This window comes from Medicago sativa, chromosome 5, assembly GCF_051527215.1.
Source record: "Medicago sativa cultivar Bolivia chromosome 5, Bolivia_mono, whole genome shotgun sequence".
In the NCBI taxonomy this organism is placed as follows: Eukaryota; Viridiplantae; Streptophyta; class Magnoliopsida; order Fabales; family Fabaceae; genus Medicago; species Medicago sativa.
Genome location: NC_140753.1, coordinates 14,317,500 through 14,460,569, shown reverse-complemented (window position 1 = coordinate 14,460,569; position 143,070 = coordinate 14,317,500). Strand labels below are relative to the sequence as shown.

Genomic DNA, 143,070 nt, shown 5'->3' with positions numbered 1-143,070 from the left:
GCCTTTCTGAGGAATATTGGCGTCCTAATTTTTTTTTGCTATTGCTAGTAGTGTTGGGACCCCTATTTGTACTGATTTTGCCTCAACAAAGCCTATGATAGATAGGACATTTGGTCAATATGCTAGGGTGTTAGTTGATATGGATGTCACAAAGGAGCTTAGATATAAGGTTCTTGTTGAAAGAAAGGATTTTGCTTTCTTTGTGGAACTGGAATATGAAAATTTGCCTGATTATTGTATTCATTGCAAGAAAATTGGTCATTATGTGGAAATCTGCAAGTTTGTTAACAAAGAACCGGTACATGAAAAGATTGAACCATTAAGGCAATGCTATAAGGCACCAAAAAAGATACATGTTCAAGTGAAAGATGGAAGGAATCAGGGGAAAGTGGCAGAGGATCCCATTATTGTGGAAGAGGCATGTCAAACTGATGTCCCTGTTGGAAATGAGGACCCTCTTCTAAGCGATATGATAAGGTCTAAAGAGATGGGTGCGACTACTCATGTGGTAGATGCCATCAATCTTGTGGCAGAGACTGATATTGGAACTCTTCCTGTGCAGCTTGTACAAGTGGGAGACTCCTTAGATCATGATTATCAGATGACTGAGGAACATAACAGAGACCAACACTTTCCTGATATGTGTATAACTGGTCCTTGGTGTGATGTTGTGACTGATTTAGATTACTGTCAAGATTCCACCAACAGTGATCTTGAGCAGGAGTTTGGATCTGATAGGAGGCAACTAGCCCTAGTTGCTCCACCCATTCTTGCTGCGGTTCAAAGAGATATGGATTTTCTTAGACAATTTTGGGATAATATGGCTGAATTTGATGCCGATCAACAATTTCAAATGGTTGTCTCAAAGAAAAAGAAGAAAATTCAAAAGCAGTAGGCAGAAGCTAGCAAGGGGCCTTACCCTACAAGGCTGAGGGTAAGTACTTTTAAAGGTTTTCAATTGAAGCTCTAATCTCTCTTTCTATCGTTTTTTTGTCTCTTTGAGGGTTTTGGTTTATGTCCCCCCTCTTTTTTGTACTTTATTTTCTTTTAATTTATATATATCTTTTGGGTGTGGCAGTAGGAGACCCCTCTGCCTCACCTTTCGCTTAAAAAAAATAGTTTATAGTGTTGATGTTGAAAGGAAGTTACCTATAATGATTTCATCACTTCATGCCTCCTTGTATTTCTTAATATGCTACTCTCAGCTTTGCCTTTAGATCCTATAAGGCTTAATAAAATGGCAATGCTTGGAAGAATTTAGGCATTAGTCCATTGGCAATGCTAATAAAATGGCAATGTTAGATACTTAAAAAAAGAGATATGGTAGTTTGAAATTAGATACACTTTTTTTGGACAGTCGCTAGAGTAAGTGTTGGTAGCAGCATAGCATGCAATCCAAGTGAACAAGTTGCCTGGAGATGTCATGTTTTGATAAGCCACAAAAAGTTTGGGAAAAGTAGGAAAAAAGAAAGAAAAAAAAGAGTAGGCAAAGTAACAAGTTATTGAGTCATCTCATCTCAACTTGATTAAAAAAATAACAAAAGGAGAAAGTGAAATGTAATTAAGAGTGACAACTGGATGTATATATGTAATCTCTAGCAATCTTAATTAGTGCTTTCAAATCATGTATCTAGTCTAGATAATTAAGGGTAAAATACTATTTAATGCTTTCCAAGTCTCAACTTTCCGCTTTACTACTTATATTTTCACACTAAAAAGAGAAAAGAGGTAGGATGTTAAATTAATTAGATAATTGCTCTACTCTTTTTCAAAATTGCTCATTTCTTTAATTCAACGGAAGTTAACTTACGTTCAACATTTTTCAGCAGTAGTTAACTCACGTTGACACTTTTAAGATCAATTGATCAGACTTAAAAAGTGATTGAACCGATCTAAAAAATGACAGCGTGAGTTAATTATCTCTGAAAAATGCCGAATGTAAATTAACTCCTGTTGGATCAAGGAAATGAACAACTTTAAAAGGGAAAAAATTATTCCAATTAGTTATATGTATATCCTATCAAAATCAAAAAATTGAAGATGCTACCAATTTATAAGCTTATATTATATAGTCCATTGAAGATGCCACCAATTATAAGCTTATATTATATAGTCCCAAATTAATTAATTAGAGAGGCCTTAAATTAGATTAGAATTGGGATAAATTTGGATAGGACCATATGGCAAAGGGTATCTTCACTTTTATTGTCTTTTAGCCCCATGAATAAAATAAAAACACATGCACCCCCTTTATTTCTACTTTTTGTCTTATCTTCTCTTTAAATTTGATTTTATTTTGATTCTTTGGACCATCAAAATATTTCCTTTTTCCTAAAGATACTTGTTTAAAATTGAAGACGATTTTGAAAAAAGATCCATATGGATAGTAGAAAAATCAAGCTTGCTTAGCAAGTTTGTCAGCAAAGTTTTAAATACCATCACTCTTGATTTGCAGTCCTTAATTTGTAGTATTAAAAGTAAGAAAAATTCTTTAATATTCGCAACAAGTTGTACTGTGAAATAAAACAAATAAAAATATTTACTTTTAAAATATGTTCATATGAAGTGACGAGATCTACATGCATTTTTCTCAATAAAAAAATAAATATTTAAAGAAATATTAAAAAAAGTGTTCATAACATTCTTCTTGACGTGATTCTTGTTAATGATGATAGACATAATTAAGTGCCTTACGAGTGATTAGTAAATAACGTGATTCCTTCCACCATGAGAATCCAATCCCGCAAAAGAAGGCAACATGTGTTGTGTGTTTGTTTGCAACAAAACAAAGAAAGAGAGCAGAGAGACACAGGAAGTTAGAAAACAACTGCGCTGCGCTGGTTGTTTATTTGGATAATTTAACAAGACAATGGTGGTTAGGAATGATTGGTTGGCTGACACGTAAGCTTTCCTTTTCATTCCTACGTTATCTTTTGCAATCTTGTGAGTAAGCATAATGTGATTAGACCATATACAATGGGAATTTTTTTTCAACTAGTATGGACACCCGTGCCAAGCACGGGCTAGAATTTCGTCATACTTAAGGGAAATGATATTGTGATGTATCAAATTTCATTTAAAGCTCAATATTGGATAAAAGAGTGCACGTTGAACCACAAATAAGTGACAAAATACATACTTAAGTCTTAAAATTTTGGATGAAAATGCGGTATCACTCTTAATTGTGTGGTTGTTCTTTCCCAAATGTGTCAATCCACATCAATGTTGGCTCCCTATGGCCCAACAAGTGTATGATGTCCTGGTTTAACATTGTGGGGTAGCAGGATTGGTTCTTGGTGGCAGTGGCGGAGCCCTTCATGGGCTAGGGTGGGCCACGGCCCATCCGAAAAAATTAAAAATTAACGATCATAGGTTTATTTTGCGAGATTTTATACAATTTTGTGTCGGTTTTAGGTTTCGGCTGATCCAAATTCCCGCAAAGTTGTGTAGTGGCCAACCCGAAAAATTTAAATAATTGAATTATAGGTCTATTTTGCGAGACTTTAAACAATTTTTCAACGGTTATAGTTTTCCACAGTTTCAAAAGTGGCATACTTGATTTTTGTGATGCTTATACTTAGCATGTTAGCGGAGACTTATAGACCTTCGAATTTGCATGAGTTTCAAATCTCCCGCATATTATCCTGTGAACTGAAAATTCTCCCAGTTAACAGTTGTAATGTACAAAAAAAAATTTCATAATTTATAGTAGTTGTTAAATATCTAATTATTTAAGTATTCATCCTAACTTTTTAGTCAAACTCCGTCATTTCAATTTCGTACTTAATGCTTATTACAACTTTAATTTGTGTTTATATATTGGAATTAATTTTAGTGGCCCACCCAAGTTTTTTTTTTTGCTCCGCCACTGCTTGGTGGTGGATCACGACCACGAAGAGTCCAACACTTAATGGAGAGATGTTAGTGTGTATGAAGAGTAGATGTTGAAAAACATATAAGTAAGTTGACTCATATACTTAATGCCTTAAGATTTTAGAGGAAGATGCGATGTCAATCTCACTTGTGTGGTTGCTCTCAGCCAAATATCATGATATAATTCATTGTAGGCTCCCTCAAAACATTAAGATGAATTATTTGGTTAGTTTTAAGATGTCATTTGTTTAATTTTTATACTCAATTAAATATTTTGGATTTGAATCGTTTTCATGCAACATTTTTTAATCAATCTCTATTTTTTAAATTCCTTCACTTTTGGTCTTTGTTGGAATTTGACCAAATAAAAACGCAGATGTATTATGCTGAGTTGACAAAATACGTGCTTATTATATATTTTTAAATGATGTGGCATTTTTTTGAATTGCTTGTTATCAAGTCAAAGATTTTAATTTTCAGCAATGTAAAAACTTTCTTTAAAAAAAATCGAATTTGATTTAAAATTATATTAAAAAACTATTCAAATCCTGACCCAAAAAAAAAAAAACTATTCAAATCATGTAATATCTGTATTGAAGTCACAATTTTGCTTTTAGCAGTCAAAATTAAAGCGAAGTACTAATAAAGATATAGTGAAATTAATGAAATTTTAACTATTTTTAACAAAATTAATTAAATCTTATTAATTATCTTGATTGTGGAGATCATCATATTGTGGGTCATAAGAAGAAGGTGTATTAATATTACTTTATGAATCACGAATCTTTTATAACCAATTTAATTGTACCAATAAATTACTTCCAAATTAAAAATGGTTATAAAATCAAAAACAAATACAAAAATAACAATTGACTAAAAATAGATGAAATGCCTATCTTAAACATTCCATCTAGCTTTCCTAAATAAATTAAATAAAAAAAACATTTCATTTATCTACCAAAAGTTATTTGTTTTGTACTCCATTTTACTCTAAACTTCAAAAGAAAAATCTTAAAATCATAAAATAGATTGAAAGAAAATAAGAAGACAAAAAATACGAAGTTTGTTCATGACATATTTGCAATATGTTGCATAATTTTGGCAATGAATCATGCAGAGAAAGATAAATAAAAAAAATCATTCTAAACTTCCGAAAAAGCAATAAAAAATTAACCTTTGACTCAAATCGATGAACAAAATACAAAAACAATAATAAAGTGTCAGAAACATATATAGATGATTTGAGGCTTGTCACACGATACATAGTGAACAAATCGAATTCAAACAACACCAACAATATGAGAATGAGAATAAGATAACTAAAAAAATGTAAGCTTAAAATAAAATAGAAATTTGGACAATACTTATGAAAAATTGTAATGCAATTCGAATTGGTGTGAAAATTTGGAATCTCAAAGGAAATATTTATAGCTAAAGACACAGAAAAATTTGCGAGTATTTAGGGATTAAAAAACAATAAAAGAGGATGAAAGTGGTTATATTTGTACGTGGTAATAGAAATCATTGATATATATTCTAATTGCTACGTCATGCATTTCTTCTTTTCTCTTGATTGACTTCCATATCCAAAATAAAGATTCAGTCAAAAACAAAAGAAATAAACACCAAAAGACAAATTTAAAAGAGAATATGACTAAGAAAATATAAACAAAAGAAATCACAATAAAAAGTAACATAAGAATAAGAAATGTTAAACAAACAATAAAACAATAAGAAATAAACAAATAAAGGAAAATAGAATGGGTTGAAAGCAATGATTTTTTCTGGGAGGAAGATGTAGATGAAAATAAAGAAAAATAAATCATATATATATAGGAAAAAAATCATGACATGATCAATTTTGATTGGCTCATGAAAAACAAATGAGTCATGATTCATTTTGATTGGCTAATATAAAATAAATGATTCAAGATCCATTTTTATTGGTTGATAGAAAAACATTAAATGAGAAGAAGGATGTGAAGATGCCATGTGTACTATAACTTTTGATGAAGGCTTTTGTATTATACTAGCATGGACACCCGTGCCAAGCACGGGCTAGAATGTCGTTATATTTGATGGAGGGAATATTGTGATGTATCAGGTGTTACTTAAAATTTTAGATGGAGTTTTGGTTGTATCATTATCACTTGTGTGGTTTCTCTTTATCCAAATTGTCGATCTACATCAATGTAGGCTCCCACAGAAAGCCCAACGGTAGTATCACATCCGGGTTCGACGTTGTGGGGGATCGAGAGTTGTTCTTGGTGGTGGACTACAAACACAAAGATCCTAACACTTAATGGAGAGATGTTAATGTCTCAAGTGTGAGTTAAAATTCCGTATTGTATGCAAGAGTAGATGTGAGAAACATATAAGTGAAATGACTCATATACATAATGCCTTAAGACTTTGAAAGAAGATAGGATGTGAATCTCACTTCTGTGATTGATCTTAGCTTAATGTGATAATACAATCCATTGTAGGATCCTAGCCTAATGTGATGATTTGTTTCGTTATTTTTTGAGTGTCATTTGTTTAATGTTTCATCTTAAATTTTAGTTTTTGAATGTGATTAGCTTTCATGCACAAAAAAAAAAATAACCTTTGTCATTTCAAATTCCTTCAGTTATGGTATTTCATGGGATCTTGCAATAGAAAAATGTATATGTATGATGAGTTGACAAAATACATATTCGTTAGACATTTTAAATAGATGTACATATTTTCAATAAATCTAATATTTTGGTAGCATAATTGCCCAGTAATATTCAACTTCTTCAACAAATCCATAAAATCACTAGCAATTCATTATGTTTCCTATGCTCTCACGAATAAAACGCACACTCCTTATTTTTTTTTCTTTTCACTCCTATGCTCAAATGGGTCCAAAGTTTGAGCAAGTATCCCTCGCTCTTGTTAAAGTGAAAACGAACCAAACTGAATCGATGGTGTATGGTTTGGTTCGACCAAAACTACATTTAAATAAAAGAGGAATTCCCTCAAAAAAAATAAAAGAGGAATTTTTTTCTTCAAATGTTTGTATTTATTTAATACTGAAAATAAAATATATGCAATTCCGTGAGAACATATAATTCAGAAATAAAGTTGCAATAAAAATTTAGATTTTTTTTAGCAAAATTCAGAAATAATCATAGTAATAAAATTCAAAAAAACTTTTGCAACGTAAGAATCTAGAATATGTCAAAAAAGAAACTTAAGAATCCAGAAGAGAAGCTCTAACAAAGAAAAATGAAACCCTAATTCAAAATTCTTATTATGTAACACTAATCCAAACAACACAAAGAAGAAAAATAAACAAAAGCCTTAAAAAGACTAAAATATACACTTATTACATATGATTCGTGGTATAAAATGTGTAAATGACAAATTACCAAAAAAACTAAAGTTTGGCCCTGACATTTAATATAGGATGCGCGGCCTTGAACTGAATATATAGATAGGAAACTACTTTGTTCTCAATATTATAAAGGTCTCTGCAAAATAATGAACACATTGTAAACAAAACCGATAAAAGAAATTTCAATAATGTTGAGTTTCCTCCCAATTAGAAGAAACACAACCAAACTGGAAGGAACTAAAGTCGATTAAACTGAGATATACTTTAGTTATAAATCCGATAAGTTCTTTGTAAATTTGAGGAACATTGAGTAGCAATATGGTCATCCACAAACAAATATATGGGAAAATAAATATGTTACATTAATAGCAAAAGAAATTTAATGAATAAGATCATATCGTTATATGATGAAAATAATGTCTCAAATGAAGCATTTTCAAAAATGATATATAGTAGACAATTATTTGGAACAAAATATAAATCATGAGAGAATTGGAACAAAATATAAATCATGAGAGAAGATTCAAGATCCCTTTCGTTTATGCCTTTCTTCAGCTTCAAAATCAATTTCTCAACAAATTATTTGATAACTAACATTCTCCCTCTTATTTTCTCCTGTACAGCTAAAAATCCAACTATTAGCAATAAAATCCTAAACCATGGTCACAAACCATGATGAAGGGGAACAGTCTGATGCAATCAACAATAAAATTTGATGAAATTGTAGGAACTAAAGGTGTTCTTGATCTTCTTACCGTTCTCAAAACCATTTTTGAAAAATAGTAATAGTGATGAGAATAGGATGGGAGATAAAGATCTGAGCTATTTTATTTCCTTTTTGTGACAAAAAGAATCATTACCTTTCACTATTTTATTTTGGTTTTAATTTGATTTTTTTTTTGGTCAGGTTTTAATTTGATTTTAATAGGTGAGAAACAATTCAACGATAGTCTTGAATTAGACCAATTGTCAACATTCTTTTTTAGGACTGTTATAATTGTTGAATAATTTGAATTTAATTTCATTAATTGGCAGTTGATAGTTTCTTGTTTGATTTTTTTATGGGCAGTTTCTTGTTTGATTTGATATCAGGCAATTAAATTTCTAGATATCATTTTGATCATAATATTAAATCGAATGATTTCTTAAAATAGAGGCAGTATATGGAAGTATGTGTTGAGACTGAAATACCAGGTGCTAAGCATATACCATGTAATGGAAATTTGAATTTTTCTAGCATTAATTAGCCTGACATTAATTAGAATGAGACTATAACATGCCACATGTACTTTTGAATGAAAATGGTTTCACTTGTTTATATTGTAGATGTAGATGTAGATTGTAGATGTAGATAAGGATACGGATAGAGATATTGATAGTTCAGCCGAGATTGTTGTCTTTTTTTTAATATAATTTTAAAATAAATAAAAAAATATGGGTATGAAATAAAGGCAAATAAATATTATCGATGTTGATGAGTGACTCAAACAACCATAAGTATGTGTTTTATCATGCAATTTGTAAAAAAATTAACAAAGAAGTTTGAGTATGTGTTGATGGCAGAAATAAATAAATATGGGGAGATAAAAATGGAATGATTGATTAGGTGATAAAGAGTATTTGATGCATGTGAACTAATTTATCAAATGAAATGAATGAATGAGATTTGATGTTAGAATAATTTATGTGAAATAATATATATCAACGCCATGTTTAGTGAAAATGAGTGATTGACAATAGAAACAAAATAACTTAATAAATTAAATCAGTTCTTTTGAATAGGAGCAAATGAAAATAATAAAGAAAATAGTGAGGTTTAGATAAAATTCATTGAAAAAAAAACTAAAATAAATTTTCTACATTTTCGCAGGGGTCGGTCTTGTTCTACAACATACATGAATAGTTTGCACCACAAAAATGTAAGATAAAAATATAATATCTTGAGAACTATCAACTAATATGTTACCCAAAAATACTTGAGAATTCTCTGTTTTTTTTAAGGAAGAATTCTCTTTTATATGCACAACTTCAACGTTGGAAGAACAAAACATTGACATGCCTTTCACATATCTCTCATTATTAATAGTGGCAAAAAAAAATAGTTTTGGAATGAAGAAATCTGATTCAAAACGTCTTTCAATTACGTCGCTTCAAATTAATAGAAAAATAATGAAATTCATTAAAACGTGAAGCAAACTTTTTCAAAAGGTGTAAATATATATGGGGATGAAAACCCTAAAATTAACAGAGCCGGCAGCTAAACCTATAAAAGGGAATCAAAATTCGGAAGGAAAAAAATGGTACCTAAATCAATTTGATAATAATGAAATCAATAAAATTGAATTGGTCAGGAGGTAAAAATATTTGCATTTCAAATAAATGATATTATAAATAATTTGTACGAAAGGAAGATGCATATACAAATGATGAAAGACAAATTGACTAAATATAGGAAAAAAAACTCAAGACTGGCTAACTTAATATGATGATGTGTTGATTACAATTTGATTGGATGATAATTAAGAATTATGTACCAACATGTAATTGGTACATATCTTGTCATAAGCCGTTAGAACTCGAGGGTATCATAGGATGAATATGTGAATTTGAACAAAATACATGGATATATACAACATGTAGCGGAGTAATATCATAAATTGAATCAATTTTTGAAATTAGAGTGATGAAAAAAATATGTTAAGAAGAAAAGTGTTTCAATAAAATAAAAGAGAGATTTTGAGAATAATTTTAAAATTTTAGTATGAATTCTAAATGATGTGAAGATGTTTGAGACGGACAAACAATATTTATAGGAAAAAAGAAGCAAGTAAGTCACATCAATTATGCCATTAATTTAGTAATGAAATTAGTAACACATTAAATAGCAAAAATAATTTGAATAAAATATTCCATTTATTTTTTTTGTCATTATAAGTCTTTTAGTCAACTTGCATAATCATGTTAATTACATAAGTCTTGCACAAATCACATAATATGTACCAATTACACAAAACATTAAATGCACCTTTCAATATAAGGATGCCATGTGTACTATCAAAATAAAATAGTGCAAATATATATAATAGAGATAACCTTCAACACCCACTTTTTCAATTCCCAACACTCCACATCATTTTCTCTCTCTTAATTCAACACCCATTCAATTTTTACCACTCCAATGGTAAACATTCAACACCCTACCCCATCACTTTTTATTTCTTATTCTTATTTAATTTTTGTTTTTATAATTACATAAAATTATAATTATCGATTATAATTAAATTAAAATAATACAATTAACAATTTATTTTTTAGTTTTTTTTGGAAAAACAAAATTTTGTAAAATAATTTATTTTTATTTTCTTAACTTAAAATGCAATACAACAAACTAAGCACGCGACACACAATTAACTTAAGAGAGTGAAAAACTTGGTTTTTTTTCTGTGTCCAAATCAAATGATCCAAGTCTCTATTTGTAGAGAAAAAAAAATCACGAATTTTGGTAAAAAAAAAAATTTAAAAAATTATTTGCAATGAAATAATTGAGTCCAAATTATTAAGAAGATAAAAATCCAAGCAGCCAATCGTAACATGCCAAGTGTCACAGCTTTATGAATTTCTCTTTCTCTCTCCGCAGAAAACTTCTCCCACGCTCCCTGTCTGCGCGTGCATGCCACGCGCCATTTTCAGTCCAATGCAAGCTTGCCACGTGTCCTCCCGGTCAGATATTCAACATGTTTAACTCTTTCATCACCTCTCTCCTCTTCTCTCATTTTCAATAACCCCCTACAATGGTTTCAACATGTTGAATATGACATTCAACAAGCCATTGTAAATGGTCTCCGTTCCTTTTTAAGTGTCACTTTTGGAGAAATTTTTTGTTTCTATTTAACTGTCACTTTCAAAGTTCAATGCAACAATAAATGTTGTTTTACCAACATTACCCTTAGTTATTTATTGTGGAGAGAGAAATATATGAAATAAGATATTAAATGACTAAGGCTATTATAGTAAAAGTATAGATTATTGTATAAGAAAAAGTAACATTTATTGAGTGTCTTGGTTTGTGTAAAATGTTAAAAAGTGACACTTAAAAAGGAACGGAGAGAGTATTACTAAATAAAGACGTGATTGTCTTTAATGTCCCTTGACGTGACATAACAACAGTAAAACTTTTATTTCATTTGTGCTTCATAAATATCTATAAACAACAAAGATATTCGATAATTTATGGGATATGGGACATGCATGATGAGAGAAAAAAGTTGTTTTCACATGAGATGAAATTGAGTGGTAAATAATTAAATTCTATTATTTGGATCGATGAAATATTATAGAATTGATAAAATAATAAAATTACATGTCTTCACTTATACAATTTAAGGCATGTATTGACTTATTTGATAAGAAACCTAAGATAGCCCACAAATTCAAAATAAATACTACTACCTCCGTCCCAATTTAATTGACACAATTTTGTTTTTCACACATATTAAGAAAAATGTATAAATAAAGGGGAAAGTGGAATATATTGTATTGGGAATGATAAAAGTAGTATTATTTAGTGTTATATTGTATTGGGAATGATGAAAGTTGTATTGAAAATTGAAATGAGTCAGTTATTTTGGGACACTTTTTTTTAGAAAATGAGTCAGTTATTCCGGGACGGAGGGAGTAGTAAATAGCTAGGTCTTGAGTATCATTACATGTAATATAACTTTTAAAATGATAAAATTGCTTAGTACCGATGCACTCGTTAAGCGAGCTGACATGCTAGCTCAGTGAATTGCTCGGAGAGCTGAAGTCCAAGCAAGAACAGAATCCGTTAACGTTCAACGAATTATAGCGGTTTAGTGATATACATAGATGAGTTGATAGTGACTTCAAGATGAAGAAATCACATTTAACTCAACAAGCATACAATTCGCTCATCGAATTGTCACTTACACCAAACTATTAAAGGACACCTCGGTTGCAGTTTTTGTCAATCCATCATGATTATAATTAAGTTTAAATCACGATTCTTCAAACTTTTGATACATCGTCATCTTATTTCTATCTCCTGTTATAAGTTACCACAAACGAGTGCGTTAAGGATACTCGTTAATGACCCATTATGTATTCAATGTCTTTCTCATATTAATGGTAAATTGAGCGGTACACGTTATTGTACTTAAGCTTCATAACTTTCCCTAGTTAAAATGAATCAATGCCTTGCGTTACTGTGTGAGTTGAGTCTCTTCACAGTTCTATTCCAACTTTAATAGTATTTCGGATATTTTCCAATTGAACATTAACTCTTTAGTTATGATTTCTAATTGATGTCGTGTCAAATTGGTATTCAATTTAGATCTCAGAAAGATCTTTATGATAAATGAATTTGTACTTTTATTATATTTTATCATTTCAATTCATTTTTGATACATATTTAATTTTAAATCATTTAACTTTCTTTTACCAATTAAATCATTTAACTTGTTTAAAAGAGATAATTTTTCCCTTCAAAAAAAGACATAGTTTTGTTTGAATTAAGAAAAAGATAGTTTCTGAAAAATAGAAATAAACATAATTAAAGTATAAATATCAATTTTTTTTTAACAACATACATATCAACTCTTCTAATTCATGTCTTTGAATTAAAAAAATAAAATGAAAATGCACGATAAACATCTCAAATATGTTGAAAGCTCCTCGTTGTCACGTATCATTTCCGACGTTTTAAGAATATTACTCTATTAAACAAAAGAAATAGGAGACAAATAGCACTTAGGGGAACAATTGATACGAAATCCAAACAAAAACGGTCAAGGGTACTCAACATCTACCCTATTAAAAATCTTTTCAAAAAACTCAATGGAGTAAAACTAGAGGAATCGAAAATGAGCACCATTGAACAAAACAAACATCAACAAAGTCAAGATTTAGTATACTCATTATCTATTACAATATAAAGGTTCTAAAATACAAGTAGGAGTAAACTTCAACCAAATTTGTCCATTTTGATGAAGACCAATAAAGACCATTCCCTTCCTATAAATATAAATAATGAAAAACTGCATGTTATAGACCTATATGAGACTCCAACCCCTACGATATACAGTAAGATATACTCCCTCCGTTTCAAAATGAGTGTCGCTTTAGGCTTTGGCACACAGATTAAGAAATGGAATGAAATAATCATTGGATACAACGCTTTTACTAAACTGTCCTTACTTTATTAGAAAAAGACAAACTTAAAGTTGCATTGAAAATTGTGTGAGAGAAAAGTTTGAGAGGGTAAAGTTGGAAGAAAAAAATTAAAGTTGTATTGGAAATGTAAAGCGACATTCATTTTGAAACAAATTTTTTTAGCTAAAGTGACACTCATTTTGAAACGGAGGGAGTATAAAAAAGGAGAAATGATATTTGTACAACCATTTTATGACAATTTACAACTTTTTCTCTCATACTCACATTATATTCTTACACTCTCTCTTCCTTTTTCTCTCTCCATTGTTTTTGACCAATGAAAAGAGAGAAAATGAAGGTTGTCAAATAGATTGTACCAAATGGTTGTTCAAATATCATTCCTCATAAAAAAAACTGCCCCTCTTAACAAATATACGCACTTGCCCGTATCTAAATATCTAATAAGATGAATAAATAAAATTTTTCCCATACTCTATAATATATGGTTAATTAAGACAATCCTTTACATTTTTATATTTAAATTAAAGTTACCTTTTTTATTAAAAAAATTAGTAGTTTCTATGCACAATGATAAACAACTTTTGTAGACATGCATCCAATTAAATCAAACAATGCAAGTCATTCACCAGTATTGAGTTTGAATATGTGATGTTAAAAAAATGCTACTAAATAAAATAAACTGCACACAAATAAGTAAGATAAAATAAAAAACTATACACGACAAGAAGCAGTACAATACTAAAAATTGTCCAAATTCAGATATCTTTTGATCATCTTGAAGGGTTAAGAAGGAAAAAAAGTACAAAAATTAAAATTTAAAAACCTACTAAATAAATACATACAAAAAAAAAAAAATACTAAAAGTTGTTTTCTCTTCTTTAAGGCAAGAACCCACTGTTTCCACTATGATTGTGATGTGCAGAGTTATTACTACAACTACTACTAACACCCCCACTATTACTATTTCCACCGACATTGCCATCTTCTGATTCTCTACCTTTCATCTCCGTTTCACTAACCACCGCAACTCCGGTAGCTTCACCTCCGGTCGCCGGAAACCTACCACACTTCTGACACCTCGTCACCGCCAGAATCTGTCTACAAGAAGGACAAGAAGAGTGTGACCCAAGCCATGTATCAATACAAGCCACGTGAAAACCATGTCCACACTGTGGAAGAACGCGGATCTCATCGCCGGCGGCGAAATCCGAGAGACAAATCGCGCATTCCGTTGTTGCTAACCATTTTCCAGGGTTGCTATCGACGTAAGAGAATTTGGGAAGTGATTGTAGAACTTTTTTCTTGAGACCTTTGTTAGCTAAAGCTTGTTGAGGTGAGTTTCCGGCACCGGAGTCTCGTCGGAGCCAAGCGCAACGAGCGACGGCGATGAGTCCTACAACGCATATTAAAGCACAGAGTAAAGCTGCGAGAATTACAACGAAATCTGATTCTATAGCTACGGCTTCCGGTGGCGGCGCCACCACTACGGTGGTGGGTGTGTTTTCCATTGAAAGGAGAATTCTTAGCGGTCGAGTCATGTTAACGAGAGCGAAAGTGTTTGATGAAATGTTTGAGTGAAAGAAAAAACGGAGAGAAGGTTTTGGTTTGTATGGGGTGTGGAATGAATTGTGGGCTTAAATAATAGGGGTAGGTATTAAATAGGTTGGTTGAAAGTGGTTTAGTTTTGATGATGATGATTTAAGAGAGAAAATATATTTGAGTTTTAGTGGGTTTGTTTAGGGATAAGGGATTAAGGGTTGTAAGAGGATTTGAGTCAAGATCATGACTAGAAGTTAGAGAGGGAGAGGGATAGGAAGGTTCATGGTAAGGTAGGGTATGGTATGGTACATAATTAAGTGGACCCTTATGAAGGCAAGTGGGTTAGGATGGTAAAGGGACAAAAATGGACATAAGCTAAAACATTTGCCCCAAGATGTTTTTTTTTTTTTTTTTTTAAAGAAATCAAAATAGAATATTATAAACCAACAGACTATCCCTTTAGTACAAGGTGTGCAATTTGCCCCAAGATGTTGCTTTCAATTTTCCTACCTTATTAATATTTCTTTTATGTTTTGCTTTCAAATTTCCTACCATATTAATTTAGCTTAAATAAAGTTTTATTCCTTTATTATCGGTAACAAATTAGAAGGTCAAAATTATGGATTGGTCAAAGTTTTTATCAAAAATATGCAATTAGAAATATGAGATCAAATTTACAATTTATCAAAATAAAAGGGTCAAAATCGCGTTAGAAACCTTCATTTAGTTTAGAAAATAAGTCCACATCGTTTGTCCTTAAAAAAAAAAAGTCCACACTGTTTCGATCATTTAATAGAACAAAATTTGGGGTTGATAACACAATTAGTTTATTCCTAAAAAAAAAAACACAACTAAATATTAATTTAACAACTAAATATTACTACCTCCGTCACTAATTATAGGACCCTTTTGAAAAAATAACGGGAATTAAGATAGTGGATATTTGTATTAAATATGTTTGTAATTACTATTGGTTTTACAATTTTATCCTTTAAGAGAGAGGGTTGGTTTATGTTTTCAACATGTTATTTATTGCTTATTGAAGAAAAAGATGTATAATAAATAGGGGCATGTATGTAAAGAAATAATTAATGTAGTTGGAAATAGCAAAGAGGTCTTATAAAAGGGACAAAAAAATTCTCAAAAGGGTCTTATAATTAGGGACGGAGGTAGTAATATTTATTATTAAAAATAAATAAAAAATAGAACAAAATTTGATCCTTATTTTTTTTGGTTATAGGTCAATTGTTAGGTTATAATTGATCCCTAAATTTTTAGTCTCTTGATTCGGACGATACCACTAAAATTGTTCCCCAGATTCTCTTCTTTATGGAAGCAAGTTATTTCCATTTGACCAACACGAGTTGCTTGTAGATTTACATTTACTAATTTATTCGATTTTTTTTACCAAATAACTTATCTCACTCACCAACCTGTCGGCTTTCCCTATGTTATTTTATATATATACATACAAACTATATACTCCCTCCGGTCACTATTATAAGCAAAAATCAACTTTTTAGGTTCATTCATTAAATGATGTATCTAGTCTATATTATTAACCAAATACATCATTTAATAAATGAACCTAAAAAATTGATTTTTGTTTATAATAGTGACCGGAGAGAGTATATGATAAATTGGTTTGGTTTTGAACTATAAATAATACATACTATGTAGATAACATGCAAGTCCCTATCAACTTAAATATAAACTATAAGTCAAAGAAATTTCAGTCGGTTCTAGAGAATACTAATACTAGAAAAGGGAGGGGTCTTTTTATGGGAGAATATTTTGATCAGTTTCTTCAGAAAAAGGTTACGTGGAGAATAAAAAAATATAAGTTTTGTATTCCAAAAAGTCATTTACATTTCATTAGTTTAAAAATGTTATAAAAATAGATGAGAAATTGGATTATATTTTGTCTTATTATTATTTTCTTTTGACGGTATTTTGTCTTATTTTTATCATTTACCGTATGAACGGAAGCTTTTCATCTCTTAAGATTATAAGAAAATAAATAGTAACGAGTTCTAAAGATACATGATTAAGAATCAAATACAGAAAGGGAAATGTTGGCAACACCGTCTTTAGCAGATACATTTCAACATACTTCTTTTATTTGTGCAAAATTTATATCGGATTCATATAATTATATGAATTTCAACAAATAAAAATATATAGTATGTTTTCCTTCAAAAAAAAAAAATACTCGTATATAGTATGTTAAAATGATAGTCACACTTATTTTAACATTCATTCTTTTAGTAGTTGAAATACATGTGAGTGACATCATTTTAAAAATAAATCTCACATAAATATTTTTAGCACATACTCCCTTTAGTATTAATTATAAACATATTTATAATTTTTAGACTCATTTGATAAATAATATATGTACTCTATAAAATAGATCACATACATCATTTATTGAATGAACCTAAAATATCAAAACTTGCTTATAATTAAGACCGAAAGGGAGTGTATTTCAACATACTCATTTTATTTGTGTAAAATTTATATTGGACTCATATAATTTAGTGTCGGCCATATGAATTTCAACAAATAAAAAAAAGTATGTAGAAATGTGGGTTAAAAATGTTAACAACACTCATTTTAATTTTGATTCTTTTATTGAATGAAATACACGTGGGTCACACCACTTTGAAAATAAATTTCACATAAAATATTGATATTCACATGTATTTTAATCAATAAAAAAATTAGTGTTAAAAATAGTGTGTTTAAATGAGTGTTTATAGCATTATTATAGAAAGTATATAGATGGCATCGTTCAAATAGAAAAGACAATTAAGAATCAAAACAAGGAGTGAATAGATTATAGACATTTGCTAATTATCGTTCAATTTTATACAAAATTTTCTTTTGAAAAAACTCAATAATTCACTAATCTTTTATGTCACGTCATCAATTAATACCACACATCATCATAGATAACACCTCTCAAAATTCATCATAGATAACATTTGAATCTAACATAGAGATGACTGTGTAATTGTAAAAAAATTACAAGCGAATAAGCAACTTGCCCTCAAATTTGTAATCATCGTTCAATTAATTCTTAATTTATTCATCATAAGATTGTATAATAGCATCACAATAAGTTAGACACTTTTTTTTTAAAAGAATAACTTTTTTTTTGAGAGACTTAAAAGAATAAGTTAAACACTTGCTTATTCAAACTTTACACTCTTATATATTTTCTTTCTAAATTCAATAATAATAAAATGAAAATAATGTTAATAATAGCATTGGACTCCTTTTGCATGCTAGCATTCGAAACCATGGATTAGATATTAAGCAAATCCATCAAAAGAATGCGAATCTCTACTTTGGGCAACTTTAGAAAAGCCTACCAATTACCAAGAATAAATATGTTCAATTTGATGCCACCATTATATTCATATCACTAAGTTTGATGCAGTATCTTACCCGCTAACAGCTTTGATTTATGTAATTAACAACTTGTTGATAGTTTGGAAAATAATGCTGATAATTTAATTAACCAAGATTAGCAACTTAATTAGCAAGTGGGTTTTGGCCCTTTTCGTGCTTCTTGGAAGAAAACATAAAGTATTGAGAGTTGTAATCTTTGGATTCTTTTAATAGTTAGTGTATTTTAGAAGATAAGGTGAACGTAACTATCAAAAAAGTAATAGTAATTTTAATAAATATATTTTAATAAATTTCATAATTTATTAGTATTATTTTATGTTTGAATGAGATTTTTAAGATAATGATGATGATGATGATGATGATAATAATATAAAGTATTGATTAAAGTGAACTTCTATAGAGTGGTGAATACATGATTCCATTTCGATTAATCACGTCTGTGTTTTTCTATAGAGAAATGATATATTGACAACCATTTTTTGACAACTTTTAGACAACTTTCTCTCTCATACTCATATGATGTTGTTATCCTCTCACTTCCTTTTTCTCTCTTCATTGTTTTTGACCAATAAGAAGTGAGAAAAACAAGGTTGTCAACAAAGTTGTCATCAAATGGATGTCAAAATATCATTACTCTTTTCTATAATATTATGATTATGATATATATTACTTTTTAATTAATAATTATAACTTTAATTTTAAAAGTGCATTATCTATTCTATTATACTTTCTACCTTATATTTCTTTCCACTCTATCAATTTTCTACTGTGATAAAAAGTGTAATGTTAAATCGAAAAGCCACATTACGTCTAGTTTAAACTGTGCTGTGACTGTAATCAACTATTCAGCTTCTAATAGTTTATTTTTTATTTTTTACCAAGAACAAACTAATACTCCATCCGGTCACATTTATAAGCAAAAAACAACTTTTTAGGTACATTGAATAATTAATGTATTCGGTCACATTTATGGGTTAGATACATTAATTGTTGGATGTACCTAAAAAGTTGTTTTTTGCTTATAAATATGACCGGAGGAAGTATAAGATTCTTTAAAAGAAAACAAATAATATGATGTGTTTTTAGAAGCAAAGGAATTTTATTACTTTGAGTATAAGTTAGTTAATATGTATTTTTAATTCAAAGTTTTGAATGGAGATGTATTGTCAAAATATTTTAGGGGTTTAGATCTTTAATCTTGTTACACTCGATGATCACTCAAACTTTTTCGACAAGTTACATAATTTAATTGTGAGTTGCTCATCTCACAACAATCAACAATGAGACTTAAGGAGGAATAGTACATTAATTTTAAGATTTTGAGTGTGCATATAGTGTCAAGATGTATTGGTTGTCAAATATTTAGTTTGTTGGAGTTATGTGGATGCTTCTCAAACTCTTTATTGAGCATGACTCATAGCATTGACAAGTGTGCAGAGTTGAACGAATGGAGCTAGTAACACATTTTCTTGAACTTGGTCCAAACGTTGAGCATGACTCATAGTATTGACAAGTGTGCAGCGTTGAACGAATGAAGCTAGGAACACATTTTCTTGAACTTGGTCCAAAAGTTTTTGTTAGGGCTGGAAATGAGTCGAGTCGAGCTGAACTCGTCTGAGCTCGACTCGACTCGATAAGAATTGGTTCGGCTCGAAACTCAACTCGAGTTCGATACGAACCTTCTGTTAAGCTCGAGTTCGGCTCTATCCTTGACAAAAAGGTTCGTATCGAACTCGAGTTGAGTTTCGAGCCGAACCAATTCTTATCGAGTCAAGTCGAACTCAGACGAGTTCGGCTCGACTCGACTCATTTCCAGCCCTAGTCAAGGATATGTGGGTTCAAAGGTAATGTTGTAATTTATACCATGCAAAATATTCAAATACAAGTTGTATATTTAAACTCTAATCTCTTACTAAATAATACAAAGGAACTACATATTCTCATGCAAACACAATTGATCAAATTTCGTTATCAATTATCATGTTTTTTTTTGTCAATAGTCTAGTGGTTAGCATTCACTTTTTAAAGTGAATAAGTGAGGTGTTCGAGGTTCGAACCTGATTCATACATATAACAATGCATTGTCTCAGTAAACTGCACTATAGTCACGGAGATTCAATTATCATGATTTTATTGCGCGTTTATTTGTTTCTTTACTATTTTGAACCGGGGTGTTGTACTAACAATCTCCAACATCATGCATGTACTCTCAAAGCATTGCTCTTTATGAAAAGAAAAGATGATATAAATCTCATCTCAAATTAACAATAGGGTTTTGTGTAGAGAAAAGTCTAATTTAAAGACTAATTAATCCCATCTTTTCGGCCAAATACGGTTCTTCAATAAAGGCATTATTTTTAATTTCCTTTTTTTATATTAGAGAAACACGGTGGAAAGAAACTTTAACGATGGCTTGAATTGATTGCACATAAAAATGTCCCCAATAAAGGGTTTTACATATTGTTTTACAAATCATATCATATAAAATATAAGATCATATCATATAATGTCCCACAAAATAACGAAATCTATGTGCTGTGACAAGAAAGAAAAGGGTAAAGAGGAGAAAGTATTAATGCACCCAAAGTAGAGTGCGGCTTTTGAAGGTTTTTCCCACTTTGATAAGTGAGAGAGATAGGCACTATCCACTAAGCCTCATTCAACATGTGCTACTGTCTGGCACAGCACTGTAAGGTCTAAACTCATTTTTCAGGTTATAATAATGTTCCAAATAATTTCCAAATCAATCAATGATATAGACAGAGGCTTAATCCGATGTGGAATTTCCTTCTTTCTCGATTAAGCAGTGGATAGTAACACTCCAAGAAAAAATATTTTCCCATATTTTTCAAGTGTAAATCAAGCATCCTCTCCGTACGACTAAATTAATTACTCGGGTCGGATAGGATCGAAATAAATGGTATGTATGTATGTCTAGCATGTGTCCATATATAATCAATTAAGGAGAAGTGCTATAAACACACTTTTCTTAACACTTTCTGACACGGGTGAAACTTAGGGATACACTATTTGAATTTCAATCGATAGATAACATTATATTTGATGACGGTGTTCAAGAATATATATATTCAACAACTCTAGAACTTAGATAAAGTGAGACTATACAATTTCAATGCCTACTTTTACTTCCAAATTTCATGTATCCAATTTTCACATTATCATTCTTAATCCGATACTAATACCATGATAAATGAGTTTGAATCGCATTCTCGGAATGGAAGTTAACTCAAAATATGAGAGTGTCCAATTAGCTTAAAACTGTGGCAAAATGAGACTCCAATACAACTTTGATACCCCTCTTCATGCCTAGCGTGGATCTGAATGCAGTTTCCATATTGTCACTCTTAACCGATCATCATACTGTTTATTAGACTTGGATGTCACTCCTAAAAACTTACAAGATGAAGGTGTCTAGTTAATCACATATATACACCAACGGTTTTAGAACTTTGAAAATGTGAGACTCCAATACAAACTTCAATAATGTTAAAAAGTGTATACTAAAGAGTATGTTGTTAACTCAAAAAATATAAACAAACGAAAATCATTAACACAATAATTATAATATCCAAAAAAACAGCTGGAGTAGTGACTGTAGTGTCTATTTTTATACAACTTTTTCTTGGAGTCCTTTTGTTTGCATTATTGAACATGTTGCTATAACTAATTCCTAGAAAAAGGCTAATAACTTTTACTAATTGAATAGTCACAGATTGTGCAAACTTGCATGCATAATATTAAACAACTGTGGCTGGGACAGACAAAAGGATGTAAAACCTCCAACATGTTGCGATGGCTTATCCTTTAAGGAGGCCAATTGAACGATATTTAAAGAGAAATAGTGTCTCAATCCCAAACCATAGGGCCTATTCTAAATAATTCTCACTAATTTATGAAATACTCTCATCTGATGCTGCTGTCCTTTTAGGATGTACTCCTAAGAAAGAAGGCATGTCAGTCTTGAATGTTGGATCAATCAAATCTATACACAAAGCAATAGTTAAGTAGAATTAAGATTTGAAATATTTTGCATCATTAACTTTTGAGAAATGATATTTATATAGTCATTTTAGGATAACTTTTGGATAACTCTCTATCATACTATTATTATGTTATTATTCTCTCTTTTCATTCTTTTCTCTATTGAAAAAAAAGTATCCTTGAACATTAGCAAGTCACTTAAAATTAGGATTGTAGTTTTATCCAGCACACCCTCCGTTCCATAATAATCGAGCTTTTTGCTCATTTCACATATACTTCGTTCCATAATAATTAGGATTGGTGTATTAAGAAGAAGTGTATAAGTGAAAGAGAGAGAATAATGGTTTTAAGTGTTTTGTCAAGTATTAATGTATTTTTCATTATCATAATGCAAAGTAGAATATATCAAATTGAAAGTGATGAAAATACTATTAATTAGAATTATAATTGAAAAAAGTAATTAATATTATATTGAAAAGTGAAATAAATCAATTATTTTAGGATAATTTTTCTTGCAAATGATTCAATTATTTTGAGACGGAGAGAGTAATACTTAATCCTTGGTTTAATACTGGTATTTGTTTGTTCACTAAGGCCTTGGATCCAACACCTGTCAGAAGTTTTATTTCCTTCTCATTATTGATTCCTAGGAGAGAGAGAGCCTTTGTAATGAGATGATCAGATTTACTTATTCAGTAACACTCTGACCCAGAAAAAAATTACTCCCTCCGTCCCGGTATAATTGACCTACTTTGGTTTTTCACACAGATTAAGAAAAGTGTATAAATGAAGGGGAAAGTGGAATATATTGTATTGGGAATGATAAAAGTAGTATTATTTAGTGTTATATTGTATTGGGAATGATGAAAGTTGTATTGAAAATTGAAATGGGTCAGTTATTTTGGGACACTTTTTTTTAGAAAATGGGTCAGTTATTCCGGGACGGAGGGAGTATTGTATAGTATTCCATTTAATTTCAAAAGATTCACAAACCCAAGGTGGCATTCTCTGTATATAATCATCTTATGTCACTGCAGTTTATTTTTTAATTCAACACAAGATGGTCTTTTTCAATTGATTCCTTTTCTAGTTTTGTCTTTTTCAACTATTTCTGTGTAGTACAAATAATCATAGATATTGGTCATATATATAAATGCAGAAGTCAGAAGATATCTAAGGAATCTCACTCCCTAGATAGCTACCAAAAATTTTCCACCGACCATCGAATTCAACATTCTTGTGCTAAGTGAAAACAGGTGATTTATCAACTAAAATGTCTTACAAATTTGATTACCTTAGGCTTAAAACTACCATCATCTAGAAATGGTTAAATTTTGTAAGAAAGACCATGCAAACCAAAGAAGAAGGAAAAAAGAATAAGAATAACTTTTAATGATTTAATTTAAAGTTTGAGACAGGAATACTCAATTTGTTATTGAACTTGAAAGTTAGCTACAGATTCTCTTTAGTGATACCCTTTTCCTAAGGGTGTGTTTGTTTCTAAGGAAGGATAGTGGTGGGGAGAGAAAGATGATGGAAAAAAACATTTTCTATAGTTTGGAACCCTATAAAAAGGCAAAGGAAAGAAAAAATCTAATGGGACCCACCCTAAAAACCTTTCCACGCCAATATGGAGAGAAAGGTTGAGGAACAACAACATTTTGTTTGAAAAGTCCAAAACACCCTTGCTTTTATTGTTTTTTTTTATTTATGTTACTATCTTATGTTTTCTTTTAAGATACGTTACTATTCCTTATTTTTTTTTCCAGTTTGCCATTTCACACTATAACACATAATTGAACTTACTCACACTTCTTTTATTGCAGCACGTAATTATATATATATAATATACACATATAATATATATAAGGGTATTTATGTCAAGTATTAAAAATATATCATTCTTTCCTCCAACTTTCTAATCCGTTTTCTCTTAAACCAAACAACCAAAACAATCCTCTCACTTTCCACTCCCCTTCTTTCCTCATACAATCTTTCTTTTCTCTTTCTTTCCTTTCACTTTCACTCTTCAACCAAACAAAGCCTAAGGGATTGTGTAAAGGGAGGAACCATGCTTCTCTATTTTAGGTTCTTTAACTTCTCAAAAGAGTGTCAAAGTCAAATATGATTTTTTTTTTGGTGTTTTCGAGAACTACTATACTAGGAAAAACATAAGTAAATGAAAATCAAATAAACAAAGGTAAATTGCGAGTAAAATGAGAGTTTAATTGTTCGAGTGTCAAAAATAAAATTTACAAGTGGTATTCATAGACAATGTGACAAAGCACATAATTCTATTGATCATGATTGTCTGGCATACACAACTAACTCTAATTGCTCTTATTCGGCTAAACTCGTAGGTAAGGTGTGTGTTTATGACTATTGTACGTAAAGCCTCACTTTTGACCTTATTCCCCTATTTCGTGGGCTTTTCTGGTAACTGGTCCACACAACACTTTTTATGATCATGCCTCCATGCACTACTACAATTTTGGCTTTTAATAGCGCTACATTAATAGCGTTTTTAAGTAAACGCTATTAAAAAGGCAACACACATGCCTTTTTTAGCGCTTTTGGTTGGACGCTAAGAAAAACTAGTGAAAAACATGGATTAGATAGCGCTTTTGAAAAAACGCTATTATTTAGCTTTGGAACGATAGCGCTTTTCATCAAACGCTATTATTGGAGGGGGTTTAGATAGCGTTTTATCCAAACGCTATGTGTGGGTTCTCAAAATATAAAAAAAAAACAAAAAAAAAGTCGGATATGTATTTTCACTTTCGCGCACAATATTCAACCCAGAACTCAACCACACACCTCATACTAGCTCGTGAAAACTGAACCCAGAACTCATCTCCTCCATGGCTCCCAAATCGTGAACTCTTCTCCTCCATCACTGACTCATCTCTTCTCCTCTATCATAACACAAATGGAACACAAATCCTGAACCCATAACACAAATCGAACACAAACCAGACACAAATTGAATCATAAACCCCAAACTGAACCAGATCGATAACCTAGAAACCCCATAATCCAGAACTCATTGAACACCAACAAACCCATAAACCCCATCGAACACCGCCGAAGTCTGCAATATGTCGCCGCCGTGGAATTTCACCACCTGCTCTCATCTTGTCAAAGTAACTATTCTCTTTAATTTTCACAATTTTGGTTATTTTCTTTGTATTGTTGTTCTACTGACCCATCAGTTATTTGTTTGTTATTGGATTTGGAGATGTATTTCTGTTTGTCTATGAGCTTATTTCATATTTTTATTGATTTTATTTTTAAAATTTCCTGTGGGTATAATTTAAATTATAAGTCCCTGTTTATTTTTATAGATTTGGGAGTGAAAAAAAGGAGTTTCTCTTCAGCTTGTTAGTGTCGTTAACATTGATTCAGGTTAGTTTATTTCATTCCTATGGTTCTATGTTTTTGCATGTTACTATATTGTTCTTTATGGAGGAAAAATAAACTATTATCTGTTTTCTTTTGTTTCTTTTAAATAAGAAAAACACAAGTAAATCATGATCTCTAATTTAGATATTTTCACGTGTTCTGTAGAGACTAGGAGACTAGTAGTGATAACAATTTAAGCTCTTCATATCCAATTTGATGTGTCTAACTAATAAGTCTTCAATATCATCACCACAGTGGTCATATTTTTAAAATTTCATATTAATAGAATATTTTTGAAGTTATAATTTTAGTAAACTTTTTATTACCAACAAGGTTTTTGAAGTTATAATTTGAAAATATCAATGAAATTATTAAATTGAACAGACTAAAATGTTAGTGAACTTCTTATCTTATTACCAACAAGACTTTTTTTTAATAAATTTTATTTTTTCACCTCAAATTTATTTACTTTGTTCATTTGGTTTACTTGCTTCTCTTACTTGATTTAAGATTAAAAAGAACATGGGTAATATGAAGCTTAGTTAGAATAATGAATTTGAGATAAATTCAAGGTTGCTATCTTCGTCAATTCATCATAATTTACATTAGTCTCTTTCAATATTGCACAATACGTGAAGAAAGATCAAAGAATAGAGTTAATAAATTTCCATGATCTCCTCTAATTAATTGGGACCCCAGCAACTCAAGTACATGACCTTCCTCAAATATTCCTCTGATTGCTTTGCCTTCTCTTTTTGTCTCTTAGAAGAATTAGAAATCATAGCAGTAGAAAAAGAGGAGGATAATAAAAGCTTTGTTGCTTGAAAAAAATATCTGAATTTCAATTTGTGTTGATAAGGTTATTTCACGAAGTCATGAATTTCAATTTGACTTGATATGATTTGTTTTAATGGAATTTAGTTTAGTGTTTTGTCCACTATGTTTGACTTCACGGTAAGTTTGACGAAACCATGGTGACATCGTTATTTTAATGAAATTTCAAAGTTTATCTTTGTCAAAATCATCACTATAATATTAAATAAGTTGCCTTAGATTGTCAAAGAAAAACACTTGTAAATTTTGTTCTCTCTAGTTGCTTTCTTATTTTGTATGTAAAGAAATATTCGTGTGGATCTTATTGTAGGTAAGTCATAGTTGCTTGTTTGGTTGTCTTGTTGTCACATATTCTTATATGGCATCTTGTTTATGATTTGCTTATGGATATAAAATATTGGTGAAGTTAAATACAACTGGGTATGAATAAATAATAAAGAATCACTAATCCAATTAGAAGGTTTATATAGGTCTTTTTAGTGATGAGGGGTGGAGGGGAGTAAGACAAATCATGGGCACACATAAGCCCAGCCTTAGCATCTCAGATAGGTTTAGAGATTGTGGTCTTATTTTCATCAATGTTTAGAAGGACATGCTAATGAAAATGACATTTGCTTCTACATTTTGAGTTTTGACCACTGTTTGGGATTAGAATTTAGAAATGGCATCATGAGTTTAGTTCTTTGATAGTGGAAGTGGGTATGCTCTTGTACTAACTAGAGGAGTCAACGTCCTAGTTGGTCCCTAACAAGAACATTGAAATTGTAAATTGTTTGTTATTTAGTCCAGACAATATTTTACGTAAGTCCCTAAAGTTAAATCCTTAAAATGAATTGCTCACTAAAAAAGTTTCTTATGAATGTCAAGTAAGTTTGCATATCTGTTACTATTAACTAAAATGACTGACAATTTTCAATTTTAGGCATATTTTTGTCAATTTCTTAATTTTAGGGACTAACTTGACAACATCCTACAATTTCAAGGACGAAAATGAGGTTTTGGAGCCTGAATTTTAAATGAAATAAATATAAAATGTATTTTAACAGAGTTGACTTCACATGATGTTATAAGTTTGTATATGAAACAAGGCTACCGCTTTTCTTATTCCGAAATTTTACCGTTATCTTTACCCTGTTTCAACTTCCTTTGTTGGGACTTTTTTTGGATCTCTGCTATCTTGTTCAATATGTTGTTTGCAATAATACATATCTTGAATTTTTGCAGTACATACACTGATTTGTTCAAGCAATCAGCGGCACTCTGTCTAATAAAATAAAATGAGCAAACACTTTTATATTGTGAACTGTGATATACTGAATTGTAAATTGTTCTGCGTGAATGATTTTTGGCTGTGCACATGAACAGTTACGCCAATTATGCAGAAATTATGGTGTGTAAGTGTCTGTTGAACCTACAAAAATTTGGGACTCCTTGTATCGAGCATCAGTTAATTTTGTTTTAGATGCTTGCAGCAGTGTGATCTTCATAGTCCTGCGTCTGTGTCCCTTTCTTTACTGTTAGGTAGCATCTGTTAATCATGTTGTATACTTCTGTTTTAATGATTATTTTGTTTATATTCAGTGCACCGACTTACTCTACTTCAGTTCATATTAATGGCGAGAATTCTCAACAATTCCTTGCTGGGTTTGCTGAAAACATTGGCCTTGAAAATGTTCGTGCAGCAACAATTGTGTCTGCAGCTGTTGCTGCCCGCACACGCTCTTGTCTTTTGCAGGCTTGGATAATTTTCTTACTCTTAATCTTATGATCTCGTAATCTTGTCTTTTAGCCTTTGGGTTTCTACAAGATTTTATTACTGTAACTACTAGCATTCTAAAGGCAGTTATTTTTTCATTTGGAATACCGTTAGCTATCTGTATTTGTTTATGTTACTACAATTATGTCCTAAATTCGGGCTATTCGTTCTATGCTATCACCATTTGAAGTTTCAGCATGATAAAAATTCTAAGACGTGATCAATGGGATATTAGAATTGTGAGGTAGATGTGATTGCCTGTGTATGAAATGAAATGCAGCAATTTATATTGTGAGTTATGATATACTGAATTGTAAATTGGTGATCAGTGTATGGATTCTACAATTTGACAAGCTTTTTCATGCTAAGGCTGCTTCTTAAACACCTACAAATGTACGTATGTGATTTTAAATATACTATTAATTTGTAATAATATATATATATATAGGTATTCATATTCTAATTCAATTTTTCGCTACTTTTATATTTGAAGTCCTTTGAAACTCATAGATGTGAAACCTATTCTAAAGACAAGCTAGTAGAGGTCGAGGAGGATTGGGCAACCTTTATGGTCGAATATATTAGTGAGTTTCGTTTTCTTTTTCAACAACTTTCATTTGCGTTTTTTAATTTTGAGTTATTTTAAACTGTTGGTTGTGCTGGAAATTCGATGTTACTTAATTTTTTGTTTCATATTATACGACACAGGAGAAAATGTTGCTGGTCGATTTATCAACTAGACGTTGGATAGCTTGTCACGGGGTCCTCTTTAGGTGTTTTGTTGTTGGTAATTGTGGCTGCTTTTAGGTGCTTTTTTGTTTGTTGGTAATTGTGGATTGATTAATATTATGACATTTATAATGAGATTACCATGAATGTAATTTTCTATATTTATATTTCAGATTCTTATATAGAGTTTTAGATTGTCGATTTAATTATAGCGTTTTTGGTTGTAGATTTAAATAAAAATAAATAAATAAATTGTAACTTTTATTAGCGCTTTCAGTAAAACGCTAAGAAAAGCCTGTTTGAGTAGAAAGGCTACAATAGCGTTTTTCAAAAAGTGCTAAGAAACAGTTGTTAGAAAACGACTTTAATAGCACAAAAATAAGGCTATATTAGAGCTTTTCTGAAAGCGCTATTGAAACATTGTTATTTAATAGCGTTTTAAAAGCGCTATTATATTGTTCTGACCTATAATAGCGGAGGCTTTCTTAGCGCTTCAAAAGCGCTATTAAACGCTAAAATGAATGCTATTAAAGGGGGTATTTTGTAGTAGTGATGATCATATGTGTTTCTGTTAACTTGAGCTAAATATTGGAGCATGAGTCTGAGGCCGCGCTAGTTTCACGTGTCTCTAACCAATTCTGACAACCCTACGACTTTCGAGAGACTCTTTGGACCTGAGAAAGATTTTACCCATCGGTGTTCGACTATCTCTAGTTCAGATGATCATTCATTCGGTTATATGAGCATCGACTAACCCTTAACTCGTTATAGGGCATTTCCGACCGACAACTTAACTTATGATTAGACACAAACATTATCACATTTATTTCTAAGGATTTAATTAGGTACATGCACGAGATTTTTTTTATAAGCAAATTAAGTAAAGTGGGTACAAGAGTTACTCAAAACCTATTATGAAAGACCAATTCATACACTTTTTAGACAAACTAGTGGGTTAGTCCACCAATCCCAAAAAAAAAATCAAATTTTTATTCTTGTCTTCCCTACAAATAAACCAAGACCAAAACAATCATTTAATGCAGTCAAATACCTCCATATTTTGATGTGGCAAATACAATTTGTTAGACATTTATGTAAAAATGAAAAACAGGCATTAAACTAATCTTTTAATGACATGTTTGAAGAAAGTGAACTCATCATTATTGGCTTCTCCCTCACTGTGATGCCTATCTTCTGCTTCTTGCTCATCATGATCAACTCTTACAATCAAGTTAGTTTCCATCAACTCATTATCAGATAATTCATATTCATCTTGTTCGTCAAAGGTTGAAGATCGTGTTGAGTGGCCGGTAGTTTTGAAACGGTGAAGTGCTGGTCCAGGGGACTGCATTGTTGATCCAACAATGGTGCTACCATCCATGGTTCCTATAGTAGATTTTCCTAGCTTTACATGCCTCTTTTTCACAGTCATGTGCCATTTCTTTAATGCCTTGGATGTTTGTTCATCAAATATTGATTTTTTCATCCTAGAACCCATCTACATGATTGTGATCAATTAGATCAATTTCAAATGTTAATTCATAGCGTGCAAGTACAAGTAGATATTCTATGAAGCACGGACAATCTTCAGATTAGCCGTGTCCCAGTGTCGGACACATGTCGTGTCCGACACCGACACGACACATATAATTACACTGAATTAACATTTGAAATTAAAAACATGTATCTACCTGAGTTACAAGAGCATATAATGGAAGGGTAATGTAGCTGCAGAGGCATAGCATCACAATCCTGCAAACCCCATTGAAATTAATCAAATTATTAGATTTTAGAGATGTAAAATTAATTAGTTATAGATTAGATATACTAGTTGGATTTTAGTTGTTCTCATTGGCTATACCCAAAAGCTACTTTTATAATGGCAAGCTTATAGTCCAAACGGAAACAATTTTCCAGCCCAAAAGAATACTGCAAAAAAATGAATAAATTATTGTTTCATTATTCAAAACTATAGACAACAAAAATAAATTAGTCAATGTTCAAGATTAAGGTATACTATTCCTCAAAAAAAAAAGATTAAGGTATACTAATAATTAAGGATCAATACCCATGTCCACAAGATATATGTTATTTGGAATGAATTCTGCAAGTATAAGAAAATCAATTAGTTTATAACTTAATAAGTTTCATAGGATAGATTTTTTAGATAAGTTTTTTAAAGAATTGAATAATACCTGAAACAAAGCAAAATGGATAAGATGAAGAACTAATTGAGGTTGACCTAACCAAAAGTATCTATCTGAGCCTTGAACAAGAGGCATTCCTTGTACAACTATATGTCTCTCTGAGATTTCAAGAGCCATTCTTGCTAATATCACTTGAAGTTTTGTTCCAACAGCCAAAATTATCTGCAACAAATTAAATATTTTATAATGTAGATCTCAACCAATATGAAAATTTCATACAAAAAACATAATGCTTACAATAATTGGAATCAAGGATGCCCATATTGGAGTACGCCATCCTGAAAATTATATCGGATTAGCTTCGAACTATAATTTTTATTATATGGTTAAATATGTTCTTAATTCCCATAAATTTGCGCCTCCTAGATTTAGTTCTCCCTGTCCCTCCATAAATTCTATTCTATAATTTATTCTTCATTTTTATGACTTTTACAAAAAAAAAAAAGTGTTTTGTCTTGCATTTAGTCCTTATTAAAGCAAAATAAGGACTAAACTTAAAATTCGTGGATTTTTTTGTTTAACAAGTCAAAATGGAACTTATATTACCAAATTGCTGCCAAACTAGCACAAGGAGTGCTAGAACGGAAAGCCAAAAAATTTAGTACTAAAATATTTAACTCTTAATGTATTAATTTTCGATTGCAGAAGTAATAATTCCATATAACTCAACTAAGAATGTAGTTTCTCACCATGAATGTTTAGGAGCAAGAAAACTACAGCTGATGCCCAGAGGACAGGACTGTTTAAAACATAGTGATCCAAATTCAGCACTTTATTATTCAAATATAGTGGGAAAAACCATACAATATACAATGTTGATCTGCAGTGACAAAATCGTACCTTACTCCCACGACTACCTTGAAGTCATCTTCTAATGATCTTTTGATATACTTTTGGAAATTAAATTTACTTCCAGGAGCTAGATGGACCTATACATAATTTAAAGAAGGAAGGTAAATATGGTTTTGTATTGTATTCTTCCACAACCGCAGCTGTGTCAGCGTAAAAGTTTTAGATGTTTCTGCAACAACAATTGCGCAGGCATTTTTGTTAAACATACTATATGGGGAATGTGCAATTATTACTTACGCTAATAAATCCATTGCGCAAAGTCTGGTAATCGACCTTACGCACAGACCTATAAAACTGTCTAAAGAAGCAGCCCTGAAATTGAAATACAAGAATATGGTTAGTCATTGGTGCACGACATTTTTACGAGGTTATAACTCAAATAATGCTACTAAGTGCCATCTTTCTGTATTTTTTTAAACAAACATTAAGGGCAACCCGGTGCACTAGAGCTCCCGCATATGCAGGGTCCGGGAAGGAGTCCCACCATTTGGTGTATTATATGCAGCCTTACCCTGTTTTACACAAGAGGCTGTTTCCATGACTTGAACCCGTGACTTTTCAGTCACATGACAACAACTTTACCAGTTGCGCCAGGACTTAAACAAACATTATATGTAACAAATCCATGATGGTTTGATAAAATCAAATCTTATCCTCAAATTAGCAAAAAATTAAAAGAGGAAGAGAAACCAGATTAGCAAGACGGGACGCACAATATAAAAGGAGATAGAAACCCTAGTCCAAAAACTTGTATGAGCTCTGACAAATGATGTTTCATGAGTGAGCCTGAATTTTGCAGCATCTGCACACATAAATAGTAAATAGACATTATAAGCATATGAGGTTTCATAGAAATATTTCAAATTCAAAGAAAATGATGAGAATAGTAATATTAGACTAGAAAATGAAAATTAAGCACATGCATTGTTGGAACTCATATATACCATTGGCGAACTCATAACCATGAGTTAAAGTCTCTTCCTCCCATTCCTTCCATCCACGTATCTGCAGAAACAAAACTTTCATATAAGGTTCTATTTAGATTGACTTATTTGAACTTATCTTTTGACATAAACACTTATTTGATGTAAAAGATGAAGCTGACCTTGAGTCTTCCAAGAAGCATTGTGACAGCACTGTAAAACACATGAAAGACTGCTAGGAAGAATATGAGGATGTGTAACTGGTGCAGTCCATTCACAGATAAAAGTGGTTCATGTCCCTATAACCAGTTAACTTGGATAAGAAGCTACTAGAATTGATGGGAAATAAAATGAGAAATTCAGTCAAACAGTGTAATTCTGCTCCTCAAATATGTGTATGTTCAAACTAACAATCAATTTGTTAAAATCACAATGGCGCCGTGATTTTGCGAAGCTCCAAATTTAGTTTTTGCCGAAATTTCAGCGATTCAATGTGATTTTGCCACTTTAATGATTAATCCAAAATACACTTCTAGTAGGGCTAAATATATGATTATACATCTATCTTCACCAAGTACTTCTAGTAGTAAGTTCAGCTTTGTGAAACAATTTAAGGCACTAAGAAATATACAACTCAAGTTTGATTTTTAAATGAAAGAGAAGGAAAAAAGGAAACATGGCTACCTTCCTGCTGCATTTGAAGGAGGGAGTATCAGCAGATAAATATCTACCTTCAAAAGACACTGGTTTCCTACTTTGTTCCACTTTACTATTTGATTTCATATCACCACCTATATATTTATGTGGACATGGCAACATTTTGTTTGCAATTTTTTCAGAAATACATATTCTGACAATGTAATTCTGTCCAATAGTTAATAACAGTGAAATGAATCCTAAAATCATCAACTCTGTAAAATAATCAAACAGCATTATATTAGATTAAAGAAGAGAGAAAATTTATTTAGAGAAAATTTATTTATCATAGACTTGAAGAGTTGGTTTCTATTCCAAAAATAGTAAATCCTTTGGTAAAAATTCTTACCAGCCTTGACCTTTTCTAGAGCTTCAAGCAGAGCCTTCTTTTCTCTATTTCCTAACCACTAAAAGAAAAATTCAACTTGTGAGGAGTATTATCTAAGACTTAAAATACTTTAACTAAATTTTAATGATAATAATAGTTGTAATAATAATAATAATAATATTAATAATAAGGGTTAAATATGTTTTTGGTCCCTATAAATATACAAACTTTTCGTTTTAGTCCCTCTATTTTTTTTTCCAACCTCTAGTCCCCAAAAGTTTTCTATCACCACTTTTGATCCCTCATTTTAGGTGTTTGTTTGGATGTGCGGCTGCAACTCACGTTTTGTTGGAAATCAAGGTGACGACATGCATTTCTAGTAGAGTTCATATAATTTTGAGTGGTTCTAAAGCTGAAAAAGAAAGAAAATGAGTAGACAGGGAAAAGAAGAATCGTGTTACAATTTCTGTGCATGGTGACACGATTTTGCTGCCAATTTTAAGAGTTTCAAATCGACAAACATTGTGTCACGATTTATTCAAATCGGGGCACAATTTGAAGAGCGGCAATCCACACAATCATATTTAACTTGAAAACTTTTGGGGACTAAAAGTCAAGAAATTTTTTAGGGGAACTAAAATGAAAATTTGATATATTTATAGAGATTTAAAACATATTTAACCCTAATAATAATAATAATAATAATAATAATAATAATAATAATAATAATAATAATAATAATAATAATAATAATAATAATAATAATAATAATAATAATAATAATAATAATAATGTTCTATAAGTACAACTCAGTTTATAGTTACAAAAACAATAATATGTAGGGACCGGGTTTCGGATCACAGATTATCCACTTCTTCACATTTAAGAATGTGGGAGTCCAAGCACTAAACTAATTGACAAAATAAAATAAAATAATAATAATAATGAGTTACTCTAATAATTATTTCAATTCAACTATTATTCCTGTGTCAAAAAAATTCAACTATTATTCCCTCCATTCAAAAAATGTGGTTGCTTAAGGTATTTATACAGATTAGTGAACCACTTATTTGATGTGTATTATAAGTACCAAAATACTCTTATCTAAATGTTTTACAAATACCTACAAGTCTCTCATAAATAATTTTTTTATATATCGCATCTCAAATAATATTGTTAAATGTAAATGATGTTAGTTATAATAAAGATGCTAGTGCTACATTTGAAAGGAAAAATGTCAAATATGTATTGGATTTTTTTTATTTTTTTTACCATCCAAAGTTTTGAAACAAACCTAAAATATGGGGAGGCTGTCACTAAAACAATGACTTTAGGCCTCCAATTTTTTAGACATCATATTAGGCCCTTAAATATTTTTCACTTTAAATATATTTTTGGAAGTCAAATTTTTTAAACATTTTTGTGCCTAACTTGATTGGTAGTGAAATAGAGAGTTGATTAGTTGTAGTTCATGTTGAAGATTTGATCTTAATTAAGGTAGCTATTTTATTTGTTATATGTATCTTAATTCTTTTTTCTTCAAATTCTATTTATATGATGTTAAGTGTTGGAAATATATTAAGACATGTTGTGTGAAACCAAAATATGAAAAAGTAAAAAAATAATTTATATTTGTGTTAGAATTCAATTTTGCTTTACTATTTCAAGGTTTATCAATCGATAAATAATGTCTATATTAAATATTATTTTCAACATATATTATTAATTAAACAAAAAATTGTTTAAAAAAGTTCATGTACTAATGAGGCTGAGTCTAACAGAAAGAGTTAGACTCTCACAACACACTTAATTTTCAAGAGGCCACAAATCAATGTCCTACATGCTTCAAATAAAATCACACGTTTATCAATGTTAAAACTATGTCTGGGAGCAATATTTGTATTTAGTGTCAGACATGCCTCATATAAAATCACACAATTATTGTTCTTAATTTTTATGTCTCTTTGTCGGCGTACTTAAAATGCTTCGATCTAAAATTCGCTTTAAGCCTACAAATGTATTGGACCGGCCCTCCCAAAATATTTAGTGGAACAACCATAATTATTATTATGAAATAAAGGGAGTATCAATTACTGTCATAACTTCACAAGACAATTTGTTATGCCACGGCAAGAGAAAACTTCAATTTGAAATTAAATGCTAGGAAGTTACTAGTAGTAAAACAACATGGAAGGGAAGTTTATGTTAATTGAGAAACGCAAAAACATAGAGTTAGTGCTATTAACTACAACAAAAACAACAAGCAAAAAAGAAGAAAAGTTTGATACTTTGAATAGTGAATTAATTGCATTGCATACCGTTCCTAATTTGTGAAAACTCTTCTCAAGGGCTATGGATATCAAGATGAAAACAGTGCAAACAGCAGCAACACCCCATGTCGGTGTTTGATCAAGTGTTCTTGAACTGTTCCTACTATCACTTGCAGTTGCAGCCATGGATAAACCTCCATAGAAGAGACACAAACAAGAAAACTCCCTCTTGAACATGGATGAAAAAGAACACAAGTTTGAGCAAACCGAAACTCACAAAAGAAAAATGAAATTGAGTACTCCTAATTTTCTTGGAAGCTTTCAAATTATGTATATGGCTTCTTTGTGAAGAAAGAAAAAAATAAAATAAAATGCTATTGAATAACCAAATGAAACTTGTTAAGTGCTTTCATTTGTTTGCACATGAAGCAATAGTCGCATGTTGATAAGAATCCAACTCAAATGGTTTCCTATTGTTGTCAGCATTATTGGAGAAAAGGAGTGAAAGGAAATAATTGTGTAATTGACTCATTGTCATGAAAAAAAAGAAAGGATAGTTTAAATAGACATCGTTAAACGGATTAATTTTGTTAATAAAACTTAACTTCATCATACTATTTGTCACTAATTTTTGTCTTAAATATTTAGTATAAGTAAAACATTAAAATTCATATTGAGGTTTTTTCTTTTCACTAGAAAATTCATATTGAAGTTATATAATTTCAATATAAGTGTACTATTACCTCCCTTCCTAATTATAAGACCATTTTGAGAATTTTTTTTTGTCCCTTTTTATAAGACCCTCTTGTTATTTTCAACTATATTAATTATTTTTTACTTACATATCTTTATTTACTATATATATTTTTCTTCAATCAACAATAAATAACATGTTGAAACATAAACTAGCTCTTTCTCTTAAAAAAAAAATAAAATTGTAAAAACAATAGTGATTACAAACAATTTTAATACAAATATAAATTTTCATTATTCTCGTGATTTTGTTAAAAAGGTCTTAAAATCATGTCTCATAATTAAAAAACGTACCCATGTAATATTTTGTTTTTAGACAATGCTCATGCAATAATTATTATGATATTAATTAGTTCATTGGTCAACTGATCTCTAAATTCGTTACTTTATTTAACTTAGAGTGTTTATCAAAAAGATAACAATGGCATTTGTCGGCAATATAAATAGAAATTCAGACACGTGCAGTCGTATGATGCGTCTTTAGACTATTTGAGATATTTTATCCTAGTGAATGATGTAGGACTTGAATAATTTTTTTTTCCTCCAATTTAGATTTAGAGAACATCAAATTAGTTATAGAGACATGTATTTTGAGACAAAATGATATAAATTTTGATAGGTGGTGGCCTGAATTTAAATCCATACCTCATTCAGGTAAAAATACATCCCACATAAGTTTAAAAAATTGCACATCACAATCAAGAAATACATCTCACAAAGGTTTAAATTTTTTAGATAAAACACACCCCACAATTTACAAACTAATAAGATAAAACACACCCCACAATTTACAAACTAATAGAAAATTTGCTCTATAAATTTCATGCTTTTAATGGAAAAATGGTCCCTGAAATTTACAAATTCATAAGACAAAAATTGTCAAAATACTTCATACATGTCATCAACATGATAACTACGATGTTATTTAATGTGATATCTAAGCACCCTAACATAATTATTTGAAGGAGGAAAGGTTTGAGTTCTGTTAGTGCATTTGAAGACGGTAATTGTAAATACATTTTTAAGTGGTGTTTGAGCTGGAAGGTTTTCTCTACTTTAGACTAAGCACAATTCCTTAACCATAAATTTTTATTAGCAAAAAGCAAATATTTACTTGAAGGAAGAAGTATTTTGACTGACGTCGCTGTGGCTTTTGCCACCGCACCTTTGATCAAGTTTTGTTTGCGCCACCGCACCACCTCTGTTGATTGTGATCTATTTTTATCTTTTGGTGAGCCGGTTGCTTTTACTTCGAAATTGAAAGTCAGATGCTAGACTAAAGATTTCGAGAGTCAAATTCAAGATTCAAGATTTTGGACTTGTAATGGTGTCTTCTCTAGCGGATTGGGGCTGTGCGGTGACTTAAAAGAGCATTTGTTTAAGGTGTTATGAGGGAGTTCCTATTTCAAGTATTGTTTCTGTACATGATGGTTCTTTAGGGTGGTCACTGTTTTCGGCGATATGGCGCAATTGTTTTGTTGTATTTGTCCTGTTCATCCTAGTTCTTCTTGAACGGTGACTGATTTTCAATAAATTTTCTTGTTAAAAAAAAAACTCCTAAATTACCCGTCTCTCACAATTTCAAATTTCAATTTAATTGTTTACTCTAGTAAAAAAATGTAAGCTATTGAACATCTATTATCAAACAACTTTATCTTTAGTCATACAAATTTGATATAAACCAAATGTTTAGCTAACTTTTGTCAACTTAGAATTTTGAACTTTCATTTGACTTCATGTAAAAAAAATCAAAGTAATTTGAACGTGTTTCCCTTCTTTTAAATGCATTTTAATCCGGAGTAGATTGATGATGATGGTCGGAGCTAATATGTTGTCGTGGAAGACAACATTGTTGTTCCATAGAGAACGGTGTACTTGCAGCAACTATAATGCTTAAATGAGAATTTTAGTAGAACAACAAATAGTTTAATTAGAATGAGAAAATATACCTTTCACCACAGGTTTCTGGCCTATATAGGATTATGGTGAGGTACATAGGGTGTGATGTTCGAGGATGGTTAGCCGGTTGCTTGGATCCCAACGTGATATGTTGATCATCGTCTAATGGTCAACAAATGACGTCGTTAACATTTGTTCTTTTTGATCTAGAATCTATAGATACTAGATAGGTAGTATAATCAGGTCTAAAGCCCAATATGAGATAAATATGAAAATTAATCTTCTAGAATCTATTGATTTAATCATTTTTTAAGTCACTTCAATTGATCTTAAAAGTGTCAGTGACAGTTAACTACTGTTGAAAAATGCCGAGCGGCAATTAACTGCCGCTAATACAAGGGAATGATCAAAATTTCATAAGTGAGGAGAGTAATTTCAGGTAATTGCTTTTCTTCAATCTATTTTTGCTCATTCCCGTCAAATAGCCGAGCGTGAGTTAACTCACGCAGGTGTATTTTCAACTTGAGTTAACTCACGTAGGTGTATTTTTCGGTGACGAGAATGAGCAAAAATGGATGGGAGAAGAGCAGTTCCCTAATTTTCAGAAAAAATAACTAAGGCCCAAACAGCGAGCCCAAGTTGAACTGAATTCACGTCAACGGTAGTTATCGTTAATAACGAAAAAAAAAAAAAAAAAACAATCAATTTTCGACACCATTGAAGGTTAAATTAAAACAAAAATTCACCAACTTTTGTTCTTGTTCTTCCTCGTTTTCTCCGTAGAAACCAAAATTCACGCAGTTTCACTCCGAAGAAATGGCTACTCTATCAAATTCCATCGCTATGCCGATAAATCAACAAACCCATTTTCTCTCAGGTGATGATCACTTCAATCTCAGTGGCACTCCATTTTACTGTTTTTTTAATTGTAAATTCAATTTTTTTTTTCTTTTCAATTTATGATTTTTTTAGTAGTTTTTTTGTTAGTGAATGAAATGTTTGATCTATATTCTCTTATGTTAATTAGTAAAATGAATTTTTTTAAGTGGGTTTTTTGGGGATCCTTTTTGAGTGAATTTATGTTAACATTTTTGGGGTAAATTGATGGTAATTAAATATTGGAATTGATCTTTGCTACTGCATTTGTGAATTTTAACTTGATAGAAGTTTATCATATTCATTACCCTAGTTTTTGTTGATTTTAATTGATATTTAATATTTAAATTATTTAATGTCAGGTTCCTTGTTGAAGCCAGTTGATAAATCCTTCTTGAAAATTAGCTGCACTGAACAGTTTCCAGGCTCCTCTATTGAAGCTAAAGCATCACGTAACTTGTCGGTGATAGTTCGAGCAAGGTAAGTATAGGACATATATTTATGCTGCATTTACATTACTATTTTTTATGGTGCAATTGTCTTATCATGTTTGGGCTATTTGTTTGTCTAAAATATTGGTAAAAGAAGCATAATATCATGCTAACTTTGTAGCGTTTTTATTCTCTCCTTTGCTGGTACAGTGGCGATGATGGAAGAACAAGTAGTGGAAGTATTTTTGTTGGTGGCTTTGTATTAGGGAGCCTAATTGTTGGAGCATTGGGATGTGTTTATGCACCTAAGGTATGTTTGCAGAACCAGCATTTTCCATTTTTAACGTGGCAGGATCGTAAGGGTGCGTTTGTTTCAGCTTTAATGAGTTCAATAGTTCATCATAGGTTGGAAAAGATATTATTTTGACTTGTATGTTATGAACAATCTAGATAAGCAAGGCACTAGCTGGAGCTGAAGGTAAAGAATTAATGAAGAAACTTCCAAAGTTTATTTATGATGAAGAAAAGGCTCTGGAGGTAAGAAAGTTTACATGCAGTTATCTTTTATTTAAGGTCATGCTCATTGGGTGTGTCTGAATTTGTGTGATAGAACAATTTCGGTCTAGATTTAGTACACTAAATTCAATTTAACCCCATTCCCTTAAAAAAATATTTATGTTTAGCATCACCCCTTCAAAGTTTATGGAACAATTAACATCAATTACCCAACATGCTTGAATTTCGGCTGTTGCCATGGCCTGTATTGACAGTGATGGTTCCAGAAAATTCATGTAGTTTTGCAGGAAGGCAAATTGTTATAGATTTATTGTTATGTTAGTCTTTTAGTCTTTCAGATTTTTAGGTTTTAATTGTTATAGACTGTTGCCTACGTCTCTCATTTGTAACCTTATACCAATACCAATATGAAACCTCTTGTTGTGACTCTCTCCCTCAAGGTTTCAAGTTTTGGTTCCCTCTTCCTTTGATTCCTAACACTAAGGACAATACTTCAACCTCTGCAGTCAACAGCGGGCGTAGTGGCCCCTAGGTGCTATGCAAAACCCTGTTGCATTGTGGTTTTTTAGCAGTGGCCTAATAGCGGTTGTAGTGGCCACTGACTACATAGGCTTCTACATAAGTAACTTAGACTCTGGTCATTCTAGGCTTCTACATTTGGCTTAATTGCACTTAGACTCCGGAGTATCACGATAGTGTAACTTTACTTCTTAGACTTCAATTGCACGAAGTGGGTCTCCCAAGTATCACAATTATTAAAGTCAGATCCATCTGTAAAGTAACCATCCAAATGTTAACTTAAGGAGCATCATGTCCAACGTGGATCTGAGTTGGCACTCACCTGATCTATCATGGCATGCTGATGTGGCTAAAGAACCAAACCACACCCTACTAGCAATTAGAGCGCATGTGAGCATCACAAGGTATTACAACTGCATTAGGGCCGGCCTACGAGCACAGACAGCGCTTCCTCACACTGCAAGGACCATGAGTCAGAGAAGTTAGGACTCATCCATCCATTTCAATCACTTGGATGGAAAAAACACTGATAGAGGGACCTGCTTGTATCAATTGAAATATTTGAGGGACCCAATTCACACAATTGAATCTGGATGGTTAAAATCACACAATTGTAATACCTATGGAACTAAAATTACAACTAATTAGTCTTTATGTTATCATATATTGGTATATTATATATAACATTAAGAAAATCTAACCTCTGATGATTTTATCTAGCAGGTGGTGGGGGAAAATCTTTATAAATTTTGTAATATATTAGAATAAAAATAAAAATAAACATTTCGAAACATGGTGTTGGACTGTGGACATGTGCCCCTATGACCTGCAACGTTGTTCTGCCCCTGCAGATTTGTTGTGAAATGTGTGTTTGATGATTTTTCTTTAATAAAGTGTACCTTTTCAATTTGTATAAACTTGTCATGTCATTTTGTCACATAAACTACTCTATTGAAATTCGTTTTGTTTTTCTGTTGTGATTAAAACAGAGGACTCGCCAGATGCTAACCGAGAAAATAGCACAACTGAATTCCGCCATAGATGGTGTTTCTGCAAATTTGCAACCAGATGAAGACCAAGATGAATTTGCAGTGATCTCAGAGGAAATTGGAGCTTCCAACTAATAAATCAATTTAGGGATATTTAAACACATTTTCACCTTTTTATTGTTGGTTGTTGAATTTTAAGTTTTACAAGTGAAATTTTGTAAGCTGAATTAACTATTTCTTTTTATAATATGGTTGCATATGTTAATCCAAACACACACTGATTGGTTATGAGAAAATGACAGCACTAATCATGCATTATTGATTCCTAATCCTGGTTCTTTGCTGAACGTTTAGACTGGATTCCACAAGCTAAAAATGATGTGTTCCATTTGAAATTGATGTCTAGAAATTGATTTTGGATCATTGAATCTATTTCCTATACGTAATTGTCACAAGGTGGAGGTGGGAGGGTAAGGCAAATTGAAACATTTTGCATGTTAAGATTTTAGCAATGTCGTTACCATTCCACTTTTCATTGTTATTGATAATTGCACATCATCTCGCATGACACATCATTGAAAACGTGTCACGTTTATGAGCCCAAAAATATGAAAAATAGACCAAAATTCAGTGATTTTAAAATGGGGGATCAATCAAATCATCTCGTGTAACACATCATTTAAAATATGTCAGATCATTATTATTTATGAATCCAAAAATATAAAAAAGACTAAAATTTTGTGAATTTAAAATGGGGGGGATCAATTCCGTGATAGCCTGATAGGTCCAGTTTATTTACAAATATCAGTTCGATACTGGTGGTTGTTTGTGGCATTCATTGTTGTTTTTACTAAAAATAATCCAATCAAATGATCTAATACAAGTGGGTTATTAGTTATTACCAGAGAAAGCTACGTTTGAAAATCATTGGTTAAACATCACTTTTGTGGAACAGAGGAGCAAACAGGATAGCAGTTATGTATGACAAGGACATACAGTTATGACAAGGAGAAGCTTTCGAATTTGGCTTTATTTACTACTACTATTTATTCTAGTAAATTTTGATGGCGCAGTTGTACATGTTTCATAATTTTTTTTTATAGAGTTATTTTAATTTTGTATTTAACTAAAAATTGATTTAGTATATTAATTAGTATTACAAAGCATACATATAGTTTTCTTTTATATATATAATATGACCATGAGCGACCCTTCAAAAAAAAAAAAAAAAGACCATAGTAAATTAGCTAGGAAAAAATTCCTACAAGGTTGAAATACAGCTATTATGCGACTCTTTTCTTCAAATAATTACACCGAAATAAATTATGTCTCTCATATGAGTTTCTTAATCATAACTACTCGTGTTAAGTATGGTGTTTAGATATTTTTTGAGCTATTGAACTAAAAAATGCGTAAAATGTAAGGTAAAACAAAACGATAAAGAGATAAACAGTCAAAATGACGTGCAGTGTGTTAAACAATTTACAAATGTAATATTTATAGGCAAACACTAGTCTTGATGGTTTTATTGTACCAAAATGCATATGTGCCTCACATTGTCAATAGACGATAAACTACCGTATGATAATACTTGTAAGGTACTAAACACATATGGTCGTAGCTCTTTGTCTTTGATTTGGCTACATGTATTATCAGCACACTTAAGCAAATGACATTACATAAATTGCTACCATCAAAAGAAAATATTGTATTATTGACCAACTTAATTCCAACATCATGAGGCTGCTAACCAGGTTTCACATGGTATTACCAAGTTTGGCATTACCTTTTGTATTTAAGGTGATTGATTGATTTAAAATACATTAGGAAATTCTGAATCTATTGTTTGGTTTAAAATAGAATAAGTTTTTTTTTTAAAGAAAAAATAGAATAGAAAGTTATAAATTGATTGTTTGGTCAAAGTTATAAAAGGTAATTACATTTTCTTTATTTGAAAATATAACATTTACAGTATTATTCATTTCCCTAAACAAAAGAAAGTATTATTCATTTGAATTGGAATCAAATAGATTTAATGACATAGGTCAAAAACTAGATACTTATAAATACTTTTATAAGAGTTCTTTAAATTTTAAGATCTTCTATGTTTTAGATTCGGACGCTAACCCCTCACCTTATATTTTGTTTATAAAAGAATTTGCTCTTGTGCAAGGAGTAAAATAATTTATTTATAGTGCAAGGAGCCAAGGAGTGATTAAGATGTCAAGTGAATAAAATATTTGTTGTAGATATTTATTTTATAGAAGTTTCCTTATTTATAATATAGATACAGTCATATAGATATATAAAAGTCATATATATATTGTAGATGACTCGATGAGAAACGGGAATATATACATATATATTAGTTTCAATGTCCATCCCTTGCATTTGCGTCATTCACTACATTGGATTTGGTAAAAGTTGGAGAAAAGAAAATAACTAAATTTTTTACTCCAACTTGACGGGGGATACCAGTTTCTATGTACCTGCATATAGTTCATATGCAGAAGACAAGGCACATTTAGGCAAAGCACAGCTGGCTCAACTTCCCTGAAGAATACTTCTCTGGCTCAGAGCCTCGACATTCCAGGTTAGTTTCATTACCTCAACCTTCAATGCATATATTTACTGTCTTTGATTTAAGGGTCATGCTAACCGGTGTCTCCGGCACTGATTAAGAAGGCAAATATAATAATATTTGCATTAAATACTTAAATAATGATCCAAAAAGGATAGTATTTGCATTTAAAGTTGTGTAATCAATGCTTAATAAAATCATTTTTTACTTAAAATTTCCTCTTTTGACTTCCTTAACCAGTGCCCCGAGCGGACTGGTTAGCATTACCCTTGATTTAATGGTCCTTTGTGTAATGTAAATAATGTAATGTGATTTTGTTTTATTTTATCTTATTTTTTGTCATAAATATTAGAATATTGGGTTGGGTTTAACTTGAATTGTCGTATAACTCAACCTTATAAAATTGGTTTGAGAATAAGAGGAGACACTATTTGCAACCCATTTGGGTTAGTTTGGCGGTATTGACTTGAGACTTGAAAGTGTGCTCCTCCTCTAAGTCTTAGGTTTGATTCTTTCATGTGCTAATTTGTATGAGTTAATTTAACTTCTTCAAAAAAGAAAAAGAGGAGACACTATTTGTAAATTTTTATTCGTAAGATATACTAGTATTGGTTTTTCCAATATACCCTTCACGTTTAGCACGATTAGACTAGGTGGATAAGTATAAATGGTGGGTGGCTCAATCGGTGGTCTCTGATACCATATTAGATTTTTATATTAGAATTTTGAGTTGAGTGCAACTAATCACTACAAAACTGACTTATAAAATAACAAATGTCACTCTTTATAAATTCTTATTGGACCTTATCTTGATGTATGAGACTTAATTTTTGCAAATCATAATAATAATAATAATAAGTTCTAATTGTTTAAGTTTCTCTATCCGTTTTCATTTGTTTAAAACTCTCAAATTCTCATAATATGTTTAAGTTGAGACTAGCATATGAATTTTCTATATCCCGTATCCCAACACAACTTTACACCAGTCAATAGAGCTTGAATTTCAACATGAAGGATATTTGAGATCCTTACACTACCAAAGAAACCAAGTTGAAAACTTCCATTATGTTTACGAATTAGACCACCATAACCTGCCTTTCATGGATTTGTCGATGCGCTTCGATCAACATTGAGAATCATGATGACCTCATCCTCATGCTGCCAACTCACCATCCTTAGAGTATGAGTACGAGTTTTAGAGAAGTTAGTACCAAAAGCCTTGTGAGCAAGATGATGCTGGGAAAAAATAGTAGCGACCACCGAGTACATGTTTGGTTGGATATTATAAAAAACTAATTGGTTTCTTGTCGCCAAATATTCCACAAAATCAAAGGTTTGAGAATCCCAATATCACTTACTATTTTGTGGATGAACTTAGCTATATTATTCATGTCTAACACTGCGCACAGGTGGCATTTAGGGTGGGTAGGGGAAAGATTTTCCCACTATGGAAAAGTAGTCTTTTTAGCCATTGATATATTATTATTTTAAATCAATGGTTTAGATCTATCACTGACAACCTATATGCAACTTTTTGGCATAAAATCTATTAAAAAAAAACCTAACCCCACAAAAGAATTAAAAAGAATTCTTATATGATGATTGTGGGCCTTCTGCTTTTTCGTTTATTTCGAAAAGAATTAAAAAGTTCAACAAAATCATAACAAATTAAAATGGATTTTAATTAAAAATTAGAAAACTCAAAATTAGAATTAAATATAAATAGGGTTCTTGTTGTCTATTAAATTTTTGGGTTTCCTTTCCAAAACCCAACCCAGGAAATTGAGAAAATGCAAATCTATAGTTTTCACTAAAATGGGGAAGAATGGCATTTTTCCCTTTCTTTAATTCATGATTTTGTGCCGACAATTTAATAGCCATGGAGATCTGAGGCATAAAAACTCAATTTTCAGAAACCCAAAGTGATAGCCAAGAAAAGGTTGAAGCTTTTGTATTTTATTAGGTTGAAGATGATGAGATTTAAGAAAATGGGTTTTCTTTTAAAAAATGGGTTGAATTTGATTTGAGTTAGGAAAATGGCCAAGATGCATGGTGGGAACTAGGAATGGACAGTTTTCATTGCAGCCTCAATATCTTAGTAGTTCCAGCCCACTCACACGAGATTCTTTAAGCAGTAGTGGATCCAGAAGAAATTGCACAAAGCAAAGACAATTGGATGAACATTTCAGATCTAATGAGAATTAGTTTCAACAAGATATGTTGAAATAACAATCTTTATAGCAATGATTGAGATTAAAATCACATGAACGAGTATTTGACTATTATGAAGTTTATGGGTGACATTTATAATTTTTTTAATTTTCTGGAATTGAACAACTTTGAACATGAAAATTATGCAGGGGAATTAGTCACTTTAGTCCCTGAATGGGGAACGATTCGTCAATTTAGTCCCTGAATGCAGATAAATTGCAAAATAGTCCCTGAATGTAGACTTTGTTAGTCAATTTAGTCCCTGAATGCAGACTCCGTTAGTCAATTTAGTCCCTGAATGTAGACTTCGTTAGTCACTTTAGTCCCTGAAATTGACCATGCAGGGACTGTTTTGCATATTATCTGCATTCAGGGACTAAATTGACGAATCGTTCCCCATTCAGGGACTAAAGTGACTAATTCCCCAAATTATGCATTTTTGGGTTAAGATCCTCTCCATTTGATAAAATAAATGGAAGTACACAATTTGGAGAGAGATAGACACATAAAATATATGGTGGGTCCTACCACTAAGTGGGTCCCACCATCATTAATTATTTTTTAGTTTTTCCAAATTTTTGGGAGTCTATATCTCTTCAAATGGAGAAATGGAGATGATACAAAATGGAGAAGATCTCGACTCTGCATTTTTATCCTTAATCACGATGAAATAGAAGAAGATAACATGCGATAAGGGGGGTGTGGATTTTTATTTTAAGAATGGGAGGTGATTTAGAAAACATGACATTCCTAATATTTGATAATATAATAAGTTTTTATTGATTTTTTATTTTAAATTGTTGCAGGTTATAGCTGCCAGCTGTAGGTAAAAGTTGGACTTTTCCATGGTGGAAAAATCTTTCCCCTACCCACCCTAAATGCGAGAAATTCTTAGGTGGTTCAGGACCAAGAAATTTTCTTTGGTCACAACCAAAGAAAGAAGAGAGAGAACAGAGAAGAGAGAGAAAATGGAAAGTATTTGTTTATTTGTGAAGAGAGAGAAGGCAAAAACTCTATGTGTGACAAAACCAAATTTCTTGGTCCTGGTTCACACAAGAGTTTCTCCCTAAATGCCACCCTGCGCACAAAGAAAGAGGTTTGGGAAATCACATTTGTGCCAAACTGCTGCAGACCACAAACAATAAAGGAGACAATAAAGAATAGTCTCATAATATTAACTTGTATTTTAAAAAATTGAACTGAAAAATTTAAATCACTCTTCGGAATATCTCTACAAATATTAATAAGTAAACAAAATCTAGACCCATAAATACAACATTGAGATCTCTCACAAATAAAAATTACATAGAATAAAATCGTTTCGCTTGTCTTTAACAAAACACAGAGTAAATTACACTACTATTCTTTAAAAGATGTTTGAATTACACTTCCATCACCTCTTATGTTAAAATAACACTTCCGTCATTTCTTGTTCAAAACATATTAGAAAATGGAGCACTTAAAAAAGTTTATTTTAATTTTATTTGCAAAAAGTATTTGATCATTGTATATGTCAAAATTTATACATACAATTAAGTATGATAGAAAAGCGTGGATGTGTCCGTCCTTCCGTTAGTATTACAATTAAAATACATATAGTACAAATGTTTTACTATCATGTACAAATTTACATAGATTAAAAAAAAGTCAAAAATTATAATTTTATCATCGAACTAATGCACTTTAAAGGGGAATATAGTTCACTATTTGACTATGATGGTATTCTTTTTGTTTTTTTTTTTCCTTTCCATTTGACTATGATGGTATCTTTCGGTGTATTGATTAACCAACCAACATAAGTAAGTTTTTATAAAAAAAATATGTATTTATTTCTTGATTAAAAGTAACAATTTATATTTTTGAAACAAACTTTTTATTTATGAATTTTTTAACCAATACATCTGGTGTATTAGTGAGCAGACTTATATCTCACTTTTCATATATCTCATGAAATGTGATACGTTTTAAAGACAAAATATACTATACGTACGCTATTTTTAACAAACTAAAAAAATACTATCAAGTAAAAAGTATTGTTTTTTATGAAGCTAAACAAATTATAGTAAAAAATCAACACAAGCTTCTATAGTAAAAGGTGTATCAAAGGAGGTTAAGATATCAAAAAATTACAATAAGACAATCCACAAGTTACAACAAAGTAGCCAAGAAAATCAAAATTACGTTACAACCTGAAAACATAATAAATGATTTAACCTCCAAACCAAATACTCAAAATCAAAATCATCATAAGATTTAAACCACCAATTGACTTGGAGTTTAACCTTTTCAAATAAAGATAGAACATGTTTTGATTTATTGTGAAAATGTCTCATATTGCGGTCTTTCCAAATAGTAAAAAGAATGACATTCAAATAATATTAGTTTAACCTTTTCAAATAAAGATAGAACATGTTCTCATTTATTGTGAAAATGTCTCATATTGCGGTCCTTCCAAATAGTAAAAAGAACGACATCCAAATAATATTAAAAGTCGTTGAGATGCTCAAATAAGAAAATGCTCAAATAAGAAACCTTGAAGAGTCGTTGAGATGCTTAACCATTCCAATATTAAAAGCCAAAGTTACCTATAAAAAACACAAGAAAAGAACAAATGATTCTAATCCTCAACCAATCCGTAAGCGGTCGAACAAAAAGAATCATTATAATCCAATCATAAACACTCTTTAAACATTCTAATTAAGAGTAAATGTTCTTTAAAAAAAATCAAACATTTTAATTTCTAATACATTAAATACATATATTTTCACAAAAATTTATCATTGAAGGTTTTTAAAAAATGTCTCGGAACGGTATTTTCCTTGAATTAAATATTAACCACACCTCACGTGACACATACAGTTTTTTTTTTTTTTTTTGAGAACCACACCTCACGTGACACATAAAGTTTATTCATTTGTCGTATAACAAAACAATCTCAATCAATCAATCTAATATCCTTAAAAAAAAAAAAAAGAAACAATCAATATTTTTTTTTTTTGTGACGAACTTCCGACTATTAATTTGATGAACAAAAGAAACAATCAATCTAAAAAGTTTTTGTGACAAAAGGACGTAACTGATGGAATAAAGCTTTCAGTTTGGGGGAAGGTGGTATCTAAGTGTGATCATTCATGATTCATGTGGACCGTGGAATAATCATCACTGTCTCTACTCAAAGCTTATCCCTTTTTCCCTATATTTTTTTTTTCTTTCGGAATTCTAGTTCTTTTGGTAACGTATGATTGATGTACTATTACTAGTGGTGAAATATTAAATATGTTAGTATAAGTTAGTTTAATTACATTAGTTAATTAATCAATTTGTTGTAAAAAAAACTATATTTCTTAAATTTTTTGATATCTGGCTTAAGGACGGACTAACTAGATGGATCAATTCTATCGTCGATCAACGAGATTAACTAGTATAACTAACGTTTATACATATGATAAAACCAAGGAAAATGATAACATGTGCCCCAAGGGCATATGATAAGAAATTTAAAATAGAAACAATTGTCTTAAAAGTTGTGCATTCAACTTTATTCAACTTTTAAAAGTCAAAATTTTGTTGTTTTCTATGTAAAGTTTCTAATTTTGAATTCCTTAACTTGTGCCCTAAGGGCATAAGATAACAAGACCCTAAAACCAATTGTAATTTCGATATATATTTTTAATTTCGTTATGATATTTTGTAACGAGGTTCACTTTGTTTTGGTCTCTAATTTACCTCCATGCTAGTGAAGTTTTTAATTTTTTACATAAAGTGACTAATAAGTGATTAAGTAAATGATAATATTGTTCAAATATTTTTGTTCGAGATTTGTTCAGATAAAAGTGTGCAAGTAACTGGCCTTGAAAAATAAAGCTAAGAAAGGATAGATGGTTTATTTAAGAAATTAGATTATAGTACTAGCTTTTACGTAACTTTGGGTTTATTTTTAAATAATAAATCAATTATCAATATATAAAATCACTTGTGTTCATCTTCAAGAAAAATAAAATCAGGTGTTAACCCTCCATTTCTAAAGAAAAGAAGTTCAGATAATTTAAAGTTCGTCGAAAATCGAAAGGTAAGTAAAGCCACTTGTTATGTGTTTTTTTTTTTAAGGTGTTAGAAGAATTATTACAATTGATTAATTTGATTGGAAATCTCTGACACGAGATCTGGGTAGGATATACTGTCACTGAACCAATAATCTAATTTTCATGCTGTCATTCACCAATGTAGTATTGATTTTAATTTAATATTACATATTAATATGCACTTTGATTCAAAACAATCATACATGCATGCATTTTTTATTTTTTTTGAGAGGATTATACACATGTGTTACGATGTCACATTGCTACCAAATTTATGGAAACGTGTGTGGGGATATTCTTAGTCATTGATTGGTCACATACCCTACTTCAATATCATCACAGTAAATAATCATTGGTTGTTAATGTTCATCTCTCTCATATTGCAGAAATAAATTGAATTTTTTGAGTTCAGATTAAGCAGCAAACATAACAAGTGTGTTATTGTATAGTTCAGTTGTAGCACAAGAAGAAAATCAAAAGCAAAGATGGGTTTTGTGCAACTTTTGGAAGTGGCTTCTATGCCAGTTATTCAAGTCTTACTTGTTAGTGCATTGGGAGCTTTCATGGCTACTCAGTATTTTAATAATCTTCTTTCCCCAGATTTTAGGAAATCCCTGAACAAGGTAACAGATTCAAGCTAGATTAAATATATGAATCAATTTAAATATTAGGTAACACTTATATATGTACGTAACACGTGTTCAATGTGAAGAACAAATATTTATCAGGACTAATTCTGTAGCATGATGCTAATGATCAGCCATTGATTTGAGATTTGACGGGCAAGATCAATAAATGTGCCACACGTTTACTGTGTGGAATTCAAATTCGATTCGAATTGAATAGTGACTTTTTGTTTTGGTTTTCTTGTTTTCTTGTTTTGTAGGTTGTGTTCATTGTATTCACTCCTTCACTTGTGTTTGCAAGTTTTGCAAAGAGTGTTTCACTTGAAGATATGATATCATGGTACATGTGACTTTTCATTTTCCATTACTCTCAGAAACTAACTCTGATTTTGCTGTCTTTGTCAATAATAATCTAATAGATCATAATTTAATGTTGGTTATGTTAATTTAATACAGGTGGTTTATGCCTGTTAATGTTGGACTCACCTTCTTAATTGGAGGGATTTTAGGATGGATATTAGTAAAATTACTGAGGCCTAATTTGAAAGTGGAAGGTCTTATTATTGCTTCATGTTCATCAGGTATATATCATATTCATACCATCAAATCAAAGTTAATTGCTATATTATGAAAAACTTTATATAAAATTATCTGATTTCATGAATTATTCTTTAATTAATCAGGAAACATGGGAAACTTGCCAATTGTAATCATCCCTGCAATATGTAATGAGAAAGGAGGTCCATTTGGTGCACGCGATGTTTGCCACAGTAATGCACTCTCGTATGCGTCTTTCTCTATGGCAGTAAGGCATCATCATCCTATTCGTATTTATAGTTTAAAGTCAAACATTTTTAATGATCTTACGGTCATAATTGATTGACAAAGTAAAAATTCTTTACACTGACGGTCTATATAAATTAAATCCTCACATTTAAACATTTTACTTCATTTCTAGCTTGGTGGTATCTTCATATGGACCTATACTTATCAAACTATAAGAAGCAGATCATTGAAATTTAAGGCACTTGAGGCTGCTGAGATTCTAAAGGCACCAAACAAAGATCTTGATGGAAATGCAGATACTCCCCTTCTTAAGGGAAAAAACGATGAAAACACAGCGATTGAAGTGTCACCATCGAGTTATATTGAAGACTCTGAAAGTCAAATTGTAAGACCTCTTGATCTAGATTATGTCTATACTTTTTTTTTCGATAGAAAAATATCCGTATATTAGTTGTTATGTTAGTATTTTCTCATTTATCAGGGTTTGAATTCAGGTCCTTCAACTCCTTTAACTCTTATTTCAGATGATGAAATTTTTGAAATGTCTTCAACTAATATTAGATTATTATGAAATGAATGTTGATCTTGATTTTCAGATTGATGAACAAGATCAGTCAATTGTATTGAAGAAGGAGAAACAATCGTTTTTCAATAGAATGATAGAAGTTCTAAGTCATCTTCTAGCAGAACTAATGTCACCACCAGCAATTGCAACAGTTAGTTTCATTTTTTTTTACTTCTTTTCTTATACTTTGTTACATTTGTTTAAAATTTGACACTCACATTACATCTTCCTCCATATTCCATGATCAGTTTTTCGGTTTCCTCTTCGGCGCGGTTGCATGGTTAAGGAACCTAATAATTGGTGATAATGCTCCATTCAGTGTTATCCAAGACACTCTTGAATTACTTGGGTATGTGCCTTCAATCATAAATACAAAATAGTCCTTCAAGTGTCTACTTTTTTTCTAACCAAAACAATTCTTTTCAGGAATGGAACAATTCCCTGCATCACCCTTTTGCTAGGTGGTAACCTCACTGCAGGCTTGAAATCATCAAGTGTAAATCCATTGACACTGATCAGCATCATTATAACTCGGCTTTTCGTACTGCCTGTTATTGGCTTGTTTATTGTGAAAACCGCAGCGAGTTTCGGCATTCTCCCAGTGGATCCATTGTTTCAGTACACTCTGGTGATGCAGTATGCAATGCCACCAGCAATGAATATTAGTAAGTGATTAGATTCCATGCATGTATGTTGTTTTAATTGAAGTAACGGACAGATCATTAAAAACGTCTGACTTTGATCAAAACTACTTTTATAAACACTCATTTAACTGTTCATGATTTACTGACAGTGTAAGAATTTTTATACTGATAGTATTGTTTTTCCTAACTTAAAAATTTAATGATATATATTATGCAGGTACTATGGCTCAGTTGTTTGATGTAGGAAATGAAGAGTGTTCAGTTATTCTGTTGTGGACATATAGTGCTGCAGCCATAGCTCTCACTGCTTGGTCAACATTTCTCTTATGGCTATTATCTTATTAAACAAAATTAAGAGTCTGACATGATTGGTTTTCATGTCCCTCCAAATTTCCTTCATCTTATTCCTACTCATATTAAATTTTGCCCCCTTCTATAGGAAAAAAATATATTATTTATTGAAAAATGTAAAGTGCATTTTTTATGTATTAGTCCACTAGTCCTGTACTGGAAACAAAATTGTACTTTTTTTTTTTTTTCATTTTGATTTCTTGTAATTTAATCTTTATTTCTATACATTTTCTTTAAAATGTAACAAAAAAAAAATACATTTTCTTTAAATAATTTGTATATTTTGAATGTCTATTAATTGACATAAATACTGCTCTTGGATGAAATAAACCCCTTCCCCTCTGTTTGTATGTATAGAACCTAAGATGAAAGTTTTTGTAGTTTTATTTGAATAGAACTGTTTCTAGATAAAATTTCCAAATGGTTGGATGTGTTCATATCAAATTCCTGACTTGGAATTTTACAAATGAGACTCTGTATTTGAATCTTCAGGAGCCTAAAAAATTTAAACAAACAAACTCTACATTATTATCACAGTGACAATAAGATAGTAACAATAAGCCAATAAGTTAGTAACAATCTGCATCTGATCTGACATTATTTCACAAGAATAAAGCATCCTATTAGACACCAACTCTACTACAAGGAAAATTAATAAGCAAACAAGCAACAATATGTGAAGAAAATCCCCAAAAGACAAATTATTAACCAAAATTATTGAGATGCAATTGAACTGATAAAGTGATGGATAATTTAGCAACTATAACAAACTGTCGTTAAATAATAAAATTTTATAAGTTCGTCTCCACATGGACTGTTTCAATTTCTACCGAGCAAGTTCATTGTTTTTAAGGATATTAAATGGGGGGTGCACATGACATATGATTTGGTTCAACACAAGAAATTGACATTGATAAAATCAGGAATTAAAGATGATTAAGTCATTATTGTTTCACTTCTATTTCATTACTTGGTAATCGTGTCTAGTTACTACAAATGTTCTCTTAGAATTACTATGATTTAACAAAATAGTTATGACCAAAGTCTTGGCTCGTAACTATCTTCTTTGATCACAATCCCCTAATGTTTTAGGCGAGTCTGTAATCATCGAAGGTTTGACATGCGTTAAACTTAGTATCACAAATGAGATAATACAATATGTCTAAAGCTATTATTGATTGAACTCTTAACTTAGGTCAAGTCAAACGCTAGGGTTAGTAGCCATTTGATACCTAGATAAATTTATATATTAGTAAACATACAAAAGTCATTGAGAACAAAGATTAACCGAATAAAGACTAATCTTGAAATTGCATAAAAGAGTACTCTATGGATTACATGGTTCAGGTAACTACGAAGAAGATCATCTACTTGATCTAATCTAAAAAACCCAGCTACTCATGATGAAATTAAACATGACTAATAATTTATGAAGAATTATACATAAATTGATGTGATGATGATGATGTAGAAGCCCCAATGTTGTTTCCAAGTTTGATCTTCAATTTAGATCCTTCATAAATTGTATTCCTCAGCTTCTTTTTCATAAAAAATCGAAGGCTAAACCAGTTTTGTTCGGTGCCTTATATAGGAAATTGCGATCCACTAGTTCAGTAACGAACCTGCCCGAAGCGCGAGCCTCCTATGTGATGCGCATGAGGCAGTGGCGCGTCCATGCTTTTTTTATTCTCAGCCTGCGCGAGGCGTAGCTGGTTCATTCATTTTCTTCACTCTTTGTCCCATTTCTCTTCACTGAAACGTCTATAGTGACTATACCCTAAGAGATCCCTTGATACTTCTTCTAAAAAGTACAACATGGACACATAGTTGCATGGTTAGGATGAATTGGTCTCGTTTAAAGATCTTAAGTGTAATTCTTCTATTTCATGAACATTTCTTCAACTTATTACAAAACTCAACTAAGACATTAAAATACTTGCCTAAAAGACTGCAAAATGTCATCACTCGTTATTAATTTACTAAATAGTAGAAATAGATAAAAAAGACGAGTTTCTTTAATTAATAAGTTCTTTCTTCCATTCCATTTGAGAAAATGCGTAGAGAGTTGGACAAGGAGAGTGGAGTTGGTGGTTGTGCATGTGCTACCTACGAGTACGAGCAGCAGCACGAGAAAATATACATCTAAATCAGAAACATAACCAAAGTTATAAAACACAAACATCACCAATATAACTTTTCACACTGTAACCAAATCTAAACCCTCTCGCCTATGATTCTTTTGACAAGTTGAATATCCTTAGGTGTAATAGTAACACTTTTAGCATAAATAGCAAAAATTCTTATCTTAAAGAGCAGAAACAACAATGCTTTTATATAATATATACTAAATTGGTTCAATTTTGTTATATAATTTGTTGTTTAATTTTTGGTGGCTTAATTGCACTTTTGCCCCCTATATTTTGCCAATTGTGCGATTTTGCACCCCATTGTTTCAAACGAGCGATTTTGCACCCTATATTTTGCCAATTGTGCGATTTTGCACCCCATAGTTTTCCCCCTTTCTGATTTTGCACCCAAAAAAATCATAAAAATATTCAAATTTTTTCCAAAAAATTTTTAAAATCGAAAAAAATTTAAAAAATCAGAAAATATAATCAGATTTTTTTTAAAAATTCTGGAATTTAATTTTCAAAATACAAAAAAAGTAAATTTTCAAAATTTTAAAAAAGGTCAGATTTTTTTAAAAAAATTATGGAAAAAAATTTAATTTTTAAAAATCTGGATACAAATTTTAAAAAAAGGTCAGATTTTTTTAAAATTTACTTTTTTGTATCCAGATTTTTAAAAGGTCATATTTTTTTCCAAATTTACAAATATACAAAATTTACTTTTTGAAAATTTAGAAATTTTAAATTTAATTTTTAAAAATCCAGATTTTTTTGTATTTTGAAAATTAAATTTTAAAAAAATCTGACCTTTTTTTAAAATTTGTATCCAGATTTTTAAAGATTAAATTTTTTTTTTCCAGAATTTTTTTAAAAAAATCTGACCTTTTTTTAAAATCTGGATATATGATTTTTTTCTAATTTTTTAAATATTTTGGAAAAAAACTGAATATTTTTATGATTTTTTGGGGTGCAAAATCAGAAAGGGGGAAAACTATGGGGTGCAAAATCGCTCGTTTGAAACAATGGGGTGCAAAATCGCACAATTGGCAAAATATAGGGTGCAAAATCGCTCGTTTGAAACAATGGGGTGCAAAATCGCACAATTGACAAAATATAGGGGGCAAAAGTGCAATTAAGCCTTAATTTTTTCGTTGCACATTTATTTTTTAATATTAGTAAGTAGAACAAATTCTCATAATTGTCATATTTTTAAAGTATATATACAGTGAATTATAAACATAAATTGGTTATTAATTAAATGTATTTCATAAATTTTTGGATTTGATTACAGTCTAATTTTAGAAGATAAAATTTTAAAAAAAATTAAAGTATCAGTGACAAGATGTGAACACATTTAATTAGTGACATATCTTCAACCAACACTATCCCTCACATCTATGCCTTGAAATAAAAGACATAGGCGTGAGGAATAGTGTTGGTTGAAGACAGTGTCACTAATTAAATGTGTTCACATCTTGTCACTGGTATTAGATTTTTTTTTTTAATTTTATCCTCTTAGACCGTAATCAAATCTAAAAATTTATACATTTAATTAGTAACCAATTTATGTTTATAATTTACTCTATATATACATTACAAGTATAACAACTATGAGAATTTGTTCTACTTACAAATATTAAAAAATAAATGTACAACAAAAAATTAAACGACAAATTATATAACAAAATTGAAAATTTAGTATATATTATATAATTGTCAAAAAAAGTATATATTATATAAAATAATATATTTAAATTAGAAGTTAACAACATACACAAATATAATAAACAATAAATATGTTCTCATTTTTTTTCCTTCAAAAATATTGTTTTCATCTTTTGTTTGAGGAAAAATATGTTTTTATCTTGTCAACAACAATTATAACTTTTTACTTAAAAAAAAACAATTATAACTTTTTTATTTTGAGAAATACTAGGGTCACACCCACTAACACTCTCTTTTAACACACCCAATAAGAATTGACCACCTGTCCCACTTTTTTATTTCAATTAACTTGAAACCTGTTAAACCTGTTTCTAAGCATTCTGATTTTTTTTTAATAATTTAAGTTAAATGTTGGAGAGAGAAAGAGAAGTGGGTCTTCTTCACGACAACGTTCCCTGAGATGGGTCTTCTTCAATTTCGATTTTTTCCTTGAGATGACCTCTGTTTGTTTTTCTTTCTCTTTATACGATGTTCTTTCTCTCCACGACGACGTTCGCCTCTCTCTTCGCCATCAGCTTCAATCGTGCCAAAAAGTGGATGAAGAAAGAGATGCATACCACCATAAGAACATAAAAGATAAATTCTTTGTGTAGTGGTGTAAGGACGTTTGGCAGCAGTGTTGGTGTGTTTTGGTGCTGAAAGTTTGGTGGTTTTGTGCGTGTAGGCTTGATGTTAGTTTTTTCTGGTTTTTATCAGCAGCTGTGTTGTGTTTCTGCTATGTATCAACAACTAGTTTGGCTCCCTGGGGGTATTTTTTTTCTGTCATATGCGCCTTTCTTATGGTGTATTTGTTTTGCCAAGTTTGGCTCTTTGTAATCTTGGCCTAGTGAAAAATGTGATACTCACTGTAATATGCTGATTCAAAATATGATACTCACCATCTCAGGGAACGTTGTCGTGAAGAAGACCCACTTCTCTTTCTCTCTCCAACATTTAACTTAAATTATTAAAAAAAAATTCAGAATGCTTAGAAACGGGTTTCAAGTTAATTGAAATAAAAAAGTGAGACAGGTGGCCAATTCTTATTGGGTGTGTTAAAAGAGAGTGTTAGTGGGTGTGACCCTAGCATTTCTCTTTTATTTTATCCTTTGAAATATGAATCCGATAAAATCCTAAATTGTTGGGTGATATTTTTAATTAGTAAAAAAAAAATCAACCAGAACATTGTAAAAGATAACAGAGGAAGATAACAAAATGAAACTGAATAGTGGAAGAGAGGAAGAAGTTTTGTGAGATGTGTGAGAATAGTGGAAGAGATTGTGTGAGAAGAGAGAGTTAAGGTTTACAAAAAATGTTAGGGTTTACAAAATCCTTAAAATGCCCTAAAAAGGTTTTAGTAAATTTAGTAAAATTAAGATCTTTTGTGTCTCTAGTACCTGCGGATCTCACGAAGAACAGCGATTTTGAGGCGGAAACAGTGTGGCTCCTTCACTTCTTTGGTTGCTGGAGCCGATTTATATATGAGCAACTTTAGTGGCTAGATGTTTGCACGGTTTTTTGCCCTATGGTGGATTTGCAAGATGTTTGCTTGGTACGTGCCATGGTGGTTGATTGGATTGTAATAAGAAAGAAATTAGGGTTTGTGATTTGAGATTTATGTTGAGATGAAATTGGGATTTTCGTTGAGAGAAAATTGAGATTTACTGTGATATATAAAGGGCGAGGTTTTATGAAAGGGAAGGGTAAACACGGGAACTGTGAAAATTTGACAAATATTTAGAATGGTGAAAAAGGATGATAGGAGCTGTCGATGTAAAGTTTATCGATGGTTGTTCGCGTCTGAAAGAAACATCACACGAATAGCCAATTCCAAACAAATTTTTGGAATTGAAATAAATTTTGACAAGTACACGATATTTTATTATAATATAACAAATTAATATATTGCAATAGTTTCTTGATTTCTTAATTGCAGTTTTGGTCCCCATATTTTAAAATTTGACAGTTTCGGTTCATGCATCATATTTTTTAGCTAAAAATTGGTAAGATATGAAGATAGAGAGAGAGAGAGGATTTAGTCTAAACACGAAATACAATACAATTATAGACTAAATCTTTGGTCTCTATAAAAAACTTTGAAATTAGTACAACTATTGCTCAAAAAAAAACTTTTTTGAATCACTTAATTGCTCAAAAAAACAAAAAAACATTGATCACTTAATTCACATATAGAAAACATTTGAACGACATTTGTTTGAAAATAATAATAATAATATATTTTCAGAGATAAACACATAGTTTTGTCTAACAAAAAATGCATAGTTTATTACCCTTTTGCATGAAACGGGTTATATGAATGATAGCCATCGCATAGAACCGTATTTGTTTTGTGTTCATTCCACTTGCGTCATTGACTACGTTGGGTTTGGTCCAAGTTAGAGGAAAGAACCAAATTTATTACTCCAACATGATTGGGGTACCAATTTCTTTCATATATAGTTCTATATATATACTATACAGAAGACAAGCTAGGCACATTTAGCCAAAGCACAATTTGCTCAGCTTCTCTCAAGAATATTGACGTGGCCTAGAGCCTCCATTTCCCAGGTTCATTCCATACCTCTACCTTCAACATGCATAAGCATATTCTTTCATTTATTGGTCATTTGTATAATATGTTTTTGTTTTATTCTTTGTTTATGCTCATGTTATATACTTTCATGTTTTTTTAATGATAATATATACTTTGTTTTTGCCCTTTAAATTAAGGTTTAAATTCACCTTTTACCATAGTGCAGTTTTGGCTCTCCACAATTTATGAAAGATTTGGACCATAAAAAACTTTTTTAGTTACTGAAGATATTCTTCCATCGAAAATAAAATAAAGACTTATCATTTAAAATAGGAATATTTGTTTAAATTTAAAGGGCCATCATCTTCCAACATAATCATTTTTCAAGAGCCTTTAATACTTAAATGGCCATCATCTTCCAACATAATCATTTTTCAAGAGCCTTTAATACTACACATCCATAACCAACTCATATTTAGGTCAACGTATAAGCCGGAATTATTGAATTGAAATTTTCTTTTCTTTGACTTGATATGAAAATCGTAAGGATTGATGGAATACAATGCATCTAACAGGCTAATAGCTAGCTACATTTCGATGGCCAAATATTTACAAAATCTAATCAGATCATATAATAAAAATAAATAATAATAAATAATACAATTAGTACAACTTTACAACTATAACTTTCTTTATATGTGTATAAATAAAACTATTATTCTACAGAGACGTGACCATTCTGCTAAAATATATGTGGCTAAGATATCATTTTGGTACCTCTAATTAGAGTTATGTGTGATTTTAGTCTCTCTAATTTTCTATTGGTTCAATGTCCCTTCAATTATGTGCAATTTGACAAAATAGCTCGCTGTGCATTGTCGTATATAACAACAAATTAACAATCAATCATAATAAATATTTTTTGTCACAGACGTAACTATGGAATAAACCTTTCAATTCACGTGGAGGATGTTTCATACAAGTTCATGCGTACACTGTAGCAACACGTATATATAACAAAAAACTTATCCCATTTCCCTGCAATTTTTGGATCAAGATTATTTTTTCATTTTAATTCCTATACTACATAAAATTTGGACGGTTTAATCTCAGTTATCAAAATGTCCAGATGTGACTCAAGGGGTGCAAGTTACATTGCTTACAATCCACATATATTGTCTTATCCTTTTGTTTATATTTTATATAACAACAAAAAGTAACAACCCCATTTTTTATCTAAGAAATAGTACTTGTGACTTTAGGTTTATTTTTAAATAATAAGCAAATCAAATGTCAATCTAATGAAAAATATATAATTTTTTCATTGGCTTAAAGAAAAGGCTTTAGTAGCCGTATTCTTGAGCTGACCAAAAGCTTATCCAACCTGCCAACGAGTCACTTAGACATATGTCTAATAGTGGGCGTGAGCAAAGTCATTTAGGGAAGATGTATTCTCATTGAAGCACTAATTTTTCATGTTGTCATGCACCAGCACCACACCCTCTACATATAAAGCAATACAACAATGTATTTTTGAATTAATAATGCTACATAGTTTATGGCAATAGTATACACTTTGATTGATACTTGTAAGTTAAATGTGGTCGTCACTGCATCTGGTTTGGTATAAACAATCACCCACGTGTCATATGATGTCATGTCACATTGTTAAGAAATTTATGGAAACGTTTATTTAGTGTTCTCACTCATTGGTCCTTGACCCTACATCTCAGTAAGTAATAAGCATTGGTTGTTGAATATCATTCATCTTCCTCTCGTACAGAAATAAATTCAAAGTAAAGTGTTCAGATTAAGCAGCAAACACAAGAAGTGTGTATAGTTCAGTTGTAGCACAAGAAGAAAATCAAAAAGCAAAGATGGGTTTTGTGCAACTTTTGGAAGTGGCTTCTATGCCAGTTATTCAAGTCTTACTTGTTAGTGCATTGGGAGCTTTCATGGCTACTCAGTATTTCAACAATCTTCTTTCACCAGATTTTAGGAAATCCTTGAACAAGGTATGTGATTTTCAATGTGAAGATCAAATATTTAACAGGACTAACTCTGCAGCATGATAGTTGAAATACTGTTTTGTTTTTTTTGGTTTACCTGTTTTGCAGGTTGTATTCTTTATATTCACTCCTTCACTTATATTTTCAAGTTTTGCAAAAAGTGTTTCACTTCAAGATATGATATCATGGTATGGTACATATGGCTTTTAAGTTTTCGATTCTCAGAAACTAATAATAGATCATTTAATGTTGGTCATGTTAGCCGGTAATTAAGTTGTTAATTACACATTTATACAGGTGGTTTATGCCTGTTAATGTTGGACTCACCTTCTTAATTGGAGGAATTTTAGGATGGATATTAGTAAAATTACTAAGGCCTAATTTGAAAGTGGAAGGTCTTATTATTGCTGCCTGTTCATCAGGTATTGTGAGAGATATGTTTCTAAAATATATTTTTGGAAAGTTGCATTTATTGAATAGATAAATAATTCTAACTGTTAGAATATAACATAATATAGCATCAAAGTTACTGTAAGAAAAATTTATCTAAAATTATCTGATTTCATGAATTATGCTTTAATTAACCAGGAAACATGGGAAACTTGCCAATTGTAATTATCCCAGCAATATGTGATGAGAAAGGAGGTCCATTTGGTGCACGTGATGTTTGTCGCAGTAATGCACTCTCATATGCATCTTTCTCTATGGCAGTAAGGCATCATCATCCTATTCACATTTTTATATTTTGATATATGAAGCACTGATACAGACACCGAACACGACACTGACACGTCGGCACCAATAATAATTTGAGTATATTTATTTTTTTTAAATATAATTTGAGTGTATGATTACTTGAATTTAATCGCCTATGTCAGTGCCATATCGGACACTAGATGTGTCTTCTATCAGAAGTATGGTGCTACATATATTTTGCTTGTACAGAGCATGCAGTGTATCATATTGTATTGTCTTGTGATAATTTTTTCGATTGTAGCTTGGTGGCATTTTCGTATGGACCTATACTTTTCAAACTATAAGAAGCAGTTCATTGAGATTTAAGGCACTTGAAGCTGCTGAGACCATAAAGACACCAAACAAAGATCTTGAAGGAAATGTAGATACTCCCCTTCTAAAGGGAAAAGACGATGAAAACACCGTGATAGAAGTGGCACCGTTGAGTTATATTGAAGACTCTGAAAGCCAAATCGTAAGACCTTTGGAGCTAAATTATGCAATAGTTTTTTTTTTTAATCGGAAAATGTAGCTTATTAGTTGTTATGTTAAAATTTTCTAATTCATCGGGTTTGAATCACAGTCCTTTAATTCCTTTAACTCTTATTTCAGACGGTGATAATTTGAAATGTCCTCAACTATCTTGATTTTCAGGTTAATGAACAAGATCAGTCTAATGAATCGAAGAAGGAGAAACAATCATTTTTTAAAAGAATGATAGAAGTTTTAACTCATCTTCTAGCAGAACTAATATCACCACCAGCAATTTCAATAGTGAGTTCCCTTTTTTATCTTCTTTCTTGCTTCCTTTCTTCTCTGCTTTGTTAAATTTGTTTCAAATTTAACATTTATTTATTCCATGATCAGTTTTTCGGTTTCCTCTTTGGCGCGGTTGCATGGTTAAGGAACTTAATAATTGGAGACAATGCTCCATTTAGAGTAATCCAAAGCACTCTTGAATTACTTGGGTATGTACCTAATTAATTTCTTCATAAAAACCAAATAGTCCTTAAAGTCTCTACTTCTTTTCTAACCACACAATTATTTGTTTAAACTTAATTCTTTGCAGAAATGGAACAATTCCTTGCATCACACTTTTGCTTGGTGGTAACCTCACTGCTGGCTTGAAATCATCAAGTGTAAAACCATTGACACTCATCTGCATCATCATAACTCGGCTTTTCGTACTGCCTGTTATTGGATTGTTTATTGTGAAAGCCGCTGCTAGTTACGGCTTTCTCCCGGTGGATCCTTTGTTTCAGTATACATTGGTGATGCAGTATGCAATGCCACCAGCAATGAATATTAGTAAGTGATTAGATTACATATATGCATAGATGTTGTTTTGATTTAAGTACATTACTTGTTATTTCATTAGCCATAGATACATTACATGAGATTTATTTTGATGCACCCTAAGTGTAAAACTTTTTACACTGTCAATCGATCACAAACCATCTTTTGTATGAATTTAAAGGTATATATATATATATATATGCTTGAAATCAAATAAATTTTAATGATCCAAAAGTTATGATTGATTGACAGTGTAAAAATCTATAGACTGTCGGTGCATATTCAATTAAATCCTATATTACATTGTTGTTCCTAAGTCCTAACTTCAAATTTGATGATATATACATTATGTAGGTACAATGGCTCAGTTGTTTGATGTAGGAAATGAAGAGTGTTCAGTTATTCTGTTGTGGACATATAGTGCTGCAGCCATAGCTCTCACTGCTTGGTCAACATTTCTCCTGTGGCTATTATCTTATTAAATTGCATTCAGCAGACTCTTTATACTCTGCTGCCATCTGTAATACCGATAGCTGCAGAGTAAAATAGATGCACTCAGCAGTCAGATGATATTATCATATTTAAAAGTGGAAAACAGAAAATATTTTCTACAACAATACACAGCATGCAGATTTTGTTAACCTCTTTTGTTCCAATCAAGACAAAAGAAAGAAGAATGTAATGCTAAAGATTTGAGTGAAAATTTTGGCATTTGGCTTTCACGTCCCTCTAAAAAATGCTGCCATTCAGAATAATTATCTACCTAGACATATCCAATTTCCTTCATCTTATTCCTATATTTTTGCCCACTTCTATAGGAAAAAGTATATCATTTATTGAAAAAAGTTAATTGTATTTTTTATGTAGTACTTTATCATTAATAGACCTGTACTGCAAAACAAAATGTACTCCAATTTTCTACTTCATTTTGATTTCTTCTAATCTTTTATCTTGGTTTGATTCTTTTGAATACCATTTTGATTTCTTCTAATCTTCTATTTCATTTTTGCATATTTATGAATTGCTTATTTTATGTTAAATCTGATAAACATGAATCAAAACTAAAATAGTTGTTGGAAATCATTATTTGCATATTTGAACACTCAAAATAATTAGAAATTGCAAAGACAAATTATTTTTTTAATATAATTAGAGAGGCAAATACATATAAGTAATAAGTGTGTAATATCTGCACGTGAAGGAACTAAAGTTGCCAACCTTTATAGAAAAGTGTTTAACATTTATAATTAAGAGATAAAAATAAAAACAAAATATTTAAGTGACTATTGTGAAATTTGAAAATAATTTAAGAGACAAAAATTGTAAATTAATCTTATAAAAATAAATACATATTAGATACTAATTTTTACTTTTTTATTTATTCATGATAGTTTATGCATAGTATTCTAAAAGGACAAATTATTTGAGGTAGATCAATATTGTAAAAGGGACATATATATCGAGATAACATGAATGATATGTGTCGATGAAGGTTGACTAAGTTGGTAAGAAATTGACTCACTCGCAATATCAAAGGATGAATTTCCTCTTTTGAGGGTGATATAACTTTTTTTTTTCTATGTAAAAAATGAGGGATATGTGATACTTAAATATAGAAACACATTTTTTTTCTTCATGCATATGCAATCTCCTTTTATTTGTTAAAAAAAAAAACCTTTAGTGTAAGATAAACATGCTCATTCTCACGCATATTACGCAAAATATCCTCACAACTAAATCAAGGTCTGAAACACTAAGTCATAATAACAGGGCATCAACACGTTAAAAATGCAATATCAAAATAATCATTCTCACGAAGATAAACATTCTCATTCTCATTGAACTATTTTCTAACAACTTTCTCTATCAACATATTGGTTTCTACCCGTTTAACCAACTTCTTCCAAGACTTCGAAACTTATTTTAGCAACATGATAGTAAAATATGTTCGTTTTTATTGACACTATTTTCTAACAACTTTCTCCACCAACATATTGGTTTCTACCCTTTTAACCAATTTCTTCCAAGGCTTCAAAACTTCTTTTAGCAACATGATAGTAAAAAAAAACTAATTATCATATGACCATTCTCATGAAACAATTTTATTATTTTTTGTCTTTTTTTTTCCTCCTTCTAGATTGGAATGAAGTTTGTAGCACCTTAGAACAATAATATAAAGTAGGTGTGGCGTGGATCCCTATTTTAAACAAAATGAACATTTAGTCCCCTTTCTAGCATTTTAAAATTATTTATAAAACATATCAGCATACTTAGTTGATTTGACTTTTTGGGTTTGATTTATTCATAATAAAATTATAAAGTACGATATGACCACCCAACAATTATAATACAAACAGATAAAAAAAAAATTAGAATACAAATAGATAAAAAAATTTGATGTAGGACGGTTTCAACAATCTTTTTATTTTAGCCCAATTTTAATAATTTCTGTTTTATTTTCTATTTTTGATTTTCGGCCCATTAAGGTTTTGTTATTTCCCTAGTAACTTAACAGTTATAGCATACGAGACAACTTTGATTCATTCAATAGTATTTCATAGAGTTTTCTCAATTTCTGGTGAATTCCAGAACGATATTTTCACAAGTTTGTCGCTTGCAAACTTGTTTCTTTTCAATCTAGGTTTAACGTTTGCTAAACTTTGCTTTCGATTTTGTCAGCTAATTGGTAGCAACACATGTTTCTCTTGTTATTTTTCTAATGTGATCAGCCGTGGAGATCAACCTGTGAAGAAAGTAGAGCTTAAGGGTATATTTGGTGCTTTTACCACAGCTATCAATGATTTGACTGCACAAGCGGCAATGTTAACAAGTTAGTTGAATAACCACGCCAGCAACAACAACAAAAGCAATCAAAACAACGGAGCTGGACCAATTTGGGTTCCACGTGGTAGAAATAATTGAATTATTAAGGATTCGAGTTTTTCAGTGGAGGAGACTGATGTGGCAAATTTTGAATACATTGATAAAACTGGGTTGCAGAATAAAAATCAGAAATAGAGAATAAATTTTATGTGATCAGTTCAGAAGGTAAACACTAGTGGGAGGAATTGCTAAAAGACAAATATCAAGAGCAAAAAGTTGAAGAGCAAAATGCCTTGGGCAAAGGGAAGCGAAACTGCACGACATTACTTGGGGGAAATTTTGATCGTCTAGAAGGTGTAGGCTCCGACTGCGAGGATGATGATTATGAAGTGGATCTTATTGATGGTGAATAAAATTCAACATGAAATACTACTGCTAGAAGACCTTCCAAAAAGAAAGCTTATAACCCAGATCCACCACCTTTAATGGAAGCCAAAGGAATATCACTAAAAGTGCTCGATTTTACTCAAATTTAGAGAGCCTATTTCCTTCATATTTTAATGAGGTTTAGGGTCGACCCCAAACCAATCAAAATCGCCAACCCCAAATCTCATTAAAATTTGAAGGAAAGAAGCTATCTGACTTTGAGTAAAACCAAGCACTTTTAATGATCTTCCATCACCTTCCATTATAGGCGGTGGTTCTGTGTTATGAGCTTTATTTTTGAAAGGTCTTCTAGCAGTAGTAGTACCTGTTGAATTTAAATCACCATGAGTAAGATCCACTTAATAATCATCATCCTCGCCGTCGGAGCCTATACATTCTAGACAAGCAAAATTTTCCCCCAATCATGTTGTGCGGTTTCGCTTCCCTTTACCCAAGGTATTTTGTTCTTAAACTTTTTGCTTTTGATATCTGTCTTTTAGCAATTCCTCCCAGTAGTTTTTACCTTCTGAACTGCTCACAGAAAATTTATTCTCTATTTCTCATTTTTCTTTAGCGGCGACAATTTTATCAATGTATTCAAAATTTGCCACATCAATATCCTCCAACTTTGAAAAATTCGAATCCTCAATAATTCGATTGTTTCTACCGCGTGGAACCCTAATTGGTCCACCTCCCCTGTTCTGATTGGTTATGTTGTTGTTGTTGGCGTGGTTATTCAACTGAGTTGTTAACATCGCCGCTTGTGAAGTGAAAGCATTGATGGTTGTAGTAAAAGCCACGAATGTACCCTTAAGCTCTGCTTTCGGGTTGCTCTCCCATGGCTGATCACGTTAGGAAAAGAACAGGAGAAACCTGCTATGATACCAATTAACACAGTCGAAAGCAAAGTTTAGCAAGCGCTAAACCTAGATTGAAAAGAAACAAGTTTGCAAGCGACAAACTTGTGAAAATAGGGTTCCGGAATCCACCAGAAATTGAGAAAACTGTCTAAAATATTATTGAATAAATAAAAGATGTCTCTTAGGCTACAACTGTTAAGCTTAAATACTAGGGGAATAACAAAACCCTGGCCGAAAATCCAAAATAGAAAATAAAACAGAAATTATTAAAATTGTACTAAAATAAAAATACGATAGAAACCCTCCTACATCAATTTTTTTTTTATCTATTTGGATTCTAATTAAGGTTGTCCAAGTGTTCATTTCAAGTTGTTTTTACAGTGCTAGGTGATGCGTAGTCAATCTCGTGTTTCAATGATCTATGTGACTCAATTATTAAGAAAATAAATTTGGGGTAAATGACGGTTATAAAGGGTGAGATTGAATGTGAAAAGGATTAAATACAAAACTAGAGATCATAGCATTGTTACAAGATATTAGTGAACCCAAAATGGAGTAATATATCATCGAATGATAAAAGGATTTATTCCAAGATTGAGAGTGTAAGGGAATGAAACTCGAGTCTAGTGAGATCTTGTGTGTTTCTGTGCACATAACTTTCATATTGATGAGTAATAAATTTAGTAACATTAAGATGTGTCTCTATTCACTACAAGAAAACAGTCAAATTAAGACGGAACGTCGTGACGGAATTTTATTTCCGTCCCAAATTAATTAAAGCGGGACGGAATTTGCGACGCTTTTGTGTTATAAATATTTTGTTTTAATTTATATATATTTTTGGGACGGATTAATATTTCTGTCGCGAATTTGGGACGGAACTAATATTTTTGTCGCGAATTTGGGACGGAATTTTTATTTCCGTCACAATTTGGTCTATTTTAATCAAAAAACTTTGTGGGAATTGTTGGAGGGAATATTTTTTTGATGAATAGTGTGGGCGGGAAACTTGGCGCCACTTTATTATAATTAATTTTTATCATTTTTAATTTTTTATTATTATTTATTATTTTCCCTAAAAAAAAATATAAAGATAAGTTAAAATATATGACTGAATCGGAAATCCAATCCATCCATATACACACACAACACAATCCATCTATAACAAAAAAAAAAACAAAAACAAAATCACAATCCCTAATAACAAATCGCTCTCTCTCAAAGCTCTCAGTACCTTTCCATCGCTCACTCAAAGCTCTCAAAGCTCGTTCAAATCACGATGAAGATAACCCGTAACCCTCCATAAATTCCATCTCTCACTCGTTCAATCGCTCACTCTCGTTCAATCTCGCTCTCGTTCAATCGCTCACTCGTTCAATCGCTCTCTCGTTCAATCGCTCTCAGCTTCTCAGTCTCGTAATCAGCTTCACAGTTCTTTGCAATTTCAGGTTTGGAATTTCCTTTCTTTCTCAGCTTCGTTCCTCAATATAGGTGATATTCTCTTTTATTTTTGTTAACTTATTTCTCTTGAATGAATTTTTTGATTTTGATGAAATGGGTTTGTTGAAATTTTGATTTTTGGTAAAAGAGTTTGTGTTTTTGTTTCTGGTAATAAGATCCTTTAATTTGATAGAAAATGCAGAATATCTATTAACTTAAACTCAGCTTGTCTGTTTGTGTGTTTAACTTAATTTAAAAGAGTTTGTATGTTTGTTGAAATGGGTCTTCTGCAATTTTTTTCCTGCTGCTGGTGGTGTGTAGGCCCGTGTCTGTTTTGTGCTACCATCAGCTGGTGTGCTGCACAGGCCACTTCCTTTGGGGGTGTTTTTAGTACTTTGGCCACAAGGTTTGTTTTTGGGGTCTGGTTTTTGGCTTTCTGTCATTTTAAGAGGCGTGATGCAGGGTATGCCTGCGGTTTCAGCAGGTATAGCTCAGCCTCATTCCTTGTTTTGGTAGTTTTTGAGGTGTGTGGGGTTTGGGAGTTCCGTGGCTCCTTAAATGTATCTTTTTTCTTTCCGCGAGTGTTTGCATCTTGCATCTTTTCATCAAGAATAATATTTGCCATTTCAAAAAAAAAACTTATACTCGATATGGATTTGAATGTTTGAGGGAAGAAAGAGGTTTTTTGTTTGTTGAATATGACTATTATATTTACCACAAAAAAATATGACTGTTAAGATTAAGATAATGAACAAAAGAAAAAATGTTGAATGCTTTTATGGTAGCTAAAAAGTGGTACTTTACACATACAACCTAGCAATCAACATATTGACTAAATCACATTTTGTAATTGTGGTTTCATTAACTTAGTGGGATAGTGTTCTAAGACTAGTTTAGATTTGCTTCTAACTTCTACCAGCTTCTCAATTAAAACGTGTTTACTAATTGAAAAAAGTTCTTGTGAGTTTATAGATCTTCATAGATAAATTAGACGAGAGTTTCTGAAAAAAATTAAAATACACCTCTTCAATTTTTGCTGCAGTCATATGTAGTTGATTTTCATACATTGGCACTGTCTTTATAATCTGCAAATTGATAAGTTGGTTCTCATGTTTAAAGTACATTTATTTCTTCCTCTAGTGAAGTGTTTTCTTCCTCTTCTTCGAAGAAACATTAACCTGCTGCATAGTTTCAAAGGGATATATTTTTGTGGTTGTTTCTCGTTCTATCATTCGTTTTCGTTATCTGCAAAAATAAACTTACATGTGAATAGATTAAGTGAGGGGTCTGTTTTAATAAATTAATAGTGTAGGAGGTTTATATTTGGTGGTCTGGTTTGGTTTTTCTGTAGGCATGTGTTGTTAACTTTCTTATGCATACATATTTTTAGTTCATGTACTTGCAGGGAGGTTGCGGTTTTTAAGTTTATGTTCACTCTAGTTTGGTGTTGACTTTTGTGTGCTTCTGCCAGATTTTTTTTATGATACATCCATTTTATTTTCTCATACAATGTTTTATATTGAAAGCTTTATTATTAATTAATTATCTTAAGTAGTGTAAGTGTTTGGTGTTTAGGCAATGGATGTGTCTGCACATAGAGAATGGATGTATAATAGGGTTCTACCTGATGGAGTGGGACTGAAAAATACCTTTTATGAGGGTGTGGAAATTTTTATTTTGCATGCTTGTCAATTAGATCAATTTAAGAATGAAGGAACAATTCGATGTCCATGCTTGATCTGTGATTGTCTAAACAGCGAAATTCCAGATGAAGTGAGAGATCACTTATATAAGAAAGGGTTTAACCTGGCAGAGCAGCAGGACAACAAAGGCGCAAAGTTATTGAAGAGAAAGAAAAGAATGCAGCTCATTTGCATGTACTTTTAAATTGTGAAGAGGTTGAACCATATCAAGAGTAAGTCAAAACTATCCTAGTAGCTTTATAGTATCAAATTATTTAATAATATAACTTATAAAAATGGTTTATGTTGCAGTTTATTTGTGGAAAATTTAAAGTCAGCTAGGCCAAACATTAGTGATGTTGATGTTGATCGGTGTATCGAAAATGAATTTCCAGAGTGGTTCAAAAATCATGTAAGTTTATTGTGATTCTAGATATAATTTTGATATTGTTGAGAGTATTTATGAACTTTAATCTTCTCTGTTTTATCAAATAGGTGCACAAATCAAAGAACACAACTCATAGCCAGTTTATACATAACATTGCTTGGGGGCCATTGAATATAGTACACACATGGCCTATTTATTTTGTCAATGGCTATAAGTTTCACACAACATCATGGAGTGAAGGAAAAGCTACTGCTAACAATGGTGTGTCTGTCAAAGGAACTGATTATGGGCAATGTCAATATGATTATTACGGTAACCTTGATGAGATTGTGCAATTGGAGTACCCAGGGGAACCAATAAAGAGAGTTGTGCTGTTTAAATGTTCATGGTTTGACCCGACCTCTAACATTGGAACAAGAGTTCATAAACATCATGGAATCGTTGAAGTTAATTCACAAAGGAGGTATTCAAAATATGAACCATTTATTTTGGCTCAACAAGCAATTCAAGTGTATTACACACCATATCCTGAAAAAAGACGCGATAATACAAACTGGTTGGTGGTTATTAAGACAAAAGCAAGAAGCACAATCGATGCAAGAGGCTATGCAATAAGTCAGACACAAGCTTACCAAGAATTTGAAAACGTGCAAGTGTTACCGGTTACTCCTGAAGTTGAACAAATTGACAACTTACGAGATAATGGTAGTAATTTTGAAGAAGTGGCTGATGACCCAACTAATGATGGATCAACTGATGATGAAGTGGAAAGTGAAGAATTAGAAGAATTTTATTATAGTGATTCAACTAATGAAGATATTCCAGCTGATTATGTTGGATCTGATGATGATTAAATTAGTGAAAAATAAAGCTATTCCAGCTGTGTATTTGTTCTCATTTTGAAGTCATATTGTATGGCACTTCCATAGTTTGCTACTGTCCTGGAGACTCATTTCTGTTTCTGTTTCTTTTGTTTTTGTTTGCTGCATTTTTCATTTTCTTTGTCTGTTACTGTCTTGACACTTCCATATATGTGAACACTGTTTGCTGCATTTTTCATTTTCTTTTGTTTGCTGCATTCTTATATATTCCAGCTGATTATGTTGGATCTGATGATGATTAATCTATATGTCTTTATCATTCGTTTAGATGTCAGGTATTGGTAGACCAAAAGGAAGATCTAGAGGATCTGGAGGTAAAGAGAATGGTAAGGTTCCAACCATTCCTACTAGTGTGGAGCAAAGGAGCACTACTAAGTATACAACTCCACGTGTCGGCACACCTTCTCCGTCATGTAGTAATCATGGTGCTACTCCGCCCATTCCTTCTAGTTCAAAGCAAATGAACACTTCTAAGAATGCTCCTCTTGGTACTATTCCTACTCCATCATCAAGTAATCCAAGTGTTCATCTCAGTACTTCACATGTTCCATCTCCTATAACAGAGAGATCACCGACTCCACAATATCCAACATCACCAATAGACACAGAGTCTGAGACCGTGCCACTAACAGAAGAAGATAATGATCACAATAGCCAACCTGAAAATTTTATCCCATTTGGAGACCCTACCTTACCTGGTCCTCATAATCCACATCTACCATGGGGCAAAGATCTTACTGATAACAAAATTTGGATTTATACTCTTAAAGGATAGTAAGTCAAGTTGTTTATTTAATTTAATATGCATGTATAGTTCCTAGTTTTAATTTGTTGTAAATTATATATTCTTTTTTATTTAATTTGTTAATTCATGTGTTGAATTTGGCAGCTTTTATCCTGATGATAATGAGACTAAAGATATATCGAAGGCAATTAAATCTATCTTTGATGGCCCTTACAACAATTGGAAATGTTGCAATGATAAAATAAAAGAAATGTGGTTTAATGAGTGGGCGGTAATGCATCTTGGTTATTTGCTATCTTTTCATAGTGTTGTAACTTTGAACTATTTTGAATTGAATTTTCTATTTCCATTTTCAATAATTGCAGAAAAACTACAAATGGATTGGTGAACAAGAGGCAACTATTAGGGCCACATGGGAATCAAAAGCTAAGGATCTACTAAGAAAGATAATGGCGAGAGTACGTGAAAAAGTGTCAGAAAAACCCAAATGGATTACTGAAGTTGTGTGGGCACAACTGCTTGCAATGTGGGGAGATGATCATTACATTACAAATAGATGTGTGGCAGCTAGTAATCGTGATTCAGATGTCGGAGGTTCATTGCACACCCAAGGATCTAAGAATCAACTAAAGCATGAACTTGAATTGGTAATTTCTATTTTAATTATGATAATATCTTAACTTGTTTTCTTTTAATATACTTACAATCTGTATGTCTCTAAACAAGTGCAGAACAAAAGGTTAGGAAGAATTCCACACAAGGGAGAACTGTTTAAAAAATGTCACACCAGGAAGGGGTCACAAACCTTTGTTGATAAGAGATCAACTGATGCATATGTGAGTATCAAGCTATTGGCTTCTTTAATTTTACTTGGTTTGTGTAAGTAGGAAAAAAGTCGAGACTAGTACTTTATCTTTTGGGTCTGTTTTGGACTGCTGAAATGCACACCATTCTCATACTCAAAATCTCACATCTCCGAATATAGCAACTGGTGTGAAGGTTGAAATTAAGCAAGTTGCTAGTAGTATTAAATTATTAACAAACATTATACAAATTAAAGTCACAAACTCTGATCTATTATAGACATGCATATAATATCAACAATTGGTATAATCAAAATAGTTGTCTGAGATGCATACAAACTCTACTTTGGAGTCATATTTCATTGTCTGAGATGCATACAAACTCTGAACTAGTATAGACATGCATACAAACTCGACTTTGGAGTCATATTTCATTGTCTGAGATGCTTGTTTTGTCTTTTATCCTTGACTTTTGGATGGATTTATTTCTCCTTGCAATTTTATTCTTCTCTGTCCATTTTTCCCCAATTAATTTGAGAGGTATATCTTTCAAGTCCAAGAAAATATTGTCTACTAGGGTGTTTTTGGTCCCTTTGATTTCTTTGATATTCATTTAGTGATATATAGTGAAAATTATGTGCTTTTCTTTATTTTTTTTCAATGAAAAACTGTCTGATCAGTGCTCTTGTTTGATATTCATTTAGTGACATATAGTGAAAATGGTTTGAAAAAATTCACAATGCCTACAGTCTGTTTATTTTTTCTCTATGCAGTTGTGATTCTGTTTTGAGCATCAACTTTATGCTTGTTTGACAGATATATTATCGGCAACTGTGGCCTTTTATCTACTTTAGTTTTTGGCTTGCATATATGTTTGGTGCTTTTTTGTTATTGCAATACTGGTGGTTTGGATAAATTGTATGAATCTAGTTATGTATGAGGTTGATGTAGTTGTTTTTTAGTAATCGAGTGACTTGTTATAGGACTCATGTATTGCCTTTATAATTTGGTTTGTTGGGATGTTCTGTTTAGGTACAATGCATTGTTCCCTCCTTAATTTGCCTTCTTAAACTGTGTTGCTTGTTAGCCTATCTTATTTATTCAGTTATTTATTTTTTAGAAAAACTTTGTAAATCTCTGTTCACAAGCTGAGTCTCAACCTCATCCTTCTGAGGCTGGTAATGATGAGAGTGGTACTCAACCCAAGCCTATTGATTATGATACACTAATGATTGAAGCTGTTGGAGGAAGAAATGCAAAGGGTAGAGTATATGGGCTTGGTTTGGATGGCAACATGCGCACCCGTGGCTCAACGTCTAAATCCAATAAATATTCAAATTATACTGATATTGCACGTGGTATGAGTGGAGAGGTTGAGGCGCGTTTAAGGCAAAAAATTGCAGAGCAACAACAAACAATCGATTCCATTAAGGCTCGTCAAAACAAAATGATTGCCGCATTTGCTAAACATGCAAATATAGATTTGGATTTAATGGATTTAGATGAAGATGATCACTCTGTTGATAATGCTACTCGTGGAAGCAATGCAAATGTTGGTGCTGATGTGGAAGAATAATATTGATGATTTATGAATGTAGGAAACAGTTTGATATTTTGTAGGCACTTTCTAGTTATTAAAACTTTAACCATTTTGGGTGTTGAGGAAATAGTTTGATATTTGTTGTTATTTTTGGATGGTTACGTGCTAAGTTAATGATGAAACAATTTATGTTTACTAATGATTTGTAGTATCAAATTTGGAACTTGATGATAGACACAAGTTAATGTGCATCATATAAATATATATTAAATTTTTGGGCGAATTTTAAAAATTGCATAAAATTTATTTGTGACAGAATATTTTATATAATTCTGTCCCAAAAGATATATTAAAAAATAAATTAGATTTACATTAATTTCATTTTGTCCCAAACTCCGTCACAACATTGGGACGGAATAAAAGTATTTTGTCGCAACCTTGGGACGGAAACAAAGATGTGTTAAAAAAAAATAATTTCATTCCGTCCCACATTCCGTCCCAAATATGTGACGGACGAAAAAATTCCGTCCCCAACTGATTGCGACAGCACTATTTGCGACGAAAGAAAATTGTCACAATTTCCGTCCCAGATTTCAATTGGGACGGATATTTACACTATTGTGCGACAGAATATTCCGTCCCAGATCAGTGTTTTTCTTGTAGTGATTACCTGCGGATCTCATGAAGTGCAATGATTTCGAGGCCGAAACGGTGTGGCATCTTCACTCCTCCGGTTGCCGGATCTGATTACCAAGCTCCTTTAATGGCTATTTGTTTGCACGGTTCTTTGCCTCCAATGGATTTGCGACTTGTTTGCTTCGTACGTGCCATGGTGGTTGAATGGATTGAAATACGAAAGAAATTAAGGTTTGTGATTTGGGATTCATTGAGAGGAAACTGGTATTTGGTGTGATATATAAAGGGTGAGATTATGAAGGGAAGGGTAAACACGGGAATTGTGAAAATTTGGAAAATATTTAGGTTGGTGAAAAGGGATGATAGGAACCATTGATGTAGATTTTATCAACAGTTGTTCGCATCTGAATGGAACATCATACAGATAGGCAAGTCCAATTGAAATTTTGATATTGCAATAAATTTTTACAACTAGAAGATATTTTCTTCTAAATATAACAAATAAATAAATTGAAATAGTTTCTTGCTGTCTTAATTGCAGTTTTGGTCCCTTATTTGTATCATTTTGCAGTTTTGGTCCCTCTATTTTAAAATTTAACAATTTTGGTCCCTTCATCTTATTTTTTAACTAAAAGTTGGTGATATTATATGTTTTTTAAAAAAAAAAAGTAGTTTAAGATTTGAAGATGAGAAAAGATCAACGCCACTGAAATTGTAACAGCATTTGTAAAAATTTAATTTGTTTTTATGTAGTTAAATATTAACCAAATTAGTTGAGCTTAAAATACAAATCATTCGGGACAAAAATAAAATACAAATCATTTATTGCGGCGCTAGAGGAAAAAAAAATCGTTTCCTCAGACATTTTCAAATACTTGCGATTTGCCTCTATGCCAACTTCTCCCAAGAACGGTTAAAGGGGAGTCTGTTGGTGTGAAAATCTCTCAACATGAGTATGAATTAGGGTTAGAGGATGGTCATCAAAGCTTACACGCTAGGTTAACTCTTCAAAAGGGGGATTCTCGCCTAACCACACGTGATCTTTACAAGGAAATGTCCTCTCTATGGCCAAATTTGAAAAATTCGAAAATTGTACCCCTTTGCAAAGGCTTCTTTGAACTTCAATTTAACACAGTTGAAGAGATGCGAAAATTATGGTCTTTAAGGTTGTTGAATCTCAAACCAGACATCTTGAGGTTTTAAACTTTTACATGCACAAGTTTGGATTCGAATTATGAACCTCCCCTCAAAGTATTGGAGACCAACTTTGCTTTTTGAAATTGCTTCTAGTTTGACACTCAAACTTTCAAGGATGCAAACACAACTCATAGTACAACTTTAATGAAGATTGTGAGCATATTAAGGATGTTGAAAACATTGCTTTTAGTTGATGGTACAACTCTAGACAAGGTTAACACTCAAGTTGGAATTTTCAAGGATGTTGAAAACATTGCTGACATTGAAATAAACAAGGATAGACCATAATCTCATGTCTCCGATGATGCAAACACAACTCATAGTACAACTTCAATGAAGAGTGTGAGCATATTAAGAACTCAATGGGGAGACTTAGTTGATAAAGAGACGGATATGAGTGATGAGCAAGAGCTGAACCTTGAAGGATTTGGATAAGGGAAGTTCATTCACTTCTTTTATGTCAAGAAGGCAGAAGAAGTATAATAAGAAGAAACATGCTAATAAGCTAAATAATAAAGGAGTTCAAAGCACAAGTACTGAACACATACAAACTCATTCTTAAAAGAATGTGATCAAAAGCAATCCTAAATATTTGTGACTGTCATGTTGACAGTTCTGTTTATATTTTCTGTCATTTTGGTGGAGATAGATAGGATTGTTTTGATATTTGTGCCTTTATAAAAATAAAAAAAAACCTTTAAATTAAGGTTTAATTTCATATTTTGGCCATTGTGCAATTTTGACTCCCCACAATTTAAGAATGATTTGGACCATCGAAAAACTTTTTTTGGGTTGTTTAAGATATTTTTCGGTCGAAAACTAACCAGAGACTTATCATCTAAAATAGGATTTTGTTTAAATTAAAGGACAAGACTCTTCCAACATAATCCTTTTACATATAGGATCTAACTCATAACATATTAAAGGAAATTTATCTGCCATGGAGGTGGACCATAACCAAGAGACTTCAATACTGCATCCCCCACCCAACTCATATTTAGCTCAACATATAAGCCCGAATTATTGAATTGAAAATAAAATGCATATAACAGGCTAATCAGATCATACAATAAAAAATAATAGTAGTAATTATAATAAAAAATAATACAGTTGTAGTACAACTTTAAATCACCTTTGAATTTGGGGGAAGGTGGGATTTGATTTGTCTGGGACGTGATAAAGATTGATTCATGTGGACACTGTAGCAACAATTAGACAAAAAAAATTGTGCTAAGAATCACCATGTATATATAAAACTTGCCTCTACCAATTTTGCTAATCCCCATTCCAAGCATTTTTGGACTACTAATTCTTTTGGATTCTCATGTAGTACTAAAGTTTCAAACCAATTGTTATTTCTATATCCATTAATAATAATAAACCATCAAATTAGAGTACACTAGTTTTACGTGAGTGACTTTAGGTTTATTTTTCAATGTCGATAAAAACCAGTAGTATTTATTGGGAAAAACCCAAGTCCCACATCGGATAGATAAGACTCTTGATAAGATTTTATAAAGTCCTCACCTTGTAAGCTGATTTTGTAAGGATGAGTTAGGCCCCAAATTTCAACATGATATTAGAGCTTGTCAATTTCAAGGGTCACCTACCTATCTGCGCAGGTGCTCACAGTTTACTCAAAGTCGATCTGCGCAGGTGCTCACAGTTTACTCAAAGTCGATGCAATAATTTTTAATATCAAGTTTTAATATTTTTCTCTTTTTTATCTACCTAAGATGCTTTATGTGTTTTTTGTGGACAACATAATGAGACAATTTCACACCTCTTTATGGAGTGTCATTGGTCAAAGCAGATATGGTTTGCTTCCTATTTAGGTGTGGTATTTAATCCTCATGATTTCAGGTATGTACCATTTTCAGAGTGGTTGGAGAGAAATATTATTAATGCTACTGAGGATGTTATAGTTCATGTTATGGCTCTGTCTTATGAAATATGGTGTGCTAGAAATAAGAAATGTTTTGAGGGGACTGATGTTAATGTGGATGCCATTGTTCAAAAGGCACAAAGATCTATTGTGAATTTTAAGAGTGCTAGTACGGTGTTGTTGGAGACATTCAGTGGAGGTCCAACTTTGCCAATATCTGATGTTCATTGGACACCTCCTTCTTCTGGTTTCTACAAACTTAATGTTGATGCAGCAGGTCCCATAGAGGGGGGTAAGTGGGGTATTGGTGTTGTGGTGAGAGATAATGAAGGTGTTGTAGTTGGTGCTAGTTGCTGGCAAGTCTTTTCACTACCAGATTCAGAGGTTGTAGAGGGTTTAGCTATGCGAAAAGGTTTGGAATTTGCGAAAGACATGTCTTTTCTGAATCTTATAGCAGAATCAGATGCGTCTAAGGTGGTCTCGGCGCTCAATGCTCATCAACAATCACCCACTTATGTCGGCTCTATTATTAGAGATTGCATTAGTTTCAAAGTTTGTTTTCGTAGTTTAAATATTTTGCATGTTAGGCGTGAAGCCAACCAGGCTGCCCATTATTTAGCTAAACATGCTCTTCATAATTTAGATCAAATATGGATCGAAGAGACTCCACCTTGTATTTCTGTAGTCTTGGCTTTTGATTTATTGCCAGACTTTCATTAATGAATTTTCTTTAATGTCAAAAAAAAAAGATGCTTTTTAGCCAGTAAAATCTAATGAAAAATAATTTTTTTTGTTAATAGACCTAAAATGAGAGTTTTAGTAGTCTTACTCTTATGCCGGCCCATAACTTATCCAACCTGCTACCATGTCATTTAGATCACACTTCATATGTCTAATACCGGCTATGAAGGGTATGTTAAAGAATTTCACATGGGGGATAAATATAAGATGTAGTGACAATACATTGTCACGCATGTGCCATATTATGTCATGTCACTCATTGGTCTACATCTCAGTAAGTAAGCATTGGTTGTTAATCATTCATCTTTCTCTCCTACAGAAATAAATTCAAAGTAAAGTGTTCAGATTAAGTAGGAAACACAAGAAGTGTGTATAGTATAGTTCAGCTGCAGCACAAGAAAAAAATCAAAAGCAAAGATGGGTTTTGTACAACTTTTGGAAGTGGCTTCTATGCCAGTTATTCAAGTACTACTTATTAGTGCATTGGGAGCTTTCATGGCTACTCAGTATTTCAACAATCTTCTTTCACCAGATTTTAGGAAATCCTTGAACAAGGTATGTGATTCAACCTAAATTAAATATAGTATTAATCAATTTATATATAAGTAACACTTATATATGTACACCAAATACATTTTCAATGTGAAGAGCAAATATTTAACAGGACTAACTCTGCAGCATGATAGTTGAAATACTGTTTTGTTTTTTTGGTTTACCTTCTGCAGGTTGTATTCTTTATATTCACTCCTTCACTTATATTTTCAAGTTTTGCCAAAAGTGTTTCACTTCAAGATATGATATCATGGTACATATGGCTTTTAAGTTTTTGAGTCTCAGAAAATAACTCACATTTTACTATCACGGTAATCAATTTGTTTATTTCTGATTTATACAGGTGGTTTATGCCGGTTAATGTTGGACTCACCTTCTTAATTGGAGGGATTTTAGGATGGATATTAGTAAAATTACTAAGGCCTAATTTGAAAGTGGAAGGTCTTATTATTGCTGCTTGTTCATCAGGTATTGTGAGAGATATTTCTAAAATATTTTTTTGGAAAGTTGCATTTATTGAATAGATAAATAATTGTAACTGTTACAATATAACATAATATAGCATCAAAGTTGGTTACTGTATGAAAAACTTAATCTAAAATGGTCTGATTTCATGAATTATGCTTTAATTAACCAGGAAACATGGGAGGCTTGCCAATTGTAATTATCCCAGCAATATGCGCTGAGAAAGGAGGTCCATTTGGTGCACGCGATGTTTGCCACAGTAATGCACTCTCATATGCATCTTTCTCTATGGCAGTAAGGCATCATCATCCTGACACGTCGACACCGAACACGACACTGACACATCGACACCAACAATAATTTGAGAATATGAATTAATTGAATGTATTCACTTGTGTCAGTGCCATGTCAGACACTAGAAATGTCTTCTATAAGAAGTATGGTGCTACATAGATTTTGCTTATGCATAGCATGCAGTGTATTTTATTGTATTGTCTTGTGATAATATTTCGATTGTAGCTTGGTGGTATTTTCATATGGACCTATACTTATCAAATTATAAGAAGCAGCTCATTGAGATTTAATGCACTTGAGGCTGCTGAGACCATAAAGACACCAAACAAAGATCTTGAAGGAAATGTAGATACTCCCCTTCTAAAGGGAAAAGACAACGAAAACACCGTGATAGAAGTGGCACCGTTGAGTTATATTGAAGACTCTGAAAGCCAAATCGTAAGACCTCGGGAGCCAGATTATGCTATATACTTTTTTTTTTTATTGGAAAATGTTAGCATATTAGTTGTTGTGTTAAAATTTTCTAATTCATCGGGGTTTGAATCCTAGTCCTTCAACCTTTATTTCAGACAATGATAATTTGAAATGTTCTCAACTATCTTGATTTTCAGGTTGATGAACAAGATCAGTCTAATGAATTGATGAAGGAGAAACAATCATTTTTTAAAAGAATGATAGAAGTTTTAACTCATCTTCTAGCAGAACTAATATCACCACCAGCAATTTCTGTAGTGAGTTCCTTTTTCTTTCTTTCTTTCTTTCTTTCTTTCTTTCTTTCTTTCTTTCTTTCTTTCTTTCTTTCTTTCTTTCTTTCTTTCTTGATTCATTTCTTTTCTGCTTTGTTCCATTTGTTTCAAATTTAACAATTACAAATACCATAATCAGTTTTTCGGTTTCCTCTTTGGCGCAGTTGAATGGTTAAGGAACTTAATAATTGGAGACAATGCTCCATTTAGAGTAATCCATAGCACTCTTGAATTACTTGGGTATGTGCCTTAATTTCTTCATAAAAACCAAATAGTCCTTAAAGTTTCTACTTCTTTTCTAACCACACAATTATTTGTTTAAACTTAATTCTTTGCAGAAATGGAACAATTCCTTGCATCACACTTTTGCTTGGTGGTAACCTCACTGCTGGCTTGAAATCATCAAGTGTAAAACCATAGACACTCATCTGCATCATCATAACTCGGCTTTTCGTACTGCCTGTTATTGGATTGTTTATTGTGAAAGCCGCGGCTAATTACAGCTTTCTCCCAGTGGATCCTTTGTTTCAGTATACATTGGTGATGCAGTATGCAATGCCACCAGCAATGAGTATTGGTAAGTTGTTTAGATTACATATTTTGATGCACCGTAAGTGTAAAACTTTTTACACTGCCGATCGATTACAAACCATCTTTTGTATGAATTTAATGGTATATATGATTGAAGTCAAATATTTTTACTCATCCAAGAGTTATGGTTGTTTGACAGTGTAAAAATCTATAGATAATCTGTGCTTATCAATTAAATCCTATATTATATTGTTGTTCCTAACTTCAAAATTCGATGATACATTATGTAGGTACAATGGCTCAGCTGTTTGACGTAGGAAATGAAGAGTGCTCAGTTATTCTGTTGTGGGCATATAGTGCTGCAGCCATAGCTCTCACTTCTTGGTCAACATTCCTCTTGTGGCTATTATCTTATTGAGTTACATTATACCTTTTAATGAAAATAGAAAATACTTTGCTACAAGAGTGTACGTCTTTTAAGGTGCTGTGGATAATGGTTCTGTGACTACTTTCTACTGACAACAATACACAGCATGCAGATTTTGTTCACCTCTTGTTCCAATCAAGATAAGAAGAAAGAAGAATGTCAATCAATGCCAGAAAACAATGTTAAGAGCCTGGCATGATTGGTTTTCATATCCCTCCAAAAATGCTGCCATTCAGAACAAGTATCTTATTCCTACCCATATCTAATTGTGTCCCCTCTATAGGAAAAAGTGTATTATCTATTGAAAAATGTAAAGTGTGTTTTTCATGTAGTAGTCTATTAGTCCTCCACTAGAAACAAAATTTTACTCCTATTCTTTTCATTTTGATTTCTTGTAATTTTGTCTTTATTTATATCCATTTTACAAATAATTTGTATATTATGAATGTTTATTAATTGATTGAAACATTACTTCTCTGCGTTCTTCCATTAACAACTTGAAGCAAGGATCCAAGTCTGTGTTAGAATATTTCACTGAGATGAAAATCCTATGGGAAGAACTCAACTCTCATCGCCCTATGCCTCTTTGTACTTGTCCTCATCCCTGTCGTTGTGAAGCTATGCGCTTTGCAAGATTTCATCATTTAGAGGATCAAGTCATTCAAGTTTTAACCGGTTTGAATGATACTTTCAATGTTGTTAAATCTCAAGTTCTTCTCATGGATCCATTGCCTTCTATTAACAAGGTTTATTCACTAGTTTTCCAAGAAGAAAGCAATAATTACACTATTTCTGTTGCTCCTACGTTCTTTACTAGCATTTTTCCGACAAGAAATATGAGTTTTGATTTTTTTTTTTTTTTTTTAGGGGAATGATATATTCTGTTAATTAAAAAGGTAACTTCTTGCCAGAGAAATTATGTAACATGAATTGATTGTTTCTTTTCAATAATTTCAAGAGAGAAACTTTTGACAGATACTAGGTATTCATCGTTCCAAACACTCACACCGTGTTTTTGAAAGCTATTGCTGTTTCTTAAACTTGCTTAAGCCTTCATCTCCTCGTCTCTTTCAATAACATCCAATCACACAAGTTTTCCATTTTTTATCTTTGTCTGCACGCAAGTGTATCCCTTCATAGCTTTATGTTTAGCGATTTCTGATTTTCCTGGCTCGATTGTGTTCTGAGTTCCAATTGAGTAAGAAAGCAATGATTTTTTCGTTTTCTGCATTTGGGAATTGAATCACATGAAACCCAATTAAACTGAATTTACCCTAATTGTACTTACATGAACCGAGTTTACACTAACCTATTATATATGTAAACTGAATTTACAATAACCTAATTGTACTTACGTAAATTGAGTTTACACTAACCTCTTATATATGTAAACTGAATTTACAATAACCTAATTGTACTTACGTCTGAGTTTACAGTAACCTCTTATATAAATACTACGTAAACTGAATTTACATTAACTACGTAAACTGAGTTTACACTAACCTCTTACATACATACGTAAACTGAATTTACATTAACTATGTAAACTGAGTTTACACTAATCTCTTATATACATACGTAAACTGAATTTACATTAACCTCTCATATACATACGTAAACTGAATTTACACTAACCTCTCATATACATACGTAAACTCATTTTACGTAAATCTCTTATATACATACGTAAATTGAATTTACATTAACCTTTCTTATACATACGTAAACTGAGTTTACACTAACCTCTTATATACATACGTAAACTGAATTTACACTAACCTGTCACTACGTAAAATCAAATTACGGTTAACAGAGGCATATCTCACACCAAAACAAATAGAAACTCTTAGAAAATGAAATTCATGAAATTCACTAACCTTTATTAATAGAGTACAAATCAATGAAAAAGATGTTGATTCAATCTTTGATCTTGGTTGCACATCTATGGTGATTTGTGGATGAAAGGGGGGTGAGGGTTCAAAATGATAATGAAAGAAGGGTTTTTAGAAATTTACATGAAGAAGACAATTTTGGTATTATTGTAAAATTTTAAATAAATTTGGGTGTAACTAGAATTATATGAAGTGAGACTAGATATTGTAAAATTTTAAATAAATTTGGGTGTAACTAGAATTATATGAAGTGAGACTATAAAGAGTCGAAACTTTTTCTTTTTTTAAGGAATTTAAGAGAATCTTGTCTGATATGATTTACTAAAAATAATATCCATCATTTAATTATTATAATCCGCCAGAATATGGTCACAAACTATTGCCGATTGATTTTATATAAGAAAATTGATGTCTATTGACTAGCCTTATTTCACATATTTTCACCTTAATTAATATTTAGTATAGCAAACAGAAATTTCAAATATATAAGAATGGAATGGAGTGGGAGAGAAAGTAGAAAAAGCAATAGTAATTGTTGAAAGTTGCTTGTCAACAAAATGTCTACTTCAATCCCTTTATCCTTCTTGTTACTATGTCTACTTGTGATTGTTATGTCTTTCAATAATTCAACTTTTGGTAGTAGAGTCTCTATTCATCCTTACGATCGACCTCCTGCAGAAAAAGTATTTTTCCACTTTGTTGAAAATGATTTATCCAAAAATTCAGAAGAGTTACATTTTATCATTGTGAATAAAAAACCTAATTATGTTTTGAAACAAGGAGTACCTTTGAATTTCTTGACCAACTTTTTGCCAAAACAAGGTCAATTGACATGGATACGTAAACAACCACTACATGCAACATTCAACTTATATGATCCTAGCATAGAAGGAGACCATCAAAAAATATTTTGGTCAGTAAGGCAAGATGGTGTATATCATAGCTAGGATAAAGTCAATTGGAATAAAAATACAAATTGGAGCACTTGAATACTAGCATGTTATTCTACTAGTTTCAACAATTAAATGAAGTGATTTACAAAATTCAATATATCTCATGTTTTCAGTTTTTTATATTTGATGCCATTATATGTTTTCCCATCTCATGTCAAAGGTGGTCATATGTCTACCAAATTTTCATGATTTGACTCTATGCACTAAGGACACGTGAAAATCTTGTGTGGACCAAGACCAAGAATTTTGGTTTGGTCACACACAAAGAGAGAAGAGAGAAGAGAGAGAGAGAGAGAGAAAATGTAGAAGAGAGAAGAGAAGAGAGAGAAGGAGAAAATCTTGTGTGTGTGACCAAACCAAAATTCTTGGTCCTGGTCCACACAAGTGTTTCTCCTAAGGACACTGCTAGTAATGATATGCATTGAATTTCAAATAAAAAAAAAGTTTTATGAAAAATGTATTTCCTTTCTTTTAGTTTTATGACTATGAATGTAACCAAAAAAAAAGTTTTATGACTATGAATGATATGCTATCTAATTTTTTTTTTCAGTGGTGATCTACTACTATTTGGGGTTGATTCACCCTACCAAAAATTTTGCAAATTCAATTCAATTAAAATAATTGTCAACATCATTCGTATCAACTATAGTAGTAGTTTAAAAAATTAGTAACCGGATCCATCATTCTGCATTACGGTGAATGTCTGTTTCTTCTGGCTGAATAGATGCAATCACGTTTCCATACTTCGGGCTAAAAAATTAAACATTAAATGTGATTAAACATCAAGGTCTGTTTGTTACGGATTAAGATAAAAGTGATTTTACCATAAAATAATTTAAAGATTATTTTATAGAGATTTTGGGCCCGTTTGTTTGGGATTTTTTTTAAAAAAATCAATTTTTTTAACTAAATTTTTTTTTTTATTTTTGTAGTGTTTGTTTCGGATTTAAAAAAAAAATCCATTTTGTTAAAAAAAATTATTTTTTGCCTCAAAATGAAAAACTATTCCATGTAACTTTTAAAAAATCTATTTTTTTTTCTAAACACAAGGGACCCAAGTGTGAGAGCTTCAAATCTTAAAAAAGTGATTTTTATGTTAGTAAACAAACAGAAGTAGTTTTGGGTTGTTTTTAAAAAATCTCTAAAAAAAATCTCTAGATTCTTTTAACCAAAATCTTTTTTTTTTAAAGGTGAAACAAATGCACATGAAAAATCAGAATCTATTTTGCGTTTGTTCACTCTAATAAAAATCCCTTTTTTAAAAAAAAATAATTTATAAAAGCGATTTTTTCTTACAAAATTAGTTCAATCTTTTGATCCATATTTTCTCTTTCCTCTAAAAAAATCTATTTTTTGAGAAGCTGCTCTTAACAACTTCTCATTTGAAGCTGTTTTTAGATTTTTTTTAGATTCTGATTTTTTTAAAAAGTTCTAACAAACGGATGCAATACTCTTAAAAGTGATTTTTTTTCTCATAAAAGTGATTTTTCTTAAAAAAAACTATAACAAACGGGATCTAAAAGGACTGAGAAAAGCATGAGATAAAGTCGTCTTTGCAAGAGCATGAGTGCTTCCGTATGCTTGATGAAATTCCGGCACGCTAGCCACCAAATGTTTTATATGATGTTTCAACACCAGACACAACCAGGATGTTGAGATTAATGTTTAAACATCGAGCTAGCAGTAAACCAACAGATCAAGGAAAATATAAAAAACAGAAAAGTAAATGGCACAGTTGGTTTGTTAACTCAGTCGGTGACAAACACACCTACTCTGGGGGCTACCAAGCCAAGAAGAAAAATCAACTAGTGTAATCCTAGTTCTAAGTTCTCAACAAACTCCAAGTTTACAACTTATCACCTAGACATTACCCGTATTGACTTCAACCTAGGAACTCCTAGATCTGAGATCCCATCTCACTTCCCCTCAATTGATCACAGCCCCTGTGATTTAAACAAATACAATCAAAATGGAGATACACTCCAAGAAATAAAATCCACTCTTGCTTAAAAGCTTACGAGTGATTCACAAATAACAAGGACTCAAAACCATAATAAGAACTCTTTTATCAATCGATGGTTTTGATCCATTACAACTCGACTACAGGTCCTGCTCAATGCATCAAGATAATACAGAGAGAGGCTCACAAAGATGATACAGAGAGAGGGTCACAAATAAAGCACAAGTCGAAACCCTAAAAGACTCAATTTAACAACACACTTAAGAAACAAAGTAAAGCTAAACCGCCTCTGCATCTTCAAGAAACACACGTCTCTTGGACCACAAGTCACGTGAATAAAATCTTCATAGAATCTTCAGTGATCTCACGCAAAAATAACATCCAAGAAAGCGATACAAGACACAAAATCAGGGCACAATGAACTGTGCCAACATGTTGGAACATCGTATCCAACATCTTGCATGAATATTTGTTTTAGAAAAAATGAGGCTAACGTACAAATATCCAACACTTGATGCCTAGTAAACACTACTTCATGGCTATTTTATTTTTGAAATATAGTTTTGGAATATGGTTTTACAATTTTTTAACCATTATATCATACTCCAAATTATTCATCTTGTTGGAGTGCACAAAGTCAACTAACACCTTCCAGTCTAATTCAAAAATGACATTTTGATGACCCAAAGTTAAGATCCAATTAAGGCCTTAAAGCAGCACCAAAGTTTCACTCTCTGCAGGTGTCATCGAAGCCCTCAAAACATCTCTCATCGCCTCTAAAAATTGTCCATCACCATCCAGTAAGACTGCTCACATGCTAATTTTATGATCACCTGTGAAACGGTGTCAACATTACACTTTAAACCAATTTCCAAGGTTGACAATGATGAGGATGATAAAGCCCCAATCTTATTTCCAAGGTTGATCTTCAGTGTGAATTGTTTAGAAATCGCATTCCTCGTCTTCTTTTCATAAAAAATCGATCCCTAAACGAGTGTTGTTTCTTGCCTTATATAGGAAATTTTGACCCACCAGTTCAATAACAGAACCGTAAAATGTGCAAGCCTCATCTGCGCAATGGGCATGAGACAGTGGCATGTCCACGACTTTCTTCGCAGCTTGCGAGATGCGTAGCTGAAAGTAGCTGGTTCATTTATTTTGAGTTTTTGTCTCATTTCTCTTTACCATTACGTCTGTAGTGATTGTATCTCAAAATGTCACTTAATACATTTTGTAAAAAGTACGGCATGACCACAAAGTTATCTGGTTTGGGTTAATTGATATGGTTTAAAAATCTTTAGTGCAATTCTTTTATTTTTTTTTCGAAGAAGCTAAATAGCCCACCCAAATTAGCTCCGGAGATAATTGAACCTGAGAAGTGCAATTCTTTTATTTAATGATCATTTCTTCAACTTAGTACAATACTTCCCTAAAACAATAAAATACATTCCTAAAAGACTACAAAATTATTCATAAATGACACTAAAATATGTCAAGGTGTCATCACTCATTATTAATGTACTAAATAGTAGAAGTTTTTTAATGTGGCAAGACATGTTAATATCATACAAGTGCATTATAAATGTGGCAACACTAAAATTTGTCAAACAACACACCTTCAATTTGAAGCAATAGCAACATCGGTATCACATTGATTTCCACAACTCAAATTAGCCATAACATGATCAATTGATATAGCTCCAGGTGAAACTATGAGTACAGATGAATGCACATCAGATAAAATTGATTCGACCTTGATATCTACAATGGAGAAAAAGAAGGAAACAAACCAATAACTCTATAGTTGTCCATAATCAACTAAAGAATGAAGGCACATTTTTTTAATGTAATGAAACTCATCAACTATGAAGTACAAACACTTCCACAAATTTCTGACACAAGACTTATACGAATATATCGACATGGATAATAAATAGGAAATATAACATGATTCAAAGTAATCACATGTCTTAGTATCGGACACTAACACGTACCAAACACCCGAGACTCCTAAAAACAAAAGTGACAATGCGTGATTTCTGAATTTCCAACACAATAAACACAATTTGGTTAGCAAACATATATATCAAGCAAAGCAGAGAATAATCCAATTGCACAACTTTTGGATTCGGGAAATTTTATAGTGATAAATTGACATGTTTTTGTGGAAGAGTTGTGATTACCCATCTTATACATTGGTGACAATAATGAAGCTTGGATGGGATTTTCACAAACATGTTCAACGAAAAAGAAGTGTACTATGAGTACTCAATCTAAAACCTGCAATAAACGTTTATTTTTCATGAAATGTGAGACTCTTCCTCACGCTTATATAGCAACAAGAAGGTATTTCAAATTCATCATCATTACAAAGTAAAAGATGATAGAAAATCTTTTGTAATAAAAGTTATCACATAAAAAAAAAGAGGTGATCACATAACAATATAAAAAAGAGGTAGACAATATTAATATATAAGTGATTTTTTGTAACTCACTTAGCATGCAACTAACTCAAACGGCACGGTAGAATATATAATGTTTTGAATGTCGTTCAATCATGTAAACCCAATTGCATAATATAAAAAGTGTTCAATAATTGAAAAAAAATAAAAACCAAAATAGGCTAAAAAACACCAGCCCAAGAGACCTACTTAATACACATAACAGAAGAGTTTTGTGATAACTTGTAAAGTAAGAAATTATCCATCTACGTTTTCTTCCTCATCTTCATCAATTTCTAGCGTTGTCTACTTGCAGATTGGACATATATTCTTCAACTCCAACCATTGTTTGATGCAGTCAAGATGAAAGATATCCACACAATCAAGTCTACCAATTCTCTCGCCCTCCACATAGTCCTCCTAATAAACATGAAAAATGACCTAATCTTGAAATTTCATGTGTTTGATTACACTCAATTAGGTCAACACAATTTACTTCGTCATTTTTCATATTTACTCGTTACCGTCATTTTTCATGTTTATTACGAGGACTATGTGGAGGGCGAGAGAATTGGTAGACTTGATTGTGTGCATATCTTTCATCTTGACTGCATCATACAATGGTTGGAGTTGAAGAATGTTTGTCCAATCTGCAAGCAGACAGCGCTAGAAATTGATGAAGATGAGGAAGAAAACGTAGATGGATAATTGCTTACTTTACAAGTTATCTCAAAACTCTTGTGTTATGTGTATTAAGCAGGTCTCTTGGGCTGGTGTTTTTTTTAGCCTATTTTGGTTTTTTTTTCTTTCAATTATTGAACACTTTTTATATTATGCAATTGGGTTTACGTGATTGAACGACATTCAAAACATTATATATTCTACCGTGCCGTTTGAGTTAGTTGCAGTGAGTTATAAAAAATCACTTACATATTAATATTTTCTACCTCTTTTTTATATTGTTATGTGATCACATCTTCTTTTTTTATGTGATAAATTTTATTACAAAAGATTTTCTATCATCTTTTACTTTGTAATGATGATGAATTTGAAATACCTTCTTGTTGCTATATAAGCGTGAGGAAGAGTCTCACATTTCATGAAAAATAAACGTTTATTGCAGGTTTTAGATTGAGTACTAATAGTACACTTCTTTTTCGTTGAACATGTTTGTGAAAATCCCATCCAAGCTTCATTATTGTCACTGGTGTATAAGATGGGTAGTCACACTCTGCCGCAAAAACATGTCAATTTATCACTATAAATTTCCAGAATCCAAAAGTTGTGCAATTGGATTATTCCCTGTTTTGCTTGATATATATGTTTGCTAACCAAATTTTGTTTATTGTGTTGGAAATTCAGAAATCACTCATGGGGGTCGACCCCAAACCTCATTAAAATCTGCAGTAAAGAAGCTCTCTGACTTTGAGTAAAACCAAGCACTTTTAGTGATCTTCCACCACCTTTCGTTAAACGTGATGGATCTGTGTAATGAGCTTTCTTTTTGAAAGGTCTTCTAGCAATAGTAGTTACAGTTGAATTTGAATCACCATCAGTAAGATCCACTTCATAATCATCATCCTCGCCGTCGGAGCCTATACCTTCTAGACAAGCAAAATTTTCCCCCAGTAATTTTGTGTTGCTTCGCTTCCCTTTTCCCAAGGTATCTTGCTTTCTTTTTGAAAGGTCTTTTAGCAATTCCTCCCAGTAGTTTTTACTTTCGAACTCCTCACACAAAATTTATACTTTATTTCTCATATTTCTACTGCAGCGTCAATTTTATCAACTTATTCAAAATTTTCCACATCAGTCTCCTCCACCTTTGAAAAACTCAAATCCTTAATAATTTGATTGTTTCTACCACGTGGAATCCTAATTTGTCCACCTCCCATGTTCTGATTGTTTATGTTGTTGTTGTTGGCGTGGTTATTCAACTGAGTTGTTAACATCGCCGCTTGTGAAGTGAAAACATTGATAGTCGTGGTAAAAGCCATGAATGTACCCTCAAGCTCTGCTTTCGCCACCGGTTGATCTCCCATGGCTGATCACGTTAGGAAAAGAACAGGAGAAATCTACTCTGATACCAATTGACGCAGTTGAAAGAAAAGTTTAGCAAGCGTTAAACCTAGATTGAAAAGACACAAGTTTGCAAGCGACAAACTTATGAAAATAGGGTTCTGGAATCCACCAGAAATTGAGAAAACTCTCTAGAATATATAGAATGAATAAAAACTGTCTCTTAGGCTACAACTGTTAAGCTTAAATACTAGGGGAATAACAAAACCCTAATGGGCCGAAAATCCAAAATAAAAAATAAAACAGAAATTATTAAAATTGGACTAAAATAAAAATACTACGGGAAAATAAATGTGGGGTAAATGACGGTTATGAAGGTTGAGATTAAATCTTCCAAACAAACAAAAAAGGTGAGATTAAATATGAAAGTTTTTGCACAAAAATGTTCAACTTGGTAGGTTATATTTGGAGGAATGACACATTACCATGCCAGCGCTAGCCTCCTCTTGTCCCGATGTGCCGCTGCCAAAATGTCATAAAGCTAATATAATAATCTTTGAGCCTGAAGTTATGCATACCATCGTTCATTTATTTTACTACACAATAGATATTTCAATTTTATACACATGAAAGAAGGACGTGTAATATTCTTATACAGACAATAATATATACTAAAATCAATTGAATTAATAGAAATCCTTCAACGTTAAATACCTTTTTCTTCTTCTAGTCTATATCAGGGAGACAAACAATTGATAAAATAGGTTGCCAATTGCCAGCGGTCAAAATCTAGCCATAACAAAGATCTAAACATATGATACCATGTTACTACATATCAATAATTATAAAATTGGGAGTCAATACGGAGTCATAAATCATCCAAAGTCCAAGGACCAATGTTGCTACCATGTGAAAACTTAAACGCAACGGGATCAAAATCAAATCTCATGGCTTCAGAAGCTCTATCTCTCAACTTAAACAAATTCAATAAACTGAGATATAGTGAGCCCTAAGCAATGAGACTTGATTTTGATCCAGTTGTTGTTAAGTTTCCACATGGTAGTAACAGTGGTGTTTGGACTTTAGATGGTTTTTGGGCCATGTATTGATTCTCAATTTTATAATTATTGTTATATAGTAGCAGTATGTCATATTTTTAGATCTTTTCATTTATTAGAGAACCCAAAATGGAGTAATATATCATCAAATGGTAAAAGGATTTATTGCAAGATTAAGAGTGTAAGGGAATGAAACTCGAGACTAGTGAGATCTTGTGTGTTTCTGTGCATATAACTTTCATATGGATGAGTAATAAATTCAGTAACATTAAGATGTGTCTCTATTACCTGCGGATCTAGCGAAGTGCAATGATTTCGAGGCTGAAATTGTGTAGCATCTTCACTCCTCCGGTTGTCGGATCTGATTTCCAAGCTCCTTTAATGGCTATTTGTTTGCACGGTTCTTTGCCTCCAATGGATTTGCGGCTTGTTTGCTTGGTACGTGCCATGGTGGTTGACTGGATTGAAATACGAAAGAAATTAGGGTTTGTGATTTGGGATTCATTGAGAGAAAACTGGGATTTGGTGTGATATATAAAGGGCGAGATTATGAAGGGAAGGGTAAACACGGGAATTGTGAAAATTTGGAAAATATTTAGGATGGTGAGAAGGGATGATAGGAACCGTTGATATAGATTTTATCGACGGTTGTTTGCATCTGAATGGAACATCATACGGATAGCCAATTCCAAACAAATTTTTGAAATTGTAATAAATTTTTACAACTACAAGATATTTTCTTCTAAATATAACAAATAAATAAATTGAAATAGTTTATTGCTTTCTTAATTGCAGTTTTAGTCCCTAATTTTCACTATTTTGAAGTTTTGGTCCCTCTATTTTAAAATTAAACAGTTTTGGTCCGTTCTTATTTTTTGACTAAAAATTGGGGTTATGATATGTTTTTTTTTATTAAAAAAAAGTAGTTTAAGATTTGAAGATGAGAAAATATCAACACCACTTACATTGTAGCGGCGTTTGCAAAAATTTAATTTGTTTTTATGTAGTTAAATGTTAACCAATTAGTTGAGCTTAAATGATTAATGAGCTTCAACAAAATACAAATTATTCGGGAGAAAAAAAATACAAATAATCATTTGGAAGAAAATGATTTCGAATCTTGGCTAGAACAATCTTTAGTCTGACTTAGTTTACCTACCGCCTAAACTCTAGATTACCAAGTGCACATTTCCTTATGAATTATTGGATTAGTAAAAGTAATTTCAAATGATTACTAGGGGAGAACGCTTCGTTCTCTCTCCTCTGATATGGTGTTCTAACTAACGCCGGCGATAGTTACCGGTGTTCATCAGTGGGTCATACGGTGGTTCTCTACAATTTTCCAATGCGCTTCCGGATCTTCTTCAAGGTTCTTCTCCTCTGTTGAAGATTCGGTGCTGCTTCTATGATTTTCCGTTGATTCCTTTCTGTGAATCGTTACTCGTCGGTGCTACAATCGGTTGTCCTTTCTACTTCTCTGGTACGTCTTCCTGCTCCCGGAGCTATTTCTTGGTTCTTTATATTGTTGATTCGATTAGCTTAATTTTAATGTTTTGACAATAGAATTTTCTAGCTCCTCCGTGGTGCTAGACGAAAAAAAATCGTTTTCTCAGGCAGTTTCAAATAGTTGTGATTTGCCTCTATGCCAGCTTCCCCCAAGAACGGTTAAAGGGGATTCTGTTAGTTTGAAAATCTCTAAGCATAAGTATGAATTAGGGGTAGAGGATGGTCATCGAAACTTACAGGCTAGGTTAACTCTTCAAAAAGGGGATTCTCCCCTAACCACACGTGATCTTTACAAGAAAATGTCCTCTCTATGGCCAAATTTGAAAAATTCAAATATTGTGCCCCTTTGCAAAAGATTCTTTGAACTTCAATTTAACACAGTTGAAGGGATGCGAAAATTATGGTCTTTAACGTTGTTGAATCTCAAACCAGGCATCTTGACGTTTTCGTGTTGGACAAAGGACTTCAATCCTTCCAAGCAAAAACTTTTACATGCACAAGTTTGGATTCGAATTATGAACCTCCACAAGAGTATTGGAGACCAACATTGCCTTTTGAAATTGCGTCTAGTTTGGGCACCCCTCTTTCCATTGATGAATCCAAAAAAAATCGTTTATTTGTCCATTATGCACGTATTTTGGTTGATATATACCTCTATGTGGGGATTGTGTTTGAGAAACATCCTTTATATTGTAACAATTGTGGAGTAATTGGGCACTCTATTCAGCAATTTAAGAGACTTGTAACTGACCAAGTGGAGGTGGATAAAACTGCTACGAAAAATAAGCATTATGAGGTGATAGGACAAACCGCAAGTGCACGGTCTATCGAAGTAGTAATAAAAGAGAGTATCGTTCCGACAGGGAGTTGTTCAATTTAATTAACTTTTAGAGAATGATTAGAGGAGAAGAAAGATTGTAAAGTAGAGGGTTTCAGTTGATTGAAAAGAAATACAATAATAAAAAGAGCCTTGGGAATATTGGTTCATCGTAATGACGAATCCTTCACAAACAAACCCTTAAACTTATAACTTTACGTTAGTCCTAATTTCTAAAGACAAGTTTCTCTTTAGCGTATCAAAGCTTCTCTCGAAGTCAGTGAGCGTGTTCCTCCAACAACCACACCTATTCTCATGGGTGATTGCCTTTGGAATCCTTGAAGCTCGAAACTTTATATGTCTCAAGGTTTGCTAGACTATTCTCATGTTTCGCAATCCTTGTCTAAATTCACTTGTTCCAATATCAAAGCTCCGTGTTCGCTTTATGAATTGATATTTGAGATGATGAATTAACAATTATCAAACCCTCCGTGTTCGCTTCCACAGTTTGATAATGGTTAATCATGTTAAAACGGTGAATTTAGATTAGAAATTAGGGTTACATAGAATTAAGGTTTAAGGCTTGGTTTGATTCGGATTATGTCATTAGACTTATCCAACAATCCCAAGACAAAGAAGTCTACTCACTCAAGCTCATTGTAGACATCAAGAAGAAGAAGAAAAGCATAAAGTAAATAACAAGAAAGTAAAGAAATAAAAAAAAGAACTTTACTAAGAAAGACAATTGTCACTTATTGAATTCCAAGAATAAAAATGATTTGTTTGTGATGGCTAGCTACTCTATTTATAGGATACATTCGACTTAAAATCTAAGCAATTACATCAATAGAATGTTCCACAAGCAACAAAGGGCTTTTTGGTCAAAACCAGAATAGAGTAGCTTAAATCCTAAGCAAAAGCAGCAAAAGGCCATCCTGGGAGGTGGCACGGCCGTGCCAACCTTAGCACGGGCCGTGCCAAGCTTCTGACTTGAGGGAGACATATTTTTGTCTCCGAATCTTCGTATTTTTGCTCCGAATCAGCTCCAGACTCCTTTCTTTTGCTCCAAGACTTAATCCATCAAATATTTATTCCTGAAATATAATAATATGCAATTGAAGTAAAATAACTCAAAAAGGAAATAATATTAAAATAAAATAAACTCAAATCTAATTAAAACGACACTAAATATTATATTAAAACTAGCTAATTATTGACTCATCATGAGGTCAACAAAAAAGTACCACTTCATTCTAGTAAAAAAGTGGCTAAAACTATTGAGGATGCTATCATTTCTGAACATACTTTGGCTAACATAGCAGATGGTTCTAGAGGAAAAGCTGCAACAGTTGATTATAGCATTGGAAATGTGACAAACAATATTATGATTCAAAGTAATCTTGCGAATATAGCCGATGAACCACTCACTTTCAAATTAAGTGATCATGAACTGTCTGCAGCGGCTTCTAGCTCTCTTCTCTCTAAGGATGGGATGAATTACCATAATTCTGATAATCCCATTTGTGTTACTATCTCTGGTGCTATCACAACCCAGGATGTCTTGCTCTCTAGTCCAAAGTCAGCTCTTTTAGTTGATGGTACAACTCTAGACAAGGTTAACACTCAAGTTGGAATTTTCAAGGATGTTGAAAACATTGCTGACATTGAAATAAACAAGGATATACCATAATCTCATGTCTCCAAAGATGCAAACACAGCTCATAGTACAACTTCAATGAAGATGTGATCATATTAAGAACTCGGTGGGGAGACTTAGTTGATGAAGAGACGGATATGAGTGATGAGCAAGAGCAGAACCTTGAAGGAGATTTGGATGAGGGACGTTCATTCACTCCTTTTATGTCAAGAAGGAAGAAGAAGTATAATAAGAACAAACATGATAATAAGCTAAATGATAAAGGGGTTCAAAGTACAAGTAGTGAGCAGTGGCATTGCCAGGACCCTGACTTAGGGGGTTCGCACTTTTAAATTTTAATTACAATTATTATATATATATATATATATATATATATATATATATATATAAAACTAATTTATATTTAAAAAATTATATAGTATTATATATCTCTAGCGGAAAACGGGCACAACGTTCCTGTTTATCCACAATTTTTTCGTTGTTTTTATATTGTATGTTTGCTTTTTAATTTAAATTTAAAAAATATTAGATTGTAATCGGGAAAGTTCGTAAAAAAAATGTTTAAGTAAATAATTTAGTTTTCAAATTTTCTATAGTTTAAACATGAATTTCAATTTAAATTTAGAAACGAATTGGATTCTTAAGGTAATTTTGTCCAGAGGAAAGGTCCGACCAAAAGTAGTGAACTCATGATTAACTTTGCAGTTTGCCTTTATATAATGATAGAGATATGAATATAATTTACCAATTCACCCCATATGATGTGAATAAGTTGAAAATCATGTATTTCTATATAATTTTCAAATATTATATACATTTTAAATGTTAAATATATACACATATGAACCGGTATATATCACATGTATTCCCTTAGTTTAGTGGCTAATTGCTTAACATTTCAATGAAAACATGATGCAGCACATGAAAAAGTGTCGTTTGCTGCAGTTAAATTGAGACTTTGTGGTGCAAACATGGTGCAACAGTTGAACTTGAGGGGATTCAAAACCAAAAGCTACTGCATAATACGTGGGAATTCAGTAGGTTGAGTTGAGGGGCTTCAGTTGAAACCCCTGGCACACATGTGGCTCCATCAGTGGTAGTGAGCACATACAGACTCATTTCAAAAAGGGGGTGATCAAAAGTAATCCTAAATATTTGTGACTGTCATGTTGACAGTTTTGTTTATATTTTATGTCATTTTGGTTGGTTGTTGAATCGATCTTGATGGGAGAGATAGGATTGTTTTGATATTTGGTCTTTTCTTTTGTAGTGTTAGTTCATTCGCTGGTTTGGGCTGCATATCTTTGTTTAGGAGTATAGGTTTCTTTGGAATCTGCAAAGCTTTTGTTAGAAGCTTGAAGTTTCTTGGCTCCTAAGGGATAGGTTAGACTTGCAATTTCTCATGTATAATATCTGTTTATATACCACTAAGTTCATGGGTTACATCATTCCAGTGTTGAGCAGATTTGAGTTGTTCTATCACCTCCGGTTATGATTCATAATGGGGAAGAACTTGTTGTATCCTAGGAGAATATGTGCTTATGAGGCGGATAAAATCCTCAAGGACAGTGACTATGTCACGCGTCAGGTTATTAAACGGTTTACTATGTTGCAGGTCATTTCTGTTCACGACTTCTTGTTTGTTTACTTCACCGTTACCGACTTCAAGTCATTGTAATTTTAATGCTTATATGTTTATGCTAATTATTATTTAGAGATAATTCATATGACTAATTTTACAACACAGCTTAAGCCTGTTTCGTTAAAGGCCCAAAAATGTTATTTACACCCTTATTCCATATAGAAAATTGCTTTTCTGACCTAGAATACTTCCTATTGACACAAGTGAATGACCATTTTACCCCCAACGGCTGTTAACAACCTCTGAAGTATGCGTCGGATGTTAACAACTGTTGGCTTCCAGCGGCTGTTAACTGCCGCTCACACCAGTTACAGAACCAGTGCAGTCTGCACTGGTACTTTCCTAGGAAATGTGTCCTGTTTTACCTGTAATTTCAAACGGCAATTCCGAAGGAAATAAAACCGAAAGAACAACATCCAGCAATCATAAACATCAACATTTAATAGTTTATCAATTATTCGGTTACATTACACCAAACCGATAATGCGTTAACGTTTAACAATTGTTTGAAATTCATCAAATTTTCCACATTATGCAAAACATTACACGTAATGTACATTAATTACTAATAAATGTGAAACTCAAATATATTGATATACATATAAATAGTTAAAGGTTAGTTACATATCACCCAAAAAATTGGTCATTACATTATATATCCAAAAAAAATACGTCGGCGCATATCAACTAAAAAACGGATTAACACTGACCAAAAAGTGTCACATTTCATCTAATAAAAGCAAATCATCTAAATGTTCCAGAACATTTTCAAATTCGGTGTTTTCTTTAACCGGAGTGCCATCAAACATAATTGGATTGTCTTCATTTGTTGGCTTTTTTGGTGGAACCGGTCTTTCTTTGAGCTCAATGTCCATGAGTGTTCGGAAACGATCGTGTTGATCCAAGAATTCATCCTCCCATGTTGCCACCTCTTCGCTCCTGTGATTTCTCCACTCCGTGCATGTTGGAGGTAGTGGGCAACCATCTTTTAATGAAAGAAGGACAAAATGATTTGGGATTAGACCAAGGCAAATCATGTTGCTTTTCGGGTTAACCGGAGGTCGTCCTCTAAGTGGGAAAAAAAGTCTCGAAGATGTAGTCTTTCCATGTAGTCATCTCTAACACCGGCCTATTGTAACATGATGCAACGATGTGTCCCATATCCGGCAATGTCAACCATTTGTCGGGAGGTGCAAAGCTACTAGGATTTTTGGGAGGATACAATCCATCCAAGATGTACTTATAACGGTCCTCGCTCGCATATATCTCGATGTATTTGCTCCTATGCTCTTTCAACTCTTGAATAAGTGCTCTCCGCACCATAACATGACTTTCTTGCGTCAAACCCAAGGCTTCCGCTATAGCCCTAAACACACAATGCCCGTCACCAATAACATCCACAACTCTCTCAATGTATGGTCTCATGAATTTTGGCATGTAATACATAGGATTGGATGGATCATAACTTGTTGAAACCAAGCTAGGCTTAGGAATCGGAATCGGAGAAATGCCAATGCGAGCACCTTTTCTTTTAGTTTGTGAAGATTTTTTCCGTGGTGAAGATTGACTTTCCGGATGTTGAGAATCAATAGTCTCCCACGAAGATGGGATCCTACCACGTGTGGTTTTGATTTTTTTGGGAGCTCCTTTGGTCGCCACCTTTCTTGGAGGTGGTGACAACAATGTGGTCTCCGGAAAAGCTAACAACCGCAAAGCCTCTTTGATTTCTAGTTTCATTTGGAACGGAACTCTTTGGAGACGTTCTTGGATACCATGCCACTCCTCAGCGACCGAAAACAAATCTTCATTACTTTGTTCTTCACCCATGTACAACTTATGCCAATGCGGGTGTATCTCATCCAATCGAATGGGCATGTTGTGACGTATTTTCATAGCAATGAAGCATGCACAAGGTAGGCCATACGATGTCCTTTGAACACAACCACAAGTTTTCTTCTCAATGCACAAGGTTTTCCTAGCACGCTCTTCTTCCACAAAAATAAAGTTCATGGCTTGTCTAGACACGTGACCCCCCAACCCGGAGTACAAAGTGACATCTTTGTACCTATGTTCCAAGACCGTAACACTCCTACCAAACGATGATTGTATCTCCCCAAATTGGTTTGCCAACATCTCATCTATTTTTTCCCAACAAGTACCCAAATCACCCTTGGAGGTGGACAAATATTCCTTCACCACGCCATGAGCTCCTTCAACTTTATTCGTGGTCCTACACCCAAGATGTAACACAAGGTCCGTCCATGCCCTCACTAGTTTGTCCTTAAAAGGATTCAATATGGTTTCTTGAACATAGTGAAGAAACTTTGGATGATCCTTACAAGCATCTTGGAATTCCACTAGATTACCCGCATATAACTCTTGAGTAGGAGATTCAACCAATTTTTCCCATGCATCAAATATGGTATCAACCAACTTACTATGCTTCTCCTCGTCGACAATCTTCTTTTGCCCATCCACCACAACAACATTTTGTTTAACTTTGCAATCGGTGATGATTCTTGATCTAACATTTTTGCCAACATGGAAATAACAAAGTATTGCACTACTACCGGGGAGAACATTTTTTACGGCATTCATCATACTAGTGTCCCTGTCAGTCACTACCACCTTAGGCATATCACTATTTGGTCCAAGAAGTTTAAGCAACATTTGCAAAGCCCAAGTAAAGTTATGCTCCTTCTCTGACGTCATAAATGCAAAACCAACCGAATATGTCAAATAGGTTGAGGTGACTCCAACTATTTCAAACAATGGCATCCTATACAAGTTGGTTTTGTACACGGAATCCATTATCAAAACAGTAGGAAAATTGTTAAACAACTTTACCGATGTTGGATGAGTCCAAAATATGTCTTGAACGGTTTGACTTTCCTTTTTTTCTCTTACATAATAAACATATCCATTCTCTTCCAACTTTGTGATTAGATATTGCATCTCCGTCTAGTCACCCCTTTTTGCCTTTTTGAATTTATGACGTTCATTGTAGACTTGCTTGATATTTGTCGTGGACTCTTTCCTTTTATTCCTCAAATTTGTCAAAATATTTTTTGGTTTCAACGAAGAATCGGTCAAGTCATGTACGATCTTCTTGTCGTCCTTCGTTAATCTTCCGGCAAGAAGGTGCCCTGCTACATACGGCACCATCTCATGGTTGTGAACGCCATTAAGAATAGCCAATTTCCAAGCATTGTCTTCCCTAACAACATATCCACGCACCTTGAACAAACATCCACATTTTCTTGATCCCATTCCTTCATGCTTCACTTTTGTCTTCGGTACTTTGTGCTCGCCGCTCCGTTCACAAACCAACTCCAACATAGCATTTCTTCCTTCACAAGATCTTCTAATGATAACCGTAAATCCAACCCTATTTGCTTGTCGACGGACCCAACCGAGCAATTCGTTTTTATCTTTCCATGTGTCACGAAGTTTCCACACATCGGAATTGACGCATGAAGCCTCAAATTTAACGAAGACTTCGACCTTAGCGGGAGCTTCAACCTTAATGGAATCGACAACTCTAGGTTTTCGATCACCCGGATCATCACCCGCATTCTCAACATTATCTATAAATAAACAACATACAATTACTAAACTAATTAATAAACATGTACCTAATATCATATAATAACATAAACAAACAAAAAAAAAACAAAAGAAAAAATTGGGAAAAAAAAAAATTTTGGCAGTAGCTACTGCCACTCAAAATTTTCTAAGTGTCCAGCGGCAGTTAACAGCTGCTCACTGCCAGCGGTAGTTAACTGCCACTACAACGCGTTACAGAGAAAAAAAACCAGAAAAATCAATCAAATGTAATGGATTTGAACATTGTAATACATGTTCTTTGATGCATTTTGTGTGTAGAAACGTCTTAGCAATCGATCAGCAATGATTTGGAGGCATGATTTTGACACAAAAAATTTGAAATGAGGATTTTTTTAGGTATGGTTTTGGAATGAGAAAGGTGATGAATGAATAGGTGAGGTAGGGGTTTGCTGGTTTTGGGGGGGACAGAAACCAGCGGTAGTTAACAACCGCTGGATCCCAGCGGCAGTTAACTGACAGCGGATCTTCCAGCGGTAGTTAACTACCGCCAGGGGCATTTAGGTCATTTACTTGTGTCAATTGGAAGTATTCTTTGTCAAAAAAGCAATTTTCTTCCATATAAGACTACAACCCAACGGACATGAGCATAGGATTTCCTTCAAACCATAACACATTCTTCCCTCCTTAACACATCAATGGTCAACGGTTACAGGACCACCGCAGTCGCAGCCGCAGCCGTCACCAATGGCTAATTCCTCGTCATTTTCCATATAGAGTTTGCCATTTTTTTAGCAATTGCCACATTTTGACTAAAAAAATTTCTTTATACTAGAAATGTTTATTAAAGAAAGATTATCTATAATTAACATTAACGGTTCAAGAGAAATAATCATAACATATATTTTCCTATATGAAAAATCCCAACATATATTTGTTCAAAGAGAAATGATATTTGTACAACCATTTTCTACAACTTTTTGACAACTTTCTCTCTTATACTCACATTATCTTCTTATTCTCGGAAAATACTTGTGTGGACCAGGGACCAAACCTTATTGTGTGGTCACAACCAAAGAAATGGGAGAGAAGAGAGAGAAGAGAGAGAAAATGAAAAAAGTAAAGAAAGAAAGAAAAAACTATGTGTGTGTGACCAAACTCAATTGTGGGGTTCTGGTCCACAGAAGTCTTTCTCCTTATTCTCTCTCTTCTTTTTTCTCTCTCTATTATTTTTGACCAAACAAAGAAGAGAAAAACCAAAGTTGTCAAAAGAGTTGTACCAAAAAGTTGTTCAAGAGGGAAACCTTTTTCTTTTGACAAAAATTTAAGAGAAAACCCTGTCTGTCTGATATGATTTACCAAAAATAATATCCATCGTTTAATTATTATAATGGCCAATATATGGTCAAAGTTAATGTTGATCGATTTTATATAAAAAAAATTAATGTATATTGACTAGTCTTATTTCACATACTCTAGAAGCACAACTCAAATTTCATGTATAAATAGAATAGAATGAAATGGTAGAGAAAGTAGAAAAAGCAATTGTTAAAAATCCCTTGTCAAAAAAATGTCTATTTAAATTCATGTATCTTTCTTGTTACTTCTTGTGATTGTTATGTCTTCCAATAATTCAACTTTTGGTAGTAGAGCCTCTATTCAACCTTACATTCGACCTCCAGCAGAAAAGGTACTTTCCCTCTTTGTTGAAAATGATTTACCCGAAAATTCAGAAGAGTTACATTTCATCATTGTGAATGAAAAACCTAATTATGTTTTAAAACAAGGAGTACCTTTGAATTTTTTGACCAACTTTTTGCCAAAACAAGGTCAATTGACATGGATACGTCAACAACCACTACATGCAACATTCAACTTGTATGATCCTAACACAGAAGGAGACCATCAAAAAATCTTTTGGTCAGTGAGGCAAGATGGTGTATATCATAGCTAGGATAAAGTCAATTGGAATAAAAATACAAATTGGAGCACTTGAATATTAGTATTTTTTTTTGGTACAATGAATATTAGTATGTTATTCTACTAGTTTCAACAATTAAATAAAGTGATTTACAAAATTGTTTTTAGTTTTTGGAATTTGATGCTATTATATGTTTTCCCATTGATGACATGCTGTCATTACGTAATTTTTAGGACTTATTTTGACATTTTAATAGAGTTCTAAGCAACATTAAGTGTCCAGGAGCAGTTAAAAGCATTAAATTTGGAAGAACTGGAATGAAGCCATCGTACTGCGATTTTGGAATCGCAATGCGATTTCTTGAAGTCAGAGAGCATGTTTTTGAAGGTGCTGGATCGCAATACGATCCAGACAATCGTGATACGATTTCAAGAAGGGCTTTAAAGGAAATTAGGGTTTAAAGTACCAATCGTGGTACGATTTGTGCCATCGTGGTACGATTGTGGGCGATCCAGATTTGCCTATTTAAGCTGAAGTCAGTCTCAAACAAAGGGCATTACGATTTTGGAGAGCTAAAGTGCGATTTTAACATCCAGAAGGCTGCAGCTGAGAGGATTTCATCATCTCTAACCCAGTTTATGTATGTTTTAATTCTTTCATTGATTATGCTATTTGTAAACTCAATTATGAGTAGCTAAATCTCTTAGAGATTAGGTCAGAGATGAATCTATGTAACCCTAATTGATCATATGTTGCTGTGAAACTCTATTGTTTATTAATGAATTTCTAGTCTTTATTCAATTCAATTGTTCTTAATGCTTTTTATATCCTGATCAAATATAAACATGATTTTGTGAGATCGAATGACTACTGACCATAGCTTTCGACTTAGACCTAATTGAATTGTTCTAATAAACATGGTTAGTCTAGGAATAGATAATCGTTTGTTAGTGATATTAGGTTAACGTTCATAAAACCTTCAAGGATTATTAGACCACCTAAGGAATTAGGGGTTGTAGTTTAAGAAGAGGGTCCTAACTCAAGGGATTGATTAGGGCTAATTTGTTAACTATCGTGAAACTAGAAAATCATTCATAAGAATAGGTGCAGCATACCAATTAGGGAAACATAGAGGATTCGAAAGACCTGATCTCATCTATCTCCATATTTTCTTAATCAAATCTTATTCTTTTATTTGATTTCTTAAAATCAAACCAAATCTACTGCCTAGTGGCAAAACAAAATAAACTTTTATACATCCTAATTTTATAACGCAATTGAATTATTGAAGTTAAAAACAGTCCTCGTGGGATCGATATTTTTACTACTTCGATAGTATTTGGTGCACTTGCCAGAGATCTATCACCCATCTCATGTCAAAGGTGGCCATATGTTCACCTAATTTTCATGATTTGACTTCTATTAGACCATGTATTGAGGACACTGTTATTAAAGATATGCATTGAATTTCAAACAAAAATAATGTGTTGTTTGAAAAATATTATGATTATGATGCCTGTTCTAATTTTATGAAAAATGTATTTCCTTTCTTTTAGTTTTATGAGTACTAGCGCCCACGTGCCCGTCTGTCCGATTTTTCTACTACACTAGCGTTATATTTTTTTACTTTGTTTTTTTTTTTTTATAAATTAATATATCATATGTCATACACAAATATTATTTATTTAAAACTATATAAAAGAGTAAAATTTAAAGCTAGCGTTATATTTTTTTACTTTGTTTTTTTTTTTTATAAATTAATATATCATATGTCATACACAAATATTATTTATTTAAAACTATATAAAAGAGTAAAATTTAAAGCTTATATAATAGAGAATAAACGATATGTTTAACGGTGTAAACCCAACTTTACAGAGTCATCCAATCAAAATCCATAATTTTTCCATGTAATATTAAACTGATTTAATTAAATTAAAAATCCGAAATTAATCAAAACAACAATGAACGTGGGTCTCTCTGTTTTTCATTGCTGCTTCAACCCACCATATTTGCATCTTAGTGTCGTAAAAGCAACAAGTGGCTGTTAAGATGAAAATATGAAGCAACCAGTTTAGCAATTTTTGGAATTAAAGGTAACTGTTAAGGGTAAATGTGAAAATAAAATAGGCTACACCAAAAAGAAGTATTAATAGGTATATAAGAAGTATTAATAGGTATAAATCCTTTGCTGAAACTGAAAGTATCCGTTCATTCTCTTTGTCCTTGAAGTTCTTTGTCCGTTTCTACACGTGGTCAGAAGAAGATAAAACTGTACTCAGATCCTTTGATGAAGACATCTATAGAAGACGACAAATATGACGTGGAGTCTAGTTCCCTCAGGATCTATTGACTCTGGGGGGTCTTCCAAGTCTGATGCGGCCTTCTGAGTATGATGATCTTCACAAAGTCTGATGAGGTTAATCTTCAGCTTCTTAGAGGTGTCCTTTTCTTCTGATCCAAGATGTTATCTTCAGATCTTTTACCATAGTCTTTTAAGCTTCTCATATGCTTATGATACTTTAATACATGTTCAATACTTCTATGAATATATTCTATGATACTTTAATACATGTTCAATACTTATGATACTTTTAAGCTTCACATATGCTTCTCATATGCATTTGAATTTTTTTTTAGTATATCCAATTGTTCTTCAATACTTTGTTATCATTCTCCTTTGTACACAGAATGCAGACCTACATCAGATGCCTACTTTAAGCATCCTAATACACAACTTTGATTGTTAATATATTTAACTATTAAAGGTAAAAAAATTATAAAAATGTAAAATATTTACAAAACAAATTGAACAATATCTTGTATGTTAACATTTTTATTTTTATATTAGAAAGAAAAATTATGAGTGATTTTTCAAAATTATCCTTATTTATGACATGGGAAAAGGATATTAAAATAATAAAGAGTAATAAATGAAAATCCACTTAGGTTGATCCGTTAGTATTGACTTGAGATCTGAGAGTGTGCTCAAGGTTCGATTCAGTGCCAATTTAGGTAGACTAATTTAGTTTCTTCAAAAGGACTAATTTAGTTTCTTCAAAAAAGAGTAATGGTATATGATATGATATGATAAGAATAACACATAAAGAATACCATTTAAATAAATCCATTGTTGGTAGATTGTAATTTTTTTTTTTCTTTCTTTTAGAGAGGGGGTATATTGTGACTGTTTTTTTTTTTTTTTTTTTTTTTTGTCATAGATGTAATTTTAATCCCACTATCTTGACAGAAATGCAATTATGTTCCTGTCATTTTCAGTTGGGCAAATTCCGGTCTCCATATTAGAAATTTTGATTCATGATTTTTAGCATTAAATTGATATTGCGACGATAAATTATTTAGTGTAAAGACTTTGTATATTTTATTTAACTGAGTCATGAATCATGATAGTATTCCCTTAAAAAAAAGAATCATGATAGTATTTTTGAGAGATTATTTTGACTAACATACTACATACACACTATCATTATTATTTTAAAAGAGAAATAATATTTGTATAATAAATTTACGACAATTTGTTGACAACCCTCTTTCATACTTAGCTTAAGTTCCATTTTTCTATTATTTTTGACTAATGAAAAGGAAAAAAAAAATTGTTAAATTATCTTAAATGCCAAAATGGGTGTACAAATTTCAGTATTATTACAAAATAATTTTATGATTTTGTTATGAGTCAATTCCTTTGACCGAAACAGGAATTGGCGATGATTCCTTAAGGATTAAACAAAAACATAACATCACATAATCAACGTTGCAAGATCACATGAAACACCAAAATCTTAAAAACCGAAAAACCAAAACCCATGAATTATGTCTTGATTCCATTTTCCACCAAACAAAACATAACAACATGAATCATTCCGTTTCAATCTTCATCTTCTTCATCATCTCAATCTTCACCTGCATCGTTGCAGATGTATCCATCCCCACCTCCCAATCCCAACAACTCTCTCTTCTCCACAACGGTTTCTCTCCCTCTCCTCCCGCTCTTCCACCGCCATCGTCGCCGTTAGTTTCGAATTCATTGGACAGAAAACCTGTTACGGCACTGGTGGCTGGTTTAGACGGAACTATTTATCTTGTTGAAAGTGCTTCTGGGAGGGTAATTTGGTCTTTTTCATCTGGTTCACCGATCTACCATTCCTCTGCCAATACTCCTCCGTCTTCTGGTCTTATTGAATGTGGTGATGACTGGGAATTAATCTTTCATGATCCCCACTTTGGTAAAACGGTATTATCATTTTAACAGTGTATGTTTTTATTTTATTTTTTTACTTTTACTTTGGGAATTTTTTGCCTTAATGTGTGTTTGGTTCTGCGGCGACAAAAATTGATTTTGATTGAATTGTTTAGGTAAATTGATTTTAGTTAAAATTGAGTTGGATGTGAAGTGGTTTATGTCTGGATACATTCATATAAAAACGAGTTGAACAATAAATTTGAGTGTCAATAGCTACTAATTGTAGTAGTTTCAGGTTAGAATCATTTTTAGTCTTGGTCAACATCACCCAAACATGTCTAAATCTGTTTTGATAACTAGTTTAATTAAGTGCTTATAGCATATATGCTTATCATATAGCTAGCCACTATGGCGTCATTTGATCCATGTAGCCGACCCCACTCAGTGGGATAAGGCTTGGTTGTTGTTGTTGTTGTATGCTTATCATATAAGTTTTTATGTATAAGCTATTTCTGGAACTAGTTTGAGCTAAGGGTTAAAGGAGTTGGACATCCTGAGTTCAAACCGAGACAAAAGGAGTAAATACTAATCTAAAAAAAACTAGATAAGTTCAAATAAGCCAATCCAACTTATTAACCTTAAGTTACATTTTAAAGTTGTATAATCAATTTTGACACTATGAATCCAAACACACGCTAAGCGAACACATCAAATTCATAATCATGGTGTTACGTACGCTATTCCCCTTTGTAACTCACCAATTGCAATGGCTGAGTTGAGTGAAGAGTCCTCCAAGATAATTTTGATGTCTGTCATGTTGACTTTTCTTCAATGTATGGTCAATAAGTTGTGTTTAAACTTGAAACCTGCAGAGACTCAAGGAATCCGTTGCTGATTATGTTGCTGTTACGCCTATTGTGTCGAAAGATGGAGCTGTTATACTTGGATCCAAAAGGAGCACTGTATTTGAAGTGGATGCTAAAACAGGAAAGCTCCTTAGAAGCTATGGTGCTGCTGATTTTCATAATGTTTCTACTACTGCAATGTGGAGTGGTGACAAGGACAGTGAGGGTGTTACTAACGACTTCCGTGCAAATAATAAGGAGCTTGCTGATCCAGCAAAGCATAATTTACCAGAGTTTTTGCTCCAGATAGTCAGGACTGATTATTTTTTACAATCTGTGGGTCCTGGTTCAGGAATAGTGTTATGGACTATGTCAGTAGCTGAATTTGAGGCTGTATTATTTTGCCAACATAATGAAAATCCTACCTTGACAGCTTCACTTGATGCAGAAGGTGAGTATGCTTATGATGTTGACAGTGGCTTGGATTTTGCTATGCCGTATGCGTGTCCTGACAGAAAACTCAGAGAAGTCTATCGCCAACGAAAGAATTTTCTGTTTGAACCTGATAAAATTCAAAGATTATCTGATGTTGATGCTTATCAAGAGAAAGGTATGCTCCCAATGCCCGATTTAAAGCTGATGCTTCCATCACAACCTAAGAGTGATAGATTTCTCCCCGGTCATGGTGGTAATATGATGCTACCTGTGCCTGTGCCAAATTATATGCAGCCGAAAATCACCTATGATAGTAATGGTAATGCAGTTATGCTTCCGCAGCCTCCCATGGAGATCACTGCACCAAGGGAAGTTGATCTGAGCAGGGTGATTGAATTGTCAATGTCATTATTGGTTGTATTATCTGTGGTCTTTCTTTTGATGTTGTACCAAAATCGGTTAAAAAATAATGTTACATCGAAGGTCCAAATCAGTGACTCAGATTTGAAAAGTTCGCCTTCTAAAAAAAAGAGAGTACGTAAGTCAGGAAAAAACAACATCATTGTTGAGGAGAATATACAAATTCATAAGGAAGCAGAAAATGAGGCACGGTTGCACTATAATAATGTTAATGGACGCAGGATCGGTAAACTGTGTGTATTAAATAAAGAAATCGCAAAGGGAAGTAATGGCACCATTGTCCTTGAAGGGATATATGAAGGTCGGACAGTTGCTGTCAAACGTCTTGTTCAGGCTCATCATGATGTAGCTCATAAAGAAATCCAAAACCTCATTGCTTCTGACTTTCATCCAAATATTGTTCGATGGTATGGTGTGGAATATGATCACGATTTTGTTTACCTTGCTCTGGAGCGTTGTGCATGCAACTTGGATGATCTGATTACTTTTTATTCAGATTTGTCAGAAAACTCGGTTTTAAGTAAGGATCAAGCTTTTGATATTTTTAAGAAGGCCCAAATAGAGGCACAGAAGGATGATATGCAATGTCTTTGGAAATCGAATGGTTATCCATCTCCACTTTTACTAAAGTTGATGAGGTCAGTAAAGCAACTTGATTTGATGATATATATGATTACAATTGTTACCTTCCTAGATATTTTTTTTTTTTTTTAAATTGTAATATTTCTTTCTCAGCCAAGACAGAATAAATGTTATGTGAAAGCTACTAAAATATTTGAGACTAGTGAGATACATCATGTAGGTATGAGTGTTACAGTCCCATCAATGAACAGGGTAGCAACTAACAACTAACAAGTTTAACTAACACGTCCTTAATGTTTTGACATTAGAAATTAAAGCAAAGGTTTTATATGATTATTCAGTTATGGGTTAAGAAATGTACACTGTACTTTGTTAAGGTTGATGTTTAGGAGCTTTGCTGCAATTAAGGAGAGACAATTTTTATGAATAACAAGGATGGGTGATAGACAGGGATACTAGATCTAACTTCTAAGTTAGCAGTTTCAATAAAGAGATTATGAGATGATTGACTAGAATAATTTAGGCATTACCTTAGAGTTGGAGAATCCACGAGGATGAGAAAGATACACGGACAACATAATTGAGGTAAAAGAGATACGTTAGCAAAAGATCGAAGAATGGTAAACATTGAATCCGATTGAATTGTTAGGAGGAATACACAAAAGGGTCCTGTTTTGTTTCCATTTACAACACCTATATTTAAGCTAAGTATCTGAGGTTGATAGTTGTCTTCATTTAGTGATAGAGCATGAGTGTCCACTAACTCCGTGTTTAAATTACACCTATTTTTATTTTATTTTATTTTTGTTGACATCATGTTATTTTTGTCCGCTAACAGGGATGTGGTTTCTGGGCTTGTCCATTTGCATGAACTAGGAATAATACACCGGGATTTGAAACCCCAAAATGTTTTGTTAATCAAGGAAAGGTCATTATGTGCCAAACTTTCTGATATGGGGATTAGTAAACGACTTCTTGAAGACATGTCTTCTTTAGGCCATAGTTCTACTGGTGAGTACAAAAGTTTGTGTTTTTTAGCATTCACGATTACTAATTAGCAATGTTATTAAACTCAGGACTAGTCGTTGACTTAGTTACTTGGTTTGTCGGTCATTGGTCGAACTAATGAGTCTCTAGTGGAACTACATGAATCAGTATATACTAAATATATAAATATAAATCATTTTTCTAAGAAATGTACTATTTATTTTCTGTGTATATGGTTAAAAGCTCTCCAACCATACATTCCATATGCTAATTCAAACATGTAGTTATTTTCTTAGTCTAATCCTACGTGTTAATCTACATAACTTGATCATTATTCCTGCTCATACAATAATGTTTAATGACTTATTTGCAGGCTGTGGCAGTTCGGGTTGGCAAGCGCCAGAGCAGCTTCTTCAGGGACGCCAAACACGGGCTGTAGATTTGTTTAGTTTAGGTTGTGTCCTCTTTTTCTGTATGACAGCAGGAAGACATCCATTTGGAGAGCGACTTGAGCGTGATGTCAACATTGTTAAAAATAAAAAAGATCTTTTCTTAGTAGAGTTTCTTCCTGAAGCAGAGGATCTAATTTCTTGTTTATTAAACCCTGACCCCAATCTAAGGTATGTCATTCTCGTTCAATGTGTTTTCTAGGAGATTAGAATTATATTCTCTCACACCTTCATTAATAGTTTGCATTTTGATATGACTTCATTGATATATAGCATAAAGCCATAAACGATGGATTCATATGTAGAATGTCGTTGTTTAGTTTGCTAGTTGCCTTCTGTGAATAACATCTCAATTGAGATTATTCCTCTAGTGTTTCAAAGTTCAAATCAACTGGATCTTTATATTAATATGTAGTGATGGATATTCTGCATTTTTATTCTTTTAGAAACCTGGCCATCTCCGGATATGTGTCTGAGACTTGTTTTATGTTGAGCCCAACATTTTTAAATGATGTGATTTAATAAATAAATAAATAAATATGACAGAGAATGGTTGGGACCTGTTAGATATATAGGAACTCATCCTGAATGCACTGCAGAAAGCAGTTACTGGCAGATATTACAGTGACCTTCAATCAGAGTTACTGAAAACCTTGATTAAATGCTACAAGCCTACAAGTGGCTGTGTTAAGTCCAGTAAGCATTTAAAATTTTTCAAGATAAGTATTCATGCGAGGATATTCATTTTGGTGCTTTTGGGCCATGGATGAATCCTAAAAAGGTGGAAGGACATTGCAAGATTGTACTAATCCGGTTTTAATATATGCAAAAGTCAAAATGTATTCGGTCTTTATTTGTGCTAAATACATTTTGACTTTTGCTTATATTTAAAACCGGCGGGAGTAGTTCATTTGTCTATCACATGCATGGAACTGATGGAAGGATAGGGTGGGAGCAAAATAAGTTATATTCCCAGGAAGTTGGCAAATGGATTATGTTGCATGTAATTGTCAAATTAACAAATCTGAGATTTTACTGCTTAAACTATTAACAAATGGGCTGTATTATAGCTCTTACTAATTGGAGGAACCGGAAGTATATAGATTTGTGTTTGTCTTGTCTGGTTAGAAGGTAACACTTTCACTAAAGAAATTTTTTCATTTAATTGTCAGGCCAAAGGCAATTGAAGTATTGCATCATCCTCTATTTTGGAGTTCTGAGATGAGACTTTCATTTCTTCGCGACGTTAGTGACAGAGTGGAACTTGAAGATAGAGAGACTAATTCTGTTCTTTTGAATGTATTAGAGAGCACTGCTCCACTGGCTTTAGGTGCAAAATGGGACGAAAAGATGGAACCAGCTTTCATTGCCAACATTGGTCGTTACAGGCGATATAAATTTGACAGCGTCCGAGACTTGTTGAGGGTCATGAGAAACAAGCTAAATCATTTTAGGGAATTGCCTCCAGAAATTCAGGTTTCTTCTTGGACTAGCAATTTTGCATTTTCTGTTTTCCTTTTTTATCTGGTCGAAGGTTAGGCTTGTCTAAATAAGTTGAAATCCAGGTTTCTTCTTGGACCGACACTTGAGTAGTGATTTTATCTTGCAACATCCAAACATTTTCTATTTTTCTAAACAACAATCATAAGAATTTCCTGAAGATGATCCTTATTCGATTTGCTGGTGATAGCTTTTCATATGAGAGCTCAAAATGCATCTTTTTTAACACGTCTCCAAGAACATATCATAGACATGCGTGACTTATAATTTCTTTCTTGCTGGTTTATCAGGAACTGATAGGACCTGTTCCGGAAGGATTCAATGACTACTTTGCAAGTCGATTTCCTAGGCTCTTGATTGAAGTGTACAAAGTTATCTGCAACTACTGCAAGGATGATGAATGTTTTCAAAGATATTTTAGAGACATTGATTAATGCATTAGCCTTGATCATATAGATGGCTTGATAGTTTATCAAATGGCAAAGAACGGTTGTCTGCATGCACCAGATTATGTTTACATTCATAACCTCAACCAGTTGCCATTTGCCACTGATTAGTCTAACCCAAAGTTATGATGGAATGCCATGTTTAATCCAGTGTTTAGAGGATTCAACTACATGTATATTATTATTAGTATATAATACATTAGTGGGATTGTATTCCTCTTGGTGATAAAGGAACTGTAAAGTTAAATGTATTCAAATTTCTTATATATCATACACCAAATTACCAAAGTTATGTAATATCAGTTGCTATGTTAGAGGTGGAGATCGACGGCAACAATCTGTTCGTTACCGTGTTTTAAACAAAATAAGAGATGATAACGTCTTAAATAGTTCTGCTTGTCAGGTTTTCTTAAGTGACAGATTAAATGAAACCAAACCATCTTGATTGATATTGTGAAACGGAGAGGGAGTATAAATCTTGATTATTATAGCTTATACTTGATGTGTACTGAATCTGTAAATTTGGAAATAGTTTTGAACTTAACATATCAACAGAACATAATTTTTCTGCTGTATATTATTGAAACTTCTTATAATTTGGAAATAGTTTATGTACTTAACATATCAACAGAACATAATTTCTCTGCTCCATACTATTAAAATTTATTAAAATATGTGGGATTTTAAATGACATTGGTATTATTGTATTAACCTTTATATTGGTTTATACAGTTATTGATCTAATAGAAAAAGAAAATTTAATATAAGGATTTGTTATACTTACTGATGGGGTCTTTGAAACATCTATGAATTATGATCAATTGATTGACAGTCTTTCAGTTTTATAGACTAATTGTAGTTTTGTAAATTTAGATGACTAAAATGTCAGAGAACTATAACTTTGAGAACCAAAATAGTGATCTAACTCATTCAAATTACTTAACACTTTGTCTTATTTAACACTATTTATAATTCAACTTCTACATACCGGTATTGATTATAACAGCAAACATGAATGATTTATCTATTTGAAAAATGTAATAAAACTAAAATATACTTGCAAAGCATATCAAAAAAATCCTTCAAAAAAAAGTACATCATTAAAAATCGTTCAAAAAAAAGTACATCATTGAAAACATTAAAAAAAAAACCATTAAAAACATCTCTAGGATTGTAATATAACTCCAACATCAAGCAATGCAAGGCCATATAGGTCTTTTCAGTGCTTTGAGACACATGGTACCATTCTCAAATTCTAAAAAAGTATGATCAATAAACTGACACTTATCTTTACTATTCATCCTTGCAAAACCAAATGATCTTGTCCAAGTGTTCATAGCATCCTCTGAGGAATGCAGAAGTAATTTCTCAACTCCTAAGCGAGTTAACTGTTTCTCAATCTCATCCATCAACAAATGACACATTCCTTGTCTTCGATACTGTTCCTTGGTGGCCACGAAAACTATCTCTGCAACCTTTTGACCATAAATTCTTATAGTTGCCACTGAAATCACTTCACCCATTTTCTCCAAAATCACATTATAGAAACCACGGAAGTTTAAGCGTTTTTGTTCTGATTCTCTACTAAAAACAACATCTTTAATCAACTCTCTTCCTGATAAAGGATCAAAAGTTGGATTAAAACCCTCATACAATACACCAAGAGCCATATTCAACTTACTCTCCTTTTGATTAAACTCCTCTTCATCAACAATATTCACATTCTTCACCAATGTCCATGTTAGATTATCTGCAACCTTAATTGGTTTTCCTAACAACTTCTTTAGACATAAGAATCTGATTATCCTTGTGATCTTCACATTCTTGTTTGCATTTGGGTCGATAGCATATTTTGCAACAACAAGTTGGACAAAACCATTCACCAAGCGGAACTCGATTGAGACCTAAACAACGGAGGTGGAATGCAGAAGGACATCGATCGCATAGTGCCAAGTCACCTCCAAAACCACAAACTGAACAAACACTATCGTTATTTGCTTCAGATTTTTCTTTGACAGCACAATGATTCTTCTTTCGATTTTCTTTGACAATAGAATGATTCTTCTTTTGATTTTCTTTGACAACACAATGATTCCCTATATGATCATGCGAACCCAGAGCTTCCCTTTGACAATCCAACAACGACCTTCCATCTTCCAACAAGATACTTGTGGATGGTCTATGTCTTGTACAACCCGCATGAGACTCGAAGCCGGTGATAGTAAAAGTAACACGACAACAATCACAGACTATAGCATCAGAAAACAAACTTCCTCTTTTGACAACTTTGTTGCTACCCTGACAGAAAACATTAGTCCCTGAAACCAAAACTTGATTCTTTATTAACCAAGAAACAATACCCATCGTTCAGCACTCTTTTTTCTATGGAATTTTTTGTGTTAGCAAAAAGATACGATATATGTTTTATAGGGAGAAGTATGATTCTAAACTTCTGTTTATCGTTCTATATATAGACCTAAATTGTATTAGAAGAAATTATATTTCTAAATCGTATCTTTAAAAAAGGAACAAATCTTCTTGAAAAAAAATAACGAACAAATCTTTTAAGATATTCTAAACATAAATATAATTACACCAACAAAAAAAACATAAATATAAATTAATAATATTATAAAGATATTTTTTGTCAAAAAAAAATATTATAAAGATATTTTAACATGTTATTCTAACACTTATTAATTATTCCACACCCTTCGAATTCTTCTCAGTTACTCTCCCGTTCCTTTTTAAGTGTCTTTTTAGGGGTTTTTTTTTTGGTAGTGTGTCTTTTTAGGGTTTTTTTTTGGTAGTGTGTCTTTTTAGGGTTTGATAAAACGAAAGTGTCTTTTTAAGGTGCATTTTTCGTTCATATTTAATTGTATTTTGGTATTTTAAGGGTACGATTTGTCAATTACTCTTATTTTCAATAAAATTAATTAATGCTATCTATTTGGAAAACAAAAGTTTTTTTTTAAACCAAGTTTGTTTCTTGTTATCTTCAAATTTAAACAAAATTTTGTTACAAACACTGGTTCCAAGAAGAGTTAAAATTCTATAAATAAGATGAGTAGCAATTGTTAAAAATTTCAAGTGCAAAGTAAAAGAACAGATTTGAGAGAAGAAAAATAAAAGATTCCATGAATGTTCAAATGAAAGAAAAAGTGGAAGACTCATTTGATTAATGTGAATTTGGAATACTTTTTATATTGACTTAAAATAATTATAAAGATGTGCACACTTTTTAGAAAATTGACAATTGTTTGTTACGAGAGAGAGAGAGTGCGCAAAAAAAAAAGAAATTTGTTGGAGAAAAAGATAATAACTTACAATTGTTTGTTACGAGAGAAAGATAACATATTAAATTTATTGAAAAGATAAAGTGTGTGCAAAAAAAGGAATTTATTGCTGGATTAAAATGAAGGTATAATAAGAAGAATACGTGCAAAAATACACATCGCTAATTTGTTATTAATTTTCTCAAAGACACTTAAAAAACTGGGGGACATAGACCTAACCCAGTAAATCCACACAAAGTGTGTGTCTACCCAATTAGGTGATACGAAAAAATGAAAATAACACTATTGGATGTGTAAAGTGCGGTGTATGGACCACCGTGAGCACTGAAGGAATCTAAGATCAAACAACTCATTGCAACAACAACAAGCATAACGTCTCTTTCGAGACAAACATTCCACCAACAAACACAGCGGACTAAGTGAGTGTTTAGAGCATCTAAATTGACGTATGAATCGCCTGCCAATACAGAGGCGATCCAAGATCCATCTGCTTCCTACAAAAAACAGCAAGCCTTAAATTCCCCTTCGAGCCAAAACCATCCATTTAAACGCAGCGTCAAGATCCCAAACCGAGTCAACACCCACATAACTTGGATCTTCGTACCACCAACCAACATGTCTGAATTCAATCAAAGAGGATTGACACGAATTTAAGACTATTCCCAATTTCTCCAAGCCACTCATTCAAATCAGTAAGCTTTGAAAACATAAATGTATTAAATTTTGACAAAATTATTTGATTAGATAAAAAATATAAGATTCTAAATAAAAAATTAAATCGATAACAATATATTTATACTATATATAAAGATAATAACATGTTTTGACTCTTTTTGGCCGACTTTTTCTATTTCAAAAATTACCGTCAAATTTCAATACAAATAGCACATAAATAGATAAGAGTAAATTCAAATATTAAAATAAAAGTATAACAAACACGATATGAGTATATAAATGTCCAATTTTTGTTCCTGTATCCTTTAAAAAGTGTAACAAACTAGATGAGTATATCAATACTTATTTTTTCATTATCCTAAGTATACCCTTAAACAAATTTTTCTATAATAAAGATTGTTGTTGGTGTCATTAAAAAAAATAAGAATTTAGATTATATTTTTTTTGTTATATTGTTAGTGTCATTGAAATAGATAATCATGGTTAGTATGATTTGTTTGAAAGGAAAAAGCATTTATATTTTTACCTTTAATAAAAAAAGTTTCATAAAAAAACACTATTCAACATTTTCAAACGTTAGTGCAATAAAAAGAGCGGAAAGACAATTACGTGAGTGTCCGTCTTTTCGCTGGTAAACTATAAAGGTAGTACATATTTGTCAAAAATAAAATAAAATAAAATAAAATAAAGGGAGGACATAATTTTTTTAGACTTAATTTTTATTATTTCACTCATACACTTGAAGAAGTTTACCGCTATGAATGCTATATTGTTGGTGATATTTAAAAAGATAAGAATTTTTATTATATTTGTTATATTGTTGGTAAAAGATAAACATAGTCTGTTACCTTTTTTGTTGTTGATAAAAACATAGTTAATACTATTTAAAAGTAATAAACATCTATACATATAATTTTAATCAAATTCAAGATTTCGTACAAAATACTTCCTCTGTTCCTTTTTAACAAGCGCCGTTTGACTACGGATTTAACAATCCTATTTAACTGTCGGTTTAGTATTTTAAGGGTACGATTTTTCAATTATACATCTTCTCAATTACTCATATATTTTTCAATAAAAATAATAGTGTTCTATATTAGGAAACTAAAGTTTGTTTTTTTTAAACAAAGTTTGTTTCTTTTTAAAATGCATTTTTTTACCTTCAAAATTTTTTTTTTAAAACAAAGTTTGTTTTTTAAAATGCATATGCTATGTATTTGGAAAACTAAAGTTTGTTTTTTAGACAAAGTTTTTTATTTTAAAACAAAGTTTTTTTTTTTACCTTCAACATTTGAGTCTCTGTCACTTAGTCTGAGGCTATTGAAACCATAGTTGAAGTTTTAATTTTGATTAAATGGAAAATCCATTCGGGGAATAGTTTAAAGAAAGTTAAAATTTTCTTAACTTTTGATTAATGTGAAGTTGGAATAATTTTTATTTTGTTTTGCAATTATTAAAAAATATGTGTACAATATTTAAATTATTTATAATTCTTTGTTATGGGAGAGAGATAAAATGTGTGCTAAAATAAGGAGAAAGTAACTAACAATTGTTTGTTATGAGAGAAAGATAATTGATTAAATGTATTGGAAAGAGAGATTTTGTGTAAAAAAAGGAATTTATTGATGGATTATATGAGGGTATAATAAGAAAAAAGTGCCATAGTTTTGAACCTTGAAAAGAAAAGAGCTCACAAGAGTTTTATTACCGAATGTAATGCCCTAAAAAATATTATACATCGAAATTTGGTTGAGATTTTAACTTGTTTTTCTAGTATTGATTACAAAGGGCATGAATTCAAAGCTCTAACTTTTGAGTACGTGAAAAATGGAAGCTTAGAACAATGGGTGCATTTAAGAATAGAGAATGTAGAGCATCCAAGAACATTGGATCTTGATCAAAGATTGAATATCATTATCGATGTTGCTTCTGCATTACATTATCTTCATCATGAATGTGACTGTTAGACTAAATTTTCAACACACTGGATTCAATAAGAAATACTGTGTTAAGTTGGGATTTGTATGTGATCATGCTTCAGATTGGTGATGGTTCGACAAATTGTGTTAGTACATGACATATTAGAAATTTTAAGGCCCTTCAACTTCGACAACAAGAAATTCAAATTTCTTATGACGAGGTAAGATCAAAAGTCCAAGGCGGGAGCATATTAAGACATGTGTCGAAGATTTTTAGTTTATGACTATTATTTTTTGTTACTTCTTATTGTGTATATATAAGAGTTTTGAATAGGAAATAATGGTCACAAATCATGATACTGAAAACTTTACGCTCAAAATATCCAAGTTACAATGAGAAAAGAGTAACAAGAGAATGTATGTATGATTTGATGTACCATCTAAATTTATGCAATCATAATGCTTTTCTTTTAAGTTGTTTTACTTTCATTTCTAAACTTGTATTTCTTTTTATTCTGAAAACCTTTTAAACTTGTGAAAGGAGACAATTATATTCATCTTTTTCATATTTAAACTTATGAACATGATGAACAAACAAACATTTATGAGAAATAATTGCACAAATATGTCCTAGGATTTCTAGTTTGATCATGCAAGTAATTAACAAAAAAAATATTGATGAAGGCATCGTTGCACTAATGGTTCTACTCAATTAAAATGGAAATGCAAACAATATTCTATTGATTCAGCGTTACAACTTGATAGTTACAATCTTTGTTGATAGAGAACAATAGGTAAGTAAGAAAATGTTGTAACAATAAGAAGAAGAATAGAACAGAGTGACTAGAGAATGAGAGAGAGAAAGAAGTTACATCACACATATGCCATGGCTTTCTCCTATTTATACGAGTCCACATTCTTCCTATATTACCCTTCTTTGCTCTTTGACTCATTACTGCATGTAATTGATTTTGGCATTGCAAGACTCGTCTCATCTGTGGATGGTGTCACTTCTAAGAAAACTTGCATAATTGGAATAAAAGGGACTGTTGGATATGCTCCTCCTCAAGGTATGTTATTAAATAATTTTAGGCTTTGTTTGCGAGTTTGGAGGGGAAGGGAGGGGAAGGCTTGGAAAAGAAGGAATGAGCAAGTGGAAGAAATAGAGGAAAATGGGAGGGGAGGGCTTTGGGGGGTTAACTTTTCTTCATAATACTAAACCCTCCTCATTTGGAGGAACTAAAAAATTGCATTGGAGGAGGGTTTTGGAGGGTTTGTATGAATTCTTCAAATTTAATCTATGTTGTTATCTTATTTTAAAAATTTAAAATATAATAATCGTATGCATTAATTTATCATTCTCTAAAAAACTACTCTTTTAAAAATTTTGAAAAATTTCTCTATTTTCCCTCATATTTTCCACCCCTCAAAGTCTTCCCTTCCCCCTCCCCTCCAAACTCGCAAACAAAGCCTTAGTGTTTCTTTGAGTTTTCCTATCTTACTTTGTAGATTTTATACTTGTTACAGATTATTAACAATTTTTTGCTATATTTTTTTAGAGTATGAAATGGATTCTGAAGTTTCCACTTATGGTGACATGTATAGCTTCTTATACTGGAAATGCTTACGGGAAGAAGACCCACAGAAGAAATATTCATAGATGGTCAAAATCTGCATATGCATGTTGAAATTTCATTTCCTAATAATGTTATGCAGTTTTTGGACCCGCATATTGTAGCAAGAGATGAAGCATCAGCAATAGAATATGGAAGCCATTGGAATCATATGTCAAGAATAGAGAAATGCTTAGTTTCACTTTTTAGTATTGGACTTTCTTGTTCGATGGAGCCACTTAAGAATGAATATAATGGATGTCACTAGAGAGCTAAACATAATCAGAAACACTTTTCCTCTTGTTTTACCATTTGAATGCATCAATCCATCATTCATGTAATATCAAGCATATATTTAATGAATGCAATATTAGTGAACTTATACTATTCATATTTTTGTTTCTCATATCATTTATATATGATTTTGCGAAGTTCATTCCAAAAACATAAAAAAAAAAAAAAAAACTCTCAACCTAGGATCCATTTTTGGAGGATTCTGTGGATCATGAATAATGGATTAATGGACGTACATAAAACTTCAAGTTAAGGATTATCTTTAAGGCAACTTGTGCAGAATCCACTTAAGAAATAAGATAAAATGCCACATATTCCACTCTCATATGCCACATAAACTCCATTGAGTTTCCAAAATTTTCAAAAATAATGATGAAACATCATCATTAGAAATCATCATGGCTGGACCACAGTACAATAGGCCAAACAAAGGGTTGGAACTCAATTCATCAAACGGGACTAATGATCTAATGTATGGTCCTTTGGATTTACTTTTAATGCTAAGATCTTATTATATTGTTTCCTATCATTTGTGTGTACATCTAAATTTTAGATTTAGTGAGTGAATAATATAAACTTCATGACTTTGAATAGTCTTTTTAGAATCCATGGTAATGTTCGCTACTCTGAAGTCCATGGAAATTAAGTTAGTGGATTTGGAATTATCTGCTTCCATCATCATACATGTTGAAAATTGAGTTGGTACTTGGTGGAAACAAGGTCCGTATGTAGATAGAATACATATAATTTCCCTTGAACAATATATATGTCAAGTCCATGGAAATTGAGTTAGTGGATTTGGAATTGTGGATCCATTATTATAATGTTGATATTGACCAAGACTAATAAAAAATAGTTGAGCTTGTTGATATTGTGTCTATTGTTTGGATTGAAGAAAAAAAGTAAAAAAGAAGACTGCCATAGCATGGCCACAATTTCTCCCACTTTCTGTGTTTGTGCAATCATTTCCATTCCACTTTTAATCAGCACTATCTCTTTGCTACCAATATTTAAATCCATTAGAAACATAGGAAACAAAACATGCCTGTTCTACATTCCTACCTAAGTATAAGCAAAACAACGAATCCATTAGCCTCTTGTTCCTTAACCAAATGAAGCATTTTTCTTTCTTTTTACCTATATTTTGGTATGTATACCTTCATCTCCTTCTTCTAGTCCTTTCTTTGAACTTAACTTGGTTTTGCCCAAACAAAGCTGTAGCAGTAGCAGAGGCCTTGGCATTAGGAAACCAAACTGATCATCTAGCATTGCTCCAATTCAAAGAATCAATATCCAGTGACCCAAATGGAGTCTTAGATTCTTGGAATTCTTCTATCCACTTCTGCAACTGGCATGGAATCACATGCAACCCCATGCATCAAAGAGTTACAAAGTTGAACTTACAAGGATACAAGTTGCATGGATCCATGTCACCTTACATTGGCAATCTCTCTCGTATAAGAAGCATCAACCTTAAAAACAATAACTTCATTGGAAAAATTCCACAGGAACTCGGTCGGTTGTTACAGCTGCATCAACTTTTGCTCGACAATAACTCGTTTTCAGGAGAAATTCCTACAAACTTGACAAGTTGTTCGAATCTTAAAGTCTTGCACTTATTTGGGAACAAGCTAACTGGCAAAATACCAGCTGAAATTGGTTCTCTTCAAAAACTTATTATAGTGAACATTGGACAAAACAATTTAACAGGAGGAATCTCGCCATTCATAGGTAACCTTTCTTCCTTGATAAGTTTTGGGGTTGTTTACAATAAGTTAGAGGGAGATATTCCACAAGAAATATGCCGCCTAAAAAACTTGATAATAATAACAGTGACTGACAACAAACTATCAGGTACATTTCCACCTTGTCTCTACAATATGTCATCTCTAACAACGATCTCAACACCAGCTAATCAATTTAGTGGCTCTCTTCCATCAAATATGTTCCAAACTCTCCCAAATCTCCAATATTTTGAAATAGGAGGGAATAAAATCTTAGGTTCAATCCCAACTTCCATTGTAAATGCTTCTACTTTGAAAATATTTGACATTAGTGGAAACCATTTTGTTGGACAAGTTCCAAGTCTAGGGAAGCTACAAGATCTTTATTTGCTAAGTCTTGAAACGAACATTCTAGGTGACAATTCAACTAAGGATTTAGGGTTTTTGAAAACTTTGACAAATTGTAGTAAGTTACAAATGCTTAGTTTAGCTGCTAATAATTTTGGAGGTTGCCTGCCAAATTCCGTGGGCAATTTATCCTTCCAACTTAGTGAACTATACCTTGGGGGTAATGAGATATCAGGAAAAATTCCAGAAGAGTTAGGAAATCTAGTAAACTTAACTCTCTTGAGCATGGGACATAACCACTTTGAAGGAATTATTCCGGCTAATTTTGGAAAGTTCCAAAGCATGCAAAGGTTAGATTTGCGTCAGAACAAGTTATCAGGAGATATACCATATTCCATAGGCAACCTCAGTCAGCTGTTTGATTTGCGTATGGAAGAAAACATGTTAGAAGGAAATATTCCTTTGAGTATAGGGGAATGCCAAAAGTTACAATATCTAAACCTTTCGCAAAACAACCTTCGAGGAGCCATACCCTTAGAAATTTTTAGGATTTTTTCCTTAACAACGGGATTGGACCTATCACAAAATTCATTGAGTGGTAGTTTACCTGATGAAGTGGGTTTGCTAAAAAATATTCATAAGCTAGATGTCTCTGAAAATCATCTATCGGGTGACATTCCAATAACAATTGGTGAATGCATAAGTTTAGAATACCTTCACTTACAGGGGAACTCTCTTCACGGAACCATACCTTCCACTTTGGCATCTCTCAAAGTTCTTCAATATTTAGACTTATCTAGAAATCAGTTGTCTGGATCAATTCCTGAAGGTCTGCAAAATATTGTTTTCTTAGAATACTTCAATGTATCTTTCAACATGTTGGAAGGTGAGGTTCCAATCAATGGCGTCTTTAAAAATGCAAGCGGTTTATCAGTGACTGGAAACAACAAGCTCTGTGGAGGAATTTTAGAGATGCATCTATCTCCGTGCCCTGTCAACTTTATAAAACCTACAAAACTCCACAATTTTAGGTTGATAGCAGTGATAATTAGTATGATTTCTTTCCTTCTTATACTGATGTTTATTCTAATCATGTACTGTGTGAGGAAAAGGAATAGGAAATCATCTTCTGATACAACAACAATTGACCACATAACTAAGATTTCATACCAAGAACTACATCATGGAACTGATGAGTTCTCAGATAGAAATTTGATTGGATCAGGAAGTTTTGGTACTGTATACAAAGGAAATATTGTATCACAAGATAAAGTTGTTGCTATAAAGGTTCTGAACCTCAAAAAGAAGGGAGCTCATAAGAGTTTTATTGCTGAATGTAATGCACTCAAAAATATTAGACATCGAAATTTGGTCAAGGTTTTAACATGTTGTTCTAGTATTGATTATAAAGGTGGAGAATTTAAAGCTTTAGTTTTTGATTACATGAAAAATGGAAGCTTAGAACAGTGGCTTCATCCCGGGACAGTGGATTCAGAGTATCCTAGAACATTGAACCTTGTTCAAAGATTAAATATCTCCATTGATATTGCTTCTGCATTACATTATCTTCATTGTGAATGTGAGCAATTGGTCATTCATTGTGATATCAAGCCAAGCAACGTCCTTCTCGATGATAACATGGTTGCTCACGTGGGTGATTTTGGCATAGCAAGACTTATCTCAGCCATTGACGGTACCTCTCATAAGGAAACTAGTACAACTACATTATCAGGGACCATTGGCTATGCTCCCCCAGGTATATTATGAATTCTTGAGTCATTTATTGTTCCTTGAATTCTCCTATATTTTGATCTACACTAATGATTTTATTAGTTACAACGTGATATTAACTATTTGTTACAAATGTTTTAGAGTATGGAATGGGTTCTGAAGCATCAACTTATGGTGACATGTATAGCTTTGGGATGCTCATGCTGGAAATGATTACTGGAAGAAGACCTACAGATGAAAGATTTGAGGATGGTCAAAATCTACGTACGTTTGCTGAAAATTCATTAGCTGATAATCTGTCACAGATTTTGGACCAACATCTTGTACCAAGAGATGAAGAAGCAGCAATAGAAGATGGAACTAGTGAGAATCTTATTCCAGCTGTAGAGAATTGCTTAGTTTCACTTTTAAGGATTGGACTTGCTTGTTCAAGAGAATCACCAAAAGAAAGAATGAACATAGTAGATGTTACTAGAGAGCTAAATTTAATCAGAACAATCTTTCTTGATGGTGAGACAAGCTAAGGTTTTACATGCTTTCAACCTTTTCAGCTCTAGAGCAAGCAAATAGGAAATCTCGAGATAGACATAAAGCTACCGAGAGCTTAGGCAAGTTTACAAGCTTAAACTGTGGATGCAAAATTGTACGAAAAAATTCTTCTGGTTCAAACCATTCGAACGCATCAATATCCATCCTTCTGTAAAATCTACCATATATGAATTTGATTTTCCAAATTTTAATGCAAAAGCATCATATGCTACAAAAACAAATATGTTTTTCTTACCATACCCGTTATTTTTTTTTTGTTTGTATTTAGGATAATGTATAAACTGCTTTTTGAAGCGTGAAATTCATTAAAGGTCCGAGAAAGATAACGTTACATGCAGATATACAAATTAATAGGTATATATGTTCCACAATAAAAGTTGATTGCATCCGTATAACTCGACAGGGCGACACTCTTCTACCTTCATAACTAAAAATTCTCCTTTATTTTCGTAAGGGTGCATCCAAACGGCACAAGTTGATGGTTCACCAGGATGCATACGTCCAAACTCGATATAGTGTGTACAAATGTTTTGCAAAGACTTTTATTCAGTCTGTTTCCGGTGATTCCATAATTTAGAGTTCATTTCTTATGTAAAGTCATGTGATAAAATCAAAATTCCAATCCTTTTATCCATCAATTTTCAAATGTTTCCATTATTATGTTTTGCTATTCTCCTCCAAAAGCTTATTTCCAGTTTGAAACTGTGGTAAGTGGGTTTATTATCACGTCAGGAGCCAAAAACTGCAACTGTGATAGAGCTGTAGCACATAGATGGCATTAAAAGGGGTCATAACTGCACTCATGTTAACTTGAATTTGAGCCAAGTATATATGCTTAATAATTCAAGAAAACAATACATGTTTTTTTCCCAACATAATTAAACATATTTTATTGGAAATTTTTTTTTCCCAAAACTTAATTTTTTTTATATTTTAAGCATAATTAAACAAATATTGAATTAATAGAGACTAAAGTTACACGCTGGTAAATTTTATAGAGACGCAAACATATCACTTTTTATATGAGACTAAAAACGAAATTTGATATATTTATACGGATCAAAAACTTATTTCACCAAAAAATTGAAAACAAATAAATATTTCTAGTAAGAATAACTTGTAAAGGATGATGTGCCTTGTACTTTTCCTCCTGCACCCATTTATCGAATTTTTTTGATTTATTTTTTGACAGATAATATTTTGAGATGTTAAATTACCGGGAAATAATATCCCTAATCTGATTTGTTTTACAATAGTATCCATAATCGATAAGTGTTGCATATTTTGATACAAGAAAATATCAATAAAGGTCTTCGCTTTTAAAAAACCAATCAAAGATTCCTTAAAAAAAAAAAAAACCAATCAAAGATCATTTCAATTAAAAGAAATTAAATATTTACAAGGATGGCAAAGTAGGCCGTCTGTCCCGTTTAGGTCCACCCCGTCTAAGCCTGCTTAAAACGGGACAAGATGAGCCAAGTCAAATTAGGTGACCGAGTCCAAAATCTCATCTGCCCCATAAACGAGTTGACGGGCCGGTCCACCAAACAAAAAACTTCTTTTTTTGAGAGAAAAAAACAGCTTTTCCAATGCATTTTTTTACAAAACTTAATTGTTAAAAAAAAAAAACTATGTTGCTTTTATCATAAAAGAATAGACAAGAAATAAATTTGTGCTAAAAAACAAAACAATTAACAAATTGCCGAACTCAATTTAATACTTAATAGCAAAATTAGGAAAATATGCCAATATAAACAAATCTGCAACAAAAAATAAATCCAACAACAAGAATAAATTCAAATGGATAAAATAAATCTTCAAAATAAAAGAAAAACGAGTTAAGCGGGATGACCCGTCCTGTTTTTTCAACAAGTTAAATGGGACGAGCCAAATATAGGAAGCGAGTTCAAAACTTCTACTCAGCCCGTCAAAAATAGCAGACTAGACAGAGCGGTCCACGCGAGTTGGACCCATTTTTCAACGAGTTAAGTCTGAATTTTAATACACTTATGTTTAAATTCTAACTTCCTATTCCAACTCCGTTAGAAGAAGAAAAAAAAACTGATGTCGTTACGGCATCAACATCAAAGGTATCATAGATATTTTTTTTTTTTGGTGGTCGGGATTTAAACCCCAGACCTTACATATATTATGCATTGTCCATATCAACTGAGTTAAGCTCACGAGGACAAAATATCAGAGATTAATATAACTTTGAAGAATTCGAAGGGTGTGGGATAAGTGTTAGAATAACATGTTAGAATTTCCTATAAAAAAAAAAAAGAATAACATGTTAAAATATTGACTCAAAAAAAAACGTGTAAAAATATCTTTATAATAATATTATAAATTTATATTTATATTTCAAATAAGATATTGTTATGATTTAAAATTTATATTTTTTCTTTTGTGGTGTAATTTATATTTATGTTTAGAATATCTTAAAGATTTGTTTGTTTTTTTCTTTTCAAGAAGATTTATTTGTTATTTTTTTTTCAAGAAGATTTGTTCCTTATTTAAAGATAAGATTTAGAAATATAATTTCTGATACAATTTAGCCCTATATATATACATAGAGAGCAGTGAACAAAAGTTCTGAATCATACTTCTCCTTATAAAATATATTTCTGCAATCACACAAACCCAAAAAAGTTCCGTCGAAAAAAGAGTGCTAAACGATGGGTATTGTTTCTTGGTTGATAAAGAATCAAGTTTTGGTTTCAGGGACCAATGTTTTCTGTCAGGGTAGTAACAAAGTTGTCAAAAGAGGGAGTTTGTTTTCTGATGCTATAGTCTGTGATTGTTGTCGTGTTACTTTTACTATCACCGGCTTCGAGTCTCATGCAGGTTGTACAAGACATAGACCATCCACAAGTATCTTGTTGGAAGATGGAAGGTCGTTGTTGGATTGTCAAAGGGAAGCTCTGGGTTCGCATGATCATAAAGGGAATCATTGTGTTGTCAAAGAAAATCAAAAGAAGAATCATTCTATTGTCAAAGAAAATCGAAAGAAGAATCATTGTGCTGTCAAAGAAAAATCTGAAGCAAATAACGATAGTGTTTGTTCAGTTTGTGGTTTTGGAGGTGACTTGGCACTATGCGATCGATGTCCTTCTGCATTCCACCTCCGTTGTTTAGGTCTCAATCGAGTTCCGATTGGTGAATGGTTTTGTCCAACTTGTTGTTGCAAAATATGCTATCGACCCAAATGCAAACAAGAATGTGAAGATCACAAGGATAATCAGATTCTTGTTTGTGTTCAATGTGAGCAAAAATATCACTTTGGATGCGTAAAGGCCGTAGGAATTGAATTTAATCACATGGAGAATTGGTTTTGCAGTGTAGTTTGTGGGAACATGTTCTTATGTCTAAAGAAGTTGTTAGGAAAACCAATTAAGGTTGCAGATAATCTAACATGGACATTGGTGAAGAATGTGAATAGTGTTGATGAAGAGGAGTTTAATCAAAAGGAGAGTAAGTTGAATATGGCTCTTGGTGTATTGTATGAGGGTTTTAATCCAACTTTTGATCCTTTATCAGGAAGAGAGTTGATTAAAGATGTTGTTTTTAGTAGAGAATCAGAACAAAAACGCTTAAACTTCCGTGGTTTCTATAATGTGATTTTGGAGAAAATGGGTGAAGTGATTTCAGTGGCAACTATAAGAATTTATGGTCAAAAGGTTGCAGAGATAGTTTTCGTGGCCACCAAGGAACAGTATCGAAGACAAGGAATGTGTCATTTGTTGATGGATGAGATTGAGAAACAGTTAACTCGCTTAGGAGTTGAGAAATTACTTCTGCATTCCTCAGAGGATGCTATGAACACTTGGACAAGATCATTTGGTTTTGCAAGGATGAATAGTAAAGATAAGTGTCAGTTTATTGATCATACTTTTTTAGAATTTGAGAATGGTACCATGTGTCTCAAAGCACTGAAAAGACCTATATGGCCTTGCATTGCTTGATGTTGGAGTTATATTACAATCCTAGAGATGTTTTTAATGGTTTTTTTTTTAATGTTTTCAATGATGTACTTTTTTTTGAACGATTTTTAATGATGTACTTTTTTTTGAAGGATTTTTTTGATATGCTTTGCAAGTATATTTTAGTTTTATTACATTTTTCAAATAGATAAATCATTGATGTTTGCTGTTATATTCATTCCATCAATACCGGTATGTATAAATTGAATTATAGATAGTGTTAAACAAGACAAAGTGTTAAGTAATTTGAATGAGTTAGATCACTATTTGGTTCTCAAAGTTATAGCTCTCTTGACAATTTAGTCATCTAACAAAGCCTTATATTAAATTTTCTTTTCCTATTAAAGAATTACTAAGATCTGTATAAACCAATATAATGGTTAATACAATAATACCAATGTCATTTAAAATCCCACATATGTATAAGAAGTTTTAATAGTATAGAGCAGAGAAATTATTTTCTGTTGATATGATAAGTTCATAAACTATTTCCAAATTTTCAGATTCAGTACACAGCAAGTATAAGCTATAATAATCAAGATTTATACTCCCTCTTCGTCTCACGATATCAATCAAGATGGTTTGGTTTCATTTAATCTGTCACTTAAGAAAACCTGACAAGCGGAACTATTTAAGACGTTATCATCTCTTATTTTGTTTAAAACATGGTAACGAATAGATTGTTGCCGTTGATCTCCACCTGTAGCATAGCAACTGATATTACATAACTTCGGTAATTTGGTGTATGATATATAAGAAATTTGAATACATTTAACTTTACAGTTCCTTTGTCACCAAGAGGATTACAATCCCAACTAATGTATTATGTACTAATAATATACATGTAGTTGAGTCCTCTAAACACATGGTATTCCATCATAACTTTGGGTTAGACTAATCAGTGGCGAGTGACAACTGGTTGAGGATATGAATGTAAACATAATCTGGTGCATGCCAACAACTTAGTCATGCCAATACTACTAAAGATAAATAAGGCAAGCATAGAAGATATTAAAATCATTATATCATAACTCATAAAAACTAATATTATTTTCAATTTGATTTTTTATATCATAACTCAAACTGTAGGATATGAAAAGAGCATCACTGTCATGAGTTTCAGGAAGAGAATTAAAAAGCAAAATAAAGGTTTAAGAAGACGATGGTGGTTGTTGATTCTTGAGAAAACTAGTGAGAAGTTGCCTCAACTCTTCATCCCTCTTCTCCTTCAAATCTATTAACTGAAACATCTCTCCTTGTTGTCTTGCCAAACGCCTGAGTTCCTTTTGATCCTTCAAGTGTTGCTCTTTTAACCAAACCAGAACATCATGATCGCTTTCTTTTCTTCCTTCTTCTTCAACCGCTTCTCTAGCTTCGGCTTGAGCAGAAATATCAGAGCGAAACTGAAGATCTTGATGCACAACAGTTACCTTGTTGAATGAAGAGACTTTTTTTCTGATAGAAAAGTGTTTGCTTTCACCTTGAGTCTCAGATAAACAGACTCTGTCACCATAAATCTTTGCTTCTTTGCTTCGATTTGCATCTTCAGAATCTTCCTCCAAACTCCCTATTGAAAGTTCAAAATCTTCTAAAGAGGATGGAGAACATTGGCTGATTAAAGACTTAGATTTTAACACAGGCTTACAATCCACAATAGACATGGAAGGAGCATGAATATGTTCATCAGCTATCATACAATCATGAGCAGAACTTTCAGCAGGAACATCAACACAAAACTTTCCAACATTAAGAAGGTCAACAAGATTAGGACGAAATCCAGGTGGAACACCAACATCATTACAACTTCTGTTAGTTTTTCCTACATGAGATCTGTACTTCCTTGAACTTTGACTTCTCTTCCGCTTCACAATGTTCTGAACAAAATCGACATGACCCAATACCGATTGTTTCCACCACATGGCATATCGTGTGGTAACATCTGCCTCAAAAAGTCTTGGTGGAAAATACAAATTTTGATCAAATATAAGCCTACAATAGTTTTTCCAAGCCATGAGTTTAGTCTCATTGAATCTAGGCACATAACTTGGAACGTCTTGATCCATTCCAAATTGCATAGCAACTCTATGTGGCAAATATTGCTCTATAGAGTCGAATCCAACAAGCTCGGAAACTCTCATGCATATAACAAATGAGAGCATTTGTTTATCCAAATCTTTCTTAAATGGTACCGAAAATGCATCATTTGGATAAAACAAACCACAGTTATCAGCATATCTAAAATATGGACGCCAAAGAAAATCATCCATAGCCGAGTCTAATGTCAGCTTAACATTCTCAATTTTCAAGGCCTGAACCTTATGCCACCTAAACAGTAAAGGGTCTCCGTGATCGATCAACATGGGTTCTGGCTGTAAATTTTTGAACCTCTCCCACACCCAAATCTGAACTAAGTAAAAGGGTGATTGAAGAGTAACTTCTAAAGGATATCTATCACCACCAACAGATAATTTTGACAGATCAACAATTGTTTTCTTAAACAAACTTAAATCCTTGTAAATACTAGCTAAAACAGCTGGTGCCAGAGCAATAGAATTTCCTCTAGCAAGATGAATAGCAATAGAAAACAAAGAACTTTTCACCAAACTTTTATGAGGAAAAACAAAAATTGACAACCACGTAGCAATGAACGCTTCATGCTCAATTTCACTACCTTTGTCGATGAAAAAATCCATCCATTTTGACGCGGTAGCGTGACACCTGTTACTCTCCCCAGGTATTTTACTCTCCCCAAGTTTCTGTCTTGCAAGGATCAACTTCTCTTCCACCTCTCTCATTTCCCGGCCTTTAACATGGATGAAAATAGGATCACCAATGACAGGATAACCCCCCAAAACCATAACATCCTCCAAACTAATCGTCGCCTCACCAAACTGAAACACAAATGTATTCGTCTTACAACACCATTTCTCAACAACCCCATATAGCAAGTTTTGATTTTTCACTATGCGGCACTTGGTACTCATTATAGCATCAAAGATACCTACTTTCTTCCACAAAGATTCATATTTTGGTTTAAGTTGATCAACCCAATAAACCCATTTCTCTTGTGGGTGACGCCATCCATTGAAATAGAATTTCAAAGGCCACTCATTTGGATCAAACACATAAGACAATGATGATGGGTTAAAACCAAAAGGTGATGGTTCATGAATGAAATTTGAAATGGGTTTTAGAAAATGAGCCATTCTAAGAGTTGCTTCACTGTGACCAGTAGGTGAGAGCATGAAATCTTCCCTCACCTCCATCATGGTATCTTTCAATGGTTCTTCATTCATCATGGTATCACTTTGTTTTTCAAAAAGCTCAACCTTTACTGAAAAACAAGGATGGATTAGGTATTTTGTAAGAAAAATGGTTGCTTTGTGAAGGCTACACACAAACAATACAACGTTGTTGGCACAAAGGAAAGAATGTAGTACAGCAGTAGCATGTTTTGTTTTGGACAACTTACACAAGAAGGAGAATGGTGAAGAGTGAAACTACCAAATTACCCTTTTCTGCTTGTAATGTGAAATTTTCAAACTAATCAAGTATATGGTCATTTAAATTATGTGGAAGGGTAGGTTTGTCTTTTTGCTAGTGTGATGGCATTCTCCTTTTTTGGATTCGGCATTCCTATACGGGTGTGAATGTGATGGCAAGCAAAATCTTCAATTGCATTTTTTTTATTTAAAAAATATAATTAAAAGTAATCTTTTCCTTTAAAAAAATAAAAAATAATGAGTACTCTTTTGGTATCATAGAAAAACAATAATTGAGTTTATAATTCATAGCTTATGTTGTGTAAGTTTTAATTTTTTTACAAAATGTATGTGAGTTTTAATGGTTATCGTCGTCTATCTAAAAAAACACATTAATTGAATAGTATTTGTTACGGTCTCATATATAAAAGTAAAAAAAAAACTTTTCAATCTTAAAAAACCTACCAATAAAACTCACAAAACTAAGTTGAGATTTGCCGGTTCAAACATGAGACATCAACAAAAAAGACTTCAGAAATAAAAGAATCCAAAATGTGACGAGGTTGTAAAATTAATAAAAGTGAAATGGTAGAACCAAAAAATCAATGTTTAGAATGGGGACCAAAACTTCGTTTTTTTTTTTTCAAACAAGTTAACCAAAAATGCATTTAAGTCTATGATTTTTTTTGGTCAAAAACTTTGGTTGCTAGAACTTCACCCCTAAGAGGATCCACAATAGAGACGTTCGTTTTTCTAGATACTTAGGGTTTTACTTGCACATATCAATCATTTATGATTTTTTATTGACACATGAACACTATATTATAAATGTTAAATTAAAAACAGCTTACACATAAACACTACTCCCTCCGGTCCTTTATATAAGAAACAGTTGACTTTTTAGATACATTGGATAATTAATGTATTTGATCTATATTCTAGATTAGATACATCAATTATCAAATGTATCTAAAAAGTCAATTGTTCCTTATATAGAGGACCGGAGGGAGTAGTACCTAATAAGCATTCAATGACCTCAACCTAACACCGCTAAAAAAATTCTAAATTGATCTCACAACACCTCTAAAAAAGTTCTAAATGGATCTCATTTACAAAGAGGGCTTAAAGCCAAAAAAAAAAAAAAAAAAAACTACAACAGGATCAACTGAGAACCAAATATTCTCGTAAAATCATATCCCACCAACAACTTTACATCATCTATCAATAACTTTACATCATTACATTTTAATATTAAAATGATGTGGGACTTACATACGAGAGTGCATAGTTGACCATTCTTGCCCCACAACCACTAATAATATATTATCGAGAAATGATATTTGTACAACCATTTTTTTACTACTATTGTGACAACTTTCTCTCTCATACTCATATTATGTTTTTATTTTCTCTCTTTATCGTTTTGGTTTTTATGTCAATACCTCTATTTTTTTGTAAATTTATGGTTGTATCAAAAGTTGTCATAAAAATTGTTGTTCAAATAACACAAGTGTATATTCTCCTCCAATTGGGGTACTATTAGGTACCAATGCTTAAAGAGTTAAGCATCCCCCATTAGACTCTAATGGTCAAAAGAGGTGGCATTTAGCATGCACAAGCAAAAGACTTGTGCACATTTAGTGGCCTGGAAATGAAGGACAGCTGGCGGTAAAAAAGCACTTTTTACCTGCTGGAATATTTTAATGAAAACATATTATATTATAAACTATTCCATTTATTGTTTCTGCTGCTCACACCCCCTAAAACACCATCAGTTATCAGCAATTACTTGTACACCCCCTGCTAAAATTGAAACATGGAGAGTAGTAATTCATATTTTCGTTATACACGTGAAACACCACCATAAATCTCATTTTGAGTTTTGTTTCCCTTCTCCTTCATGCTTAACATGTTTCTTCATCTCCATAGCCACCCATGCTCTTGATATTTCCAGATATGCTTTCTCCTTCATGCTTAAGTTAAAGTTCTTATCCATCAACAAAATTGTTCAACATTATTTCACTTTCCTATATTGATCTGGAGATTGCAGCTTAGTTTGGTTTATAGATCTAAATTCATTTTCAACTTAAAGGTATGAACATAACTTTGTTTATCATTTTAAATGTTTTATTATGCTATGTGGTTGTTGTATAGAAGTAGTGGGTTAGTGTTGTTGGCTAATATAAGATTCTGAGATACCATAACTGAAAGAATAAATAATGAATTTTTGAGTTAGTTTTTTGTCAATGAAAGAGGGTAAGAAGACAACAATGGCTGCAACACCAAGTTTATGAGATGGTGTTGTGCATGGTCGTGCTTAAGTTACACACGACCGTGCTCAAACTCACTGGAGATTGGATGCATTTTGTTTACTATCACCATGACCATCGTGCTCAATAATGACACGGTCGTGCTTGTCGTAATGGAAGTAAATATGGTTGGTTTATGCTAGGTTTTGTGAGAAAAATTCTGAACTGCAATCTAGCACGGTCGTGCGTTTTACTGACACGGTCGTGCCAAAATTCCATGCATGAAGTTATAATCTTGAATGTTTTGGAGCACGGTCGTGCTGATTATAGACACGGTCGTGCTTGACATCCTGGAAGTAATTGTTTTTGCTTTCTACTAGTATTGCTATGTAGTGTTGTATTTGTCTGGTTCCTGCAATTTTGTTCATGTAAAGGTAGTGTGTGTTTTGGCGAATTTGTGATTGTGATTATTTAAATCCATGTATGTATGATGAACAGGAAGATGGATATTCATGAAATTCTAGAAATTTTCGGAATTCCCAATGTAAGCGACATAACTGGGGGATGCAACCTTAATGCGGAAGGTTCAGAGGTAGAGGTATGTTGATGTGATTACATTATTGTGTAAATTATTTTTGAAGTTAGCGAAAATCGTAGTGTAATTCTGATCTGAGGATTGTCAATTACTAAGTTATTTTGCAATTTTTATTGTACAGGACATGGACAATAGCTCTTGTTCGGAGAGTGATGTATGTTCCTCGGATGAAGATGTCGAAGACATGTACAGTTCGTTGTATGGGTGCAACTTTGACGATGAAACGGCGGTTGATTGCATGGCTGACCTTGACAGAATTAATTTTAAGGAAATAGGGTCGGATGAAATCATGCGGTACCATTTTCAGGATCGTTTAGTTGCATTCAAGTTTTACAATTTGTACGGTTGTGTACGTGGATTTTCCGGTAGAAAAAGCCGTGTTGTTAAGAACAGGGATGGCGATGTTGTTCAACAAACCTTTGTTTGTCATAGAGAAGGTTACAGGGTTGGAAGTAATGCTGCCGATAGGAAAAGAGAGCAGAAGGCAACTAGTAGGTGTGGTTGCATGGCAAAAATTCAAGTACACGTTGACGCTGGTAGCGGTCGATGGTACATAAAATCTGTTGACGATATTCACAATCACACCTTTTTGGATGGGAAGTATGAGGGAATGCTACCTGCACATAGGAAGATGAGCGATTATGACAAATACCAAATGAAAATGATGAGGAAAGCTGGCATTCCTACGTCACGCATCTATGGTTTTTTTGCTTCACAGGCTGGTGGATTTAAAAATCTTGGATATACAAGAAGAGACATGTACAACGAGCAATTCAAGAACAGGGAGAGGAAGAGTACAGATGCAGAGGATGCAATTGATTTCCTTAAGGGTTTGTGTAGTACGGATGATATGATGTTTTGGAGGCACACAGTTAAAGAGGATGGAACACTTCGACATTTATTTTGGTGTGATGGGGTTAGCCGTATGGACTACTCGGTGTTTGGAGATGTTTTGGCATTTGATGCTACATATCGAAAAATTAAGTACAACACACCGTTAGTTATTTTTTCCGGTGTGAACCATCATAATCAAAGTGTCATATTTGGTAGTGCGATTGTTGGTGATGAAACTGAGGACACTTACGTGTGGCTGCTGCAACAATTTCTTGAGGCAATGGGCGGGAAGGCACCTGTGTCAGTTATAACTGACGGAGATCTATCAATGAGAAATGCAATTAGAAGAGTATTTCCACATGCTCATCACCGTTTGTGTGCCTGGCACTTGGCTAGAAATGCAACGAGCAATATAAAAAATCCAAAATTTGTCCCGAAGTTCAAACGGTGTATGTTCGGTGATTTTGATATTGAAGAGTTTGAAACTATGTGGGATTTGTTGGTTGCAGAGTTTGGGTTGGAAAATAATAAGTGGATTCGTGAGCTGTATGAGAAGCGGGAGCAATGGTCAACTGCCCATATCCGTGGTAGATTTTATGCTGGTTTCAGAACAACCTCAAGGTGTGAAGGTCTTCATTCTGAATTTGGAAAATATGTTACCGTCTTGTCGAATTTGGTGGATTTTTTACAGCATTTTTTGCGGTGGCTGAATTATGTTAGATACAGAGAAATTGAGGCGGATTATGCATCTTCTTTTGGTGACCCCGTTTTGCAAACTCAACATAGAAAATTAGAGAAGTCAGCTTCAAGAATATATACAAGGTCAGTGTTTAAGCAGTTTAGGCCCGTATTGGAGAGATCTAGTCGGTGCAAAGTCGAAGGTGATGTGCGCAGTGGTTCCATTTTTACCTACAATGTTTTCAAATACCCTAGGGATGATATTCATTGGATCGTGACATTTTGCCAAGAACGGTTGACATTTAAATGTTCATGCAAAAGATTCGAGACATTTGGTATTCCTTGTGAACATATCTTACATGTTCTAGTGCATTTGAACATTGTTGTACTGCCAGAATGTCTTGTGATGGAACGATGGACCAAACGTGCTAAAGATGGAATCAATGCTCAAAATGCTAATAGTTCAAGTCACCGTGATCCTGCATTTGTAACTACGTATGTGATGTTCGTTGAGCGATGTAAGAGGATGGCCAATGCCGTGTTGAAGTGTGGAGATCCTGAATATATACACAAAACCATGGAAATGATTGAAAAACACACCGAAACATTGGAATCATTAAGCAGGGGTGAAGTTGATGAATTGCCCGTGGTCGGTTCAGTGACAGAAAAAAGTTTAGGTAATCCGCAACGGCTTAAGAAAAGAGGTGGAGCAGCAGCTGCGTCTTCATCTCGTAATGTAAGTGGAAATAAAAAGCGGAGTTCGCCGAAATGTGGCATATGTGGATGTAAGGGTCACAACCGGCAGTCTTGTCGTCTACGAGAAGACTTTAATGTACAGTCACAGAATCATTCATCACATATCAATGATGATCAAGGGTATGCTGAAGACTCGGAAGATTGGAACACACCCATGGTAAGTGTGAAGCCGTTATTATCTAATGTTTGAAGTTTCTACTGTTTAAAATTTAAACGGTGATATTAGCGTCAACATTGTAAGTAATTTATTATTGTTCGAACAACGTAGGATTTGAACTAAAATTGAAGATTGGAGGAGCACGATGAATTTTGAAGTTTGATGTTGCGTTGAAGATGTTCGCAACTGATGAACCGGAGAATGGTGTATGATGACCCTTCGACGAAGATGTTAGTGACCTGTTGTTTGTTTAAATTGATTGTTGTTTTGCGTGTATTTAGGAGTGAACTTATGCATTTTTATTAATCTGTGATATTATGATGTTGGAACCTTTCTAATTTGATGTGGATTGTTTAATATGTACACGATATCAAAGTATTTCGTGAATATTTGAAGGTTTGTGTAAAACGTTGTTCGTTGTGATGTGTCTAATTGCCTGCGCCACCTCTATTGTTAAGCAATTAGTAGTTAATATGTGTACTGGGTTATGAGCACGACCTTGGACACAAACAACACAGGCGTGCTGAAGGAAACATTTTACATTCGTACTTAGCACGGGCGTGTTTGAAAGTGACACGGTCGTGTCAATACACTATGTTCTAAGTTGATCCAGAATGGGAATAGAAGGCACGCCCGTGTGATATATTAGCACGGTCGTGCTTATGAGTACTGATGCTAATGAAATTTATAGCTGATAATCAAGCACGACCGTGTTTATATTTTGCACGGTCGTGTCATTACAATCTGGTCATTAGTTAGTAATGTGAATGGAATACACACGATCGTGTGTAAATTGGGCACGGTCGTGTCAACATACTATGTTCTAAGTTGAACCAGAATGGGAATAGAAGGCACGCCCGTGTGATAGTTTAGCACGGTCGTGCTTATGAGCACTGATGCTAATGAAATTTATAGCTGATAATCAAGCACGACCGTGTTAATTTTTGGCACGGTCGTGTCATTACAATCTGGTCATTAGTTAGTAATGTGAAAGGAATACACACGATCGTGTGTAAATTGGGCACGGTCGTGCTACATATTTTTTACAAAGTTGTCACCACAGCATGCTCAAATTGTATTTCCTTACCACATACGTAAATAATACCACATACAATTTGGAATCATTTACAATACAACCTGAACAGAATTATAGATTATGACACCGACAAAGATTTACATATGAAGTTAAACAAACTTAAATTGAACACAATTAAGTTTTGAACAGAATTTTTGATAGTGCATGTTCAAAGAAACTTATACAAAATTCAAATAGAACCCAATATAACAGTACCAGTAGTTGATGAAAGATATGTAAACAAAAGTAGCGTTAGCAAGTTCAAAATAACCCAACATAACAGTTCCATAATAGAAGCAAGAAACTTAAATAAAAAACCAGTAGCAATCATCCAAGAAGCATAAGCAAGCAAAAAACCTATCCTCCCTACTCCGTAAGTCACGAACACAGATTCCCAACATTAGACTCCACCTGGAGGTTGGTATTCAATTTTTAGGTGCTGCATCATTAGGTTGAGCATATGTTGTTGCGTTTGGTTGTCCTGCCTCATCTGCTGCACCTCAGCCATCATCATTCCACGCCATTCCTGCTCCTCTTCATAATGCCTTTGATGCTCCATCCTCATCTGTTGAAGGTCGGCCCTTGTCCCTTGAACCTCAGCCTCTATCCTTGCACGCCAATCATGGTCATGTTGAACCTCCGGCAGCGGTTGGTCTTCCTCCTGGTCATCAGCATGTACGTCATCTCCATCATGCTGCTCTGCAGGAACTTCTGTACCTAAATCGGAATAAATCCAGTTTTCTACATTTGATGTGTCAGTCCTATCAGGATTTGGCAATAGAAATGAGTCATGGTTCGCAACCCTCAATTGAAATTGTTCTCTCTTCCCCCCACTCACATCCTTAATCATTTTCATTTGAATCAGTGTGTCAATATTGATTCCATTGCAACCATGAAGTGGATGTTCATCACGATACAATTTAATATTTAACGTCTTGGCCATGAACTCTATCGGTCCCCCCACCACAATCTTACCACTGTCCTGTGTCGCAACAGACGCCATATGGCTTAAAAGATAGTAACCTGTGTTTACTTGTTGCTTGTTGACCATAGCCCATAATATGAATAGTTCATCGGTCCTAACCGTCCCCGTTTCCTTTCGACCGAAGATGGAGCAAGCCATAACCCTGTGAATGTAGCGGAAAACAGGGTTGTGGATGGAACTAGCCTTAGCAGATTTAGGCACAAATTTCCTCATTCCAGTTATTTGATGCCAAAACTCATCAGGATCATAATTCTCAGGCCTATTGTTCGGGTTATGAGAATCGTGGATGAGTCCCGTGCTTGCGAACCCCATCCGTTCACAAAATTCAGTTAGTGACATGCTAAATTCACGGTTATCCAGGCTAAATGACACATTGTTGTGTTGTGGGTCATCAACATTATCTTTATCTTTTCTAAAACACAATGTACTAAGGAATTCTAGGGTAAGGTATACCTTTGTGGAGTATGAATGTCCTATAAATTTCCCCCATCCTATGTTACCAACCAGATCCCTAACATTTTCTCTCATACCTAAATCATCTAGAGTAGTTTTATCGGGATACCTGCTCATTAAGAGACCTCTTCCAGCAAGTATGTCGAACCTCTCCCTTTCCTCTGCTTTCTTTAGGATAATTCCAAGTGCATAAGGCTTACCCTTCTTTTCCTTGCCATCACCAGAGCCAGCATCAGTAGCAACTTCCTTTCCCTTGCCATCAGTAGCAACTTCCTTTCCCTTTTTCTTCTTAGCATGAGAAGTACCATCATCAGCAACCTTTTTCTTCTTGGCATGAGAAGAGCCATCATCAGCAACCTTTTTCTTCTTTACTTTAGATGAACCATGATCATCATCATATGAAGCATCATCAACAGCATCATCAACAACATCATCCTTTCTCTTTTTTGTCATTTTTGAATTTCACAAAAGGAAGAAAAATTGGGTTTTGGGATACAAGTTTGGTTTTTAAGATTGATTTTGGTAGGGAAAGGTTGAATTGATGTTGGGTTTATAGATTGGGTATGAGGATTTGTCTTTGATTGATGTTTAAACTTTAATTTGGTTGGTTTTAATTTAGGTTTGGAGGGTACACGAATTTGGACATTTGTTTGAAGATTGGATGATTTTTGATTGTGGTTTGGATTGAATGTGTTATACTTGTTGCT

The 143,070-nt window shown here is 32.5% G+C and overlaps 13 protein-coding genes, 2 long non-coding RNA genes and 3 pseudogenes across 31 annotated transcripts in view; 11 read left to right on the top strand and 7 right to left on the bottom strand.

Annotated features, from left to right (window-relative positions):
* Nucleotides 1-1,166, top strand: part of LOC146920348 (uncharacterized) — a 1,961-nt gene extending 795 nt beyond the window's left edge. The window contains exon 1 of the mRNA XM_085713762.1: nucleotides 1-1,166. This exon is cut by the window's left edge and continues 795 nt beyond it. Within this exon, the coding sequence (XP_085569888.1) occupies nucleotides 95-895 (801 nt within the window). The 5' untranslated portion in view covers nucleotides 1-94 and the 3' untranslated portion in view covers nucleotides 896-1,166.
* Nucleotides 1,167-14,168: 13,002 nt separating this feature from the next.
* On the bottom strand, nucleotides 14,169-15,034 carry LOC146920347 (RING-H2 finger protein ATL8 pseudogene; annotated as a pseudogene). The gene has a single exon (XR_015011746.1). The product of XR_015011746.1 is annotated as an RING-H2 finger protein ATL8 pseudogene (transcript).
* A 2,974-nt stretch (nucleotides 15,035-18,008) lies between these two features.
* Nucleotides 18,009-18,580, bottom strand: LOC146920346 (uncharacterized). The gene is made up of 2 exons (XR_015010720.1): nucleotides 18,416-18,580; nucleotides 18,009-18,335 (listed from the first exon to the last, which is right to left on the bottom strand). It is a non-coding gene; the product is annotated as an uncharacterized LOC146920346 (long non-coding RNA).
* Nucleotides 18,581-30,135: 11,555 nt separating this feature from the next.
* Nucleotides 30,136-36,811, bottom strand: LOC146920345 (MLO-like protein 8). The gene is made up of 15 exons (XM_085713761.1): nucleotides 36,427-36,811; nucleotides 34,130-34,187; nucleotides 33,769-33,995; nucleotides 33,267-33,383; nucleotides 33,106-33,166; nucleotides 32,875-32,963; nucleotides 32,399-32,473; nucleotides 32,150-32,238; nucleotides 31,999-32,048; nucleotides 31,547-31,587; nucleotides 31,298-31,471; nucleotides 31,171-31,206; nucleotides 30,964-31,031; nucleotides 30,794-30,854; nucleotides 30,136-30,600 (listed from the first exon to the last, which is right to left on the bottom strand). Exons 1-15 carry the CDS (start codon nucleotides 36,613-36,615, stop codon nucleotides 30,217-30,219), a joined length of 1,719 nt encoding a protein of 572 aa, XP_085569887.1. The 5' UTR covers nucleotides 36,616-36,811; the 3' UTR covers nucleotides 30,136-30,216.
* A 2,913-nt stretch (nucleotides 36,812-39,724) lies between these two features.
* Nucleotides 39,725-42,632, top strand: LOC146920344 (uncharacterized). Its single transcript, XM_085713759.1, has 5 exons — nucleotides 39,725-39,907; nucleotides 40,269-40,386; nucleotides 40,548-40,647; nucleotides 40,788-40,874; nucleotides 42,362-42,632. The coding sequence occupies exons 1-5, from the start codon at nucleotides 39,847-39,849 to the stop codon at nucleotides 42,494-42,496; spliced, it is 501 nt and encodes a 166-aa protein (XP_085569885.1). The 5' UTR covers nucleotides 39,725-39,846; the 3' UTR covers nucleotides 42,497-42,632.
* A 2,087-nt stretch (nucleotides 42,633-44,719) lies between these two features.
* Nucleotides 44,720-54,303, top strand: LOC146920343 (protein PIN-LIKES 7-like). 6 transcript variants are annotated; one of them, XM_085713753.1, is made up of 10 exons: nucleotides 44,720-44,954; nucleotides 51,690-51,858; nucleotides 52,122-52,201; nucleotides 52,318-52,442; nucleotides 52,545-52,666; nucleotides 52,820-53,032; nucleotides 53,244-53,363; nucleotides 53,461-53,561; nucleotides 53,639-53,877; nucleotides 54,074-54,303. In XM_085713753.1, exons 2-10 carry the CDS (start codon nucleotides 51,721-51,723, stop codon nucleotides 54,199-54,201), a joined length of 1,266 nt encoding a protein of 421 aa, XP_085569879.1. In that variant the 5' UTR covers nucleotides 44,720-44,954; nucleotides 51,690-51,720; the 3' UTR covers nucleotides 54,202-54,303. The 6 variants fall into 6 exon arrangements, with proteins under 6 accessions (XP_085569879.1, XP_085569877.1, XP_085569881.1 ...); XM_085713751.1 differs by having other exon boundaries at nucleotides 44,755-44,954; nucleotides 51,622-51,858; XM_085713755.1 differs by having other exon boundaries at nucleotides 44,856-44,954; nucleotides 51,685-51,858.
* Nucleotides 54,304-60,535: 6,232 nt separating this feature from the next.
* On the top strand, nucleotides 60,536-65,558 carry LOC146920342 (protein PIN-LIKES 7-like). The gene is made up of 10 exons (XM_085713749.1): nucleotides 60,536-60,608; nucleotides 62,357-62,588; nucleotides 62,691-62,770; nucleotides 62,880-63,004; nucleotides 63,171-63,292; nucleotides 63,580-63,792; nucleotides 63,972-64,091; nucleotides 64,185-64,285; nucleotides 64,387-64,625; nucleotides 64,968-65,558. Exons 2-10 carry the CDS (start codon nucleotides 62,451-62,453, stop codon nucleotides 65,093-65,095), a joined length of 1,266 nt encoding a protein of 421 aa, XP_085569875.1. The 5' UTR covers nucleotides 60,536-60,608; nucleotides 62,357-62,450; the 3' UTR covers nucleotides 65,096-65,558.
* LOC146920339 (protein PIN-LIKES 7-like) lies at nucleotides 60,536-84,164 on the top strand. Of its 2 annotated transcripts, XM_085713757.1 has the most exons (10): nucleotides 60,536-60,608; nucleotides 80,980-81,215; nucleotides 81,386-81,465; nucleotides 81,556-81,680; nucleotides 81,850-81,971; nucleotides 82,197-82,409; nucleotides 82,583-82,702; nucleotides 82,857-82,957; nucleotides 83,056-83,294; nucleotides 83,539-84,164. In XM_085713757.1, exons 2-9 carry the CDS (start codon nucleotides 81,078-81,080, stop codon nucleotides 83,135-83,137), a joined length of 981 nt encoding a protein of 326 aa, XP_085569883.1. In that variant the 5' UTR covers nucleotides 60,536-60,608; nucleotides 80,980-81,077; the 3' UTR covers nucleotides 83,138-83,294; nucleotides 83,539-84,164. The 2 variants fall into 2 exon arrangements, with proteins under 2 accessions (XP_085569883.1, XP_085569884.1); XM_085713758.1 differs by lacking the exon at nucleotides 83,539-84,164 and having other exon boundaries at nucleotides 82,895-82,957; nucleotides 83,056-83,194.
* Nucleotides 69,913-76,400, top strand: LOC146920341 (uncharacterized). Of its 6 annotated transcripts, XM_085713746.1 has the most exons (9): nucleotides 69,913-70,170; nucleotides 71,738-72,077; nucleotides 72,157-72,256; nucleotides 72,340-73,601; nucleotides 73,677-73,887; nucleotides 74,003-74,129; nucleotides 74,224-74,505; nucleotides 74,590-74,694; nucleotides 75,782-76,400. In XM_085713746.1, the coding sequence occupies exons 4-9, from the start codon at nucleotides 73,382-73,384 to the stop codon at nucleotides 76,235-76,237; spliced, it is 1,401 nt and encodes a 466-aa protein (XP_085569872.1). In that variant the 5' UTR covers nucleotides 69,913-70,170; nucleotides 71,738-72,077; nucleotides 72,157-72,256; nucleotides 72,340-73,381; the 3' UTR covers nucleotides 76,238-76,400. The 6 variants fall into 6 exon arrangements, with proteins under 6 accessions (XP_085569872.1, XP_085569870.1, XP_085569874.1 ...); XM_085713744.1 differs by having other exon boundaries at nucleotides 71,976-72,077; nucleotides 72,340-73,887; XM_085713748.1 differs by having other exon boundaries at nucleotides 71,920-72,077; nucleotides 72,340-73,887; nucleotides 74,224-74,350; nucleotides 74,651-74,694.
* On the top strand, nucleotides 79,608-80,604 carry LOC146920340 (uncharacterized). Its single transcript, XM_085711131.1, has 3 exons — nucleotides 79,608-79,690; nucleotides 79,898-80,471; nucleotides 80,563-80,604. Exons 1-3 carry the CDS (start codon nucleotides 79,608-79,610, stop codon nucleotides 80,602-80,604), a joined length of 699 nt encoding a protein of 232 aa, XP_085567257.1.
* A 5,782-nt stretch (nucleotides 84,165-89,946) lies between the features above and the next one.
* LOC146920338 (uncharacterized) lies at nucleotides 89,947-94,479 on the bottom strand. Its single transcript, XR_015010719.1, has 3 exons — nucleotides 94,284-94,479; nucleotides 93,423-93,499; nucleotides 89,947-90,241 (listed from the first exon to the last, which is right to left on the bottom strand). It is a non-coding gene; the product is annotated as an uncharacterized LOC146920338 (long non-coding RNA).
* A 5,857-nt stretch (nucleotides 94,480-100,336) lies between these two features.
* Nucleotides 100,337-103,790, bottom strand: LOC146920337 (uncharacterized; annotated as a pseudogene). The gene is made up of 5 exons (XR_015010718.1): nucleotides 103,476-103,790; nucleotides 103,075-103,204; nucleotides 102,571-102,978; nucleotides 102,056-102,519; nucleotides 100,337-101,755 (listed from the first exon to the last, which is right to left on the bottom strand). The product of XR_015010718.1 is annotated as an uncharacterized LOC146920337 (transcript).
* Nucleotides 103,791-108,864: 5,074 nt separating this feature from the next.
* On the top strand, nucleotides 108,865-115,255 carry LOC146920336 (serine/threonine-protein kinase/endoribonuclease IRE1a-like). 3 transcript variants are annotated; one of them, XM_085713741.1, is made up of 6 exons: nucleotides 108,865-109,346; nucleotides 110,176-111,641; nucleotides 112,424-112,596; nucleotides 112,946-113,192; nucleotides 114,194-114,497; nucleotides 114,812-115,255. In XM_085713741.1, exons 1-6 carry the CDS (start codon nucleotides 109,332-109,334, stop codon nucleotides 114,953-114,955), a joined length of 2,349 nt encoding a protein of 782 aa, XP_085569867.1. In that variant the 5' UTR covers nucleotides 108,865-109,331; the 3' UTR covers nucleotides 114,956-115,255. The 3 variants fall into 3 exon arrangements, with proteins under 3 accessions (XP_085569867.1, XP_085569865.1, XP_085569866.1); XM_085713739.1 differs by having other exon boundaries at nucleotides 108,865-109,354; XM_085713740.1 differs by having other exon boundaries at nucleotides 108,865-109,373.
* A 790-nt stretch (nucleotides 115,256-116,045) lies between these two features.
* On the bottom strand, nucleotides 116,046-117,331 carry LOC146920335 (increased DNA methylation 1-like; annotated as a pseudogene).
* A 6,474-nt stretch (nucleotides 117,332-123,805) lies between these two features.
* Nucleotides 123,806-127,337, top strand: LOC146920334 (receptor kinase-like protein Xa21). The gene is made up of 2 exons (XM_085713737.1): nucleotides 123,806-126,592; nucleotides 126,709-127,337. The coding sequence occupies exons 1-2, from the start codon at nucleotides 123,877-123,879 to the stop codon at nucleotides 127,089-127,091; spliced, it is 3,099 nt and encodes a 1,032-aa protein (XP_085569863.1). The 5' UTR covers nucleotides 123,806-123,876; the 3' UTR covers nucleotides 127,092-127,337.
* Nucleotides 127,338-129,532: 2,195 nt separating this feature from the next.
* Nucleotides 129,533-131,193, top strand: LOC146920333 (increased DNA methylation 1-like). The gene has a single exon (XM_085710722.1). It carries the CDS (start codon nucleotides 129,795-129,797, stop codon nucleotides 131,079-131,081), a length of 1,287 nt encoding a protein of 428 aa, XP_085566848.1. The 5' UTR covers nucleotides 129,533-129,794; the 3' UTR covers nucleotides 131,082-131,193.
* A 635-nt stretch (nucleotides 131,194-131,828) lies between these two features.
* On the bottom strand, nucleotides 131,829-134,518 carry LOC146920332 (uncharacterized). Its single transcript, XM_085713736.1, has one exon. The coding sequence runs from the start codon at nucleotides 134,396-134,398 to the stop codon at nucleotides 132,251-132,253; it is 2,148 nt and encodes a 715-aa protein (XP_085569862.1). The 5' UTR covers nucleotides 134,399-134,518; the 3' UTR covers nucleotides 131,829-132,250.
* A 1,665-nt stretch (nucleotides 134,519-136,183) lies between these two features.
* On the top strand, nucleotides 136,184-140,273 carry LOC146920331 (protein FAR1-RELATED SEQUENCE 5-like). 2 transcript variants are annotated; one of them, XM_085713735.1, is made up of 3 exons: nucleotides 136,184-137,428; nucleotides 137,547-139,850; nucleotides 139,962-140,273. In XM_085713735.1, the coding sequence occupies exons 1-3, from the start codon at nucleotides 137,318-137,320 to the stop codon at nucleotides 139,971-139,973; spliced, it is 2,427 nt and encodes an 808-aa protein (XP_085569861.1). In that variant the 5' UTR covers nucleotides 136,184-137,317; the 3' UTR covers nucleotides 139,974-140,273. The 2 variants fall into 2 exon arrangements, with proteins under 2 accessions (XP_085569861.1, XP_085569860.1); XM_085713734.1 differs by having other exon boundaries at nucleotides 137,547-140,004.
* The last annotated feature ends 2,797 nt before the right edge of the window (nucleotides 140,274-143,070 follow it).

Bases quoted from the DNA above. Each gene is read 5' to 3' on its own strand.
- LOC146920331 (XM_085713734.1), top strand. From the start codon at position 137,318: ATGATGAACAGGAAGATGGATATTCATGAAATTCTAGAAATTTTCGGA. The intron at 137,429-137,546 runs GTATGTTGATGT...TTTATTGTACAG, and splicing joins CGGAAGGTTCAGAGGTAGAG to GACATGGACAATAGCTCTTG.
- LOC146920340 (XM_085711131.1), top strand. From the start codon at position 79,608: ATGATATTAGAGCTTGTCAATTTCAAGGGTCACCTACCTATCTGCGCA. The intron at 79,691-79,897 runs GTGCTCACAGTT...TCATGATTTCAG, and splicing joins CTCAAAGTCGATCTGCGCAG to GTATGTACCATTTTCAGAGT. The intron at 80,472-80,562 runs GTTTGTTTTCGT...TTCATAATTTAG, and splicing joins GAGATTGCATTAGTTTCAAA to ATCAAATATGGATCGAAGAG.
- LOC146920336 (XM_085713739.1), top strand. From the start codon at position 108,887: ATGAAACACCAAAATCTTAAAAACCGAAAAACCAAAACCCATGAATTA. The intron at 111,642-112,423 runs GTCAGTAAAGCA...GTCCGCTAACAG, and splicing joins CTTTTACTAAAGTTGATGAG to GGATGTGGTTTCTGGGCTTG. The intron at 112,597-112,945 runs GTGAGTACAAAA...ACTTATTTGCAG, and splicing joins TTTAGGCCATAGTTCTACTG to GCTGTGGCAGTTCGGGTTGG.
- LOC146920341 (XM_085713745.1), top strand. From the start codon at position 73,382: ATGTCAGGTATTGGTAGACCAAAAGGAAGATCTAGAGGATCTGGAGGT. The intron at 74,130-74,223 runs GTAATGCATCTT...CAATAATTGCAG, and splicing joins TGTGGTTTAATGAGTGGGCG to AAAAACTACAAATGGATTGG. The intron at 74,695-75,781 runs GTGAGTATCAAG...TTTATTTTTTAG, and splicing joins AGAGATCAACTGATGCATAT to AAAAACTTTGTAAATCTCTG.
- LOC146920345 (XM_085713761.1), bottom strand. From the start codon at position 36,615: ATGTTCAAGAGGGAGTTTTCTTGTTTGTGTCTCTTCTATGGAGGTTTA. The intron at 32,474-32,874 runs GTGCGTCCCGTC...TTTCAATTTCAG, and splicing joins TTTCTATCTCCTTTTATATT to GGCTGCTTCTTTAGACAGTT. The intron at 30,855-30,963 runs GTATAGCCAATG...TGGGGTTTGCAG, and splicing joins ATTATAAAAGTAGCTTTTGG to GATTGTGATGCTATGCCTCT.
- LOC146920334 (XM_085713737.1), top strand. From the start codon at position 123,877: ATGAAGCATTTTTCTTTCTTTTTACCTATATTTTGGTATGTATACCTT. The intron at 126,593-126,708 runs GTATATTATGAA...CAAATGTTTTAG, and splicing joins CATTGGCTATGCTCCCCCAG to AGTATGGAATGGGTTCTGAA.
- LOC146920339 (XM_085713757.1), top strand. From the start codon at position 81,078: ATGGGTTTTGTACAACTTTTGGAAGTGGCTTCTATGCCAGTTATTCAA. The intron at 81,216-81,385 runs GTATGTGATTCA...TACCTTCTGCAG, and splicing joins TTAGGAAATCCTTGAACAAG to GTTGTATTCTTTATATTCAC. The intron at 81,681-81,849 runs GTATTGTGAGAG...TTAATTAACCAG, and splicing joins TATTGCTGCTTGTTCATCAG to GAAACATGGGAGGCTTGCCA.
- LOC146920332 (XM_085713736.1), bottom strand. From the start codon at position 134,398: ATGATGAATGAAGAACCATTGAAAGATACCATGATGGAGGTGAGGGAA.
- LOC146920333 (XM_085710722.1), top strand. From the start codon at position 129,795: ATGGGTATTGTTTCTTGGTTGATAAAGAATCAAGTTTTGGTTTCAGGG.
- LOC146920342 (XM_085713749.1), top strand. From the start codon at position 62,451: ATGGGTTTTGTGCAACTTTTGGAAGTGGCTTCTATGCCAGTTATTCAA. The intron at 62,771-62,879 runs GTATGGTACATA...ACATTTATACAG, and splicing joins CTTCAAGATATGATATCATG to GTGGTTTATGCCTGTTAATG. The intron at 64,092-64,184 runs GTGAGTTCCCTT...TTCCATGATCAG, and splicing joins CACCACCAGCAATTTCAATA to TTTTTCGGTTTCCTCTTTGG.
- LOC146920344 (XM_085713759.1), top strand. From the start codon at position 39,847: ATGGCTACTCTATCAAATTCCATCGCTATGCCGATAAATCAACAAACC. The intron at 40,648-40,787 runs GTATGTTTGCAG...TGAACAATCTAG, and splicing joins GATGTGTTTATGCACCTAAG to ATAAGCAAGGCACTAGCTGG. The intron at 40,875-42,361 runs GTAAGAAAGTTT...TGATTAAAACAG, and splicing joins ATGAAGAAAAGGCTCTGGAG to AGGACTCGCCAGATGCTAAC.
- LOC146920343 (XM_085713753.1), top strand. From the start codon at position 51,721: ATGGGTTTTGTGCAACTTTTGGAAGTGGCTTCTATGCCAGTTATTCAA. The intron at 52,202-52,317 runs GTACATGTGACT...AATTTAATACAG, and splicing joins CTTGAAGATATGATATCATG to GTGGTTTATGCCTGTTAATG. The intron at 53,878-54,073 runs GTAAGTGATTAG...TATATTATGCAG, and splicing joins GCCACCAGCAATGAATATTA to GTACTATGGCTCAGTTGTTT.